Source organism: Siphateles boraxobius, unplaced genomic scaffold (genome assembly GCF_051911475.1).
Source record: "Siphateles boraxobius isolate OS27281-9 unplaced genomic scaffold, OSU_SipBor_1 39, whole genome shotgun sequence".
Classification (NCBI taxonomy): Eukaryota; Metazoa; Chordata; class Actinopteri; order Cypriniformes; family Leuciscidae; genus Siphateles; species Siphateles boraxobius.
The window spans coordinates 898,060-1,042,238 of NW_027509019.1; the positions used below are offsets into that span (position 1 = coordinate 898,060).

The following is a 144,179-nucleotide window of genomic DNA, read 5'->3' on the forward strand; positions in this document are numbered from 1 at the left end:
AGCTCCTCGACAGAAAAAGTGGCATGACGTGTACCAAAGGGTGAGTGTGCTTTTGTCACCTTTGCATGATGTAATAATTGTAATCCTAATCATTTAATTCAATGTCATCATTATTTATAGATATGTATGTAGATAATGTTGCAGGTATTTGAGATTTATGTTTATTTATGTAAAAAAAAAAACTTTTTTTTGCACTGGGAGATTCAGAGATTTGAGGCAGTGGGGGTGGGGATGTTGAGTGAATGGATTTTTTTTGAAGGTGTGAAATGTTCCTCTCTTGTTCTTTTAAAGGAGGATACAAACTTTACTCTCTCTTTATCTCTAATTTTACAGTTTGTATCTAACCTTCAAAGAACATGAATAAAAATAAATGACAGACTACAATAAATTAATGTGGCATTCATACTGATAAGTTAGAAATGCATGTATTCTATGTTATATGTGTGATAATGTTTACAGATTGAAAGATGTCCGATGCAGTCTCGCGGCCAGACAACCTTGCTCGGAGCGGTCCCAAAGTGCATATGTGGTTTTCACACTCAAAAGGTAACAATGTAAAGATGTAACTTGTATTTTTTTTTATATATGTATAATTTACTGAACAAATTCTTCTCGTTCAACAATTATTGTAGCCTATGTATTTTTGTGGTTGTCTTAAGCAGGCCACAGCCTCTATTGTTCAACAAGGGTTGTTGAACAACAGTCTGCCGCTACTGGACCAGCACAGGAGGTCATGGCGCAGAGTCAGCGTCAGCTCCCACCCCAGCCTACTTCTAAAATTATACCAAGTTTGTCAAAGGTAATAACATTTTTTTTATATATATATATAATTGCAGTTTTAATATACGTTTAGTATAAAGGTTTAAGTTCAGTGGAAATGGCTGGTATGTTTTTACACCTACCTGCCAGCTGTCACACCTTGTACAGGGGCGGCTGTAGTCTGCTTATTGGTCAGTTTCACTGTCTCAGGTTGGTTTAGATCAAGTAAAATGGTGAAAGAACAATGTAACCTATGTGATCTCTCTTTCTTCTCTGGGCTCTGCTCTTGCATTCTCCTCTTCCTCTCTAATTGGGCTTTGCCATTATGGGTTAAAGGACACTCGCGTCCTTCATGGCATCTCTCTTGATTTTTCCAACTGGCTACTGAAGCTACGTCTTTCATTCTGTATTTCTCAGGTAACATTCCACTTATGCACAATTAATTATACACATATTATTAATTAAGTCATCATGAATCTGCTTTGTTGCCATTTCAAGGGTAACCTTCATTACTGTTAATAAACGCTTTCTCTTACAAACTATGTGCAAACTATTTTTGATTTTAAGTCATTTTTAAAAGGTACTTGTTAAATTACTATATACTCACATTCTAGCAATACCTTCCCACACATTTTTCTATTCTAACGGTGCTTATTTAAATCTGTATAAGTAGTAGAGTGTGGTAATACACAGACAAAAAAATAAGTTAAAGAAAGAAAGCAGGTCCTTTAGTTATATAATGAATGATAGGATCAATAGATATTTTCTCATTTTACATTTTATTATAATTTTGGCCAATGTGCTGTTACAATTCAATTTGTCTTTTCATTGAAATTGTTTTGCCCTTTTTTAGTTTACCAAGCCAAGATTTGGTGGGTCCCACATTGCTGCTGCAAAGCCAAATCTGAGTGTGGCTAGGAGACCATCTCAGGCTGTTGACCAACCCAGCGCAGCAGTGTCCAGTGCCCCTACACCAAGCACCACTGTCTCTGTAAGTACTGGCATAATCCACATTGCATTCTAAGACAAATTCCACATCTGTGCACTTTTTAGAAACTTGCATTCTAAGATACATTCCACATCTGTGCACATTTTAGAAACTTGCATTCTAAGATACATTCCACATCTGTGCACTTTTTAGAAACATATTTTGTATTCCAGGAAACATCTCAGGCTGTTGACCAACCCAGCGCAGCAGTGTCCAGTGCCCCTACACCAAGCACCACTGTCTCTGTAAGTACTGGCATAATCCACATTGCATTCTAAGACAAATTCCACATCTGTGCACTTTTTAGAAACTTGCATTCTAAGACACATTCCACATCTGTGCACTTTTTAGAAATATATTTTGTATGCAGGAAATCTTATCATAATGAATTAAGAGCAATACTATACAGTTTTCACACAATATGCAGTCAGTGAACACATTTCCACAATCCTTACATTTTCGTAACAGACAAGCTATACCTCCCAACAAAATTATGGATTGTTTTTGTAGTATTTACAAATGTTAACACACACCACCCCACAATAGCAAAAACAATATTCCAAACCTTAGATACAGTATAAAAACCTCGGCTTCTTCAATGATATCAGTTCAAAAACAATATATCTCAGCTGATAATAAACAAACAATTGAATAATTGACACACACCTGATTTATGTTGTGTAAATTGGGCCAACCATAGCTGATTCCAGTCTGGCTTAGACTCAGTGGCAGGGGTTATTTTTTTCTGTTACATTGACACTTATACAGTAAAAGGAGGACTTTGAGGAGTGATGTTTTTGGAAACAGAAAAAGACAAACACTGTAAGGTCTGGACGAGGAAGAGTAAGAGCAAGGGGCCCAGTGAGAGGTGCAGTGAGATGTGCAGTGAGATGTGCAGTGAGATGTGCAGTGAGATGTGCAGTGAGAGGTGCAGTGACAGATGCAGTGAGAGGTGCAGTGAGAGGTGCAGTGAGAGGTGCAGTGACAGATGCAGTGACAGACGCAGTGAGAGGTGCAGTGAGAGGTGCAGTGACAGATGCAGTGACAGATGCAGTGAGAGGTGCAGTGAGAGGTGCAGTGACAGATGCAGTGAGAGGTGCAGTGAGAGATGCAGTGAGAGGTGCAGTGAGAGATGCAGTGAGATGTGAAGTGAGATGTGCAGTGAGAGGTGCAGTGAGAGGTGCAGTGAGAGATGCAGTGAGATGTGCAGTGAGAGGTGCAGTCAGAGATGCAGTGAGAGATGCAGTGAGATGTGCAGTGAGAGGTGCAGTCAGAGGTGCAGTGAGATGTGCAGTGAGATGTGCAGTGAGAGATGCAGTTAGAGGTGCAGTGAGATGTGCAGTGAGAGGTGCAGTGAGAGGTGCAGTGAGAGGTGCAGTGAGATGTGCAGTGAGAGGTGCAGTGAGAGATGCAGTGAGAGGTGCAGTGAGAGATGCAGTGAGATGTGCAGTGAGAGGTGCAGTCAGAGATGCAGTGAGATGTGCAGTGAGATGTGCAGTGAGAGGAGCAGGGAGAAGAGCAGGCCTAAGGAGAGGGCAAGGTAGAGGTGTAAGAATGTGTGGTGGTGGCATTCCAAGGGCTGCAAGAACAGTAGTCAGTGATGAAATTCGTGCCACTATCATTGACCATGTAATCAACCACGGTCTTTCACTAAGAGAGGCTGGTAAACAGTAAAGGGAAAAAAAACTGATTTGCTTTTTACTGGAATACTGTACATGTGGACATACAGTTCCCAACCAATAAATTTAGTGTAAAAATGGTGGATTGCATGTTTTGTATGCAAATACCTGTAAAACTGAAACACAAAAGTCTATGAAGTTTTTGTAATACAATAGCCAGTATTTTGAAACCTGTTGTACTTTGATTGACTGCATGTACCTTGTGAAGTGAAAACAAGTGTTATTCTTTGACAGAATAATTTCATTCTGAGTCAGATTTCCAGTGTTTTGGTAAAGTTAGTGTGTGCAGAGAAAGATGTGTTCTATTTTGAAATGAAGAGTTAGTATATATTTACAGTTTTTTTCAATTGTTTACACGCAATTTTGAAAACCGGGTTCTTTTTTTCAAAATGTAATCACAATTATCCAAACACCACACTCAATTGGCATAATTTCTAGATTGTTTGGAAAATGACACACTTCTGTCAAAACATACACACTTCAGTCAAAAGATATACACATATTTGTGAAAATGCTATTAGTTTTCATTTAACCAACACAGTCCTCAATGATCAGACACTATTGTAACCAGTTTCACACTGTTGTGATAAATAAAAAACACATTTGTAAAAATACTATTTTTAGGAAATAGCATGTGCTAGATTTTTGGCCAGACATTGTTATGTAAGGGATAATTTAGATGAAAAAAAAAATTGTGACACACAAACAACATTCTTCATGATTAGTTTGAGATATAGGGAGAATGTACACAAATAGGCCTACTATAAACTTACCAAGCACTGCACAACACTGATTTCTGCAGACTCATATTTCAAGTATTTATTTACAGTGTTTCTTACCATAATCAGTTACAGTAATCAACCAACAATGAAATCAATGAAAAAAATTAAATCTGTAGACAAATTAAAATTACTGCATGAAGTACATACAGTTTGACTCTGAAGAAAAACTGCTGTAAAAGCAACAAGAATACTGTAACTATTCAGTTACAGTATCAACCAGAGATTTGGTTGAACTCTTTGTCCAGCTTCCATCGGTGTCAGTCCATGGTCCCTCTACCTCCTTCACCTCTTCCTCTACCTCCTTCTCCTCTTCCTCTACCTCCTTCTCCTCTTCATCTACCTCCTTCACCTCTTCCTCTACCTCCTTCTCCTCTTCCTCTACCTCCTTCATCTCCTCTTTGAGCCCCCCCTCTTATTCTCACTCTTCTTCTTCTTCTTCTTCTTCTTCTAGCTCCTTCCATTTTTGTTGAAGACAGGTGAACTCACCTGCTGCCTTTTATAGCACTCCTGAGTGATGCGTTTTCAAATTAGCACATGTGTGCTTCCACGCCTGATGGATGTGCATATCCAATTCATTCATTAGTGTGGTCAATGGCAATCCGGGGCTTTGTAATGACAAGGAAGTAACCTCACAATCCTTATCTGTGTCTAAGGTGTGAAAATGTGTGTAGAGTTTTACAAATCACCGTGTGTAATGTTTTTCTATAAGGGTAAGGCAGACATTGTGTGTAATGTTGTGCAAATCTGCGGAGGGGTTTTGCTCATTGGAGTAGAATTTTGCAAATTGTGTGGAAATTTTTATTTTAGTGTGTAAACAATCATAAAAATCTGTAACAAAATGTGTTCTTGAGAAGAAAATTATCCATTTGGCCAATTGTGTTTTGTTGGTGTGAGTCTGTGTTAAGAGTTTAGGAAAAAGTATCTGAAGTATGGGTAAGCGCTTGTTAGCGATTGAAAAAAACTGTAAATACTTTTGAAAACAGATTCAAATAAGCGGCGATCCTAAATTGCAATATTATTTCCCACTATTACTGTTTTTGACTGTATTTTAATCATATTTCAAAAACAAAAAGAATCTTACTGAACATAGACCTTTAAACAGTATTGTATAATTCCATCTAGGATTAGTTAAAATTATTGGACAGTTATGACTGTTTCTTTCTCTTGTTATATATGCAACATATATTATATTTCATTGCATGTTGTCTCGGTAAGTAATTTCAAATTTTATTGGTCCAAAATAATTGAATTTGCATATTAACTGTCACAACTCAGTAGTCACACAAATTAGTGCTAGCAGCTGACACAATTCTGAAAACTATTGGAACAAATGTATACATTTTATTCTATAACCTTAAGTACGTTTTTGACATCCAATATTTTCTATTTTATATGAGGGTAGTCTTGGATAGATAAAGCGGTAATTAAATAAATGACCTGCTAGACTAAATGTTTTGTCTTTTTCATTCACAGACTTCCTATTGGACAGTTATGACTGTTTCTTTCTCTTGTTATATATGCAACATATATTATATTTCATTGCATGTTGTCTCGGTAAGTAATTTCAAATTTTATTGGTCTAAAATAATTGAATTTGCATATTAACTGTCACAACTCAGTAGAGTCACACAAATTAGTGCTAGCAGCTGACAGAATTCTGAAAACTATTGGAACAAATGTATACATTTTATTCTATAACCTTAAGTACGTATTTGACATCCAATATTTTCTATTTTATATGAGGGTAGTCTTGGATAGATAAAGCGGTAATTAAATAAATGACCTGCTAGACTAAATGTTTTGTCTTTTTCATTCACAGACTACTCCTTCGGGGGCATTACTGCAAGATGCATCTCTAGTTCGACTGCATCGTTTGTGGTCGGACACTTTGCCACCAGAGGATCACAGGTGGATTGCCAGCAGGCTTTTTAAAATGGGGCCCAAGGGAAAACCAGAACTTCGAGACAACCTACAGCTCTGGTATTACCCACCACAGCCAGCACTTATTTACAACCAGGCTCCAGCTCCAGACAGATTTTTTTGTCATGCTCTGTTGCTGTGGATGCCGTACAAGCTTTGGAAGATCAAGGCTCTCAGTCCCAATTCTGCCTGCGGGCAGCATCAGCTGACTGGAGGCGGTCTGCACAAAAGGGCACGGCAGGTTCTGGACATCGATAGGATGTACAACATGGTCACAGAAACCCTCATCTGTACCAAGTGTAAAGCCTCGCATGTGTCCTGGAGTCAGACTGTCCTGCAACAGCTGGATCTGGGCAATCGCTCTGAATTTCGGGTCATCCTCACGCGGAAGTAAGTACACTTTAATTCCACATCCAGTTGATAGCCCATCATCACATATGTTTGCAAATACTTTACAAATCAATTGTGTAAAATATATGAATGTGTGGATTTAGCTTTTCCTAAGGTATGCCTGTGATATGAGAGTCATTCGGCTCCTGCGTGAGCGTGGCCTAGGCAACAGTCCCGTGTCATCAAACAGCTGCGTGAGAACCACAGTGAGGAGTGGCTCCAGCGTATGGCCCGGTACACCACCCAATGTGTGGACTTCCTCAAACGACCCGGGGTGTTGCAAATACAATTCCAGGAACCCCCAGAGCCTACAGTGGTCCCAAGCTGCAAGTGGCTGCTCACCGTGTACAGCCAAGACATCCTGACAAGGCTGGATGAAATCCATGCAAGGATAACATCTACGTATGGTTCAGTCTTGAAGATGGATTCCACTAAAAAGGTTAGCAGGGGATTTTTGTTAATTTATGGTGTTTACTGTTATATCATTATAAGAGCATGAGTATCATATTCTACATGGTGTGATGTTTCATTGCATTGCATGCTTCCTGTCATCTACTGCAGATCACTAAGAAGCTGGCTGGGACGGCAAGGGGAACGGGACTCTGGCTTACCTCTGTTGGCAATGAGTTTGGTGAGGTGCTCATGAGTGTGCTGACAGCACAGGAAGGAGCAGGACTGGACATGATGGTCGATGGTCTGGTGAAAAGGTACCAGCAGGCTAGTGTGGATCCACCTGCTGTTTTGTACGTGGACTGTGGCTGCTGCACTGATGTGGGTGAGACCAAGCTGAAAACCAGATTCAGAGGGTGGCCTGATCTCATGATTCGCTTGGACATCTGGCATTTTATGCGCAGGATTGCCATGGGGTGTACAACTGATGCCCATCAGCTGTATCCCATCTTCATGTCACGGCTGTCAGCGTGCATTTTTGAGTGGGATGCGGCTGATGTTTCTATGCTTCGCAAAGCAAAGAGAGAGCTGTTGATATCCCAGGGTTGGCCTGCGCTGACAGATGAAGATGTCAACAAGCATCTTACCAGGAATGAGCTGGCACTCCATTGCCGGAGGAGGACCTGTGGAGAGGAGACTACCATCCTTCTCCTTGAGCGGCTGCTTACAGAGCTCCTGAGCAGCAAGGGCAAAGACTCCCTGGGTGTTCCTCTCCTGGACCGAGAAAGGATGGAGCACATCTGGAATGTCCAGAAGAAGCATGTGAAATGCATTCAAGACCCCCCTGGTGTTGTGCTCTATACAGAGACAGGGAGCCTAAACAAGGGAGGTGTGCTTCTGAAGACCTACAGATGTGCCAGAGGCTCCACTTCTCTCGAGTCCTTTCATTTACACCTGAACCGTTTCATCCCAGGTATTGTCTTTGTCACACACACTGTGCAGGTGTAAAGAAAGAGCATTAAGTGTTTTTGTGTGTTCCTTTAACACCTCCTAAACACTGTTGTGTCTATTTACAGGGACCAGTGCAAACAGTCTGAACTTTCAGATTTATCTGCTGGAGGGTCTACACCGGTGGAACCAGGACCGGGAGGCTGCTTCCCTGTCATCGGAGCCATCAGCTTTGCGCAGCTACACAGGAGAACTTGTTACCTGTGTAAACGGCAATTATGAAAAGCTGTTTGGCAGGAAAGTGGTCCCCACGTTTTGTCCCCCTGCATGTTACACCGGTGAGAATTGTTTTATATATTTTTTATTTTATCAACTTGCAATTTCTGTGTAACCTCCGTCTATATGTCAGATTTAACCCTATAGAGTCGATTGTATCATAATTGATATGCAAGTTTCTAAAGGACTCTAAATGATCAACATGATCAAAAATTTTTAGGAAACATGCCCTCTGTCGTCTGATTGATTATAGTCTTTTAGTATAATTGTAAAAGTGTCCACCTTCAGCTTGTGCTTCATGTTTCTTTTCATTGTAAAACCTTTACTGATTTTATAAAGTAATTGTAAGAATAACTTTTATATTGTTAGTAATATTTAATGACTAGTTACTAGACTGAAGCAGCTTGGGTTCACTTGTTAGAAAATCATGTTACATGTAAATATCAAAATGATCATCAGACTTTTCTCTCAATCATCATTGTATTGCATTTCATTTCATGTTTTGCCCCCATAATTAAACGTGTTTGGCCTCTTAATAAAACTGTTTTGTTTTTTTTCTCCTTGACGATGAGCTCTATATTCTCACACTATATGAGCTACTACAAAAGCCTAATGTATCAAATATGATACACAACATTCTATTTAATTTCCGTTTGTTTATTGTTTTTATTTCAGGTGAGCTCATTGGAGTGCAGTATCTGTTCCAGCAGACTGGTCAGGCACTGCAGGACATGAATCCTGACTCTGAGCAGACAGCAGAGCTCATTGAGGACCTCAGTGTGGAGGAGCGAGATGAAGATGAGGGCTTCTGTGACATCAGCGAGGATCACACAATAGCAGATCCGGAGGCTGTTCTGTCACCACCCTCTTCCACACTGACACTGGGTTCTTCCACCCTGGTCACCAGCAGTGCCACACCTGTACTGGGCTCCACATCCCCTTCACTGGTCCCTGACCCCAAACTTGTCCTCACACAGTCTCCTTCATCACCTGGACCCTCAGGGACTGCTGTCACACCTGTTCCCTCTGAAACATCTGTTTCAACTCTCCCCTCAGAGCCTGAGGATGCTGGTCAGGATGATGATGAAGAAGAGACGGTAAATACTACTCCTTTGTATGTCTTTCAAATTAACTAGAATAATTATGATGAATTAACATCCAGTGCTTTAAATCCTGACTTTCCACATATTTTACATTTAAAAGTACAGCCTAAATTCATTTGTAAGCTGCAAATACACATCAAGTCAAGTCATCTTTATTTATTTGGTGCTTTGTAAAATGTCAAGAATGGCGCTCTCTCTGCTTTGTACTATACAGTGCTTTACGGTGATAAACAGGAAAATAACACAATCAGTTATGGAATTATGCATTAGACAGATGTGATGTAATAATTGTATTGCATGTTTGTGTTTTTTAATAGGCTGTTGACTACCAAAATATCCCGGGTTATCAACATGTGGACCAGCTGGCAGAATATCTGGTGGATCTCCGGGACCACACAGCCCTCAGCCTGACCAACCAGGAAGCCAACACCATAATTGCTCTTTGGCAGAACCTGGATGACCGGGACAAGGAACGGGTGGTGTATGACAGTCGATGCCGAAAGAGACTGCTGAGTGGACGCTTCAAGGTCCCGAAGAAGCCCACTCACACTGGTGTAGAGAGCACCACCAGATGTGTGCTGGGTGCAAGCAGCGCACCTGCTCAGTGGCCTGACTGTTGCCGTCTGCTGGAGACCATCTTCATCAGACTTTGCACTGTCCACCCAAGCCCCAAAAGAAAAGGCAAGGGAGCCCTGTCAAGATTGTCTCTGATCCTGCAAGACTATCGCAGGATAAGGCAGCTTGTACTGGCAACAGCTTGGTGATGGGAGGAACATCCATGCAGCTGGTGGAGGTTAACCAGAACACCCTGATTCAGTGGTATAACAAAAGACAGAAAAAGCAGGAGCTGTCTGTGCTGCTTCAGGGCATTCAGTTGCCTCAGCCCCTCCCTGAAGCTCATGAGCCTCTCCAGGTAGCCAAACGTCTACGGACTGAGCCAGAACAACCAGGGGAGCAGCACCAGTACAAGCTACCAGAGAGCACAGCTGGTCAGGCAAAGCAGAGGCAGACTTCTGTTGGGCGACCCCCTCTCAGACCCAAGGCACCAGCGCAGAGTCAGACGTTGCTGACACCATCTGCATCTGGAGCATCACTGCAGATGGTACCAAATATACTTATACCATCAGCACCAGGTTTCCAGGGTGTGCCAATGTTCCAGGCTGTGCCAATGTTCCAGGGTGTGCCAATGTTCCAGGGAGTGCAAATGATCCAGGGCATCCCAATGGCCCAGGGGATGCAAATGATACAGCCACTGTTACAGCCAACAGCTGTACAGGGCACCCGCTTACCCGCTTCACCAGCTGCCAATCCAGACGCCATGCCCAAGAGACCCTACAGGAGAACCGTAGAGGCCAACACTTGCAAAAAATGTGGGCAATTTAAAACAAGTGCAACAGGACATAGCCAGTACAGGGGCAGGGTGTACTGCCCACTGACTGAGACTGTTTCAGAAGAGGTGTGGTTAGAGGAAATGCGGAGAACCATTTCCAAATAATGTATATATTTTCATGTATATAGCATCATGTATATAGTGTGAAACAGCATCCCACCTGCAACTTATTTGAATGGCCTGTTCGTCCACGGCAAATCTAAGTGATAGCCCATGGCCCTGCCCATTGACCACAGAGAGCCTATTTGTCCCACTGACCGCCTATGTGACCACGAATGGCCTATGTGTCCCATCAGAAGAACTATGCATTATTAGACTTAAAATGGCATGTCCATGGACAGCTTACAGGGACTCTGTCAAATAAGTTAAAGGTGGGATGCTGTTTTCGACTTTTTTGGAGCGGGTGAGTTCTTGGAAACTATGGGTGAGTTTTTGGAAAACTCAAATTTGTGAGGTCAAACCTACTGTAAACCACACTGGGTACACAATACAACACACTGATGTACATTAAAGCTATTAATTATGCATAGTTAGCCTAAAAATGGACTGTCCACGAACAGCCTATTTGGATCCTGTCAAATAAGTTACAGGTCGGCACAGGAAGGTGTCCTCAGACATCCTATTTGGACCCTGTAAAATAAGTTACAGGTGGGCAAAGTAAGGGCCCACCTGTAACTTATTTGACAGGGTCCAAATAGGCTGTACGTGGTCAATGCATTAATAAGTCATATTTCATAATTACAGTGGTTTTATAAGGTGAAACCTACTGTACACCACACTGGGGACACCATACAACACACTGATGTACATTAAAGCTATTAATTATGCATAGTTAGCCTAAAAATGGACTGTCCACGAACAGCCTATTTGGTCCCTGTCAAATAAGTTACAGGTGGGCAAATTAAGGGCCCACTGTAGCCTAAAAATGGACTATCCACGAACAGCCTATTTGGTCCCTGTCAAATAAGTTACAGGTGGGCAAATTAAGGGCCCACTGTAGCCTAAAAATGGACTGTCCACGAACAGCCTATTTGGACCCTGTCAAATAAGTTACAGGTGGGCAAAGTAAGGGCCCACATGTAACTTATTTAACGGAGTCCAAATAGGTTGTCCGTGGTCAATGCATTAATAGGCCATAATTTATAATTACAGTGGTTTTTTGTGGTCAAACCTACTGTACACCACACTGGGGACAGAATACAACACACTGATGTACATTAAAACTATTAATTATGCATAATTAGCCTAAACATGGACTGTCCACGGACAGCATTTAGGGCACCCGTCAAATAGGTGACAGGTGGGATGCTGTTTTTGACTCTAACGCACTTAACGGGGTACTACGGACCCCAGTCTTTGTGGACCGTCTGAGGGGACCCTGAGGGGCCACAGATTTCAAATTGGAGCCATTCGGAGCTATTGGGACCGTTCCGTGGGGATGTCCACCAAACGCCTATGAAAATGAATGGGATAAGTTGCATGTGTCAGTGGCTCCCGCGCGGCCCCCGGGGGTCCGAGGGGCCCCAAACTCGACAAAAAGTTGCGTCACGTGGCCCTCTGCGACAGACCGAGCGGGCTAGGTCGAGACATGCCAAGTTTATTTTTAGCTATTTTTTATGCACCTCTCTGTCTCCCATTGATCTCTATGGGAGCATGTGTCTGCTAGGGTTAATTCAGCAGTTAGGATTAGAGGGCCTCCTAGGCTCGGGAAGCATCTAGAGCCACGATACTCTGGGGCCCGATTCGGGGGCCCGTGGCGGTCGTCCGTGACGAATCTCGAGGTCCTACGACCTTTCGACCCCTTAGGGCGACTGTTTATTTGATTATCAGAAACTTGATTTGGACGTCAGTCCCACCGCTTCTAGCGTACGCTTGTTCAAAAGCGACTGAAACTATAGACTGCCCAGTGTTTTTAACATGGCAAAATGCTGCTAATTTTGTTGGCAGACCGAACATTTTATATTACTGTACAGGAAACCTCAATGGTCATTTGTTTTATTTTTGTCCTTTTCTAAAGAGATTAAACCACAAACATCCCTGCAAGTGTACTGACCTGCTCAACAGAAAATCGCATACGAAATTTTTGCAAAAACCACCCACAGTTTCCGCCCAGTTTCGAACTGGGGACCTTTCGCGTGTGAGGCGAACGTTATAACCACTACACTACGGAAACACATCTTTATGTTGCAGACATAAATCTTTAGCTGCACGCTTATTAAAAAGCATATAAAGGAAATGAGCGCTGCTACCACCTAGCGTGGCAAACAGTTTAAATATTCTGTCAGAATCCAACCACTGTTTCTGCTCGGTTTCGAACCGAGGACCTTTCGCGTGTTGGGCGAACGTGATGACCACTACACTACAGAAACCTACTGATGAGGTGCATGTGCTTTTTAGAAGATGGCTCCTTCCCATAATCTGCTCTGCAAGCAGTGTGACAGTCTGTAAATTCCACAAACAACAGAACGGAGGTTATTCGCCATGGCAATCTGCCTACAGCTCCTTGGTACGATGGCCTTCACCTGTCTCAAAAGTAAGGGTTTTGTAGCGAATTGCAGCATTTATATTTAACATGCCTCCACTTGTTGCCACCCAGTTTTGAACTGAGGACCTTTCGCGTGTAAAGCGAACGTGATAACCACTACACTACGGAAACTTGATTTGGACTGCAGCCCCACCGCATATAGGGTACGCTTGTTCAAAAGCGACAGAAACTATAGACTGCCCAGTGTTTTTAACATGGCAAAATGCTGCTAATTTTGTTGGCAGACCGAACATTTTATATTACTGTACAGGAAACCTCAATGGTCATTTGTTTTATTTTTGTCCTTTTCTAATGAGATTAAACCACAAACATCCCTGCAAGTGTACTGACCTGCTCAACAGAAAATCGCATACGAAATTTTTGCAAAAACCACCCACATTTTCCACCCAGTTTCGAACTGGGGACCTTTCGCGTGTGAGGTGAACGTGATAACCACTACACTACGGAAACACGTCTTCAGGTTGCAGACATAAATCTTTAGGTGCACGCTTATTAAGGCGAGACACGGCAGGCAAAAACAGTTTTTTTTTCACTGGTCAATTTTGAGATTTTGGGATATTTGTCTTCAATAACATGTCTTCTTTCAGACTTGTGGTGAAAAAAAGTCCAAAATACACATTTAGGTCTTTATTTTACTACACTTTGTCTGTTTGCGTCTGTAGATTTCTCATAAATTCATCAAAAGTTGTCGTTATAAATCATCCCTCTGCTCCGTGATCGCGATCTGCACCCTGTCATTACACACACCGTTAGAAAGCTGCTCTCTCACTGCTGGATCCAAATATGGTCATTTCCTTTTTATCAGCAACCAATCGTGAAAGTAAAAGGGGGGATTTTACTCTAAATGCACAATCTCATTGGCTGATGCTAAATCTTTAAAGCCAGTTTTCTCAAAATGACTTTTCTCTCTCACTCCAAGTCCGAAATCTCCACTTCAGTAGCACCTTTATACACCAAACTTTCCAGTCTTGTACCTAGTCATATTATGAAGACATTTACCGAGGGATTTGTAAATATATTATTCCTAGCCTGATTTATATAACATTTTATTCCAAAAAACATGGCGAAAATCATTTTTTAAGGCTATTGGCAGTATATTCAGATTTACAGGATAACAAAAGTAGATATCCATTAATCCCTCTGTAATTTTTTCCCCATCTAATATGTAAACACAATGAAAAAATAATTTTGAACCTGGCTTTGTCCAATACTCAGATTTCGTTTTTTAAAATATATGCAAAATAGCCTTTATTTAATTAGACAATGCCTCATTTGCATATTTAAACATTCAATTACAGAAAACTTGTAATAAATTTTTTTCTCATCTTAATGTAGGTAATCAACTGGCAAAGTTTCATGGTGATATCTGATAGTTAAACAAATTACCCTATTCACCTGTAGTGTCTCGCCTTAAAAAGCATATAAAAGAAATGAGTGCTGCACCCACCTAGCGTGGCAAACAGTTTAAATTTTCTGTCAGAATCCAACCACTGTCACATAGGGTACAGGTGAGATCTTTTCTATATTTTGATGTCATGATTGATAAAAAAATGCATAAAAATGATTAAATATCAATTTTGCGATAATCTCTGGGCCCCACTGAGCGATTTGCAGCCTTCAGAACCCCGAAATTCCACTGTCCACGAACAGCCTAAATTTTTGAATGGGATAAGTTGCAGATGGGACGTCCAGATCTCAGCCTCTGGACACAATTTGGAGATGAAACCTGCGCTCCTGTGCTCATCTGGACATGCCCTGCCCATGGTGTGAATTTCAAAGAGATTGGAGAAACTTGAAAATCCGACCCAAAAAATCTCAAAGGGAGAACTTTTGAGTCGGATTTTCAAGTTTCTCCAAACGCCCTGAAATTCACAGCACTGTCTGGGCACGTCCAGATGAGCGCAGGAGCGCAGGTTTCAGCTCCAAATTGTGTCCAGAGGCTGAGATCTGGACGTCCCACGTACAATCTATCCCATTCAAAAATTTAGGCTGTTCGTGGACAGTGGAATTTCGGGGTTATGAAGGCTGCAAATCGCTCAGGGGGGCCCAGAGATTAACGTAAAATTGATATTTAATCAATTCTATTCATTTTTATCAGTCATGACATCAAAATATAAAACAGCATCCCACCTGCAACTTATTTGAATGGCCTGTTCGTCCACGGCCAATCTAAGCGACAGCCCGTGGCCCTGCCCACTGACCACAGAGAGCCTATTTGTCCCACTGACCGCCTATGTGACCACAGGAAGGTGTACACAAACATCCTATTTGGACCCTGTAAAATAAGTTACAGGTTGGCAAAGTAAGGGCCCACCTGTAACTTATTTGACAGGGTCCAAATAGGCTGTACGTGGTCAATGCATTAATAGGTCATATTTCATAATTACAGTGGTTTTATAAGGTGAAACCTACTGTACACCACACTGGGGACACCATACAACACACTGATGTACATTAAAGCTATTAATTATGCATAATTAGCCTAAAAATGGACTGTCCACGAACAGCCTATTTGGACCCTGTCAAATAAGTTACAGGTGGGCAAAGTAAGGGCCCACCTGTAACTTATTTGACGGAGTCCAAATAGGCTGTCCGTGGTCAATGCATTAATAGGTCATATTTCATAATTACAGTGGTTTTATGTGGTCAAACCTACTGTACACCACACTGGGGACACAATACAACACACTGATGTACATTAAAGCTAATAATTATGCATAATTAGCCTAAAAATGGACTGTCCACGAACAGCCTATTTGGACCCTGTCGAATAAGTTACAGGTGGGCAAAGTAAGGGCCCGCCTGTAACTTATTTGACGGGGTCCAAATAGGCTGTCCGTGGTCAATGCATTAATAGGTCATATTTCATAATTACAGTGGTTTTATAAGGTGAAACCTACTGTAAACCAAACTGGGGACACAATACAACACACTGATGTACATTAAAGCTTTTAATTATGCATAATTAGCCTTAAAATGACATGTCCACGGACAGCTTACAGGGACCCTGTCATATAGGTGACAGGTGGGATCTTTTCTATATTTTGATGTCATGATTGATAAAAAAAATGCATAAAAATGATTAAATATCAATTTTACGATAATCTCTGGGCCCCCCTGAGCGATTTGCAGCCTTCAGAACCCCGAAATTCCACTGTCCATGAAACAGCCTAAATTTTTGAATGGGATAAGTTGCAGGTGGGACGTCCAGATCTCAGCCTCTGGACACAATTTGGAGATGAAACCTGCGCTCCTGTGCTCATCTGGACATGCCCTGCCCATGGTGTGAATTTCAAAGAGATTGGAGAAACTTGAAAATCCGACCCAAAAAAATCTCAAAGGGGTACGTACCATGCTGCAAATCGCTCAGGGGGGCCCAGAGATTAACGTAAAATTGATATTTAATCAATTTTATTCATTTTTATCAGTCATGACATCAAAATATAAAACAGCATCCCACCTGCAACTTATTTGAATGGCCTGTTCGTCCACGGCAAATCTAAGTGACAGCCCGTGGCCCTGCCCATTGACCACAGAGAGCCTATTTGTCCCACTGACCGCCTATGTGACCACGAATGGCCTATGTGTCCCATCAGAAGAACTATGCATTATTAGACTTAAAATGGCATGTCCATGGACAGCTTACAGGGACTCTGTCAAATAAGTTAAAGGTGGGATGCTTTTTTCGACTTTTTTGGAGCGGGTGAGTTCTTGGAAACTATGGGTGAGTTTTTGGAAAACTCAAATTTGTGAGGTCAAACCTACTGTAAACCACACTGGGTACACAATACAACACACTGATGTACATTAAAGCTATTAATTATGCATAGTTAGCCTAAAAATGGACTGTCCACGAACAGCCTATTTGGATCCTGTCAAATTAGTTACAGGTGGGCACAGGAAGGTGTCCTCAGACATCCTATTTGGACCCTGTAAAATAAGTTACAGGTGGGCAAAGTAAGGGCCCACCTGTAACTTATTTGACAGGATCCAAATAGGCTGTACGTGGTCAATGCATTAATAGGTCATATTTCATAATTACAGTGGTTTTATAAGGTGAAACCTACTGTACACCACACTGGGGACACAATACAACACACTGATGTACATTAAAGCTATTAATTATGCATAGTTATCCTAAAAATGGACTGTCCACGAACAGCCAATTTGGTCCCTGTCCAATAAGTTACAGGTGGGCAAATTAAGGGCCCACTGTAGCCTAAAAATGGACTGTCCACGAACAGCCTATTTGGTCCCTGTCAAATAAGTTACAGGTGGGCAAATTAAGGGCCCACTGTAGCCTAAAAATGGACTGTCCACGAACAGCCTATTTGGACCCTGCCAAATAAGTTACAGGTGGGCAAAGTAAGGGCCCACCTGTAACTTATTTGACGGAGTCCAAATAGGTTGTCCGTGGTCAATGCATTAATAGGCCATAATTCATAATTGCAGTGTTTTTTTGTGGTCAAACCTACTGTACACCAAACTGGGGACAGAATACAACACACTGATGTACATTAAAACTATTAATTATGCATAATTAGCCTAAATATGGACTGTCCACGGACAGCATTTAGGGCACCCGTCAAATAGGTTACAGGTGGGATGCTGTTTTTGACTCTAACGCACTTAACGGGGTACTACGGACCCCAGTCTTTGTGGACCGTCTGAGGGGACCCTGAGGGGCCACAGATTTCAAATTGGAGCCATTCGGAGCTATTGGGACCGTTCCGTGGGGATGTCCACCAAACGCCTATGAAAATGAATGGGAAAAGTTGCACGTGTCAGTGGCTCCCGCGCGGCCGCCAGGGGTCCGAGGGGCCCCAAACTCGACAAAAAGTTGCGTCACGTGGCCCTCTGCGACAGACCGAGCGGGCTAGGTCGAGACATGCCAAGTTTATTTTTAGCTATTTTTTATGCACCTCTCTGTCTCCCATTGATCTCTATGGGAGCATGTGTCTGCTAGGGTTAATTCAGCAGTTAGGATTAGAGGGCCTACTAGGCTCGGGAAGCATCTAGAGCCACGATACTCTGGGGCCCGATTCGGGGGAGGTCCTACGACCTTTCGACCCCTTAGGGCGACTGTTTATTTGATTATCAAAAAGTAAGACTGTTAAGTTAGCACTTTTAAACATCCGTTCACTTAAAAATAAATCACTTTTAGTCAACGACTTCATAACCACATACAACCTGGATTTTATGTTGCTGTTTGGGAAGATCTAAATGCGTCTCTTCGCTGTGACATTTTCGATACAGCACTTGATGTAGAAGAGGACAGACTCTGTGTGTGTGTGTCCAGGTCCTGATCTTCAAAAATACTCCACTCTGTGCAGACGAAGCAGTTTTGCAGCTGGATGAGAGCATTTTCAGTCCAGGCTGTGATGGTCTGTGTGGCTGGTTTTGTTTGCCTCCTGAGGGGGGTGTAGGCCGGGAAGAGGAGCAGGGAGAGGTGGTCTGATTGTCCGAGGTGGGGGAGGGGGGACGCTCTGTAGTCATGTTTAATGTTGGAATAAACATGATCTAATGTGTTTTCTCCCCTAGTGGCACACTTGACGTGCTGAGGGAATTTGGGGAGAACAGTCTTAAGGCAAGCTTTATTAAAGTCCCCCGCGATGATGTGAACGCCATCCGGATGAGCCCTCTGTTGTTTAGTTACCATGAGCTGAAGCTGGCCGAGTGCCGTGCTAATGTTAGCATTGGGATTGATGTGATTTACTTTTCCCTCCACTTGTTAATGCCACATTATCACCAATACATGACCAACTTTAGATGTTGATGTATCATTGAAAATAAATTATGGTGATTATTGTTTGCTTTAGTTGGGCTCTTGACCCTTGACGTCTTATCATTAGTTTGTCTCTGGCTGCTGTAACTGTGTATTTCTTATAATATTTGGTATGCCAAAAAATGCAGGAGAAAATGTCATCAGATGAAGTTGGTCATGTATTGGTGATAGTGTGGCATTAACAAGTGGAGGGAAAAGTAAATCAAAATTTAAAATAATCCGACTATGCCACAATGTGGCATTAACTAGTGGAGGGAAAAAAACACAAATGTTATGGCGAAAAATGCAAGCGAAACTTAGATGATGTTGTTCACTTGTTAATGATTGTATACCGTAATTCCTCAAATAAAAACCGGGGCCTTTATTTACCTGAACTGCAGGAGGTAACAAGCTTTTATTTGAAGCAGGCTTTTGTTAGAGGCAGGCCTTTATTTCTAATTCCATCTTTTTGATAAATAATAGGATTGGGCCGATGGACGATGCAATCATCTATCGCGATGGCTGACAGACATCACTATGTTGAGACGGCATCGCGATCCCCCCCGCCCCCCCATGTTTCCATGGTGACGCGTCATGCTTGGCATGTGATTCACCACAGCCAAAATAGCGCTGTATGACAGATGTAGCACTTTTATTTCTAAATATTAACAAACTTGCTTACCATGTTATCAACTATCTTCTATTCCGATTCTCAAATACATGCAAGTGAGTTTGTTTTGTCGTTTAAAAAACCTTTATCAATGATCTTTATCTGTAACGTGAGATGTTTGTTTGGGCCGCAGCAGTTAAGAGATTCCTGTCTGTTGGATTTATTACAGCACGTGAATTCATCAGTTTCTCCTAAAATACATGAAAGTAAGTTGCCGGTGAACTGGAAGTAGAGTAAAAAAAAATTATGTTCAGAATCAGCACGAGCTTTATCCTTTCGCAAATCCCCCCATAAACAACAAAGTCTAGATGCGATATAAATAAGAAATTCACTGTGCAGTGCAGACAACTTCAGGGTTTATGATGAGATTTTAGTGAGAGTGCAGAACGCGGTAAGTCAGTCATGGCTTAAAGGGAGCGCTATTGACAATCTAAATAATAATTTTGTTCGACTACGGCAGCTGGTTAAGTCCAAAAATGCGCAGTTCTTTGGCAGTTGGGTCTGTTCGAGGTAGGATCACGTTCTCACCACAAACAAACCGCTCCAGAGTTCGCTTGAAAGCGTACGGAGACCACCTCTTCGAGGAGGTCTCGGTACGCTTATTTGGTCCGCTTTTGGTGCGCACCCATGTGCGATTGCTGCTTTCACACCTGCTCAAACGAACCGCACCAAGGGGGAAAACGAACTCTAGTGCGATTCAACCGAACTAAATGAGGCAGGTGTGAAAGCACCCTAAAACACCTCGGCAAATATATTTGAATGAATAATTATTGCTGGTTCCATAGACACCATTGTGTATTTTACAAACTATAAATGTATTGTTTTGCTATAAATTATATGTATTTATGTCTGAAACCTAAAATAAAAATTATGTGGTTAAAAACACTGAATAGTTGTGATATATACGGACGGTATGACCAGCGCTGAAAGTCCGTCTTTAGCTCAGCGCCAGCCATAGCGCGAAAGCACAGTTTGAATTTGGCAGTGATGTCACGTCACTGTACATCCGCTCCTCAGTGGTCAGCTCCTGCAGTGCGTGCCAAAATCGAAATTGCTGATGAGATGTAACGTTAGAGGGAAATATCTAGTGGAAAATGAGTATGTTACGTTATGTCATTACATGAAAGGCACTTAGGAGATTACCTATCAACACTACATTTTCCCCAGCCTTAATTTAAGACCGGCCTTTAATTGTCTGTGTTGACCCCGCCCCCGGCCACTATCAGAGGCCCAGCCGGCGTTTAATTGACTACCGGTTTTTATTTGAGGAATTACAGTAGTCATCTTTTAGTGGCCTGATTGACTGATATCAGAGTCTCTGATTAAATTGTTTAATATTAATTGTTAATTTCACATCCCAATACTACTGCAGAAATTCATGCAGTGCCGTGATACTCTGAAAGATTTCACACGTCACACGCATCACACACATGACCAGCGTCGGCCAATAGTGAGCCAATTTAACGACACAGAAGCGCTGCGCTATTACACTAGTAAACTCACTCTAGGCCCACAGAGAAGAAAATCCCTTAGAAGCCTGTGGAGGAGTGACCCAGCTCTCAGATTTCATCACAAATATCCTAATTTGTGTTCCGAAGATGAACGCAAGTCTTACGAGGTTGAAACAACATGTAGATGAGTAATTACTGACAGAATTTTCATTTTTGGGTGAACTAACCCTTTAAAAGTAATTTGAATAACAGATTGTCATAATACTGATGCCACAATATCACAAGGCTACTGTAAATCATGTGAAATTGACTGCTACTGATTTTTATGTAATATTATTGTGGCAGAATAAGTTATTTTATCATCTGATTAGTTTAGTTTGGGGTATGGATTGGCTGGCCAATGGGGTGGGGTCTCCTCTCCCTGGCATTTCCGTTCCCATTCCTATTCAGGTATGTTAAGACTGTAGCTTGTTTATTGAGGATGCAGGACAGCCAGCTAATAAAGCATTACAGTAATCTAGTCTCGAGGTCATGAATGCATGAACTAACTGACTAAGGTGGAAAAAGGCTATTCTTGTAACATATGAAATATGATTTTCGAAAGACAAGTTGCGGTCTAGTATAACACCCAGATCTTTTACTGTAGTGGATAAAGTAACAGGACATCCTTCTAAATTAAAGTTGTATTGTACAAGGTTGTGGGGGTAGTTTTTTGGACCAATAAGTAATACCTCCGTTTTATCTGAATTTAATAGCAGGAAATTACACGTCATCCAGCATTTTATATCTTTGAGACACTCTGTCAATTTAGATGAGTTAGTGTTCTCATCTGGTCGTGATGAAATATATAATTGAGTGTCATCAGCATAACAGTGGAAATTAATTCCACGTTTTCTTATAATATTACCAAGTGGCAGCATATATATTGAGAATAGCAGAGGGCCTAACACCGATCCTTGCGGCACTCCATAGCCTACTGACGTTATCTTCGATTTTGCCACATTTAAACAGACAAAATGATAACGGTCTGATAAGTACGATCTAAACCAGCTTAATGCCTGTCCCTGAACACCAGTGTAGTTTTGTAGTCGATCCAAGAGTATTTTATGATCTAAAGTGTCGAACGCAGCGCTAAGATCGAGTAGAACTAGTATTGAGATACAGCCTTGGTCAGAAGCTAAAAGTAAATCATTTGTAATTTTAACTAGCGCAGTTTCTGTGCTATGATGCGGTCTGAATCCTGACTGAAATTTTTCATAGATATCATTTTCTTGCAAGAAAGAGCACAATTGAGCGGACACAACTTTTTCTAGAATTTTAGACATAAATGGAAGATTTGAAATGGGTCTGTAATTTGCTAGGTTATTTGGATCTAATTGCGGTTTCTTAATGAGAGGTTTTATTACTGCCAGTTTGAATATTCTTGGAACATGACCTAAAGATAAAGACGAGTTAATAATATTGAGAAGAGGCTCTTCCACTACAGGTAACACTTCTTTCAGTAGTTTAGTGGGTATTGAATCTAATAAACATGTTGTTGGTTTAGATGCAATGAAAGTTTATTTAACTCTTCCTGTTCTATAGTTGTAAAGCGGTGTAGTTGTTCTTGAGGGGCGATAATTGAGGCTGAATCATAAGACACCATAAAAGATTGTACATTTACAATTGTGTTTCTGATGCTTTCTATTTTCTCATTGAAGAAATTCATAAAATCATTACTACTATACTGTAATGGAATATTTTGCTCTGGTGATGTTTGTTTATTTGTTAGTCTAGCTACGGTGTTGAATAAAAACCTTGGATTATTTTGGTTATTTTCTATTAGTTTGCGGAGATGCTCAGCCCTGGCTGCTTTTAGAGCCTTTTTATAACGTGACATACTGTCTTTCCACGCGATTCTAAAGATGTCATGAGTCTGGTAGTCTCCTGTCTCCCTCTTCTGGTCACACACACCCATTACCTCACGCACCTTCAGTACTCTCAGCTGTTTCTAGTTATACCCTCATTACACTCACTCCTTCACACCTGTTCTCTCTTCTCCCTGATTGTTTGTGCTATTTCCTGCTCTCCCTTTTCCCTGTTTCTTTGCCAGATTATTACATTCTCTACACATGCAAGAGACAACTTACTACCTGCTGCATCCATCCTGTCTGAGTCCTGTCCGAGTCCTGTCCGAGTCTTGTCCGTGTTCTATCCGCCATCCAGTCTGGCTCAGGTCGGTCTTTTATTTGTTCTCTATTAATCTCTGCTCTACACTCTGTCCAGCCCGCCTGCTGCAGACGAACGCCCAGAGCATTCATCTCTACTATCTGTAGTACGCTCATTCTCTCGAGGGGATCAGAGAACAGCGTCCGCCGGTTCCTGTTCACAGACTGTTTGCTGCTGTCTACTTTAAGGAGAGACTCTATTATTTTCGTTATTGGAGCGCCAGCATCTACGGCTACCTTTCTGTTGTTTATCTTGAGGGATTTTTCTGTTGGACTGAGTTTATCTCTCGCTATTAAAGAGACTGTTATCTGCAAATCGCTTTTGGGTCTTACCTCTCCACATTACAAAAGACCTCTAAATTAGTTTGTTTCCATTTACGCTCTAAGTTACGCTCTAAGTTTCTCTCTTGATAACATGCGTAGCACTGTTGTACCATGGTGCTTTAGTTTTCTCTCTAACCTTTTTTAATCTAATTGGTGCAACAATTTCTAGTGTACTAGAGAAAATGGTGCTCAAACTGCTAGTCATTTCCTCTATTTCATCTGTTTGTTTGGGTTCACTGAGCAGCTGAGATAGATCAGGTAAGCTATTTGAGAATCTATCTATAGTGGTTGGAAGGATTGTTCTGCCTGGTCGATAACGTGGCGCAACATGACAAATTTCAGGAGTACGTATTATGCAAGTTATCATGTAATGATCAGTGACATCATCACTTTGCGGTACAATATCTATATCAGTTGGATTGGTTCCATATGATATAATTAAATCTAGTGTATGATTTAGACGATGAGTGGGACCACTGATGTTTTGCTTGACCCCAGAGGAGTTTAATAAATCTGTAAACGCAGCCCCTAACGCATCATTTGTGTTATCTACGTGTATGTTAAAATCTCCAACAATTATTGCTTTATCGACATTGACCAATAGATCTGAGAGAAAGTCTGCAAACTCTTTTAGGAAATCAGCATAGGGCCCTGGAGGTCTATATACAGTAGCCAAGGCTAGAGATAATAGGGATTTCTTTCTTACATCTAAGAGCGTAACATTTAGCACAAGTACTTCAAACGAATTAAACCTGTGACCTGTTTTCTAAGTAACATTTAGAATATCTCTATAGATTGTTGCAACACCGCCGCCACAACCGATCAGACGGGGCTCATGCTTATAACAGTATCCTGGTGGAGTGGACTCATTTAGACCGAAATAATCATTTGGTTTAAGCCAGGTTTCAGTAAGGCAGAATACATCGAAACTATTATCTGCGACCATTTCATTTACAATAACCGCCTTAGGTGTGAGCGATCTAATGTTTAGAAGACCTAGCTTTAGAAATTGTTTTTGTTCACTGATATTGAGATTTTCAGGTTTAATTACAATAAGATTTTTCCTAGATCCTACAGTAGATTTATTGTTTGGCCTCACTAAACGAGGAATAGACACAGTTTCTACATAATGTTCTACACTACTTATATCAATTAAGTTGGGACAGCAAAGACTGTGATTTGGACTTTGACTTACTAGTCATATGGTGTGTAACGTCTTGGAGATGTTGTCCGACAGAACAGCCGCTCCTATTCTGCTGGGGTGCAGGCCATCAGCACGGTAGAGCCTAGGTCGTTCCCAGAACAGATTCCAATTATTTACAAAGAGCAGTTTCTGTTCATTACACAATGACATTAACCATTCATTTAGTGCAAATAATCTACTGAACCTTTCCTGTCCTTGTCGGTACTTGGGAAGCGGTCCAGACACGATGATCTTTGCTTCAGGTGATGTGCTGCGTACCGTCTCGATCAGGCTCCTGTAGTCCTTCTTCAGAACCTCCGTCTGCCGCAGACTGATGTTGTTCACTCCCGCGTGCAGCACAACAGCTCCGACGCGTTCGTCAGCGTTCAGGATCTCGGGAACATGTGCAGCGACATCTAGAACACAAGCACCAGGAAAGCAGTGAGTGCGCACCTTACCCTTACCTGAGGTAGCACGGACATGACGGACGAACTGCTGATGATCACGGCGTCGTCGCGTTCCGACTCGCGAAGAGGGGAGAAGCGGTTCCGGGTGGAGATCTCGAAGACCGGAAGAGGTGGAGAGGTTCTTGGTCTGGTCCTGGCTCGTGTCTTCCGCTGAGGAATCACCCAGGGCCCATGGTGTTGTGTCGGTGCCGGAGTGAATGAAGCCAGGGATGATCGCGTCCTGGGTGCTTGCGTCCTGTGCAGAGAAGCACACGGAGTAGACGAGGTCGGAGTCAAAAAGTTACTAACCACTGACTTGTGAGCATCGGCGCTTGATGTTTCAAGCGCTGAACGCCGATCTCGCAGCTCGGCTTGCCTCTCTAGCAGACCACGGATCTGCTTCTCCACGGACTCCAGCTCCAACAGCACCGAATGCAGCTCTAATGTGTCCTCACCTGCACTCAGAGGTAACGTTAGACACACATCCGATATATTCGCCATTATAACAGATGAACAGTAAATTAGTAGTGATACTACCAATATCACTACTAATTTAGGACTGAAATCCTGGATATAACCCGTATCCTTTCAGTGAAACGGGTGTAAATGAGATCAATAGGCGAGAGGCCACGTGTGCGATGCTAGCGGGCTAAAGGCTAGTAGCGGAGATTCGAAAAGTTGGATCTAAGTAGCGAAATCAAAGCAATCCGATTGTTTTTTATAAGGAAAAGTATCGAAGATAAGTTCACATGCTATAAAAACAGAAAGTGCTTGTTTATAAATGAGTGGTAAAGAAGAAAATCAAGGATTTATGAATCAATTCGACGGAGCTCCAAACACAAACCGCACGCCCATGCGCAAAGAGTTGTGTCTTAGAAATGCATTTCCAATCACATTTGGCTGGCTGCGTCAGTTAATGAGCATGCGGTTTAATGAATTACCGGAGAACGTGCTTCATGAGGCTCAAACGCACACACACGCAAAGGTCTCTCACTCTCTCCCTCTCCGCCGTGCGCACGCTACACGGTTTGGAGCACAGTTCTCGCATGCGCGCTCTTGCTCGCTCACTCTAGATTCCAGGAGATTTAAACTAATTTGCGGGCATCAGGAAGCGGGCATCAGGGAGCCGCTATCAATATGCGGGAGACTCCCGGAACTTCTGGGAGACTTGGGATGTCTGCAATATTAAATTACGGAAAGATCTGAGTTTCACTTTGCAGTGTATTCTTGTAGTTTTAATAGGTTTTCAAAGTAACTTGAAAGTAAAGTAATTAGTAATCTGATTTTACTTGCAGTAATCAGTAATGTAAGCAAATTACAATTTTAAAGTAGTAATTAGTGATTTGTAGTGGATTACTTTTTTTGAGTAACTTACCCAACACTGGTAACCATACAGCTTTACATCTGGTGTTTGTTCAATCCAAATCATAAGTAAGCCTCACCCTTTTTTTACATTTGGAGTTTTGTGAATTTAGTTTACCTCTTAGATTTTTTTGTTAAAGGTAAAGGGGGAATGGAACATAAAACTCTTTAAACCCTACTTTTGTTTTTTATCTATTTTGCAGCTTTACCATAGCCTATTCCCAATTTATTTTCTCTTTTTTTTCTGCAATGTATTATATTGTTTTATTGTAAAGTGCTTATGCTTCTCGCCTCATTCAATGTCCTGTTATACTGTATATCTGCTCTTGCTGTATGTGGTGTCGTCAGGGATCCTGAGTGCTATAGCCTCATATTTACGACACAGTGTCTGTAAACTTTTTTGCCACTTCTCCCTTGGGTGTCTTCACTTTCAACCGTAGGGAATATCTTTTGGTAAGGACAGTCTTCTTCATCCCCCCGACTCCATGGACTATAAGCCTGATATTCTCACCGCACAGTCCAAGGCGATCAGCTGTTTCATTGGTGATATAATTGGTGTCAGATGTGAGGTCGATTAGTGAGCCAATAAGGCAACCCGAGTTTGTCGTTACTTCCATCAGCATCATCACCACTGGATGTTCTTGCAGTTCATCTCCAGCCTTGGCACATACAGTTGATGATATTTTGTTTGAGAACACATTCTTGCATTTCTCTCTTTGTTCTGGAGTAAGCTCTGCAAGAAACTCTTCGTGTTTGTTGGTTAGGCCAAGTTTCTTTCCTCCAATTTTTATGGTGCTCTGCTCCTCACTGCTGCTGTATTTCTTTGAAGTCGGTGGCTTAAGACACAGAAGGTAATTGTGGTCCGATATCCCTCCTTTCCGACAGTCTACTTTTCGGCAGAGGTATCTGGGTGTGCATCCTTTCCCATCCTTGGGGTGGGGCCGCAAACACTTGGAGCACAACCATAGCTTCTTCACATGGGCCCTTTTTCTTAAGAGATCTTCTTCCCTGGAGACCTTGCACGCAAATAGCTTGCCGGCATGGGAGTCATCTTCACAGACAGTACAGCTGGGATAGTCGTCCTTCTGACCTGCTGTGGATTTAGTGAATGCCTTCCTCCCTCTCTTATCTGGGTATTCTGCAGCACCCTTTTCCACAGGGCCTTTATCTGCAGGGCTTGGCTCCACCTGTTCCAACTCCTCAAGAATCTCCTCCTGCTTCTTCAAGAATCCTATGAGGCAATCAAAATGATGCAGTGGAGAGAACCTGTTTTCCGGGTCAGTTTTGTGCATAATCCACTCCTTCTTGAGTGAACTGGGAAGCTTGCTTTCAAGAGATTGAGCAACAACACAGTTCTTCACGGCGTCTTCTTCACCAAGAATCTGGAGGTTGCACAGTGCCCTTTCCACAGTCTGGATCAATTCAATGGTTCTTCTTGGATTGTTTCCTTTATCGGGGGGAAGAGACTGGACCTCGTTGGTGACCATTAAGACTATTTTCGCTCTGTTCCCGTATTTGCTGTCCAGTAGCCTAAACATATCGTCGGCGGATCCACAGCTAGATAGGACAAGATCCTTCTTGACCTTTTCGTGGAGACTATTTAATAAGTGGAACCTTTTTAAACATCCCACACCTTGTGGGTTACCCAATTCTTGTAGGTCCTCCCACTCAGTCTTCCAGCAGTAATAGTCCCTCATGTCACCAGAGAAAGTGGGTAGCCGTGCTTTTTCAAGGCTGATTTGAGGCTTGAGATTAGAGTATCCTTTGGTTCTTTCTGGGCTGCTTTGCTGTAAGAGAGGCCGGGTGTTCATGTTTAATGCCCCAGTGTACCTTTTGGACTTCAGCTTGCGATCGGCAGACATGTCAGGGAGAGAGGGGAAAGAAGCATCTTGTATCGGATCCATAATATATCATACATAATATATCATAAATTCTGAATAATACACAAATATAAATAAATATAAATTCCAATATAGCCAATACTATAAACACTATGGAATAATATATAATATATTATGGAATTTAATCAACATTCAATATTATAAATATTATAATATACTTAGTGTTTAAACTAAATGACTAAACAAAGCATACACATTTAAACACAGAAATGCTACAGTTTCACACACACCAAATATACAACAATGTCAATGTTATACACTAAACCATTCGCCCAAAACCACAAAAGGTATTCTCAGTGTTTTGGCCCAAACCAGTGAGTGTAGTTTTAAGTAGTAACGCTGAGCATAGTAATCCATTATCAATGTAAAGCAATTAACTGCATTACCCATCCGGTACCGCAAACAGAAAGTAACTCGTGTGACAGTGAAACGCTCCAAATCCAAACATTTACTTAAAATATAACCACGGATACTATAAAGCCGACATCGTTAAACATCAGGCCGCAAACAAGGTTTTATCATCGTGACCAAAGTAACAGTTATCAGGCATACAAACCGCGCACATATACAGTGGCAGTACAGCGGTAGCGCAAACAAACAAACTTAAAACCGCAGCACAATGGATAGAAACAGCATCTTTCCGGTGATCACATCTCTCCTGATGAGACAACATGCCAAAACTAGTACTCGCTCCTGCTTATAGCCCGTACTCATTCATTACTGGATTCTAACACACCGTTTTTTGGGGATTTTTACTGGTCCACGTTTCAACTCTTGACTGGCCCGTCCTTCAATCAGGGAAGTGAACCTCCCGCCTATTAACCTGCGTTACATTGCTGCTTAACACCCGTGAAGTAGTGAACACGACAGAGTGAGTTCAACAGCAAGCAGTAAAATCAGCCGCATCACAGGTGGACTCCACATGCACAAACAACATGTTCTTATTTGCTGCTTTTTAATCTAAGTTGAACTGCATTAGACAGTTTGTCACACAAAGCATGACATTCCAAAGATTTGGATTACAGGAATAAAATCTGGTGTATTTTATGACAGCATATTAATAAAAATATGCCCCACGTTAAACAATATTACAGAAATATTGCATGATTATGGTTAAATGATCACACAATTATTTTATGAATTCAATATTTTAAACTGTAGTATTGTTTAAAATGTATCCTTTGAAATGCCAAATCATAACAGAGTAAAATTTTATAATTTCAAATGAAATAAGTTCATAATCCTGATTTGGACCAAATGATCACTGGATTGATCTGGGCCACATTCCTTCCATCAACAATCGGCCCTCACCGTTGCCACAATGCCCAGTTCTGGCTGAAAGGATACGTGCTATTGCCGACAGAAGGCCAGCAGTGCTAGCTTGAGGCCACATTCGGCCCAAGCTTGCTTGCGATGTGGGTTTGTGTGGATTAATTATGACATTAAGATAACAGGTAATTGTTTCTTTATACTGTGTTTCGATCATTAAAAGTGTACTGTCTCCATCTGATTCAGCTCATCACTTTGTCAATAGAAAGGGGACTAAAAATATATTTTTTTCCCCAATTGTCCCCAAAGACAAATGAAGAGATATGTCTAACAACCAACAACACAGTGATGTGCTCAACACAAAACACTACTGGGAATATCCCGTTTTTATGTTTACATACCTTTTGCATTATCAGTATTACACTTATATTATTGTATACTTGTGTTATTATATACTTGTATTACACTTACATTTATATTGTTACAGCAGTACAGTAATGCGTACTATTATATGGGGGAAGCAAGAATGGCAGACAGGAAAAATGTATTTAAGTGCAGGTGTGGTACCTTAATGAAAACAAAGCCAAAACCAAACCAATACAAGGGAACACGGAGAGCAGGGCACCATGGCGGAGCAGAGACAACACCAAATTATGTTTTTTGAAAATGTAAAACTGCAGAAAGTTTTCAGTGATGGGTAGGTTTAGGGTTAAAGGGATGGAGTCTATACAGTATAAAAATCATGCCTATGAAAAGTTCCCATAAAACAGGGAACACCAACCTGTGTGTGTGGTCCAGGACCAAATGTCCCTACAAGGATAGTAAAAAACATTTTGTGGGGAAAAATGTAAGTTCTTATGAAAAGAAAAATCTTATAAATCAGGGATTTTCAACTCTAGCCCTTTCCTGCAGTTTACCTCCAACCTTGAAAAAATTCACCTGCTTGTAGCTTTACCCTTTACTTTAATTTGCTTTTTAAGGTGTGATTGATTAGGGTTGGAGAAAAACTCCTGTTAAAAAAAAAAAAACGCTGTCATCTATGCAGAAACAAAAGTGTGTGTTGGGTTGTTGGGTTTTTGGTTGGGTGGGTGGGTGTGTTTTTTGGGGTTGGGTGGTGGTATGTGTGTAGATGTGTGTCTAAAACAGAGGATTATTACGGAGCGCAATCCTCTCAGCTGACTTGGCTTTGGGAATATTTGGGAAGAACGTTCTGAATACCAGCCACTTTCTTTTAACAACACAAGATGTTGGACCATAATATTACAGCATAACAAAGAAAAAAAAAATTTTTGATAGAAAAAAAAACATTTTATTCTAAGCACATACTCAATGGATTTAAAAACAACTTTTTATCTCCTTTTTAAAACATGTCTAGGCATTTTCTTTTATGGAAATAAACTTCTTTGAGTTTAACTTCTTAAACTCCACTCATTTTCACAACCAAATGGACTGAATTAATAGCCTACCTCAAGATTTCAGAAAACTAAACATATATAAATGGTTTTTCAAAATGCAAAGATGGACTCTGACATTTCAACTGGGAGCCGAGGTGGATATGAGGTAAATTATTATTATTATTATTATTATTATTATTGTAAGTAGTAGATGTATCCATGGTATAATTTATTTGTTATTTATACAACATTCAGTTTTGGTTCTAAACTTTGTTTTAACTTTCAAAGAATGTTTTCTGCAACCCAGTTTTTGAGCTTGATGAAGAAAATGAGGAAAACAAAGAAAATTTCAAAATTGACATATACCTTGAATCTACTAAAAATCCAGCTGCAGGTAAGTGTGCATACCTTCTGATATATTTAATATAGGATATTCTTAGTTAAATGTTTAAATGTATACATTTTATAACACACTTGTAATATGTACAGATTTAAAGATTTAAGACTTACCAGCACTATAGTGCATATACACACTGACCCACTCTGTAGTCACCTCCCTGGTCAGAGTTCTGGCCGCTGGAAGGTTTTCAAGAAAGTACTCCCGGTTAGTTTCCTGGGCCCCAAAACTGTGCGTTTTTAAGTGAAAAAATTATTTGCGTTTCAAAGCTTGATTAATTTAACACAAAAAAAACACGCCGGTCAAAATTCATACCTCAGTTTTAATCGGCACTATTTTCTTTCCATTTCTATCAATCCGCGCTGCTGTCAACGTCAACAGTGCGCACGTTCCGACCAGCTGTTCCATAGTGTTTACACAATCGATTACGAAACAACGTAAAAAGTAGAAAATGAACGATGGTGCAAACTTGTAAATTTCCAGGCTGTGACCACAAGAATGTGCCGGGATCACCGTTCAGATTCCATCGTTTTCCTGTTTCGGATATAGCTACGAGACAGCTTTGGCTGGTTGCAATCGGCTACTCTGCGGGAGCTAAAATATCCAGAATCAAGGATTATCGTGTGTGCACAGTGCTGTACCAGTACCACGGGTACGCTCTATTTACTAACTTTATGATCCCATGTCTAAACTGTACGGTAAACAAGCTGATGTTTAGACTCCAGTGGAAAATACATGAAAAGATGTCTAATATAAAAACATTATATAGGGATATAGGTACAATTTGCTGAGAAAACTATTTGATTTAGTTCACTCTCTCTTCCCGTTCTATCTCCATCTGTTGAAGTACGGCATCGGTACTCCGGTTCATAAAGGTATCCCTTTGGCGTTGTGCTAAAATTACTTTCATCCTCATCTGTTTCGTCTGACATTGTGCTAAAATTGGTTTCATCATCAGAAGTTTCGCAGTCAGACATGTTGTCAGCGAGTCGCGCTATAAACAGCTGATCGGAACGTGCGCACTGTTGACGTTGACAGCAGCCCGGATTGATAGAAATGGAAAGAAAATTTAGCCGATTAAAACTGAGGTATGAATTTTGACCGGCGTGTTTTTTGTGTTAAATTAATCAAGCTTTGAAACGCAAATAATTTTTTCACGTAAAAACGCACAGTTTTGAGGCCACGGAAACTAACCGGGAGTACTTTCTTGAAAAACCTCCAGCGGCCAAAACTCTGATCAGGGAGGTGACTACAGAGTGGGTCAGTGTGTATGCACTATAGTGCTGGTAAGGTTTCCATACAACTTCATGTCTTAAATGGGCGAACTAACCCTTTAAGCACCTTTCATTGTTGCAGTGAATCTAATCTATGTATTCCATTTACTATATTTTTGGCTTAATGTCTTTATAAAAGGTCACAGTGTGGTAAATGACTGTTTGATGACTTTAAGAGAACAGCTGGGTGGCCATGGAACAATAATGGTGTCAACCGGTGTGTTTTTGATTTCGGCTGTTCTTTGCATCATACTGCTCCTTGTTCTCAACCGTGAGTAAGCAAATCCAATTTTTTATGGTATCTTTACACGCTTCAATGCTGTTGACTTGCCTCGCTCTTATTGTTATAGTAAACTTGCGTCAAAAGGCGCAGTTGTTTGTAGCAAATAGCAAGCCCGCGGCACTCTAGGTAACAGCCAGCAGGTGTACTGACACTCGAACATCCAGAGCACCTCAAGGGCACGCGCCGTGCACAAAAAGAGTAGTCTGAAGGACGGGGTGAGGACAGCTGGTGACATGGAGCTCAATTTCAATGGCACCCAGAAAATCTTGCCATGACCCGGATTCGAACCGGGGTTGCTGCAGCCACAATGCAGAGTACTAACCACTATACGATCATGGCGAGCTACCGGTCTACCTGACGTGTCCCTGAATACAAAGGGGCCTTGTCATCTTTAGCTTGCAGACAAAACTGTTTCTTACCAACATAACTCTTTTCAAGGGTAATCCTGTAACAGTGACTTTTTTTCCTTTTATAAAGTTTAAGCTAGGCCTCCAGAAGGTTACAAACTAAAGCAGGCGCAGGCTATCAACGTAGTCGGCAGGATTCGAACCTGCGCGGGGATACCCCAATGGATTTCTAGTCCATCGCCTTAACCACTCGGCCACGACTACAAGCTGGTTGCAAGGGGCATGTCGTTTGTGGATTGATGCCTTGCAGCGTCGCTGCCCGAGGACAGTGTAGATGAGCAAGAACTCAACAACAAAACGTACCGCTCCACAAAAAGAGGCTCATTCGCCCGAACAGGGACTTGAACCCTGGACCCTCAGATTAAAAGTCTGATGCTCGACCGACTGAGCTATCCGGGCTCTTGCTCGAGAAGCGTGCGTGCTGCGTGGGATCGCACAGCAAAATTAATCGTATTGGCGCAGAAAAAAGAGTGTCCTCCAATGCATAGCGTTTCCTTCTTTGAAGATTCAGAATGGCCGTCAAAACGTCTGCTATGTCAAAATATATTTGCAAATTAGTGGGAATGCAGCCTAATAGACTGATGATAATAGTAATTAAAGGAAAATAATGCTAGGAAAAAGAACAAAAACTCACTGCTACTTGTCTGGAAAGCCTCTTCACACGCTTCAATGCTGTTGACTTGCCGCGCTCTTATCGTTATTGTAAACTTGTGTCAAAGGCGCAGTTGTTTGTAGCAAATAGCAAGCCCGCGGCACTCTAGGTAACAGCCAGCGAGTGTACTGACACCTAGCGATTAGAAAATATACAAGCACCATATTCTCTCTGAAGCAAGATTCTTCCGAAATAAATAGGAGCGTTGCGTTTTCAGTCTTTTCTCTAAGAATCGAACCTGAGAGCTCGTGCTTTCAAAGAAGGTCCCAGTTTCAATTCACTCGAACATCCAGAGCACATCAAGGGCACGCGCCGTGCACAAAAAGAGAAGTCTGAAGGACGGGGTGAGGAGAGGTGGTGACATGGAGCTCAATTTCAATGGCACCCAGAAAATCTTGACGTGACCCGGATTCGAACCGGAGTTGCTGCGGCCACAACGCAGAGTACTAACCACTATACGATCACGGCAAGCTACCGGTCTACCCGACGTGTCCCTGAATACAAAGGGGCCTTGTCATCTTTAGCTTGCAGACAAAACGGTTTCTTACCAGGGTTCGAACCTGCTCAGGGAGACCCCAATGGATTTCTAGTCTATCGCCTTAACCACTCGGCCAAGACTACAAATGGCTGAAAGGGGCATGTCGTTTGGATTGGTGCCTTGCAGCGTCGCTGCCCGAGGCCAGTTTAGATCAGCAAGAACTCAACAACAAAACGTACCGCTCCACAAAAAGAGGCTTGTTCGCCCGAACAGGGACTTGAATCCTGGACCCTCAGATTAAAAGTCTGATGCTCTACCGACTGAGCTATCCGGGCTCTTCCACGAGAAGCGTGCGTGCTGGATGGGAACGCACAGCAAATTGAATCGTATTGGCGCAGAAAAAAGAGTGTCCTCCAATGCATTGCGTTTCCTTCTTCGAAGATTCAGAATGGCCGTCAAAACGTCTGCTATGTCAAAATATATTAGCAAATTAGTGGGAATGCAGCCTATTAGACTGATGATAATTGTAATTAAAGGAAAATAATGCTAGGAAAAAGAACAAAAACTTACTGCTACTTGTCTGGAAAGCCTCTTCACACGCTTCAATACTGTTGACTTGCCGCGCTCTTATCGTTATTGTAAACTTGTGTCAAAGGCGCAGTTGTTTGTAGCAAATAGCAAGCCCGCGGCACTCTAGGTAACAGCCAGCGAGTGTACTGACACCTAGCGATTAGAAAATATACAAGCACCATATTCTCTCTGCAGCAAGATTCTTCCGAAATAAATAGGAGCTTTTCGTTTTCAGTCTTTTCTCTAAGGGTTCGAACCTGAGAGCTCGTGCTTTCAAAGAAGGTCCCAGTTTCAATTCACTCGAACATCGAGAGCACATCAAGGGTACGCGCCGTGCACAAAAAGAGTAGTCTGAAGGACGGGGTGAGGAGAGGTGGTGACATGGAGCTCAATTTCAATGGCACCCAGAAAATCTTGCCGTGACCCGGATTCGGACCGGGGTTGCTGCGGCCACAACACAGAGTACTAACCACTATACGATCACGGCGAGCTGCCGGTCTACCTGACGTGTCCCTGAATACAAAGGGGCCTTGTCATCTTTAGCTTGCAGACAAACCTGTTTCTTACCAACATAACTCTTTTCAAGGATAATCCTGTAACAGTGACTTTTTTTCCTTTTATAAAGTCTAAGCTAGGCCTCCAGAAGGTTACAAACTAAAGCAGGCGCATGCTGTCAACGTAGTCGGCAGGATTCGAACCTGCGCGGGGAGACCCCAATGGATTTCTAGTCCATCGCCTTAACCACTCGGCCACGACTACAAGCTGGCTGAAAGGGGCATGTCGTTTGTGGATTAGTGCCTTGCAGCGTCGCTGCCCGAGGCCAGTGTAGATCAGCAAGAACTCAACAACAAAACGTACCGCTCCACAAAAAGAGGCTCGTTCGCCCAAACAGGGACTTGAACCCTGGACCCTCAGATTAAAAGTCTGATGCTCTACCGACTGAGCTATCCGGGCTCTTGCTCGAGAAGCGTGCGTGCTGCGTCGGAACGCACAGCAAAATGAATCGTATTGGCGCAGAAAAAAAGAGTGTCCTCCAATGCATTGCGTTTCCTTCTTTGAAGATTCAGAATGTCCGTCAAAACGTCTGCTATGTCAAAATATATTGGCAAATTAGTGGGAATGCAGCCTATTAGACTGATGATAATAGTAATTAAAGGAAAATAATGCTAGGAAAAAGAACAAAAACTCACTGCTACTTGTCTGGAAAGCCTCTTCACACGCTTCAATGCTGTTGACTTGCGCGCTCTTATCGTTATTTTAAACTTGTGTCAAAGGCGCAGTTGTTTCTAGCAAATAGCAAGCCCGCGGCACTCTAGGTAACAGCCAGCGAGTGTACTGACACCTAGCGATTAAAAAATATACTAACCACTATACGAGCACGGCGAGCTACCGGTCTACCCGACGTGTCCCTGAATACAAAGGGGCCTTGTCATCTTTAGCTTGCAGACAAAACTGTTTCTTACCACCATAAGTCTTTTCAAGGGTAATCCTGTAACAGTGACTTTTTTTCCTTCTATAAAGTTTAAGGTAGGCCTCCAGAAGTTTACAAACTAAAGCAGGCGCATGCTGTCAACGTAGTCGGCAGGATTCGAACCTGCGCGGGGAGAACCCAAAGGATTTCTAGTCCATCGCCTTAACCACTCGGCCACGACTACACGCTGGCTGAAAGGAGCATGTCGTTTGTGGATTGGTGCCTTGCAGCGTCGCTGCCCGAGTTAATGTATTTTTTTTTCAAAACGCTATAAATCCATCCATTTTTTGTCTAAAAAAACAACAAAAAAAACAACAAGAAGAGAACATGCAACATATAATCAGGGACTCATACTATAAATTAATATAAATTAAATAAGTGCAACTGCATGAAATAAATAAAAGCCAAACAAAATAAATAGTAAAATAAATTAAATAGTAAAAATAAAATAAATATTTCCAATGTCATGTTCCAATATTGTCCACCACATAAAACAAATAATTTAAAAATAACACACAAATACAGTCCTTAAATACAACAATGTTAAAAATACATTCAAATCATTAAGTAACACATTTAGGCTAATAGTAATTCGTGCCGAACTTGAAAAAAGTAATGATAACAATATTCAGGCCTACTATTAGGCGTGTTGTAGCCATTAACTAAGTGCATTTAGTTTCATATTTGTTAAAAAATAATAATGTTATTTTTTCCCCATCTATGTTGATTATGAAAAGTGAACATAGGCTAAGATAGGATGCGCAATATATCGGGAGACATGCTCAGACATGATTTTGGCCACTTAATTAAGTTTTGTTTTGTAGAAAGCCTTTCTTTAAAGTGAATTTCGTTTTGTATAAATTGTATCTTAATTTTAATATTTTTTTCATCAACCAATTGCCTGGATTTAATAAATAAGAAGCAAATAGCAGACAATATAATCATGAGTCATGACATGGAGGTGCAGGCGCGGTCCCTTGCATTGCACGTGAACTGGGGCGCATCTCATCACAAATTAACCGAAACTCAGTATATGCCTCACAGACATGAGAAATATATCTATAAAGAAAGCTTGAAATGTCTTTAAACGAAACAATTATAAACGAAAAGAAATAGGCTACTCTCTCTATAGGCGCGTTCACTACGGAGATGGTGATCATCAATTTCATCTTTGCAGACACAACACTAGTTTATTAATAGAAATAAAATACAAATTTATTTTTAAAAATGGTGTTTATCGCTGTAATAAAGTCCCTTGTTGTGTGAGTGTGAAGGAAGGAGACCGGGGTCAGCTGGCTGAGACTCGTGGGTATTTTATTTAACAAACTAAAAGCTCTGGCGCCACATGCGCACGTCAAACAGAAATCTCATTCACAGTTTTCAGGATACTCGATCAGGTTCGTCATAAAGACCTCTTTCCGTTCGTCACAGAGACCTCTTTCCGTTTCCCACGAGACCTCAGCCCTCCTCTCTCCTTGATCGCTGGTTCCAGTCTGCTTTATACGGTCTCCCCACGCCAATTACTGCAACGAGACACAGGTGTCAGTCATTTTGCACTTGACCTACTTACCGCCGCTCGTCTCTCCACTCTCTCTCTCGTCGCAGACCTCGCTGAACCACGCCTCCCCCGCCACATACCCCCACCGCCCGACTCAGGCCGGGGAGCCATCCGGCCTGCAGCCCCCCCCCCCCCATTCCTAGAGAGGAAATCAGCCACAGCCATATGCACCCCCAGCGCCCAGCCCCCTGTCCGACGCGTCAGTCTGCAACAGAAAAGGGAGAGAGAAATTAGGAGAGTGCAGGAGCGGGCCACCACACAGAGCAGCCTTAACCTGGGTAAAAGCCTGTTGGCACTGCTCCGTCCACTGGACCGTATCTGGTACCTCCTTTCTAGTGAGGTCAGTCAGCGGGCTGGTGAGGTCCGAATAGTCAGGAATAAACCTTCTGTAATATCCCGCCAGCCCCAGGAACTGCCTCACCTCCTTTTTGGTCTTAGGTCTAGGACAGGTTGCAATTGCTGCTGTCTTGTCAATTTGGGGACGCACCTGCCCATGACCCAAGTGGAAGCCCAGATACCTTACCTCCACCCGCCCAACTGCACACTTCTTCGGGTTGGCCGTTAACCCCGCCCGTCTCAGCGCCCCGAGGACGGCCCTCAAATGCTCCACATGCCGCTGCCAGTCATTACTGTAGATGATGATATCATCCAAGTACGCAGCGGCATATGGAGCATGAGGTCGCAGAATTCTGTCCATGAGCCGCTGAAACGTGGCCGGGGCCCCGAACAACCCGAAAGGAAGTGTCACAAATTGGTGTAACCCGAACGGAAGGCTGTTTTTTCTTTAGACATGGGAGACAAGGGGATCTGCCAATATCCTTTCGTTAAGTCCAGCGTCGAATAAAAACGAGCCGTGCCTAACCGATCAAGCAGCTCGTCAATTCGCGGCATTGGATAAGCGTCGAATTTCGACACTGCATTCACCCTGCGATAGTCCACACAAAACCGTACCGAGCCGTCTGTTTTAGGAACTAAAACTATCGGGCTTGCCCAGTCACTGTGGGACTCCTCAATTACTCCCATCTCCAGCATTGCCTCTAATTCCGTCTGAACCACTTTTTTCTTGTGTTCAGGCAATCTATATGGCCGGCCGCGAACCACCACTCCCGGCTCGGTCTCAATATGGTGCTGGATCAGATTAGTACGACCAGGCAGGGGTGAAAACACATCTGCAAATTCTTTTTGTAACCTTGTGATGTCAGCGAGCTGCGAGGGCGAGAGGTGATCTCCCCCCGGGGCCAGGGCGAGAGATTTCCCTTTTATGATCGCTTCTGGCCCGAGATCCTCCTCTCCACTCACTGCCATCGCAAGCAACACTGACTCCTCCTCACTCTTTTTTTTAAGGAGGTTGAGGTGGTAAATTTGCCGTGAATCACCCCTGTCTGTCCGTACAACCTCATAATTGAGATCCCCTATCCGCTGTGTGACCTCAAAGGGTCCTTGCCACTTCGCTAACAATTTAGAGCTGGAGGTTGGTAGTAAAATGAGCACTTTATCTCCCGTTGCGAACTCTCGAAGCTTAGTTCCCCTGTTATACAGCCGGCTTTGTCTGTCCTGAGCCTGAAGCAAATTCTCCATAGAGAGCCGCCCCAGTGTATGGAGTTTTGCTCTCAGGTCCATGACATACTGAATTTCATTTTTGCTATCTGAGCGTCCGTCCTCCCAAGTTTCCTTTAGGACGTCTAACACCCCACGGGGCTGACGTCCAAAAAGAAGCTCGAAGGGGGAAAACCCCGTGGAGGCTTGCGGGACCTCTCGCACGGCGAATAAGAGGGGTTCTAGCCACCTGTCCCAATTTTTCGCGTCTTCTTGTACGAATTTACGAATCATTGTTTTCAACGTGCGATTAAATCGTTCGACCAGTCCGTCCGTTTGTGGGTGATAGACGCTGGTACGCACCGATTTAATGCCCAATAATTCATATAATTCGCTTAACGTGCGTGACATAAACGCGGTGCCTTGATCCGTGAGAATCTCTTTCGGGATTCCCACGCGGGAGATTAAACGAAACAGGGCGTCTGCCACACTCTTAGCTGATATAGTGCGCAGCGCCACTGCTTCGGGATATCGCGTTGCGTAGTCTACTATAACTAACGCAAAGCGATGTCCCCGTGCCGATCGTTCTAATGGCCCGATGAGGTCCATACCAATTCTCTCGAAGGGGACCTGCACAAGAGGTAGAGGGCGCAATGGCGCTTTTGGGGCGGCCGGTGGATTTACCAACTGACATTCCCGACACGACGCGCACCACCTGCGTACGTTCTCGTGAATGCCCGGCCAGAAGAATCGGGTCATTAAACGACTTAATGTTGCTGTCATCCCAAGATGCCCCGCCATCGGATTACAATGTGCCGTCTGGAAAAGCATTTCCCGACGGCCCCGTGGTACTAACAATTGGGTTATATCTTCTTTTGTCTGAGTGTCTTGGGTCACCCGATACAACCTGTCTTTAATAACGGCAAAATAAGGATAGGAGAGAGCGCGGTCAGGTTGGAGGATCTGCCCATCGATGGAACGGACCTGTTCAAACGCATGTTTGAGCGTCTCATCGTGGGACTGTTCCAGGGGAAAGTCATCGCGACTGGAGAGGTTTAACCTCGCCAAGCCGCTCGGTTCCTCTGAAACCGTTCCGCTGGGTCCAGGAACAGCCTCCCCAACCTGAGCGCTCGCCCCCCTTCCCCGCCTTTTCTTTTCCCCAGAGGCATCCATTGTTAAACATCCCAATAATTGTTTAAAAGCTGGCCAATTCGTTCCCAAAATTAACGGATGCCGGAGGTGCGGGCTAACTGCAACCTCCACACAATGATTTTGTCCCCTGAATTTAATAGTGATGGCCTTTAAGGGGTACTCCACTATATCCCCGTGCACACACCTCACCTTAACCATGCGGCCCGTATCCAATGCCCCGGACTGTATCAGGCTTTGATGGATGGAGGTCTGGTTACAACCTGAATCCACCAAGGCCTGATAGGTACCCCCCTTAATACTCACAGGTATTTGGTATAACCCGGCTTGATCGGGGGCGGCCTGTGGAACGTCCGGGATCCGGACCAGTGTCCCAACCTCCATGACCGGGCAGCGGTCCACGAAATGGCCCGGATCCCCGCAACGCCAACAGGCCGGCCCAGGCTTCCCCGCCGCTCTAGTGGCAGGAAGCGGGTCAAGGAATTGGCGTGGGGAGAGCGCAGGAACCGCGTCGAGCCCTTCAGGGTGTCCCGGCCCCCCTCCCCTGACGAATCCTCGCAACCCGGCTTGGCCCTCAGCTCCAGCCTTCCAGCGGGGAGGTGGCCTCGGAGGTCCATTGGAGCGGGTCCTGGGGAATGGAACGGGTTTAGGGGAATGGAGAGAGAGAGAGACAGGGGGAGAGAGAGAGACAGATGGCAGGGGTTCGCCGACCCCGGAGCACGCCGCCAGTTGATCCTCCGCCAGTTGGATGGCCAGATCCAGCGACGCCGGCCGGTGGCACTGGACCCACTGGGCAGTCCTCTTCGGCAACCTGGAGATGAACTGTTCCAGCACCACCTGGTCGATGATGGCCTCGGCGTCGCTTCCTCCGGCCAGGAGCCATTTGCGGCACGAGTCCCGGAGCTGCTGCGCCAAGACAAAGGGTCGGCCTGCTTCCGTCAGTTCCAGCGAACGGAAGCGTTGACGATGTTGCTCGGGGTTGCGGCCGACCCTTTGGAGAATGGCTCTTTTCAAATCGACGTAAACCAGGAGGTTCTGGACGGGCAGTTGTTGAGCGGCCTTCTGGGCTTCCCCCGACAGCAGCGGAATGAGCCGAACCGGCCAGCTGGTTACTGGCCACTCACATGCCTCGGCCGTTTTCTCGAACAGGTCCAAGAAGGCCTCGGGATCATCAGAGGTTCCCATCTTCGCCAGAGACATGTGAGCGCTGGGTTGGAGCTGGGGGAAGCCCGCTCCATCCGAACCTCCCGGTCCAGCAAGCTCCGGAACAGCTCGCGGTCCGCCTGCTGGGCTTGCATCAGGGCTTGGAACCGACCTTCCTGATCCGCCCGCAAGTCCAGCAGGGCTTGGTGGTTCTCTTGATGCAGTCCCGCGAGCGATGTAATTATGTCCGCAAATGGCGTCCCCGATGTTGCTGACGGAGTTTGCATCCTGGCGGCGGCGTCCTCCTTCCTTCCCGGGTTTCGGCACCAGTGTAATAAAGTCCCTTGTTGTGTGAGTGTGAAGGAAGGAGACCGGGGTCAGCTGGCTGAGACTCGTGGGTATTTTATTTAACAAACTAAAAGCTCTGGCGCCACATGCGCACGTCAAACAGAAATCTCATTCACAGTTTTCAGGATACTCGATCAGGTTCGTCATAAAGACCTCTTTCCGTTCGTCACAGAGACCTCTTTCCGTTTCCCATGAGACCTCAGCCCTCCTCTCTCCTTGATCGCTGGTTCCAGTCTGCTTTATACGGTCTCCCCACGCCAATTACTGCAACGAGACACAGGTGTCAATCATTTTGCACTTGACCTACTTACCGCCGCTCGTCTCTCCACTCTCTCTCTCGTCGCAGACCTCGCTGAACCACGCCTCCCCCGCCACAATCGCGTTTTGGAAAAGAGCTCCTCATATCTTTTAGTTTGTCAGTGCGTTTTGTGGTGTTAGGAATTATTTTTCTGCGCATTTCCGCACTAACTCAAAACGTGCGTACATGTACACCACCTCCTGACCTGGCATAGGATTTGAGCGTGCCGTACGCCAACGTCCATATTGATAAATATCAAAGTCACTGTGGTTTTGGGTGTACGCTGGAAATTTGGTGTATGCACTTTTGATAAATGAGGGCCAGTGAGAGGTGCAGGAGCAGTGAGAGATGCAGGTGCAGTGAGAGGTGCAGGAGCAGTGAGAGATGCAGTGAGAGGTGCAGGAGCAGTGAGAGATGCAGGAGCAGTGAGAGATGCAGTGAGAGATGCAGGTGCAGTGAGAGGAGCAGGGCCAGGGAGAAGAGCAGGCCTAAATCATTTCAGTATACTCACCTTCGTGCCAGGATCAGTCGGAACTCCATTCTGTGTGCCAAATCCAGCTGGTCCAAGATGGTCTTGCTACTGGAAATGTAACCCATCTTACAACCAGCGGCACTGCACCAGAGGGTCTCCGTGATCATCAGGTAGTACCTATCGACATCCAAAACCTGGCGGGCTCACTTGTGGGCTCCATAACCTGTGAGCTGTTTTCCACACACAGGACAGCACAGCCTGACCTTCCAAAGGTGGTATGGCATCCACAAGACAAGCCGGTGTGTGAAAAAAAAAACTGTGGCAGGAGCTGGGAGGACGAAACTGGGAGTGGCTGGGGCTACAGGAAAAGGGTTTTGGGGGACAACAAACAGTGTGAAGGTAGGGGTAGTGTGGGAGGCAAGAGAGACACTCGCGCTGGGGCTGGGAAGGACAGGTTCTGGTTGAAGGCTGCCAACGGGCCGAGGAATTATTGGCCTCAGGGTTGTCAGCTTGGGTATGACTGCCTCAGTTGTATAGCTAGTGATGCGCCTTTTTAATCTAGCTTGCCCAGCTGTGCTTTGTGGCAGTTTGTAAATATGTTGCTCTCCCTGGACCTGGGGTTGAGCAACAGCACGTACACTGGCAGGTGGGAGAGCCTCAGCAGCAATACCAAGAGGGTCAGGCAGATCGATCCCCTGAAGCAGAAGAGTCTGATCTTGCTTCTTAACCCTGCCGTTGTGCCACTGAACCAGAGTGGTCTGATTTACCTCCACCAGCTGGAGAGTAGTGTCCTGCATGATGGCACCATTAGACAGGATCAGCTGCCGGATCTTTCGGTAATCTTGTAAAATAGGAGACCAGCGACTCAGCGTCACCTTCTCTTTCTTCCTCGGACTTTGATGGATGCGACAGAGCCTGATGAAAATGGCCTCCACGAGACGACAGCAGTCTGGCCATTGGGCAGGTGAAGCTGTAGATGCCAACACACTCCGTTTCAGGCTGTCCACTCCAGGGTTGAAAACAGCCTTCTTTTTTGGAGACCTGAACCTCCCTGTTGTCAGCCTGTCCTGGTGTCTGGCAGCAAACTTCACTCGCTGCTTGTCATATTCAAGCAGACTCTGCCACAAGCACACAATGTCATCAACCTGAAGAAGGATAGAAGAATAGAGGCATAGCAGAGTTAAAAGGAAACTGGTAATTTCGCATACATAGTTCAGTAACACTGTTTTTACAGTCACATTGTGTTTTGTGTGGTCTTTTCCAAGTTAACAAACATTCAAAATGTTTACATACCTGCTGCCTGCTCAGTGTTAACCCTGTGCTTGTCCTCAGCTCTACCAAATACTCAGCCAGTCTGTCCACCCGGTCCATTCCTGGAATGTCCTGGTCATCCACAGCCTAAAACAGTATCATTTTAAATGGTAAAGAAAAAAAGAGATCAGTGAAATTACATCTTAATGGTAGTATTAATCAGTTTGTCGAATTACAAATTAATTTGCTCGTGGCAAGTTCCTATTGTGAAATTTACATACCAAAAGCTCTTCAGGCACATGAGTGGGGGAACCTGGTGCATACTGGTCTATGGATTTAGTTGGCTGAGAGGAGAAGGCGGCAGCAGCTGGCTGGGAGAAGGCAGATTGGGATGAGGCAGCAGCAGACTGGGATGAGGCAGCAGCAGACTGGGATGAGGCAGCAGCAGACTGGGATGAGGCAGCAGCAGACTGGGATAAAGGAGCAGCAGACAGGGATGAAGGAGCAGCAGACAGGGATGAAGGAGCAGCAGACAGGGATGAAGGAGCAGCAGACTGGGATGAAGGAGCAGCTGACAGGGATGAGGGAGCAGCTGACTGGGATGAAGGAGCAGCAGACTGGGATGAGGCAGCAGCTGACTGGGATAAAGGAGCAGCAGACTGGGATGAGGCAGCAGCTGACTGGGATGAAGGAGCAGCAGACTGGGATGAAGGAGCAGCAGACTGGGATGAAGGAGCAGCAGACTGGGATGAAGGAGCAGTAGACTGGGAAAAGGCAGACTGGGATGAGGCAGCAAAAGACTGGGAGAAGGCAAACTGGGATGAGGGAGCAGCAGACTGGGAGAAGGCAGACTGGGATGAGGCAGCAGCAGACTATGATGAGGCAGCAGAAGACTGAGATGAGGGATGAACAGGCTGAATTGTAGGTGGGTTATAGTTAGCTTCATCTTCAAGGAGGAAACTCAGTGTAGGGTCCTCATTGATGTCCTCCTCAAATCCCTCATCCTGCTCATCTACATTTACTTCCTCCAGCAGCTGGTCTGTCTGCTCATTGTCAGCATCTATTGACTGAAGTGGCTGCCCTGTCTGACTAAGTAGATAGTCTACTCCAATTAGCTCCCCTAAAAACAGAATGCAGTGTGTTAAACATATAGCCCTTGCATTAGCAAAGAACCATGTGCTGTAAAATGTACAGTGAGAGTCTTACCAGTGTACTGTGCAGGAGGTTGGAAGGTGGGGACAAGCTTCTCTCCAAAAACATTTAGGCTGTTGGTGTTGATGCTTTGCACCACCTGCCCTACGTAGGTGAGAAGAGGGGAGGATTTTGTGGAAATTGATGCTGCTGCCCGGTCTTGGTTCCACCTGTTCAGGCCTTCCAGGAGATACAACTGAAAATTCAGTGTTTTGGCAGTGGTTCCTGTAAAGAAGTGAACAATGAAAATCATGAAACTGGGATAATGAGTTCCTTCAGAAAATACAAAGTGATATTAGATGTTCTATTGTGTTGAATATATACTATACTGCAAACACAATGAGCCACAAACCTGGAATGAACCTGTTTAGGTGGCAGTGGAAAGATTCAAGTGAGGTCGAGCCCCTAGCACATCTGTACTTCATGAGAACTAATCCTCCCTTGGTGGTGGTGGTGCCCCTCACAGTGTAGAGAAACACACCTGGCGGATCCTGGATGCACTTAACATGCCTCATCTCAAACACGCCAGATGTGCTCTATCCTCACTGTGTCCAGCAAAGGAACCCCCATCATATCTCTCCCCTTATCCCCCTTCAGTTCCTGCAGAAGCCTGTCAAGGTAGCGGGTTGTGGACTCCACCCCACGAGTCCTCCGACGGCAATAGAGCGCCAGCTCTTTTTTGGTGATGCGTCGGTCCACAAGGTTATCTGTGATGACAGGCACACCTTCCTCCTGCAGTTGCTCTCTCTTTGCCCGCCGCAACAAAGCCACATCATCTGGGTCCCATTCAAAAATGCACGCAGAGAGACGTGACATGAAGACTGGGTATAGAGGATGAGCATCAGTGGTGCACCCCACTGCCAGCCGACGCATGAAGTGCCAGATGTCCAGCCTGATATTGAGGTCAGGCCATCCTCCAAATCTGGCCTGTAGCTTGCTCTGCCCCTTCTCTATGCAGCAGCCACAGTCCACGTACAGCAGCAGTGGTGGAGCCACGGCCGCCTGGCTGTACCTGTTAATCAGTCCGGAGACCATGGTGTCCAGTGCTGGACCTTCTTGAGCAGTCAAGACACTGATAAGAATTTGTCCTGTCTCATTGCCAACAGAAGTCACCCACTGTGCTGTTCCCCTGGCTGTGCCTGCCAACTTCTTTGTGATCTAAAATCAACCAAATTAAAAATATTAATAAAGCATAAAACAAATAATTTTCAAACTTCACAACAGTTAAAACATCAGTAATAATGTCAAACAATTACCTGTTTGGTTGAGTCCATTTTCAAAATGGTCCCAAACGTGGAGGTTATGCTTGCCTTGATGTGGTCTATGCGACTGATAATGTCCCTCCCATAAACTGACAGCAGCCACTTGCTAGTAGGGACATCAATGGGCTCTGGAGGCTTTTGGCACATGACAGGTAAGAGGCTGGGGCGGTTGATAAAACCAGCACACTCCTCCATATAGTGCGCCAAACGGTCAAGCCACTCCTCCCCGTGGTTCTCCCTCAGCTGTTTGACAAGTCTTGTGGGACTGTTGCCCAGCGTCCGTTCCCTCAGCATGCGTATGACACGAATGTCACAAGCATACCTTTGTGTAAAAGAGAAGATTTGCTTATGTAATTTATTTTATGGTAAATAAAAAACACTTTTATTTTGCATTTACTTCATATTACACATTTCTGCTTCAGAAAATAAATTATTAATTTTGAAATATGAATGTCTTTATTATAAACACATTACAAAATTCTGTACAAGGCGTGTAGCTTTTAACTCACTTCTGTGTCAAAATCAGACGGAAAAGTCTTCTATGGGGCACATCGAGCTGGTCCAGGACAGTCTGACTGGTAGACAGGTAACTCAGGCAACACACAGTACACCTGAGAGTCTCTGTTACCATAAGGTAGTACCTGTCGATGTCCAGGACCTTCCCTGCTCTCTTGTGGAGGCCATATCCAGTCAGCTGCTTCCCACATGCAGGACAGAACAGTCTGAACTTCCACAAGTGGTAGGGCATCCACACCAGAAGCCTGTGATTAAAAAAGCGATCTGGAGATGGAGCCTGGTAGTAGATGAGGGAAGGGACGGGTGGCTCATACCAGAGCTTCAAGTCTGTCCTAAGTCTGCCAGAGTGAAAGATCGCAGAAGCAATCCACCTCTGATCCTGTGAGGGGATTGTCTGCCTCATTTTAGTGGGCAGCCAAAATTGATCTGGCTCGGATGCAGGAGCAGGTCCGTGCATAGAAGGGGCAACATGCTCCTCCTGATTCAAAAGCAATGAAAGATTAGAGATGTAATATTAAAACATTGTTTCTCTCAGGTTTGCATACAAGTAATTCTACAAAGGGGCATTAGGGGACATTTCATGTCCATTTATGATAATTAGCCTATATTTTCTTCAAACAAAATTATATTTAAGGCAGATTTGAGAACTGGTTCTCAAATGATTTTAAAAAAAATCACTGTATACATGGCTAAATGGAAAAAAATAACACTCATATACATGTTTTACTTGAAGTTTAACATTCAATTTGTTTGTAATGGTTGACAAATTCACCAGGGAAACATAAACCAACAGTAATTTTTGTAATGTACCCCCTAATTTTTAGAATAAGCCACATGTACATGTACTTCACACACAGGAAGTAAGAGATGCCACAAAAAATAGATGGGCACTCACCAAGGATGTAAGAGTCGGACTAGCTGCAGAAGGAGGTCTGACTTCAGGAGACGGATTGGCTGAAGGAGGTCTGGCTGCAGGAGACAGACTGGCTGAAGGAGGTCTGGCTGCAGGAGACAGACTGGCTGAAGGAGGTCTGGCTGCAGGAGACATACTGGCTGAAGGAGGTCTGGCTGCAGGAGACAGACTGGCTGAAGGAGGTCTGGCTGCAGAAGGAGGTCTGGCTACAGGAGACAGACTGGCTGAAGGAGGTCTGGCTGCAGAAGGAGGTCTGGCTGCAGGAGACAGACTGGCTGAAGGGGGTCTGGCTGCAGAAGGAGGTCTGGCTGCAGAAGCAGGTCTGGGTGCAGGAGACGGACTGGTTTAAGGAGGTCTGGCTGCAGAAGGAGAAGCACTGGCTGCCGGTTGAATGCTTGAATGAGAAGGACTGGATGAAGGTGAAAGACTGGGTCTGGCTGAAGGAGGCGGACTGTGACTACCAGGCTATAAAGATACATATTGTACATTATCAACAACCATAATAAAGATGATGATGATGAAACATATTAAGGTCTTTTTAAATTACCTGAATCCGCCTTTGTACATTTAGGCTGGGTTTGGCTGCTGAACTAATGGATCCCCCAAATCGTGGCTTTGTAAACTAAAAGAAGGAGATTATTGAACAGATTGACATTCATGTAATATCATACATGCATTGGAAATTTGATGATATGAATTCCCTATTGAAGAATACACAAATAATCTTCCAGCCTACCAATAAAAGGCATTGGGAAATTCCGGAGATCATTGCTTGTGGAGGAGGTAATCTACTCAAATATTAAAATAATGCTTTACCATTGATAAGTTAAGTGCAGGCCGTGTAAAGGTCGGGGCTGAGGTAGAGGTTGGGACAGCGGTAGGAGTGGATGCAGGTGGAGCACTTGTGGTCTGGTAAAAGAACAATCAAGAATGAGGAAAACAGGTTGTATTCATCTTTGATTCGTGGTACATTTTACCGATCTAATTACGCACAGGCATGCCAAAATCTAACATTCACAGACATTTATACATTTAATCAGGACAATCCGTCCCTGTACACCAGCAAGAGTCTGAGAGCAGAAACAGCAAGGAGAAGCTGTATAAAAATAAATATAACACCCAATAAAAATAAATTCAATACTAACTGGTCTCTTTGGCAATTTTTAAAATCCAAATCATTTCTAAATGTTTTTGTTTGCTTGTGTTTTTATATCTGTAATGAGGTCATAAATAAAACCTGTCCTTCGTAATCTGTGGATACGTATATTTTGATATTTGGAGAAATACACACAGTGGCCACAAATTAATTATATTCACATTATATATATATTTTATTTATTTACAATTATACACTAATTAATGGAGCCTAACTGCAAATCGCAGATGAAATTGTAATTGACTGTCTAATTCTAAGATGCAAACAAATATATATATATATATATATATATATATATATATATATATATATATATATATATATATATATATTTGTTTGCAGCTTAGAATTAGATAGTCAATTACATGGATATATTAATCCATGTAATTGATCCTAAATTAATCCTAACATAAATATTATTGATATAGGTAATGGTAATGGACTGCTGACACATCAACTTTGTTTGAGGTAAGATTTAAAAGCTTTATACAAAATACTTTTTTGAATAAATGAGCAAAACCCAAAGCCTATCAGAAATTGTCTCTGCCTATTTAATCGTTGGAGGAGCTATGGGACTAGATATAGCCAACATTGTTATCCACGGTAAAAGGTGGTATCACTTTAGCAAGCTTTATAAATAAAAAGCAAAATTTTTATTTTTATTTTCCAAACCCCTGTGCTGGCAAACCGCCGCAGACGGGACATCCACTCATCGTCCCCCATGGCCTTGTGTGACTTTTTAGACATCTCTGGAACATTTGAAACATGTTTAGTCTTTTTAGCTACTAACGCTTTACTACTTATTACTGTATTTGATACAGTACTACTATAATTAAACACTAAACAATAACATACTAGAATCATGATCGATATTGACATTTTTAAACACACCTTAAAGAACACTGAAAGGTAAAAATCCACGAATATATTATTGTTAATGTAATTCATCATTGGAGACAATAACATGAGAAGTGCTGCAGTATACTACATCAAGACTGATCATGACACTAAACAACTTTACATTTTAAAATGCAAATTAAAATATGTTGTTGTTAATGTAGATTGTAGTTTATCAAAAAATAGTGTAATAGAAAAGTGCTGCAATATACTAGCTCATCAAGATATATAGATCATAACATTAAAAAGTACCTTAATGCAGCATAACATACGAGAAAAAGTTAGCAATATATGAAAAATATGTTGCTGATGTTAATGTAGTTCATCAACACATTAAGATGAAATGCTGAGGTTGCCAGCAGATCAAGATCGCGATAGATCATAACAATAAACACCTTAATGGGTCATAAAATACGAGAAGAAAATGAAATATGTATTATTGTATTGTTGTTAATGTAGTTTATCTTACTTGTTGACATTCGATGAATGAACGGCAATACTTCGGCGCGGGTATACCTGAGAATAAAAAAGAGCCCGTCTCTCCACGGCGCCTGAAAGATGAAGATTCGATGCGTGATTGGCCAAAGAATCCTCTCAAAAATGAAGCCAGAGAACGCCATTGGCTCAGCAAAGATGGAGATCCGAAACGTGATTGGCCAAGGAACTCTGAAAAAGATGAAGCCCGATAACGCCATTCGCCAAGCAAAGATGAAGATACGACGCGTGATTGGCCGAGGAACTCTGACAAAGATGAAGTCCGAGAACGCCATTCGCTCAACAATGATGGAGTGCTCGCGCTTGATTGGCTGTTGTGAAACAGCCGCACGGCTGTCAGGTAGCGTTCAGGTCGCAGTCTCCCCTGGTGGCGTGGGTTCGAATCCCACTTCTGACAAACCTAACCATTGGCTGCGGGCCCAAGCTAGAGTCTTTAACCCTCTGGCAAGTTTATCAAGAAATGCAGTAATGTTGACAAAGCACTGCAATTCAGTTCATGCTAGAATTAACCAAACATTAAAGTAACACTGACCTGCAGTACATGGCCTTTAAAGTAACACTTTAGTGCAATGTATGGGATTCTATGGCACTTGGAATTTCAAGTCATGACATTTCAGAAAAAATGGACATGTTGATTGAATCGGATTCAACTGAATTTCACGAAATAACATGTTGTGATGTTTACCGGAAGAAGATGCAGTAGAATTTCATGGCCAGGATTCTTGGAAATTTCTTGGAATGAAATGTCATGGGTTTGGGGGCATGGGGTTGAGTGTCATGACACAAGATTCAAGGAATGTCATGTAAAACATTACATTAGCATTAACAAGACATGCCATTAGAATGAAAGAATGATATAAGCCTTAACAAATCATTGTGACACATATGACATGAATATGAGAGTAATACTATTACTGCATTTGTTCAACATTAGTCTTAAAAAAACACTGGATTTCAATTACATTGCATATGAAGAAATGGACAAAGGCATAAAAGGGAATACAGAAAGCAGCTCATTAATTTACACGGTCCCGTGTATCAAAAAGCACCATTCTGCCCCGTGTGAGGCTCGAACTCACGACCTTCAGATTATGAGACTGACGCGCTGCCTAACTGCGCCAACGAGGCATGTGCTCTGACTCGGGTGAGCGGTGAAGCCCTACCTTCTAGATCATCTGCCATTCGGTGTAGGTCCAAAAATGCTGCTCAACACCGGCCGTCATGTCAGGATGGCCGAGCGGTCTAAGGCGCTGTGTTCAGGTCGCAGTCTCCCCTGGAGGCGTGGGTTCGAATCCCACTTCTGACAAACCCAACCTTTGGCTGCGGGCTCTAGCTAGAGTCTTTAACCCTCTGGCAAGTTTATCCAGAAATGCAGTAATTGGCACACCCTGGAACATTGGCACAGCCTGGAACATGGGCACACCCTGGAAACCTGGTGCTGATGGTATAAGTATATTTGGTACCATCTGCAGTGATGCTCCAGATGCAGATGGTGTCAGCAACGTCTGACTCTGCGCTGGTGCCTTGGGTCTGAGAGGGGGTCGCCCAACAGAAGTCTGCCTCTGCTTTGCCTGACCAGCTGTGCTCTCTGGTAGCTTGTACTGGTGCTGCTCCCCTGGTTGTTCTGGCTCAGTCCGTAGACGTTTGGCTACCAGGAGAGGCTCATGAGCTTCAGGGAGGGGCTGAGGCAACTGAATGCCCTGAAGCAGCACAGACAGGTCCTGCTTTTTCTGTCTTTTGTTATACCACTGAATCAGGGTGTTCTGGTTAACCTCCACCAGCTGCATGCATGTTCCTCCCATCACCAAGCTGTTGCCCAGTACAAGCTGCCTTATCCTGCGATAGTCTTGCAGGATCAAAGACCATCTTGACAGGGCTCCCTTGCCTTTTCTTTTGGGGCTTGGGTGGACAGTGCAAAGTCTGATGAAGATGGTCTCCACCAGACGGCAACAGTCAGGCCACTGAGCAGGTGCGCTGCTTGCACCCAGCACACATCTGGTGGTGCTCTCTACACCAGGGTGAGTGGGCTTCTTCGGGACCTTGAAGCGTCCACTCAGCAGTCTCTTTCGGCATCGACTGTCATACACCACCCGTTCCTTGTCCCGGTCATCCAGGTTCTGCCAAAGAGCAATTATGGTGTTGGCTTCCTGGTTGGTCAGGCTGAGGGCTGTGTGGTCCCGGAAATCCACCAGATATTCTGCCAGCTGGTCCACATGTTGATAACCCGGGATATTTTGGTAGTCAACAGCCTATTAAAAAACACAAACATGCAATACAATTATTACATCACATCTGTCTAATGCATAGTTCCATAACTGATTGTGTTATTTTCCTGTTTATCACCGTAAAGCACTGTATAGTACAAAGCAGAGAGCGCCATTCTTGACATTTTACAAAGCACCAAATAAATAAAGATGACTTGACTTGATGTGTATTTGCAGCTTACAAATGAATTTAGGCTGTACTTTTAAATGTAAAATATGTGGAAAGTCTGGATTTAAAGCACTGGATGTTAATTCATCATAATTATTCTAGTTAATTTGAAAGACATACAAAGGAGTAGTATTTACCGTCTCTTCTTCATCAACATCCTGACCAGCATCCTCTGGCTCTGAAGGGAGAGTTGAAACAGATGTTTCAGAGGGAACAGGTGTGACAGCAGTCCCTGAGGGTCCAGGTGATGAAGGAGACTGTGTGAGGACAAGTTTGGGGTCAGGGATCAGTGAAGGGGATGTGGAGCCCAGTACAGGTGTGGCACTGCTGGTGACCAGGGTGGAAGAACCCAGTGTCAGTGTGGAAGAGGGTGGTGACAGAACAGCCTCCAGATCTGCTATTGTGTGATCCTCGCTGATGTCACAGAAGCCCTCATCTTCATCTCGCTCCTCCACACTGAGGTCCTCAATGAGCTCTGCTGTCTGCTCAGAGTCAGGATTCATGTCCTGCAGTGCCTGACCAGTCTGCTGGAACAGATACTGCACTCCAATGAGCTCACCTGAAATAAAAACAATAAACAAACGGAAATTAAATAGAATGTTGTGTATCATATTTGATACATTAGGCTTTTGTAGTAGCTCATAAAGTGTGAGAATATAGAGCTCATCGTCAAGGAGAAAAAAAAAAACAGTTTTATTTAAAGGCCCAACACGTTTAATTATGTGGGCAAAACATGAAATGAAATGCAACACAATGATGATTGAGAGAAAAGTCTGATGATCATTTTGATATTTACATGTGACATGATTTTCTAATCAAGTGAACCCAAGCTGCTTCAGTTTAGTAACTAGTCATTAAATATTAGTAACAATATAAAAGTTATTCTTACAATTACTTTATAAAATCAGTAAAGGTTTCACAATGAAAAGAAACGTGAAGCACGAGCTGAAGGTGGACACTTTTACAATTATACTAAAAGACTATAATCAATCAGACGACAGAGGGCATGTTTCCTAAAAAGTTTTGATCATGTTGATCATTTAGAGTCCTTTAGAAACTTGCATATCAATTATGATACAATCGACTCTATAGGGTTAAATCTGACATATAGACGGAGGTTACACAGAAATTGCAAGTTGATAAAATAAAAAATATATAAAATAATTCTCACCGGTGTAACATGCAGGGGGACAAAACGTGGGGACCACTTTCCTGCCAAACAGCTTTTCATAATTGCCGTTTACACAGTGAACAAGTTCTCCTGTGTAGCTGCGCAAAGCTGATGGCTCCGATGACAGGGAAGCAGCCTCCCGGTCCTGGTTCCACCGGTGTAGACCCTCCAGCAGATAAATCTGAAAGTTCAGACTGTTTGCACTGGTCCCTGTAAATAGACACAACAGTGTTTAGGAGGTGTTAAAGGAACACACAAAAACACTTAATGCTCTTTCTTTACACATGCACAGTGTGTGTGACAAAGACAATACCTGGGATGAAACGGTTCAGGTGTAAATGAAAGGACTCGAGAGAAGTGGAGCCTCTGGCACATCTGTAGGTCTTTAGAAGCACACCTCCCTTGTTTAGGCTCCCTGTCTCTGTATAGAGCACAACACCAGGGGGGTCTTGAATGCATTTCACATGCTTCTTCTGGACATTCCAGATGTGCTCCATCCTTTCTCGGTCCAGGAGAGGAACACCCAGGGAGTCTTTGCCCTTGCTGCTCAGGAGCTCTGTAAGCAGCCGCTCAAGGAGAAGGATGGTAGTCTCCTCTCCACAGGTCCTTCTCCGGCAATGGAGTGCCAGCTCATTCCTGGTAAGATGCTTGTTGACATCTTCATCTGTCAGCGCAGGCCAACCCTGGGATATCAACAGCTCTCTCTTTGCTTTGCGAAGCATAGAAACATCAGCCGCATCCCACTCAAAAATGCACGCTGACAGCCGTGACATGAAGATGGGATACAGCTGATGGGCATCAGTTGTACACCCCATGGCAATCCTGCGCATAAAATGCCAGATGTCCAAGCGAATCATGAGATCAGGCCACCCTCTGAATCTGGTTTTCAGCTTGGTCTCACCCACATCAGTGCAGCAGCCACAGTCCACGTACAAAACAGCAGGTGGATCCACACTAGCCTGCTGGTACCTTTTCACCAGACCATCGACCATCATGTCCAGTCCTGCTCCTTCCTGTGCTGTCAGCACACTCATGAGCACCTGACCAAACTCATTGCCAACAGAGGTAAGCCAGAGTCCCGTTCCCCTTGCCGTCCCAGCCAGCTTCTTAGTGATCTGCAGTAGATGACAGGAAGCATGCAATGCAATGAAACATCACACCATGTAGAATATGATACTCATGCTCTGATAATGATATAACAGTAAACACCATAAATTAACAAAAATCCCCTGCTAACCTTTTTAGTGGAATCCATCTTCAAGACTGAACCATACGTAGATGTTATCCTTGCATGGATTTCATCCAGCCTTGTCAGGATGTCTTGGCTGTACACGGTGAGCAGCCACTTGCAGCTTGGGACCACTGTAGGCTCTGGGGGTTCCTGGAATTGTATTTGCAACACCCCGGGTCGTTTGAGGAAGTCCACACATTGGGTGGTGTACCGGGCCATACGCTGGAGCCACTCCTCACTGTGGTTCTCACGCAGCTGTTTGATGACCCGCGTGGGACTGTTGCCTAGGCCACGCTCACGCAGGAGCCAAATGACTCTCATATCACAGCCATACCTTAGGAAAAGCAAAATCCACACATTCATATATTTTACATAATTGATTTGTAAAGTATTTGCAAACATATTTGATGATGGGCTATCAACTGGATGTGGAATTAAAGTGTACTTACTTTCCGCGTGAGGATGACCCGAAATTCAGAGCGATGGCCCAGATCCAGCTGTTGCAGGACAGTCTGACTCCAGGACACATGCGAGGCTTTACACTTGGTACAGATGAGGGTTTCTGTGACCATGTTGTACATCCTATCGATGTCCAGAACCTGCCGTGCCCTTTTGTGCAGACCGCTTCCAGTCAGCTGATGCTGCCCGCAGGCAGAATTGGGACAGAGAGCCTTGATCTTCCACAGCTTGTACGGCATCCACAGCAACAGAGCATGACAAAAAAATCTGTCTGGAGCTGGAGCCTGGTTGTAAATAAGTGCTGGCTGTGGTGGGTAATACCAGAGCTGTAGGTTGTCTCGAAGCTCTGGTTTTCCCTTGGGCCCCATTTTAAAAAGCCTGCTGGCAATCCACCTGTGATCCTCTGGTCGCAAAGTGTCCGACCACAAACGATGCAGTCGAACTGCAGATGCATCTTGCAGTAATCAGTAAGATTCTTTTTGTTTTTGAAATATGATTAAAATACAGTCAAAAACAGTAATAGTGGGAAATAATATTGCAATTTAGGATCGCCGCTTATTTGAATCTGTTTTCAAAAGTATTTACAGTTTTTTTCAATCGCTAACATGCGCTTACCCATACTTCAGATACTTTTTCCTAAACTCTTAACACAGACTCACACCAACAAAACACAATTGGCCAAATGGATAATTTTCTTCTCAAGAACACATTTTGTTACAGATTTTATGATTGTTTACACACTAAAATAAAAATTTCCACACAATTTGCAAAATTCTACTCCAATGAGCAAAACCCCTCCACAGATTTGCACAACATTACACACAATGTCTGCTTTACCCTTTTAGCAAAACATTACACACAGTGATTTGTAAAACTCTACACACATTTTCACACCTCAGACACAGATAAGGATTGTATCTGTGTCTTGTGAAGTGAACCTTGTTTTCACTTCACAAGGTACATGCAGTCAATCAAAGTACACCAGGTTTCAAAACACTGGCTATTTTATTACAAAAACTTCATAGACTTTTGTGTTTCAGTTTTACAGGTATTTGCATACAAAACATGCAATCCACCATTTTTACACTAAATTTATTGGTTGGGAACTGTATGTCCACATGTACAGTATTCCAGTAAAAAGCAAATCAGTTTTTTTCCCTTTACTGTTTACCAGCCTCTCTTAGTGAAAGACCGTGGTTGATTACATGGTCAATGATAGTGGCACGAATTTCATCACTGACTACTGTTCTTGCAGCCCTTGGAAGTCCTTAGGCCTGCTCTTCTCCCTGGCCCTGCTCCTCTCACTGCACCTCTCATCTCTCACTGCATCTCTCACTGAACCTCTCACTGCACATCTCACTGCATCTGTCACTGCACATCTCACTGCATCTCTAACTGCACCTCTCACTGCACATCTCACTGCATCTCTCACTGCACATCTCACTGCATCTCTCACTGCACATCTCACTGCACATCTCACTGCACATCTTACTGCACATCTCACTGCATCTCTCACTGCATCTCTCACTGCACCTCTCACTGCACATCTCACTGCATCTCTCACTGCACATCTCACTGGGCCTGCTCTCCCTGGGCCCCTTGCTCTTACTCTTCCTCGTCCAGACAGACAGTTTGTCTTTTTCTGTTTCCAAAAACATCACTCCTCAAAGTCCTCCTTTTACTATATAAGTGTCAATGTAACAGAAAAAAATAACCCCTGCCACTGAGTCTAAGCCAGACTGGAATCAGCTATGGTTGGCCCAATTTACCCAACATAAATCAGGTGTGTGTCAATTATTCAATTGTTTTTTTATTATCAGCTGAGATATATTGTTTTTGAATTGATATCATTGAAGAAGCCGAGGTTTTTATACTGTATCTAAGGTTTGGAATATTGTTTTTGCTATTGTGGGGTGGTGTGTGTTAACATTTGTAAATACTACAAAAACAGTCCATAATTTTGTTGGGAGGTATAGCTTGTCTGTTAAGAAAATTTAAGCATTGTGGAAATGTGTTCACTGACTGCATATTGTGTGAAAACTGTATAGTATTGCTCTTAATTCATTATGATAAGATTTCCTGCATACAAAATATATTTCTAAAAAGTGCACAGATGTGGAATGTGTCTTAGAATGCAATGTGGATTATGCCAGTACTTACAGAGACAGTGGTGCTTGGTGTAGGGGCACTGGACACTGCTGCGCTGGGTTGGTCAACAGCCTGAGATGTTTCCTGGAATACAAAATATGTTTCTAAAAAGTGCACAGATGTGGAATGTATCTTAGAATGCAAGTTTCTAAAAAGTGCACAGATGTGGAATTTGTCTTAGAATGCAATGTGGATTATGCCAGTACTTACAGAGACAGTGGGGCTTGGTGTAGGGGCACTGGACACTGCTGCGCTGGGTTGGTCAACAGCCTGAGATGGTCTCCTAGCCACATTCAGATTTGGCTTTGCAGCAGCAATGTGGGACCCACCAAATCTTGGCTTGGTAAACTAAAAAAGGGCAAAACAATTTCAATGAAAAGACAAATTGAATTGTAACAGCACATTGGCCAAAAATATAATAACATGTAAAATAAGAAAATATCTATTGATCCTATCATTCATTATATAACTAAAGGACCTGCTTTCTTTCTTTAACTTATTTTTTTGTCTGTGTATTACCACACTCTACTACTTATACAGATTGAAATAAGCACAGTTAGAATAGAAAAATGTGTGGGAAGGTATTGCTAGAATGTGAGTATATAGTAATTTAACAAGTACCTTTTAAAAATGACTTAAAATCAAAAATAGTTTGCACATAGTTTGTAAGAGAAAGCGTTTATTAACAGTAATGAAGGTTACCCTTGAAATGGCAACAAAGCAGATTCATGATGACTTAATTCATAATACGTGTATAATTAATTGTGCATAAGTGGAATGTTACCTGAGAAATACAGAATGAAAGACGTAGCTTCAGTAGCCAGTTGGAAAAATCAAGAGAGATGCCATGAAGGACGTGAGTGTCCTTTAACCCATAATGGCAAAGCCCAATTAGAGAGGAAGAGGAGAATGCAAGAGCAGAGCCCAGAGAAGAAAGAGAGATCACATAGGTTACATTGTTCTTTCACCATTTTACTTGATCTAAACCAACCTGAGACAGTGAAACTGACCAATAAGCAGACTACAGCCGCCCCTGTACAAGGTGTCACAGCTGGCAGGTAGGTGTAAAAACATACCAGCCATTTCCACTGAGCTTAAACCTTTATACTAAACGTATATTAAAACTGCAATTATATATATTAAAAAAATGTTATTACCTTTGACAAACTTGGTATAATTTTAGAAGTAGGCTGGGGTGGGAGCTGACGCTGACTCTGCGCCATGACCTCCTGTGCTGGTCCAGTAGCGGCAGACTGTTGTTCAACAACCCTTGGTGCTTGTCCAATAGAGGCTGTGGCCTGCTTAAGACAACCACAAAAAAACATAGGCTACAATAATTGTTGAACGAGAAGAATTTGGTCAGTAAATTATACATATATAAAATAAATACAAGTTACATCTTTACATTGTTACCTTTTGAGTGTGAAAACCACATATGCACTTTGGGACCGCTCCGAGCAAGGTTGTCTGGCCGCGAGACTGCATCGGACATCTTTCAATCTGTAAACATTATCACACATATAATATAGAATACATGCATTTCTAACTTATCAGTATGAATGCCACATTAATTTATTGTAGTGTGTCATTTATTTTTATTCATGTTCTTTGAAGGGGAGATACAAACTGTAAAATTAGAGATAAAGAGTGAGTAAAGTTTGTATCCTCCTTTAAAAGAACAAGAGAGAAACATTTCACACCTTCAAAAAAACATCCATTCACTCAAAATCCCCACCCCCACTGCCTCAAATCTCTGAATCTCCCAGTGCAAAAAAAAAGGTTTTTTTTTTACATAAATAAACATAAATCTCAAATACCTGCAACATTATCTACATACATATCTATAAATAATGATGACATAGAATTAAATGATTAGGATTACAATTATTACATCATGCAAAGGTGACAAAAGCACACTCACTCTTTGGTACACGTCATGCCACTTTTTCTGTCGAGGAGCTGGCCTGTTACCCTCATTTGATGGCCAAACTCCTGTGCTGGCAAACTTTTTTAGCCTTGCAATCCAGTCAGTATCTGACATGGCTTTATGGGATTTTTTGCCAGACATTTTTTTGTTGGGGGGCTAACAGTTAGGTTATATCGTTTTGAACAAAACTACTATAATACAAATTATTTCTTTTAAAAAAGCACACACGATATTTACAATTATAATATATACAATTATATACAAATATAAAATTACATTGTCCGAAAATACAGTTAAAGTTACCGAAAAATAAGTTTCGCAGTCCTCCGTTAAAATGATGCTGCCTGACCTCCGTGACAGTGATGCTCGACGTCTGAACATTTTGACCTCTGACACGCCCCTCAGGATATGTCATTACTTCGTACACCTTCGGCTCAGTTCGGCAACTTGATTGACACTTGGCTAGCTTCCTGACTCCTCCTCCTAGCGGTGCTAAGCGTAAACGTGCCATCGACATTTCCTTGTACTCTGATTGGTCAAATGTCGAAAATGATAAGGAAAAAGTCAAGAATGGCGCTCTCTGATTGGCTGCAAATGTTATAATGTCGAGAATGGCGCTCTCTAATTGGCTGCAAATGTTATAGCGCGTCGACATGATTGGCTGTGGCGTTCAACATTGTTCAACATTATCCCCATTTTGACGGACTATCCTTCGGCAGCTGGCGTTCAGGTCGCAGTCTCCCCTGGAGAGGTGGGTTCGAATCCCACTTCTGACAAACCTAACCTTTGGCTGCGGGCTCAAGCTAGAGTCTTTAACCCTCTGGCAAGTTTATCCAGAAATGCAGTAATGTTGACAAAGCACTGCAATTCAGTTCATGCTAGAATTAACCAAACATTAAAGCAACACTGACCTGCAGTACATGACTTTTAAAGTAACACTTTAGTGCAATGTATGGGATTCTATGGCACTTGGAATTTCAAGTCCTGACATTTCAGAAAAATTCTAAAGCAAACGTGTTATCCACTACACTACGGAAACCTATTGATGAGACGCATGTGCTTTTTAGAAGATGGCTGCTTCCCATAATCTGCCCTGCAAGTAGTGTGACAGTCTGTAAATTCCACAAACAACAGAACAGAGGTCATTCAGCATGGCAGTCTGCCTACAGCTCCTTGGTAAGATGGCCTTCACCTGTCTCAAAAGTAATGGTTTTGTAGCGAATTGCAGGATTACAGCGAAACACAGGAAACCTCAATGCTCATTTGTTTTATTTTTGTCCTTTTCTAAAGAGATTAAACCACAAACATTCCTGCAAGTGTACCGACCTGCTCAACAGAAAATCACATACGAAATTTTTGCAAAAACCACCCACAGTTTCCGCCCAGTTTCGAACTGGGGACCTTTCACGTGTGAGTCAAACGTGATAAACACTACACTACGAAAACAGTCTTCATGTTGCAGACATAAATCTTTAGGTGCACGCTTGTTAAAAATCATATAAAGGAAATGAGCGCTGCACCCACCTAGCGTGGTAAACAGTTTAAATTGTCTGTCAGAATCCAACAGTTGTTTCTGCTCGGCTTCAAACCGAGGGCCTTTCGCGTGTTAGGCAAACGTGATGACCACTACACTACAGAACCACTACATTACGTAAACACGTCTTCAGGTTGCAGACATAAATCTTTAGGTGCACGCTTATTAAAAACCATATAAACGAAATGAGTGCTGCACCCACCTAGCGTGGCAAACAGTTTATATTTCTGTCAGAATCCAACCACTGTTTCTGCTCGGTTGCGAACCGAGGACCTTTCGCGTGTTAGGCGAACGTGATGACCACTACACTACAGAAACCTGTAAGATGACTCCTTCCCATAATCTGCCCTGGAAGCAGTGTGACAGTCTGTAAATTCCACAAACAATAGAACAGAGGTCAATGAAGTGTACTGACCTGCTCAACAGAAAATCGCATACGAAATTTTTGCAAAAACCACCCACAGTTTCCACCCAGTTTCGAACTGGGGACCTTTCGCGTGTGAGCTGAATGTGATAACCACTACACTACGTAAACACGTCTTCAGGTTGCAGACATAAATCTTTAGGTGCACGCTTGTTAAAAAGCATATAAAGGAAATGAGTGCTGCACCCACCTAGCGTGGCAAACAGTTTAAATTTTCTGTGAGAATCCAACCGCTGTTTCTGCTCGGTTTCGAACCGAGGACCTTTCGCGTGTTAGGCGAACGTGATGACCACTACACTACAGAAACCTGTAAGATGACTCCTTCCCATAATCTGCCCTGGAAGCAGTGTGACAGTCTGTAAATTCCACAAACAACCGAACAGAGGTCATTCGGCATGGCAGTCTGCCTACAGCTCCTTGGTACGATGGGCTTCACCTGTCTCAAAAGTAAGGGTTTTGTAGCGAATTGCAGCATTTATATTTAATATGTCTCTGCTTGTTTTCACCCAGTTTTGAACTGTGGAAGAGAGAGGTATAAGGGCGACTTTCGTCAAACTGACAGTTTTATTGCCCCCCATAAAGCCTCCCAGTTTATGACACCTTGGGAATCCCCCGAGATACTCAGCCCTCCCCTCCCTCCCTCCCTCCCACTTCCGGCCTGTACACCTGTGCATGGAATTTCTCCCCACGCTAACTCCTCCCCTTCCTCCCCATATTGGTCTGAACAGATTAAGTGTGGAAAATCACCCACGATCAATAGGGCTCAATGTAAAACATGTTCAAAATGATTAAAAAACATTAAAAACAATATTTTACAGTTTTTTTCAACCGCTAACAAGCGCTTACCGATACTTCAGATACTTTTTCTAAACTCTTAACACAGACTCACACCTACAAAACAAATTTGGCCAAATGGATAATTTTCTTCTCAAAAACACATTTTGTTAAATATATACTAACTCTTCATTTCAAAATAGAACACCTCTTTTTCTGCACACACTAACTTTACCAAAACACTGGAAATCTGACTCAGAATGAAATTATTCTGTCAAAGAATAACACTTGTTTTCACTTCACAAGGTACATGCAGTCAATCAAAGTACACCAGGTTTCAAAATACTGGCTATTGTTGACATTACAAAAACTTCATAGACTTTTGTGTTTCAGTTTTACAGGTATTTGCATGCAAAACATGCAATCCACCGCTTTTATACTAAATTTCTTGGTTAGGAACTGTATGTCCACATGTACAGTAATGTTCACATTCAAAAGCATTCCAATATAAAGCTAATCAGTTTTTTTTCCTTTACTGTTTACCAGCCACTCTTAGTGAAAGACCGTGGTTTATTATATGGTCAATGATAGTGGCACGAATTCATCACTGACTACTGCTCTTGCAGCCTTTGGAATGCAACCATCACGCATTTTTACACATCTACCTTGCCGTCTCCCTGGGCCTGCTCTTCTCCCTGGCCCTGCTCCTCTCACTGCACCTCTCATCTCTCACTGCACCTCTCACTGTACATCTCATCTCTCACTGCACCTCTCACTGCACATCTCACTGCACCTCTCACTGCACATCTCACTGCACATCTCACTGCATCTCTCACTGCATCTCTCACTGCATCTCTCACTGCACCTCTCACTGCACCTCTCACTGCATCTCTCACTGCACCCCTCACTGCACCTCTCACTGCACCTCTCACTGGGCCTGCATCTCTCACTGCACCACTCACTGCATCTCTCACAGCACCTCTCACTGCATCTCTCACTGCACCCCTCACTGCACCCTCTCACAGCACCTCTCACTGGGCCTGCATCTCTCACTGCACCTCTCACTGGGCTTGCATCTCTCACTGCTCCTGCACCTCTCACTGCATCTCTCACTGCATCTCTCACTGGGCCTGCATCTCTCACTGCACCACTCACTGCATCTCTCACTGCACCTCTCACTGCATCTCTCACTGCACCCCTCACTGCACCCTCTCACAGCACCTCTCACTGGGCCTGCATCTCTCACTGCACCTCTCACTGCACCTCTCACTGCATCTCTCACTGCACCCCTCACTGCATCTCTCACAGCACCTCTCACTGGGCCTGCATCTCTCACAGCACCTCTCACTGGGCTTGCATCTCTCACTGCACCTCTCACTGCATCTCTCACTGCATCTCTCACTGGGCCTGCATCTCTCACTGCATCTCTCACTGCACCTCTCACTGCATCTCTCACTGCACCCCTCACTACACCCTCTCACAGCACCTCTCACTGGGCCTGCATCTCTCACTGCACCTCTCACTGGGCTTGCATCTCTCACGGCTCCTGCACCTCTCACTGCATCTCTCAATGCATCTCTCACTGGGCCTGCATCTCTCACTGCATCTCTCACTGGGCCTGCATCTCTCACTGCTCCTGCACCTCTCACTGCATCTCTCACTGCATCTCTCACTGGGACTGCATCTCTCACTGCTCCTGCACCTCTCACTGCATCTCTCACTGGGCCTGCTCTTCTCCCTGGGGCCCTTGCTCTTACTCTTCCTCGTCCAGACATTACAGTGTTTGTTTTTTTCTGTTTCCAAAAATATCACTCCTCAAAGTCCTCTTTTACTGTATAAGTGTCAATGTAATAGAAAAAAAATAACCCCTGCCACTGAGTCTAAGCCAGATTGGAATCAGCTATGGTTGGCCCAATTTACCCAACATAAATCAGCTGTGTCAATTATTCAATTGTTTGTTTATTATCAGCTGAGATATATTGTTTTTGAACTGATATCATTGCAGAAGCAGAGGTTTTTGTACTGTATCTAAGGTTTGGAATATTGTTTTTGCTATTGTGGGATGGTGTGTGTTAACATTAGTAAATACTACAAAAACAATCCATAATTTTGTTGGGAGGTATAGCTTTATTGTGTTTAGAGTTTTAAAAATGTGACAACTGGTTGGACAAACGCTTGTTAGCGACTGAAAAAAAATGTAATTTGGACTAGAATGACGCATCCGTTTTGTTTCATGAAGCTGTAGATTACTCATGTAATGTAGTACTCATGTAATGGCAATGCATTAACATACCACACCTCTAATATTATAAAGAGTCTTGACATGTGTTCTATGGTTTTGTATGCATTTACATTACTATTTAATAACACATTTACTAAGGGACAATACTACAGGGAATTAGAATGACATTACATTTTTCTGTGTTAGGGAGGCGTAAACCACCAGCAACACTCTTAAAACCAGACCGGCCTGATGAATATAGTGCTACTGCATCTCCACATCCAGGTTAGTATATGGACGTATACACATGCCGACTCTACTCTAACGATGTGCCTGTTTCTGATCAGTGTTATTGTTTTTCACCAATTCCCTTCACTCCAGTGAGGGTTCCTTTGCCAGTACCTCCAGAGTTGCTTGAATTGGGGTTATCGACAAGCAAGACCACATCGCCTATGAGACCAGTTCAGGAAACCATGCTCTGTCAATGTAAGGACTTAATGTAACATAATTTTACTTAATAAAATGTAAAACAGATTTAACATATTTAACAAATGTAATGCTCATCTATGACTAATGTCAACCATGTCATCCTGCAGCCCTCCTCCCAGTGACCTCTGCAGAATCTATAGCCTCTACTCCTCCCTCAGGCCCCCCTGCAACTGCTGTCCAGTCGGGACTCCTTGCAGCCTCTACTCCACCCACAGCACTCCCTGCAGCCTCTGCTGGGTACCCCCAACTCAGTTGGAGGAGAAGCCAGCACTTCCACCACTGCCAGGCTATGAGCAGGATGTAAGCCAATGGAACTGCTCTCACCAGCAGAGAATCTGGATGAAAACAGAAATGGAAGACTTGGGACTGTGGCCAGGCTCTACACCGGTGAGACATCCAATGAACATGATCTTCTTGTGGCGTTACCCACCTCAGCCTGAGCTTATTGATGCTGTCTATAAGCTGCCATCACCGAAATACTTTCAACTTCATCCATTCTTCATTTGGAAACCAGAGCACTCCATTATGGAAATAGTCCGCAACAACTACACTCTGCCATGTCTGAATGGCTGTCCGAATCCTCCCGTTGTCTCATCAGGAGTTGGACGACCCCATGTCATTATTGGTACAAGCAGCCAGTACTACATGCTGGCCTCTCGGCTCAGCTGTAAAGTCTGTAAAAAGTACTGGTTTGCAGACAAACCTCAATGGATGGACATGTTGCCAAGTCGATTCTGCAACATTTTTACATTTAAAATGCCTCCACTTGTTTCCGCCCAGTTTTGAACTGAGGACCTTTCGCGTGTAAAGCAAACTTGATAACCACTACACTACGGAAACTTGATTTGGGTGTCAGTCCCACCTCTTCTAGGGTACGCTTGTTCAAAAGCGACTGAAACTATAGACTGCCCAGTGTTTTTAACATGGCAAAAAGCTGCTAATTTTGTTGGCAGACCAAACATTTTTTTTTACTGTACAGGAAACCTCAATGGCCATTTGTTGTATTTTTTGTTCTTTTCTAAAGAGATTAAACCACAAACATCCCTGCAAGTGTACTGACCTGCTCAAGAGAAAATCGCATATGAAATTTTTGCAAAAACCACCCACAGTTTCCGCCCAGTTTCGAACAGATGACCACTACACTATAGAAACCTATTGATGAGGTGCATGTGCTTTTTAGAAGATGGATCCTTCCCATAATCTGCCCTGCAAGCAGTGTGACAGTCTGTAAATTCCACAAACAACAGTACAGAGGTCATTCTTCATGGCAGTCTGCCTACAGCTCCTTGGTACGATGGCCTTCACCTGTCTCAAAAGTAAGGGTTTTGTAGCGAATTGCAGCATTTATATTTAAAATGCCTCCACTTGTTTCCGCCTAGTTTTGAACTGAGGACCTTTCGCGTGTAAAGCGAACGTGATAAAAAGCATATAAAGGAAATGAGCGCTACACCCACCTAGCGTTGACAACAGTTAAAATTTTCTGTCAGAATCCAACTGCTGTTTCTGCTCGGTTTCGAACCGAGGACCTTTCGTTTGTTAGGTGAATGTGATGACCACTACACTACAGAAACCTATTGATGAGATGCATGTGCTTTTTCTGCCCTGCAAGCAGTGTGACAGTCTTGAAATTCCACAAACAACAGAACAGAGGTCATTCGGCATGGCAGTCTGACTACAGCTCCTTGGTACGATGGCCTTCACCTGTCTCAAAACTAAGGGTTTTGTAGCGAATTGCAGCATTTATATTTAAAGTGCCTCCACTTGCTTCCGCCCAGTTTTGAACTGAGGACCTTTCGCGTGTAAATCGAACGTGATAACCACTACACTACGGAAACTTGAGTGGAACGTCAGTCCCACCTCTTCTAGGTTACGCTTGTTCAAAAGCGACTGAAACTATAGACTGCCCAGTGTTTTTAACCTGGCAAAAAGTCGCTAATTTTGTTGTGTTACGACCCTGCGTTCCGCTTGCTCGACTGTTGGTGGCGGTTTTGCTCAGAGAGAGCTTGGGAGATCGCACACCCCTGCTTCCTCATTATCCTTAATTATGAAGAGGATAAAACAGTGGATTGAACATCTTCTCTTCACTTTCGTCCAGAGGATTGACAGCCTCTGGCGAAGTCATTCGAACCTTTGATTTACAGCCCATACTAGCCTTCTTTTACTCCCCAACTGGATTATGATTTTTCCCCTTTTGATTTGAAACCCTAGACTTTGTTATATTTAGTTAATTGTGATTTTTGAGGACAAATAAAATCTTGCAAGTCATTTTGGTGTACTTGTTTACTTTATGTATGGCCGAAACGAGCTGGCCGTAACATAAATTGGGAGTCTCGTCCGCGATCCTATTGGGGTAGGAAACGTTGGTAAGTATGGGTTGTATCTGTGTATGTTTTTGTGAATGGTTACCTTTATAAATGAGAACTCTGGTGAATTAGAGTGTTTCCAGCTGTATTGTGAATACAATCCTTCCGACGGAGCACTGTTTGTTGTTTTGTTTTGTTATTTTGCCTTTCTTGTTTTTGGAGGTTATCCTGGGTGGAGATTAAATCTCTGTAGGGGGTACGCTTCCGGACTTTCAGTTTGACTGATAGTTGCGGAGTTCAGCGTTTAATGTCGCCTCGAGCCCGGTACATCTCTGAAGACTAGGTAAGATTTAGTTAGTGTTTTTCTGAGTTAGGAGCTGGAGTTCTCTTATATTATAAATGGTAAATCCATTCTACAAAAATAAAAAAAGTTAAATCGTTGCGTTTGCGCGTATAGTGCAGTTTATTTTGCGCTTACACTGTGTTTTGACTTGTGGGAAGTCTTTGGACATTTTTGTGAATGAGATTGTGTAATACGGTGACGTAGTTCCTTTTTGAAGCAGTGGCTTATGGGAATTGTATTTTGAGTGAACAGCGTCTCACGTGTGTTAGCTAGTAGTTTCGTTTGTCTTATTGTGTATAAAACATACGAACAAAATGTCTTCGGTGGTCGAGGATTCCTTTGCGTGTCCATCAGAAGCTTTGCTTGAGAGTTGTACAAAGGAGCAGTTGGTGCAAATCGCCGAACGCTTGAGTGTTGATTTTACTTCTCAAGAGAAGAGGCTGAAGGAGACTATGGTGACTACTCTGAAGCGGTCACTTGTTGATAGAGGAGTTATAGAGGTAAACACTGAGTTAATCACTCCGAGTGAATCATTTGTGTCTACTCCTGATGAGGTTTATAGTGAAAGTGAGACAAAATTTCCAGAGTTGTCTTTGCAAGAGAAGCAACTGTGTTTAGATGCCGCGAAATTTGTGCAGAACGTGATGATCGCGCTATGAAAGAGCGAGCGGTAGAGAGAGAATTTGAAGAGAGAAAATTAAATCATCAGTTAGCTATGCGGAAAATGGAGCTTGAGTTAGAGAGGGAACGTGAAGAGAGAACATTTCAGTTAGAGAGGGAACGTGACGAGAGAGCGTTTCAGATAAAAAAGTTGGAGTTAGAATTAGCAGCATAGACAGCTGAAGGTTCACAAGCGAATGTGCCTCCTGTTCCACAATGGCATGCGAATGCAGGTGAACCTGTATTTGACGTTCACAGGAATATAAGATTAGTGCCGCCATTTTCTGAAAAGGAAGTGGATAAATATTTATATAATTTTGAACGTGTTGCTTAGTCCATGAAATGGCCGAAAAGCTTTTGGACTTTATTGTTGCAGTGTGTGTTTACAGGTAAAGCTCAATAAGTTTATTCTGCACTCTCACTGGAACAGATTGGTGAGTATGATGTGGTGAAATTTGCTGTGTTGCATGCATATGAACTCGTGCCTGAGGCATATCGTCAAAAATTTAGGAATTTGAGTAAAGCTGATGAATGTACTTATGTTGAATTTGCAAGAGGGAAAGAGGACCTATTTGATCGTTGGAGCATTTCAATGAAAGTTACAACTAAGGAGCAATTAAGAGAATTCGTGCTCTTAGAGGAGTTTAAACATTGTGTTCCTCATGCTGTAGCTAGGCATCTCACTGAACACAAGGTGAATACACTTTCAGAAGCTGCTATCATGGCTGATGAATTTGTGTTAACCCATGGGTCATTCAGTGCAGTAGGTCTTAAAACCAACAATATGAGTAACTCTAAGTTTTGCTTTCAACCTAAGACAAAGTCTTATGTGATGAGTAGGAATAGTAAGACAACAGTGGCTGAACATTCTAGTAAACCTGCACTCTCACGGGACATGGTTTGCTTTTATTGTAAGAAGCCTGGTCATAAAATATCGGACTGTCTCACTCTCGAGAAGAAAGAGAGATTGTCGAAATCTGTTGCTTTGGTTTCTGCTTCATCATTGATTATTGACACTTGTGATGAGAAAGATCGTCATTCATCTAGTTCTAGTGATAAATCTGTTGATCAGTGTATAACTTCTGTTGATTATGCACCCTTTATCACTGAGGGAAATGTGTCATTGCCTGGTTCAAACGAAACGGTGCCAGTACGTCTTCTTCGAGATACGGGAGCTGCGCAGTCGTTTCTTTTAGAGGGAATTTTGCCTTTGACTTCTGAAACCGCTACTGGAAGTCATGTATTAGTGCGAGGGTTTGAGATGAGGTTTACTGAAGTGCCTTTGCATCGAATCCATCTTTCCTCTGCCATTGTATCTGGTGAAGTAGTAGTTGGTGTTCGTCCTGCACTTCCAGTTCCTGGGATTACATTCATTTTGGGAAATGATTTAGCTGGTGAGAATGTTTGGGGAAGGAGTGATGTGGCAGCTCCACCCATAATAGCATCTACACCTAGGAAATCTGATGTTGGAAATTGTAGAGAATCTCGTGAGTTGTTTCCAGCTTGTGCAGTCACTCAATCAATGGCTAAACCATTCACTGAAAATGAAGTTGAAGTTCCACTGCATGACACCTTCTTTTATACTGTTCATACAGGTGACTCAGGATCTGATGTGTCCAAATGTCCTGAGCAGAGAGACCTGAAATCCTGTTCTTCGTTGTCTTGTGATCAGAAAGATTCGACAGTGTTGCGACATGAATCTACCGATACATCAGAGGTTCTGTCCACTCCTGAGAAAACCAATGGTGATCTCTCTGATGTTGATTGTTCTCTGACTTCTTTGTTACAGATTTTTCGAGAGGATTTGATTAGAGCTCAACAGAGCGACGACAGTCTTAAAACCTTATTCTCTGAAGTAGGGTCTAAGAAATGTTCTGATCCTCAGTCTTCTTCGTACTTTCTTGATGATGGTCTGCTTTGTCGGAAAGTGCTGCTGCATGAAGATGTTTCTCTAGAACCTAAAACTCAGATTGTGAGTCAGATCTCAGATCTTTTCGATAATAACTATCTGTTGAATACTCCTGATCAGAGAAAGAAAGTACAAGTATGTCACAGTAATCTGTTGAAATTGTACATAGCTCCTGTTCGTTCCATTACTGTTAATGTGGTAAACTCTTATGATTCTTTTCCCGAATTGTCATCTTCCTTTCGTAGCCCGAGTAAGGATTCTTTGGAGAATGCTGATGAGGATGAGAGTTTTCTTTCTCGAGAAAAAGTCGACGGACGACTATAAACTCTGAGATTCTTATTAATCTTTCCTCCCATCTTTCTTATCTGACAGAGGAGGAGAGGAGTGATGTCACTGAGTTGGTGATGTCATTTCCCTCTCTTTTCCGTGATGTTCCTGGTCGTACTTCTATCATAGAACATGATATCGACGTAGGAGCCTCGTGTCCGATTAAACAAAACGCATATCGAGTCAATCCTTTTAAAAGAGATTTGCTGAAACAAGAGGTGAACTATCTACTTGCTCATGATCTGGCTGAATCTAGTTTCAGTTCATAGAGTTCCCCTTGTGTTCTAGTAAATAAATCTGATGGCTCATATCGATTCTGCACAGATTATCGAAAACTTAATTCTGTTACTAAGCCGGATTGCTTCCCTTTGCCTCGAGTTGATGACTGCGTCGATCATGTTGGCTCTGCCCGATATGTTAGTAAGTTCGATCTCTTAAAGGGATATTGGCAGGTGCCTTTGACTAGTAGAGCGAAGGAATTATCCGACTTCGTCACACCTGATGTTTTCCTGCAGTATACGGTTATGCCTTTCGGAGTGCGAAATGCACCCGCGACGTTCCAGCGTCTCGTAAATCGTATACTTTATTGAATGTCAGGATGTGAGGCATATCTTGACGACGTGGTGTTGTATAATTCCTCCTGGTCTGAACATCTTAACTAGATTAAAGAATTGTTTTCTCGTTTAGCAAAGGGTAATCTTACCATAAACCTCGCTAAATCGGAATTCGTGAAGGCAACCGTTACCTATTTAGGTAAAGTCGTGGGAAACAGTTGTGTAAAGCCTACTGAGACCAAGGTCGAAGCCATTTGTGACTTTCCCGTACCCACCACTCGTCGTGAATTGCGGCGGTTTCTCGGTATGGTGGGATATTACCGGAGCTTCTGCGAAAATTTTGCCAGTGTAGTCTCACCTCTTACCGATTTATTGAGTCCAAAGTTGACTTTTCGGTGGTCTGAGCTCTGTCAACAGGCTTTTGAAAATTGTAAAGCATTGCTGGGGTGTGCCCCTGTTTTAACAGCCCCGGATTTTGAGAAATCTTTTAGCCTTGCAATCGATGCAAGTGCTTGTGGTGCGGGCGCTGTTCTCTTACAGGAGGGTTCGAACAAGGTTCTACATCCTGTAAGTTACTTTTCAAAAAAGTTTAATCGACATCAAAAGGTATACTCTACTCGCCCTAGTGTTGGCCGTGCAACATTTTGAGGTATACCTAGGGCCAATCGCTGCACCGATTATCATCTATACGGATCATAATCCGTTGGTTTTCTCGAATCGAATGAGAAATCGAAATCAGCGACTTATGCGATGGAGTCTCATCTTACAACCTTTCCATCTTGAGATTCAACACATCCGAGGAAAAAATAATGTCATAGCTGACACACTTTCTAGAGCATAACCTAATCTCTGCGTTGTTCATTTCTTTTCTTTGCATCTCTAGGGCCCAGAGGTGCTGAAGAATGAAGACTGCCCAGTGTTTTTAACATGGCAAAAATCTGCTAATTTTTTTGGCAGACCAAACATTTCTATTACTGTACAGGAAACCTCAATGGCCATTTGTTTTATTTTTTGTCCTTTTCTAAAGAGATTAAACCACAAACATCCCTGCAAGTGTACTGACCTGCTCAAAAGAAAAACGCATACGAAATTTTTGCAAAAACCACCCACAGTTTCCGCCCAGTTTCGAACTGATGACCACTACACTACAGAAACCTATTGATGAGATGCATGTTGTTTTTAGAAGATGGCTCCTTCCCATAATCTGCCCTGCAAGCAGTGTGACAGTCTGTAAATTCCGCAAACAACAGAACAGAGGTCAATGAAGTGTACTGACCTGCTCAACAGAAAATCGCATACGAAATTTTTGCAGAAACCACCACCAGTTTCCGCCCAGTTTCGAACTGGGGACCTTTCGCGTGTGAGGCGAACGTGATAACCACTACACTACGGACATCTTCAGGTTGCAGACATAAATCTTTAGGTAGACGCTTGTTAAAAAGCGTATAAAGGAAATGAGGGCTACACCCACCTTACGTGGCAAACAGTTTAAATTTTCTGTCAGAATCCAACCGCTGTTTCTGCTCGGTTTCGAACCGAGGACATTTCACGTGTTAGGCGAACGTGATGACCACTACACTACAGAAACCTATTGATGAGATGTATGTGCTTTTTAGAAGATGGCTCCTTCCCATAATCTGCCCTGCAAGCAGTGTGACAGTCTGTGAATTCCACAAACAACAGAACAGAGGTCATTCGGCATGGCAGTCTGCTTACAGCTCCTTGGTACGATGGCCTTCACCTGTCTCAAAAGTAAAGCTTTTGTAGCGAATTACAGCATTTATATTTAAAATGCCTCCACTTGTTTCTGGCCAGTTTTGAACTGAGGACCTTTCGCATGTAAAGCGAACGTGATAATCACTACACTACAGAAACTTGATTTGGACGTCAGTCCCACCTCTTCCAGCGTACGTTTGTTCAAAAGCGACTGAAGCTATAGACTGCCCAGTGTTTTTAACATGGCAAAATGCTGCTAATTTTGTTGGCAGACCAAACATTTTTTATTACTGTACAGGAAACCTCAATGGCCTTCTTTTTTATTTTTGTCCTTTTCTAAAGAGATTAAACCACAAACATCCCTGCAAGTGTACTGACCTGCTCAACAGAAAATCACATACGAAATGTTTGCAAAAACCACCCACAGTTTCCGCCCACTTTCGAACTGGGGACCTTTTGCGTGTGAGGCTAACGTGATGACCACTACACTACGGAAACACGTCTTCAGATTGCAGACATAAATCTTTAGGTGCACGCTTGTTAAAAAGCGTATGAAAGAAATGAGCGCTACACCCACCTAGCATACAGTTTAAATTATCTGTCAGAATCCAACCGCTGTTTCTGCTCGGTTTCGAACCGAGGACCTTTCGCGTGTTAGGCGAATGTGATGACCACTACACTACAGAAACCTATTGATGAGATGCATGGTCTTTTTCTGCCCTCCAAGCAGTGTGACAGTCTGTAAATTCCATAAACAATAGAACAGAGGTCATTCGGCATGGCAGTCTGCCTACAGCTCCTTGGTACGATGGCCTTCACCTGTCTCAAAAGTAAGGGTTTTGTAGCGAATTGCAGCATTTATATTTAAAATTCCTCCACTTGTTTCTGCCCAGTTTTGAACTGAGGACCTTTTGCGTGTAAAGCGAACGTGATAACCTCTACACTACTGAAACTTGATTTGGATGCTAGTCCCACCTCTTCTAGGATACTCTTGTTCAAAAGCGACTGAAACTATAGACTGCCTAGTGTTTTTAACATTGCAAAAAGCTGCTAATTTTGTTGGCAGACCAAACATTTTGAACTGAGGACCTTTCGCGTGTAAAGCGAACGTGATAACCACTACACTACGGAAACTAGATTTGGACATCAGTCCCACCTCTTCTAGGGTACGATTGTTCAAAAGCCACTGAAGCTATAGACTGCCCAGAGTTTTTAACATGGCAAAAAGCTGCTAATTTTGTTGGCAGACCAAACATTTTTTATTACTGTACAGGAAACCTCAATGGCCATTTGTTTTATTTGTGTCCTTTTCTAAAGAGATTAAACCACAAACATCCGTGAAAGTGTACTGACCTGCTCAACAGAAAATCGCATACGAAATGTTTGCAAAAACCACCCACAGTTTCCGCCTACTTTCGAACTGGGGACCTTTTGCGTGTGAGGCTAACGTGATGACCACTACACTACGGAAACACGTCTTCAGATTGCAGACATAAATCTTTAGGTGCACGCTTGTTAAAAAGCGTATAAAAGTAATGAGCGCTACACCCACCTAGCATACAGTTTAAATTATCTGTCAGAATCCATCCGCTGTTTCTGCTCGGTTTCAAACCGAGGACCTTTCGCGTGTTAGGCGAACGTGATGACCACTACACTACAGAAACCTATTGATGAGGCACATGTGCTTTTTAGAAGATGGCTCCTTCCCATAATCTGCTCTGCAAGCAGTGTGACAGTCTGTAAATTCCACAAACAACAGAACAGAGGTCATTCGGCATGGCAGTCTGCCTACAGCTCCTTGGTACGATGGCCTTCATCTGTCTCAAAAGTAAGGGTTATGTAGCGAATTGCAGCATTTATATTTAAAATGCCTCCACTTGTTTCCCCCCAGTTTTGAACTGAGGACCTTTCGCGTGTAAAGCGAACGTGATAACCACTACACTACGGAAAATTGGTTTGGACGTCAGGTACGACCCCAGTGTGGGTCATATTGTGTGGGTTCGGTTGTCTTTGTTACTTGTTTTGTAGGTTGGAGTTGGAGTGAGTGACGTCATGATGACTGATGGTTTACACCTGTGCTAGAGCTGATGCCGGCAAACAAAAGCAGCTCCCTTCGGTCGTGACGGGGCGCGCTCTCCCCTCGTGCCATTTTGTTGTTGTCTTGTTCCTTTTTTGGTCTATTCTCTTACTTTATTATTTTTACTTTAATAAATGTTATTCCTTTTTCCATACCACTTTAACGTGTCATCTCCTTCTTTGTCGCGGCTTGCGAGTCGGCCGTGACACGTCAGTCCCACCTCTTCTAGCGTACGCTTGTTCAAAAGCGACTGAAACTATAGACTGCCTAGTGTTTTTAACATGGCATAAAGCTGCTAGTTTTGTTGGCAGACCAAACATTTTGAACTGAGGACCTTTCGCGTGTAAAGCGAACGTGATAACCACTACACTACGGAAACTAGATTTGGACATCAGTCCCACCTCTTCTAGGGTACGATTGTTCAAAAGCGACTGAAGCTATAGACTGCCCAGTGTTTTAACATGGCAAAAAGCTGCTAATTTTGTTGGCAGACCAAACATTTTTTATTACAGTACAGGAAACCTCAATGGCCATTTGTTTTATTTGTGTCCTTTTCTAAAGAGATTAAACCACAAACATCTCTGCAAGTGTACTCACCTGCTCAACAGAAAATCGCATACGAAATTTTTGCAAAAACCACACATAGTTTCCGCCCAGTTTTGAACTGGGGACCTTTCGCGTGTGAGGCAAACGTGATAACCACTACACTACAGAAACTTGATTAGGATGTCAGTCCCACCTCTTCTAGGGTACGCTTGTTCAAAAGCGACTGAAACTATAGACTGCCTAGTGTTTTTAACATGGCAAAAAGCTGCTAATTTTGTTGGCAGACCAAACATTTTAAACTGAGGACCTTTCGCGTGTAAAGCGAACGTGATAACCACTACACTACGGAAACTAGATTTGGACATCAGTCCCACCTCTTCTAGAGTACGATTGTTCAAAAGCGACTGAAGCTATAGACTGCCCAGTGTTTTAACATGGCAAAAAGCTGCTAATTTTGTTGGCAGACCAAACATTTTTTATTACAGTACAGGAAACCTCAATGGCCCTTTGTTTTATTTGTGTCCTTTTCTAAAGAGATTAAACCACAAACATCTCTGCAAGTGTACTGACCTGCTCAACAGAAAATCGCATACGAAATTTTTGCAAAAACCACACACAGTTTCCGCCCAGTTTTGAACTGGGGACCTTTCGCGTGTGAGGCAAACATGATAACCACTACACTACAGAAACTTGATTTGGATGTCAGTCCCACCTCTTCTAGGGTACGCTTGTTCAAAAGCGACTGAAACTATAGACTGCCTAGTGTTTTTAACATGGCAAAAAGCTGCTAATTTTGTTGGCAGACCAAACATTTTGAACTGAGGACCTTTCACGTGTAAAGCGAACGTGATAACCACTACAATACGGAAACTAGATTTGGACATCAGTCCCACCTCTTCTAGGGTGCGCTTGTTCAAAAGCGACTGAAGCTATAGACTGCCCAGTGTTTTTAACATGGCAAAAAGCTGCTAATTTTCGTTGGCAGACCAAACATTTTTTATTACTGTACAGGAAACCTAAATGGCCATTTGTTTTATTTTTGTCCTTTTCTAAAGAGATTAAACCACAAACATCCGTGCAAGTGTACTGACCTGGTCAACAGAAAATCGCATACGAAATTTTTGCAAAAACCACCCACAGTTTCCACCCAGTTTCAAACTTGGGACCTTTCGCGTGTGAGTCGAACGTGATAACCACTACACTACAAACACGTCTTCATGTTGCAGACATAAATCTTTAGGTGCACGCTTGTTAAAAAGCGTATAAAGGAAATGAGCGCTACACCCACCTAGCATGGCAAACAGTTTAAATTTTCTGTCAGCATCCAACCGCTGTTTCTGCTCGGTTTCGAACCGAGGACCTTCCGCGCGGGAGCCGAAAATGGTTAAGCTAACTTCCCTTAACTTTTCCCATTCATTCTCTATGGTACTGCTCAACACAACGGATGCAATATACCTTTGGCCACACGTAGACTTCCTGGCGCTGTTTCGCTTTTCGGTGGCGGGGAATTTTAAAGGGGTCATGACATGTTTTTTTTTTTTGTTTTGTTTTATTATTTTCCTTTAGGTGCAATTATAGTATTACTATAGTTTTTTGTAAAAAAAAACTTTAAAAATATAGTGATTTATGACGTTTTCCCACCCTGTTTCTCACCTCTGATTCAAACAGTCTGTTTTGGAGGTGTTTCCCCTTTAAAAGTTCAGTGTTAACGCCCACTGTTATGATTGGCTAACGTCAGTGCTGCTTATGCATAAATTATTAACGTTTATCATTTTGTATCACACGTAGACTACACAATGCTCCACCACGTGAAACTTCGGTCTTCCGATCTTTTACCATCGTGTCAATTCTCAATTGATTTTGATTCAAATGCGCGAGGGAGTGAGAGAGTCTGGATCGTTCGGCAGCGTATTCAAAGACTCAAATAGGAACAGCACATCTGCGTAGCATCGCAGTCATCTTGTAAACAGACCCACTCGCTGCACGACAACGCATGCGATGATGCGAAATGAGGCGTAGTTGTCTTGCGCTGGAGGCGGTCATATGCAAACGACTGGTACGTCACTTCGCACCGTGACGTCACTTCATACAATGGATCTAGAACGAGCTGTATTTAGAGCTTGATTAAATAAATGCTTCGTTTATAATGGGGAGGACGTCTTAAGCTATGAAACTTGCAGGAAGTTTTAATAGTACATAGATATCTTATATACCAAAAGATCAAGGCAAATTTGGTTTCTCATGTCATGACCCCTTTAAAAGCGTAGTGTCATCTGTCAATCAATCATTCGCAGTGGAGGAGGGGAGACCCGTTTTACGATCGGAGATATTTGTTTACCGAATTGTCAGCAAATTGTTTTGTTTTTTACAACAATTTTTTACAGTCTAAACTACCTTCAGACAGATTTGACCTCACGTGACCACATATACATTATTATTCATATATTTTATCATTTAAATTGCATGTTGTTATCATGTAACGTAAGTTAAGTTAACTGTTAAGTTAATCGTATTGTTAATTGTGTTGAATTGATTGTGATGTTAAGAAACCCAGTAAACCAAACTCCTCGTTGTAAATACAGCTGTTATTTTTTAAGAGTGTCTTTGTTTGTAACGGTGAATGTTTCATCTTTGATTTCTTACTATGCAATCATATAAAATGTTTACAACTATGTGTTAACAGTGCAGTATGATGTAGTACTTTTAATGTAATTAATAAATAGTACACACAAATATAATACATTTGAATTACAAAAAGAAAATGATTACAAAAAAATATGTGTGCAATTTAATGGTATAGTATATGAATAACATTTTATTGGGATAAAATAGATAATTAAACACAATAATAGTGTGTGAAAGAGGATATTGTGAAATTAATATGAATATTTATTTAATAATAAAATGGTTAATTTAATTGTTGTTTTATTTATTAAGAAATAAAATAATTGAAATCAGAATATAAGTGCGTTAATTAAGTGTGTTAATGCAACAGACCATAAACACTAATCAGCTCTTTGTGAATGTATATGTACAGCACAGCAGGATGCAGGTGAAAGTGATCTTCCCAGGCAAGATCAAAGTGTGCTTCAGGAAAGGACCGACTGGATATCTGAGACAAGATCCCTCAGATGAAGCCAAGAGGATCAAAGACAACCCCAATCTCCAGGACAAATCAGCCCCTCAAAGGGAAGACAAGGTCAAGGAGAATGCCCGCTCTGTTGTCTTCATGAGAGGAGGTGATGTGTCAGACAGAAAAGAGGTGCTTGGAGAGTATGTGCTTCAGTTTGGAAAGTACAAAGACAAATCATTCCGGTGGCTGCTAGAGAATGATGTAGGCTATACCATATTCTTGACTAAGGAGGTTGAGGAGGAGGAGAGAGCCGGTCAGTTTAAACCAGAGGGTCCCAAAAAGGACAGCCTACTTTCATTTCTTGAGTACAGTAGAAGCTTAACGGAAATCGAGGACCTCCTAAATTATGTAACTGGAAGATCAGTGGCACCACCTGTGAGGAATGAAGATGACAACTTGGTTGGCTTTGGGATTAATGCAGAAAAGACTTGGAGGGATGTTTGGGAGAGCAGAGCAGATGGATATGCTGCATTTATCCTCCAGAAACAGTGCGTCACAGGCAGCAAAATGTTTCGGCTGCAGCAGTACCTCACTCAGAAAAAGAGCCAGCTTCAGAGTGTTTCAGCGGAACATGCTTCCACTGGCCTTACAGCATCTGCCTCTCATCCTCCAGGTTTGTTGACAGTACAGTTGAGTATATATAAGGTCGAATTGAAAAATGTAAATGTGGGATGACATATGATTCGCATCTTTGCTTTTATGCTTTGTTTTACAGAAATGGAGGATGATGAAGAATTGGAGAGAATGATGCTTTCTATATCCCCATCCAAAGTCCAAGGCCAACTGAGTAAGAAAACCTCACACAGACACATTTTTGGATCAGTAAGATTTGTTTTACTAAGTCTGTTATTTGATTCAAATACAAAATAAAACAGTCAAAATTGTGAAATATTATTAGATTTCAAAATAGCTGTTTTCTATGTGCATATATAATAACGTGTAATTTATTTCTGTGATCAAAGCTGAATTTTCACCATCATTACTCCAGTCTTCAGTGTCACATGATTCTGATGATTCGGTACTCAAGAAACATTTCTCATTATCATTGTCAACAATTGTATTATTGTTACAGTATTACAGTACAACAAATAGTTATTTACATTTTTATTTCAGGATTCTTTGATGAACAGAAAGTTCAAAAGAACAGCATTTAAAAAAAGGGTCTCTAATTTAATAATGTAACACGTTTTATACAGACACTTCATATTTAAACGGTATTAGATTATTTTTTGAATTCACTGGCTTCTGTGAAGCGTTGAGCTAAATGACGCATGAAGCCGTTCCTGGCAGTCGGGCTGATCGGGGACAACTACCTGTCTCTGCAACTCCTCGTTAGTATAGTGGAAAGTATCTCCGCCTGTCACGCGGAAGACCGGGGTTCGATTCCCCGACGGGGAGATCCGGTTCTTTACTGCTGCCAAAAGACCTTAACAAATGTTTTGCTCCACTAAACAAGTTACAGGAGAAGTTGGCAAGGGGCCTCGGACGACTGTTTTAAAGACAGCTTGAGAAAAATGCAATGCGTTGGCAGGGAATCGAACGCATACAGCAAGAATGGACAGACCCAGGAATCGAACCCATAGCAAGAATGCTCATAATCAAGGACTTTAATTTACAAATGTGATGCGATGGCCAGGAATCGAACCTGGGTCAACTGCTTGGAAGGCAGCTATGCTCGCCACTATACCACCAACGCAAGACTGTTGGATGAAGACTGGAAGCCTTGTTGTGCGGTCAGCAATAATTTTCGCAGTACTTTAGCAGCTGGCAGGTGCAGATGAACTGAAACTCTCTTTGTTTGGACCTGGCACTTAAAAAAATTGCATGAACTTATTGACCTGACCTACCAGGCACCATATTAAAAAACAAGGTCTCTAATTTAATAATGTAACACGTTTTATACAGACCCTTCATATTTAAACGTTATTAGATTATTTTTTGCATTCACTGGCTTCTGTGAAGCGTTGAGCTAAAATGACGCATGACGCCGTTCCTTCAAGCCGCGCTGATCGGATACAACTACCTGTCTCTGCAACTCCTTGTTAGTATAGTGGAAAGTATCTCTGCCTGTCACGAGGAGAATGGGGTTTGATTCCCCGACGGGGAGATCCAGTCCTTTACTGCTGCCAAAAGACCTTAACAAAAGTTTTGCTCCAGCAAACAAGTTACAGGAGAAGTTGGCAAGGGCCTCCGGACGACTGTTTTAAAGACAGCTTGAGAAAAATGCAATGCGTTGGCAGGGGATTGAACGCATACAGCAAGAATGGACAGACCCAGGAATCGAACCCATAGCAAGAATGATCTTTGATCTATTTGATTTTGATGGTAATCATAATTGTTCTATAAGAGTGAAAGTGACGGATATTTTTTCAATGATGCTGTTTGTAAATCTCTGAATGTACAAACATGCCATTTTGAAATGAAAATACCTGCATTGAATATAGAGTGGCTTATCTGTTATATCAATCAAGGTCTTTAATTTACAAATGTGATGCATTAGCCGGGAATCGAACCCGGGTCAACTGCTTGGAAGGCAGCTATGCTCACCACTATACCACCAACGCAAGACTGTTGGATATAGACTGGAAGCCCTGTTGTGCGGTCAGCAAGAATTTCCGCAATACATTAGCAGCTGGCAGGTGCAGATGAATTGAAACTCTCTTTGTTTGGACCTGGCACTTAAAAAAATTGCATGAACTTATTGACCTGACCTACCAGGCACCATATTAAAAAAAAAGGTCTCTAATTTAATAATGCAACACGTTTTATACAGACACTTCATATTTAAACGGTATTAGATTATTTTTTGGATTCACTAGCTTCTGTGAAGCGTTGAGCTAAAATGACGCATGAAGCCGTTCCTGGAAGTCGGGCTGATCGGGGACAACTATCTGTCTCTGCAACTCCTCGTTAGTATAGTGGAAAGTATCTCCGCCTGTCACGCGTAAGACTGGGGTTCGATTCCCCGACGGGGAGATCCGGTTCTTTACTGCTGCCAAAAGACCTTAACAAATGTTTTGCTCCAGCAAACAAGTTACAGGAGAAGTTGGCAAGGGGCCTCGGACGACTGTTTTAAAGACAGCTTGAGAAAAATGCAATGCGTTGGCAGGGAATCGAACGCATACAGCAAGAATGGACAGACCCAGGAATCGAACCCATAGCAAGAATGCTCATAATCAAGGTCTTTAATTTACAAATGTGATGCGTTGGCCGGGAATCGAACCCGGGTCAACTGCTTGGAAGGAAGCTATGCTCACCACTATACCACCAACGCAAGACTGTTGGATGTAGACTGGAAGCCCTTTTGTCCGGTCAGCAAGAATTTCCGCAATACATTAGCAGCTGGCAGGTGCAGATGAATTGAAACTCTCTTTGTTTGGACCTGGCACTTAAAAAAATTGCATGAACTTATTGACCTGACCTACCAGGCACCATATTAAAAAAAAGGGTCTCTAATTTAATAATGTAACACGTTTTATACAGACACTTCATATTTAAACGGTATTAGATTATTTTTTGGATTCACTGGCTTCTTTGAAGCGTTGAGCTAAAATGACGCATGAAGCCGTTCCTGGAAGTCGCGCTGATCGGGGACAACTATCTGTCTCTGCAACTCCTCGTTAGTATAGTGGAAAGTATCTCCGCCTGTCACGCGGAAGACTGGGGTTCGATTCCCCGACGGGGAGATCCGGTCCTTTACTGCTGCCAAAAGACCTTAACAAATGTTTTGCTCCAGCAAACAAGTTACAGGAGAAGTTGGCAAGGGGCCTCGGACGACTGTTTTAAAGACAGCTTGAGAAAAATGCAATGCGTTGGCAGGGAATCGAACGCATACAGCAAGAATGGACAGACCCAGGAATCGAACCCATAGCAAGAATGCTCATAATCAAGGTCTTTAATTTACAAATGTGATGCGTTGGCCGGGAATCGAACCCGGGTCAACTGCTTGGAAGGCAGCTATGCTCACCACTATACCACCAACGCAAGACTGTTGGATGCAGACTGGAAGCCCTGTTGTGCGGTCAGCAAGAATTTTCGCAATACTTTAGCAGCTGGCAGGTGCAGATGAACTGAAACTCTCTTTTGGCTCGTTTCCACTGAGCAGTACGGTACAGTACAGTACGGTTCGGGTCGGGTCGGGTCAGTAAACCATGATCCGGCTAGCGTTTCCACCGCCAACAGTACCCTACTTGATAGGCGTGGTGTTTGCAGGAAAGAAGCGATCAACGTCATTTTCGCGCGAAGAAGAAAGCGACAAAGTAAACACTAATGGATGGCATACAGCAGATCTTGTCCTTGCTTCTCGGCATGTTTGTCACAAGAAGACAAGCGCCGACATTAGGCGTTTCTCAATAACAAGTACGCAAAGTTCTCAGCAGAATGACTCCCGAGGACGCGAGTCCGGTAATTCTCCAAATGGAACAGCGCGTTCTTGAAAGCGTCACTCAGCTCGCTCTGCATGTACATTTTAGGCAACAATAAAACGAAATATATTATAAAACACCACTCTGTCCCTTTTCGTTTTCATTTAAATACATTTTAAACATTATAGGCACACAAATGTGGTTCAGGCAATGTATAGACCTGATTATATTATTTACTGCATGTTTAACGTTAGCCTATTTATAACAAAACGAAATATAAAACACAACCCTGCATCTTTTCGTTTAAATTTTAAAAATATTAAACATATTCCTGGCAATATTTGCATTTGTACAAATGTTGCAATAAACAACATTACAGTGATAATCTTGTAATAAAATAAAAAATGACAAAACTCAACCCAGTTAAATTTCAGTTTTAGCAATAATAGCCATTATAAAAGTATAAGTAAAAGGTAACGTTACAAGAAGCTATACAATAAGAGATAAAGCAAAAAATTCAGTCAAATATACAAATTCAGCGCTGGTCTAACATTAACGTTACAACAGAAAAGTTAAATAGCCTAAATATATGAAACTTCACTTAACCCTCAGCAAAACGATTGGCCAGGGAACGAATTATCGATTCACGAGACCAAAGATCACCCGTTAAATTTACACAAGACGAATTACCACTACAGAGTCAGCGGCAAACGTCAGAACGACTAGCCGAGGAAAGGCTGTTCCAGGCGGGGAACATGAGCGCCCGAGCGCCCGGTGATCGCCTGGAATGGATCAAATTATCAGAAAACATTATAAATAAACCACAGATTTGAGCTTTAAACAACTACATTCTCGTCTGAAAAACTCTTAAAACTACATTTCGTGAAAGAATAACCATACTATTATATTCCAACTGTATATTAAAAAAATGGCGCTGCTTTTGTTGTCATTCCCCTTGTAGCTCGCGCAAGTGACGATACTCTGTCAACCAATCAGCGTTCTGCAGTGAGTCTAGCTCCACCCTTTAGTACCGTTCCACTGTGCTAGGTACCCCAACGGAAGGGTACCCAAAAAGTGGTACGGTACGGTTCGGCTTTTTGGTACCATTCACAACTTTTGACAGTGGAAACGCAAATAATTGCGTACCGTACCGAACTGTACCGTACCGTACCGCTCAGTGGAAACGAGCCATTTGTTTGGACCTGGCACTTAAAGAATTTCCGCAATACATTAGCAGCTGGCAGGTGCAGATGAATTGAAACTCTCTTTGTTTGGACCTGGCACTTAAAAAAATTGCATGAACTTATTGACCTGACCTACCAGGCACCATATTAAAAAACAAGGTCTCTAATTTAATAATGTAACACGTTTTATACAGACACTTCATATTTAAACGGTATTAGATTATTTTTTGCATTCACTGGCTTCTGTGAAGCGTTGAGCTAAAATGACGCATGAAGCCGTTCCTGGAAGTCGCTCTGATCGGGGACAACTATCTGTCTCTGCAACTCCTCGTTAGAATAGTGTAAAGTATCTCCGCCTGTCACGCGGAAGACCGGGGTTCGATTCCCCGAAGGGGAGATCCAAGGCAAGGCAAGTTTATTTATATAGCACATTTCATACACAATGGTAATTCAAAGTGCTTTATATAGAAGAAATTAAAAAAATCAAAAGAAATCAGAATAATTAAAACAGTTGAGAATAAAAGATAAAATACAGAAATAATCACATGAAATCAGAGTAATTAAAACATAAAATAAAATACAGTGCAAACAGTCGGACGAAAAGTGGCACAGTGCTCATTCAGTAAATGCACAGCTAAACAGAAGTGTTTTGGGTCTGGATTTGAATGTGACTACTGTAGGAGCACATCTGATCTCTTCTGGAAGCTGGTTCCAGCTGCGGCTGGCATAGTAGCTAAAAGCAGACTCGCCATGCTTAGAGTGAACCCTTGGTATTTCTAGCCGATGAGATCCTAATGATCTGAGTGATCTGTTGGGTTTATATTCAGTGAGCATATCAGCAACGTATTGAGGTCCTAGGCCATTGAATGATTTATATACCAGTAATAATACTTTAAAATCAATCCTAAATGTAACTGGCAGCCAGTGTAAAGACCTGAGGACTGGTGTGATTTGTTCATATTTTCTGGTTCTGCTCAGAATCCTAGCAGCAGCGTTCTGTATGAGCTGCAACTGTCTTATGGTCTTTTTGGGAAGGCCAGTGAGAAGTCCATTACAATAATCCACCCTACTGGTGATGAAAGCATGCACAAGTTTTTCTAAGTCTTGACTGGAAACAAAGCATCTAATTCTTGCAATATTTTTCAGGTGATAGTATGCTGATTTAGTTATTGCTTTGACATGACTACTGAAACTAAGGTCTGACTCTAGAGACACACCAAGATTCCTGACTTGATTTTTAGTTGTTTGACCCCTAGACTGAAGGTATGCGTTCACCTTGAGAACTTCATCTTTGTTTCCAAACGCAATGACTTCAGTTTTGTCTTTGTTTAACTGAAGAAAGTTTTGGCACATCCAATTGTTTACTTCATCAATGCATTGGCAAAGGGAGTCAATGGGGCTGTAATCGTTAGGCGTAGGGATGCACCGATACCGATACCAGTATCGGTATCGGGCCCGATACCAAGCTCATGTACTTGTACTCGTACTCGTAAAAATACCCCGATACCAAAGACCGATACCTCACGTATATCCTTAGCTTATATTTCTTAATTCTTATGAACACTCTTCCTGCAGTTATAGTGTTGCTAGATTTAATAGTACACTCTAATATTTCACTTTACACTTTCAGCTGTGATTACATTGTTACTCAGTGTTATGTTAAACATTTGTTCTGTGATTTCTATGGCACTTTATGACAAATTTGATTGTCTTGTTGTCTGTGATTTCTTTAGCACTTTGACAACTTTGTGACAGGCAGGTAAAAATTACATTCATTATGTCCTTGGTTTTGCCCTTTGGAGCTTATTGGACACTGTGAAATTTGGGCTTTGAAAATTTGTGATAAGCACAATAAGAATTATTTATTTTCTTAAGTTTATTTAAGTTGTTGAAAATAAAGATGCTGATTTGTTCATTAGTCTCATTGTGTTCTTCTTAGAAAATTGCCACATAAAACGAGAACCCCCCCAGTACAACAGGCATCGGTATCGGTATCGGCGAGTACCAGGAAAAAAATATCGGTACTCGTACTCGACCCTTAAAAAGTGGTATCGGTGCATCCCTAGTTAGGCGATAGGTATAAGTAGAGCTGTGTGTCGTCTGCATAGCTATGGTAAGCGATTTGGTTCTTTCTCATTATTTGGCTCATTGGGAGCATGTACAGGTTGAATAGGAGTGGCGCAAGAATTGAGCCTTGAGGGACTCCGCATTTCATGGATGTCCACTCAGACTAATGGTCTCCTATACTCACATAATAACCTCTGCCTCCTAAGTATGACTTGAACCATTTTAGGACTATCCCAGAAAGCCCGACCCAGTTTTCCAGCCTGTCAAGAAGTATGTTGTGATCGACAGTGTCAAATGCAGCACTGAGGTGGAGTAGTACCAGCACTGATAATTTGCCTGTATCAGTATTTAACCGAATATCATTTATTATCTTTATAAGCGCGGTCTCTGTACTGTGGTGCGGTCGGAAACCAGATTGAAAATGGTCAAAGTATCCATTCGAGCTTAAGAATTTGTTCAGCTGATTGAAGACAACTTTTTCAATGATCTTGCCTATGAAAGGAAGATTTGAGATCGGTCTATAGTTGTTTAATATGGTCTGATCCAGATTGCTCTTTTTCAGGAGGGGCTTGACAACAGCAGTTTTCAGGGAGGTCGGAAAACTCCCAGAGAGAAGTGAGGCATTTACCACTTCTAGGAGATCTGCTTCTAAGCTGTGTAACACATTTTTGAAAAAAGATGTGGGAAGTGCGTCAAGGGCGCAGGTTGATGTTTATAGGCGCTGTACGGTTTCTTCCAAAATTTTGCCGTCAATTTCTTCGAAATCAGACATAGTGGCTACTTTCTCGTGCTGTTGTCTGATCTGCCTGACCCCAGCGCAACTCAGGGATGAGCTGATCACCTTTCTGATATTATTGATTTTCTCAGAGAAGAAAGAAGCAAACTCACTGCACTTTCTCACTGAGAGCATTTCACTGGGAATCTGGCTTGGGGGGTTTGTCAGTCTCTCTACAGTAGCAAAAAGAGTGCGTGTGTTGTTTATATTGCTGTTTGTAATATTCGAGAAGAAAGTCTGTCTAGCTTTGCCTAGTTCCTTATTGAAAGCATGGATGCTGTCTTTGTAGATGTTATAATGTACTACAAGTTTTGTCTTCCCCCACATGCGCTCTGCTTTTCTGCATTGTCTTTTCAACACTGCTGTTGAGTTTCTCCAAGGTGCTTTTTGTCTGCCACTCTTCTTCCTGACTTTCACAGGAGCAATATCATCAATTACACTCTTAACTTTTGAGTTAAAAGAATCAAGGAGAAAATCAACAGAGTCAGCAGATATCCTTGGTGTTAAAGATATAGCCTTCATAAATAATACACTAGTGTTCTCATTTAAGCATCTCTTCTTGACAGACACAGATCTAGCTTCAATGGCAGGAGAGATCAATATATCAAAGAAAATACAAAAATGATCAGACAGTGCTACATCCTTAATAACAATTGATGAAATGTTTAGACCCTTACTGATAAGTAAATCTAGAGTGTGTCCACGATTATGTGTGGGTCCATGTACATGCTGAGTCAGATCAAAAGTTTTTAAAACAGTTTTGATATCTTTTGCCATTTTGTTTTCTTGATTATCTATGTGAATGTTAAAATCTCCAGCAATGGCAAAGCAGTCCAACTCTGGGGAAATTGTTGATAACAGTTCTGTTAAGTTCTTAGCAAAAGCTGGAGAGTATTTTGGAGGCCTGTAAACAATGATAAGTAAAATGCGTGGAGCACCTTTTTACACAATACCCAGATATTCGAAAGACGGTTAATTCCCAAATGATATTTGCTTACATTTATAGACATCTTTATAAAGAGCAGCTAAACCTCCGCCTCTTCTGACAGCTCTGCAGACACTCACGAAAGTAAAGTTAGGAGGGGCTGTTTCATTGAGGACTGTTGCACTGCAGCTGTCTTCTAGCCAAGTTTAATTTAGCAACATAAAATCCAGGTTGTATATGGTTATTAAGTCGTTGACTAAAAGTGATTTATTTTTAAGTGAGCGGATGTTTAAAAGTGCTAACTTAACAGTCTTACTTTTTGTCCCCACAGCAATCTTGGTATGTCGTGTAATAGGCACCAGATTAGATGGGTTTGCTGTACGGCTTTTGAAGGCCTTAGACTTTCTATCATGTAATCGAACAGCAATAGAAAAGGATACAGACACACTGGGTTCCCGCTTGTTCTGTAAACATTTGAGAAAGTTATTGTTATCATAGCGGGGACCCGACACATATCACTTAGAGCTGGTATCAGTTGTTTTTGGTTCACCTCGAGCCGCTGGAGGAGGGTGTGGGCCCTGGCGCTGTGGCAGAGGCCGAAGAGCTCTCACAGAAGGAGGGGGAGGGCGAGCTGGGCCCGCAGGCTTTGGTGGTTGTGGGGCCTGGGGTTTTTTGGTTGGTATCTGGGGGCTCGCAGCAAAAGAGTGGGATAGTCTAGTTCCAACATGCACCAGTTGTTCCATTTTCTCTGAGAAGCACAGAAGTGGAGATGCTGGAGAGAGTGATAACGTTTCCGGTGAGAGGGGTTGTTGCTCTGGTGTTATTGGAGGCTGTAATATGCTGTCCTGGTTTCCCTGGCTGTTTTCCAGAAAGTCGTCCTTGGGTGCTGTATCTTGGAGCAGTGCTAGTATGTCACAGTCTGTCTGTGGTGAGCTCTGTTGGCAGGGCTCAGCTGAGATTGTGTCCGTGAGCAGAGGTTGTTGTGGCTGAGTGGTGTTATCACTGTCCTTCTGTGATGTGTCAACCGCATGTCCATTCAGGTGCTGAAGTGAAATCCTGTGGTCATTCATACTGTATCCAGGTGTGTGTGTGCCATTCAGGTTGAGTGGATTGGCACACATTGCAGAAGGATGACGGAGGGAGAAGTAGATATTGTCCTTTAGCACTCTTGAACCAAGTTTGTTTGGGTGGTGGCCATCCTGTTGAAACAGTTGCCTCTGACTCCAGAAAAGATTGAAGTTGTCAATAAAGTTCACTCCTTTTATATTGCAGGTTTTTTGCAGCCATGTATTAAGCCCAAGCAACCGTGAAAACCTGTTTGTTCCTCTTGCTGGTAGTGGTCCACTGATGAATGTCTGCACTTTCAGTCTTTTAAGTGTTTCAAAAAGTTCATTGAAATCCTTTTTAAGAAGTTCCGACTGCTCTTTATGAATATCATTCTTCCCCACATGAATGATGAGTCGACTTGCAGTCTTATGTTTCATCAGAATGTTCTGAAGTTCCCTGTTTACATCAGATGTTGTTACTTGTGGAAGGCAGCACGTTGTTGTATCCCTGCTATTAATGTTTCTGATTACGGAGTCGCCCACTATCAGAGTCCTGGGCCCGGCTGCGCTCTGAGCTGAGTGCCGCTGTCTGCTCGACCTTGAGCATCAGTGTTAGCTACTGGCTGATTCAGTCTGTGTTCGATCACATTCATCAAATTTGGGGATTCCTCATTCATTAATACTTCAAATCTGTTCTCAAGATGTTCTCAGGCGGTGGTAGGAGACCAGTGTTTGCAGTCCTTGTCAGAGCCGTATCTGGGGTAGAGGATACTACTGCAGTAATATGTGATGCTCGTGACAATCTGATGTCTCGAGTGCCTTTGGGTCTCGCACCCTGTTTGTGCCATCGATTAGTAAGTCGATCGGCTTGTTTCTCTACACTCAGTATGGCCTGTCGAGAAGCACTAGATTCATGGGACTCACCGGCTGTGTGCTGAGGGCCTCCATGACGAAGCTCCGTTGTGTGTTCCGTCTGGTTTGGTGGTCCCGCAATTAACTTTGTTACAAGAATTGCAATCCTTTGTAAAAGTCTGTGGCAGTTGGAGCAGCAAGTAGATTCCAGAGGAGGCATTTTCTTATGCTCATGAATGTAGGCAGTTGTGTTTTCTCTTCCCCGGAATGTAAGCTTTCAGTGGGAGGCTGGTCGAATAAAATAATTCAGCTTTTTTTTTGTAGTAATCCAAGCGTTTGAGCACTGTGCTGATTTGCTGAAGTTAAAATTAGGTGATAAAAGGAGATAAAATATAGAAATATAAAAGCGATGGAGCAAAGCGCGGAGCAGAAAGCGAGAGCGTCCGAACAGTAGCTGAGCAGGAAGTGCAAGTGCCAAACAAAGGGAGTTTCAGTTCATCTGCACCTGCCAGCTGCTAATGTATTGCGAAAATTCTTGCTGACCGCACAACAGGGCTTCCAGCCTACATCCAACAGTCTTTTGCAAAGACAGGCAGTCGCCCCCAATCAGCGCGACTACAGCTCGCTGCAAATAGCCTTCCCACTTCCAGGAACGGTGTCTTTAAGACAGTCGTCCAGGGCCCCTTGCCAACTTCTCCTGTAACTTGTTTGCTGGACCAAAACTTTTGTTAAGGTCTTTTGGCAGCAGTAAAGGACTGGATCTCCCCGTCAGGGAATCGAACCCCGGTCTCCCGCCGGCTGCCGTGGATTGTTCAGCTAAACGGCCCTAAACAGTTTCCCATTCATTTTCAATGGTAGGCTAGTGCTAAAACACTACGGATGTTATATAACTTTGGCCCCTACGCCCTTTTGGCGCTGTTCCGAGTTTTTACACAGCGTTTTTGCAAACTTTTATTCTGGACAAACTTCTGCGGAGACATCGACTCACTACCATCATTCTTCACACTGATTTTTCATCTATCAAAGGTAAGATATGTTTTTTGAGATTCATTTAAAACCAAAGGGTAAATTTAGTCATTGGTACAGTAGCTAGCATCGGTTGCATGATAAGAGATGACGTGTTATGAAATGAAGCTCCGAATAATTAATTAACATGATCTTTTTAATTATTCATGTGTATAGTTTTCATGTCATGACGTTAAATAAATAATCTTGTCAGTCCGTTTCTGACAAGGTTATGTTGATGAGTTAGCTCAGCATCGCTCGTTTTAGATGGTGGGGTGAATACGAGCTAAATAATGAATGAACATGATAGTTTTTTAGATTTATGTGAATGGATTTCATATTGTGACGTTGAATAGCATACATTTACTGTAATGTGTTGATAACTCGCCTACAGATAGGCCTATTGTCTTATTTATTATACATTGCACTAACCAATATCTTGACTACCAAGTTATCAATACAATCTCAGACTGAACCATTATTTTTTTTATGCCATTAAAAACATTAAAATCATTAAAACTATTTTTTTGAACTACAGTATGTGACTGAAGTTTAGAGATCAAAGATTTAATTAAACCTTGATCAAACCTTGTGTGATCCATTTCTAAATATTTGTAATTTTTTCAAAACTCTACACAGTTCTCCAAACCAACTTTCATCTAGGCACATGCACAGCAATTAATTTCAAATTCAAAATGCACTATATCTATCAAAACACTTTAGCCTATATCTCAAATCAGCTCATTCCTACAGAACACTAGTAAAGTTTTTCAACCAACAAACACACTTTGTCAATCATAAAACACAGACCAAAAAAAAAAACACTAACATCAGGAGCATTATACAATGTTTTCTTTTTTACAATTTCTTTACAAAACAAAAAGAGTCTTTAATGTGTAATGTGTAATTCACTGCAGTTTATGTTATTGATGTTTACATTACAGTACAAAATTATCCTTAAGTTTTCCCTTTTGAATGGATAGTAATTAAATTGAAAGACTAACGGTTGTGTAGGTGTTCAGATTCATCTAATTGCTTTGGTAGTAGACAAAAAAAAAAAAATTTTAGACTCAAAATATATTTTCATTACAATATTACTGTAGAAATGTAACATACTTCTGTCTTATTCAGTTTTGTATTATGTTATTAAGTCGAAGTGAGAAAATAATTAATGTAATTTGAAAGATGTAGTCATTGAATGCATTCCGTGCCAGCACAATGATAAATGGTCCACAGTTGAGCCCACATAGATTTCTGTTGTGCTCACTGTGTGAATAGTTTTGCAAAAGTGACCTAAGAATTGAGAAATGTGTAAATTAAACCTAAAATTATCTTATTCTTTCAAGGTAGATCAAGATGCAGAAGAAAATTATGTTCTTCCCAGGGAGAATCTGTGTTGTGTTCCTCACGGGACCACTCGGATTTCTCCTCCAGGAGCCGTCAAACGAAGCTAGGCAGATTAAGGACGACCCCACTCAGATGACCAGCTGGTTGGCTTTGGTTCCCGGGCCAAGAGCACCTGGAAGGAGATATGGGATGGCAGAGCTGATGGCTATGCAGACTTCATCTTGGGGAAGAGCTGCGTCCCAGGGACACGCATGTGCAAGTTGCAGCAGTACCTGCGGAAGAGGCAGGAATCTGCCACTGCTTCGACATCTGCTGAGCATGCCTCAAGGGCCCCAGATAAACCCCTTGGTAGGTTATCCTATTAACATTTTTGTTCAAATTTTTTTAGATTAAAATTACTATTCATGTATGACCAGATTTATTATTATTTCATCTATACATCCATGTTTAAATATACATGTGAAAAATGTGTATAATTCATCCTAAATTTGGAAAACAAATGATTGTCTGTGCCACAGTGATGGATGACGATGAAGAGCTGGAGAGGGCGATGTTGGGCATCTCACCTTCTAAGCTACAAGTGCAGAGCTGTAAGTACACTGTTCTTACACTGACCAAATGTCAGAATTAATGATGATCTATGGTCTATTTTGTATCTGCTGTCTTCCACATTTATTTATCTGTGTTTGTGTGTAACCAGTTGCTGTGCCAGTAGCTGCAGCTGTCAAACCCAGAGTGTCATCAGGAGCAAAGATAGGTGTTTAAATAAAAGGTTTCAGGGCTGGAGTAAAATTCTTTTACATAATGAAATGAACTACAAAACTGAACCTTCACTTAACTGGTTATATTGTTTGTGTTCTGGCCATGTTCTGGCCATGTTCCTTTAACAATATGGTTGAATGCTGCCGTTATACTAACTGTCCTAAGGACTATGAATTGATCCTACCATGATGAACTGATTCCAACCGCAAGGAGGGTAAATATGCACTTTTTGTTTTCCATTCATGATGTATTAAAAACAAATTAAGTAGCGTTGGGTAGTAACACTTGAATGCATGCTTGTTCATTGAGTTCTTACTAACACCAACACTTGCATATATTGTGAATTCTGAAATGACTGATGATATTGTCTGTTATAGTTTTATCTGAGGCACTGTCCAAACCAAATCCTGATACAACTGCTCAACTGCAAGCATCACCAGTTGATGGTACACACACTGTAATCAGGTACATGTAGTCAAATGTTGAGTTAATTTTGGTTACATAAAAATAATAATTGGTATATTTGCGTTCATGTAGCTCCAGCCTCTCCAGGCCTTAAGAAGAAAACACCTGTGCCCCTGCCAGCAGAGCTGGAGTTCCTAGTAAAGGAGACAACAGCAGAGATGCCTGAGTCAACTCTAGGTATGTTTCCATTTTAGTTTAGGACTGATACTCAATTACACACATGCTAAATGTGCAGATCTGCCCAGGATCTGCCTTCCTTCTCTTTACCTCTGTACTGATGAAACGTTGTCGGGATAATCCCGATTCATGTGGCTACGCGGAAGCGCTAAAATTCTCAGAGCCACCAGGCACTGTTTTATGCAAATGAGCGTCCGGATCGCATTTAAGGTTTTCTGTTAGAACGGTGCCGTGTTAGCGGCCCCTAAGTTAATAACTAATGATCGTTGCGACGGAAGTGAATCAATCAAAACTAACCTTAGCTGTACAATAACTTTATTCTAGAGCTGCTGTAAAACCAAAACAATCTCTGTTACTTTAATTTCCTATTATCACTGTAAAGCTGCTTTGAAACAGTCCATATTGTTTAAAGCTCTGTATAAATGAAGGTGACTTGACTTAACTAAATTCATAGCAGATCTAACTCTGTATCATTTTCACAAACACAACCACAATTAGTTCATCACATCATGATGCTAATAGCCGGTACAAATTGTAACGGTAAAGAGGCAAAGGATTCAAGTGCAAGTAAAAGTGGTTTATTTAAGGAACACAGAAGGATGATGGAAGTCTCTAGTAGAAGGCACAAGGTAGCACAGGGACGCTGTGGGTGAGTCCGCCACAAACGGTAGACGAGTTGAATTGAAGAGCGTGCAGTAAATCCAATTGACAGGAAGAATGGAGGAATCGCTGAGACAACCAGGGTGCCAAGACGAGCGAAAAACCAACAGGACTGGAACAACCGGAAACACGGAGAACAAGGGACAGGCGGGACCACTGTTACATCCAACAACGAACTGACAAAGACAAGGTAAAACACAGGGATTAAATAGGGGGCACTGATCGACTACAGCTGGCGTGCTGATCAGAGGTAGTGATCAGTGCTGCCGCCCACACTCATAAACACACACCCACAACATATACACGAGACAAGAAGGAAATAGCGATTTCATCAACCGTGACACAAATACAAAACATAAAGACTGCACTTCTTTTTAGGACCCCGCACAAGTGCTGCTGGCACCTCTGCGCGCAAAGCGCTTGCCTTTGAGGACAGTGGTAATGATGGTAAGAATGAACAGCATGTAAACAACCCCTCCATTTTGTTAAATCCTGACACTAAGATGTTGTCTTAACTCTGCTTTAATCATTTTGTTTTTCACACTATGCAATCTATAATAATAATCAGTGCAGTACATTTTTTTGTCCTATCCATTTTTCTTTTTAAATCCTAGTACCCTCAGCTCAGCCACCCATTCCTGTTCCTGTTCTCCTGCCTGGGCATGACCACGACATGAGCAACTGGAGCTGTTCTCAACACCAGAAGCTGTGGATGAGGATAGAGCTTCAGGATCTCGGGCTGTGGCCTGGGTCTGGTTCAGTACGTAACCCAGGGAACACAATTTCACTGTGGCGTCTTCCTCCACAACCTGAGCTTGTCGATACTGTGGCTGCGCTCCCATCTCCCAACTTCTTCTAGCTTCACCCATTTTTCATCTGGAAGCCAGAGAGTCACATCATGGTCAGGTTGAGGAACAATTACCTCCTGCCATGTCTGCATGGATGTCCTCATCCACAGGTGGTCTCTGCAAGTGTGGGCAGGCCCCGAGTGATAGTTGGCACCAGTGGCCAGTATTACATCTTGTCCTCACGTCTCTGCTGCAAGGCCTGTCGGAGGAACTGGTTTGCTGACAATCCACGATGGCTTGAGAAGCTGCCCAAGCGGTTTACCAACCTTCTGCCCGCATTCCTGACCTACAAGAAAGCCATTTGCAAGTCTGTGATGGATGAGCTGAGGCGCAGTGGCAAGTCACCAACTGATATGGCAAACCAGGTGAATGAGCTCATGCACCTCAAGTATGAGCGAGCTCACCGGGCATACCTGCATGCCATAGAAAGTGTCAGGGATGCTGAGGCCGGCATACATGGACAGAGGACCATTGGGCAGTTTCTGAGGAAGGAGAACACCCACAATATACCTCAGCTGATAATAAACAAACAATTGAATAATTGACACACAGCTAATTTATGTTGGGTAAATTGGGCCAACCATAGCTGATTCCAGTCTGGCTTAGACTCAGTGGCAGGGGTTATTTTTTTCTATTACATTGGCACTTATACAGTAAAAGGAGGACTTTGAGGAGTGATGTTTTTGGAAACAGAAACAGAAAAAGACAAACACTGTAATGTCTGGACGAGGAAGAGTAAGAGCAAGGGGCCCAGGGAGAAGAGCAGGCCCAGTGAGAGATGCAGTGAGAGGTGCAGTGAGAGGTGCAGTGAGAGATGCAGTGAGAGATGCAGTGAGAGGTGCAGTGAGAGGTGCAGTGAGAGGTGCAGTGAGAGATGCAGTGAGAGGTGCAGTGAGAGGTGCAGTGAATGATGCAGTGAGAGATGCAGTGAGAGATGCAGTGAGAGGTGCAGTGAGAGATGCAGTGAGAGATGCAGTGAGAGGTGCAGTGAGAGGTGCAGTGAGAGATGCAGTGAGAGATGCATTGAGAGATGCAGTGAGAGGTGCAGTGAGAGATGCAGTGAGAGGTGCAGTGAGAGATGCAGGTGCAGTGAGAGGTGCAGTGAGAAATGCAGTGAGAGGAGCAGGGCCAGGGAGAAGAGCAGGCCCAAGGACAGGGCAAGGTAGAGGTGTAAGAATGCGTGGTGGTGGCATTCCAAGGGTTGCAAGAACAGCAGTCAGTAATGAAATTCGTGATGAAATTCGTGCCACTATCATTGACCATGTAATCAACCACGGTCTTTCACTAAGAGAGGCTGGTAAACAGTAAATTTAAAAAACCGATTTGATTTTTACTGGAATGCTTTTGAATGTGAACATTACTGTACATGTGGACATACAGTTCCCAATCCCAAACAAGAAATTTAGCGTAAGATTGAAAAAAAACTATAACTATATGCATTCAGCATTACAGTATAATTGAAAGCTATAACTTTAAACTATTATTATAAGGATTTAAATAATATAACAACTTCTAATTTAAGTGAACTTAAAACAATCTTCACATAAACCCATTATATTAAATGACACATTTACCTGTGCCTTCAATACACTTTCAATATATATTAATTTCTTTTCTATTGGCCCAGTCAGACCAGGGGCCTCATTTATAAACGTTGCGTACGCACAAAAGAAGGCGTACGCCGCTCTCTACGCAATAATTGGTATTTATAAAAAGCAAACTTGACGGTAAAATGTGTGGTCCTTCTGTCACGTTACGCTAAATAGAACCCAAGCGCAGACAGTACTTTCACAAAACACGGTTTATTTATAAACGGAAAACAAAGACCCACGATGGGGCAAACAAACAGTAACTCAGACAATAACTAGACTTGACCATAAATAGAAACTGGAACTTTCACAGACAGATCACAATACTCACAGAACCGAATGTTAACAAGACGAACCAGCACTGAGGAACAAACACCGGGAGCTTACATAGAACACATCACAAAAGGTACAGGTGACACTGATGAACATCAATACTAACGAGGGAACAAGGGGCGTGGTAAGGACACATGATCACAATCACAGGTGACACTGATACAACATTGACAAGGAAACGAGGTAAAACACAAGACAATGCCAACACATAGCCCAAAACAACCGGCCATGTGTTTGCACACAAAACAAGAGACAAATACATGACACCTTCACGCAAGCTCTGACCCATGCGTACGCACAAAAAGGAGTGAAATGAGAAATGGCGACACCGTCGGCAGATGGAAGAAACACGTGAAAGTGTGTGAAACTGTAGACCGTTGTGTAAAATAAATGGCAATACTCTCATAAATAACACGAAGACTTCACAAAGTCTTACAATTAACAGCCTACACGAACACCCGTTTGATCGATCTGCAACAGAAATGCAAATTAACACATATTTGCAAAAAGAAAAGTGAAATATGTTCTGCAATAATATTGGCATGTTATACAATTCATCCTCATAAATAAGATGGTAAACAGAACGAAATAATGTACAAAACTGATATTCTCGCCAATGTGTCCGTCTGGCGGAGCAGATATAGATGCAATTAGATAGTCAGTCAGATAGTCAATCAGATAGATAGATAGATAGATAGATAGATAGATAGATAGATAGATAGATAGATAGATAGATAGATAGATAGATTTGTCCACTATTTGTCCACTGGGGAAAGTTGTTTTCATAGTAAAAATGTCTTCATCAGCTACGGAATCATGATATTCATGCATATGCCTTTAGTTTGTTTTATTGTAGATAAAATAACGTATGACGTATGTCTCACCCATTCAGAAAGCTGCTAGAAATTACATTTACGCTTAACTATTTCCCATTTCCAAGTAGATTATAACCGACATCTGTAGCTTGTCAGATGCAATTAAATGGATGGAAATAAAATGCCCCGTCACAATGCGTAATGACGCACAATGGCTGATCTTGCGCTCTTAGAAGATGTGGAAAATGGAAGGATTCGGAGTGAACGCATCTTCAGATGGCAAGAAAACTTGCTGGCAAATGAGGCAAATGTCCGACCATTTCTTTTTTATTTCGGCCACAGTCCGAGGTTGTGAGGCTACAGCATTTACTGCGTCTGCAACCTTTTGCCACTCAAGTGGCTTTTTGGCATTAGTAATGCCCACACTGTGCCCTCCAAACAACATTTTTCTCCTCTTTTCCACCTCGCCAACAATAACTTCTACTTCACATTAAGTGAAGTTACGTTTTTTTGATTTCCTCTCTGTGTTTGCCATGATTTCGCAATCGATGAATATTAACTTGTGGGCGTTTCATGGACTATTTATGGGAAACTATGGGCGTGAAATGAAGCCGCAAAAGCTGCGCTACATTTAGAATTGATTGTGATTTATTAAGGGAAAAATGCGTAGGATGTGCGTGCGCATGGTTTTATAAATCCGAATATTTCTGTGCGTACGCACGTCCTATGTTTCATCCGTGCGCCACTTCTGACGCAAATCCTACGCAAAGTTTTATAAATGAGGCCCCAGGTCAGATTTTTATTTGCCCTGTCAAAAAGCACAAAAAGTTATTGTTTTCATAGTTTATGACTCATCTAACCTTGTAAACAGTGCTTTATGATGTTTAGGTAGGTAAATCAGGTAGGATATATACAGAAATTTAATAAAGTCAAAAAACTATCAAAAACTTCACAGCCTTCACTGCATAAATTATAAATTAAATATACATTAATCCTTCATAATAATTAATTAATCCTCTAAAGCTAGAAACATTGTTCAGTCAAGAGCAGTGAGTGATTTACTTTTTGTTTTGTTCTTTGATTAAAATGTACACCTATCCGCGGCTGGCCCGTGTTAGGCGAACGCGATTACCACTACACTACAGAAACCTATTGATGAGGCACATGTGCTTTTTAGAAGATGGCTCCTTCCCGTAATATGCCCTGCAAGCAGTGTGACAGTCTTGAAATTCCACAAACAACAGAACAGAGGTCATTCGGCATGGCAGTCTGCCTACAGCTCCTTGGTACGATGGCCTTCACCTGTCTCAAAAGTAAGGGTTTTGTAGCAAATTGCAGCATTTATATTTAAAGTGCCACCACTTGTTTCCGCCCAGTTTTGAACTGAGAACCTTTTGTGTGTAAAGCGAACGTGATAACCACTACACTACGGAAACTTGAGTGGAACGTCAGTCCCACCTCTTCTAGGGTACGCTTGTTCAAAAGCGACTGAAACTATAGACTGCCTAGTGTTTTTAACCTGGCAAAAAGTTGCTAATTTTGTTGTGTTACGACCAGTGGTGTAGTCTAGTTTTTTGTAGTGAGTATACTGTGATATACCAGCCCAAGCCCCCCGTACCCCCTCGCCCCCTCTCCATATGTGAGTGTGTATATGATACGAATGAATGACGATAGTTTTATTAAATGAAATGGAAAAATTCATGTTAAGTGACTCTCATAAAAGCTCTGCAATGAAGTTCAAATGTGTGCATGTCCTCCTCATAGACGCTGAAAGCACCACGAGTGTCACGCGCGCGTCAGTGTGTAGTAGAGCACACATTGAGCGCTCATTCACAGAAACACGCAGAACATTCAGAGTTTATTTCAATAGCAGTCTTTTTGAGCTTTAACATTCATGGACACTTAGTACATATCGAGATTTGATTCATTGTATCATTACTTTTGATTTATTCATTCAAAAATGGCCAAATTGCGTGACGTTCCGCTTTACAGTAGGCTAAGTTACATTTGTTGCTGGATTCCACGATTCGATCCGTGTCGCTGCGCAAACACAGACGTCACCGCGGGGTGAATTTATGAATGAAAGTTCTTTCACAAAACGATGTTGTTACGTTTACGAATCCTCACGCTTTTTAAAGTGGGTATACGGAGATCTTTGACATTTCCTAGTGGGCATACGGAAATCCTTGACATTTTCTAGTGGGTATACGGCGTATACCTGCGTATCACGTAGACTACACCACTGGTTACGACCCTGCGTTCCGCTTGCTCGCCTGTTGGTGGCGGTTTTGCTCAGAGAGAGCTTGGGAGATCGCACACCCCTGCTTCCTCATTATCCTTAATTATGAAGAGGATAAAACAGTGGATTGAACATCTTCTCTTCACTTTCGTCCAGAGGAGTGACAGCCTCTGGCGAAGTCATTCGAACCTTTGATTTACAGCCCATACTAGCCTTCTTTTACTCCCCAACTGGATTATGATTTTTCCACTTTTGATTTGAAACCCTAGACTTTGTTATATTTAGTTAATTGTGATTTTTGAGGACAAATAAAATCTTGCAAGTCATTTTGGTGTACTTGCTTACTTTATGTACGGCCAAAACGAGCTGGCCGTAACATAAATTGGGAGTCTCGTCCGCGATCCTATCGGGGTAGGAAACGGTGGTGAGTATGGGTTGTATGTGTGTATGTTTTTGTGAATGGTTACCTTTATAAATGAGAACTCTGGTGAATTAGTGTGTTTCCCGCTGGATTGTTAATACAATCCTTCCGACGGAGCACTGTTTGTTGTTTTGTTTTGTTATTTTGCCTTTCTTGTTTTTGGAGGTTATCCTGGGTGGAGATTAAATCTCTGTAGGGGATACGCTTCCGGACTTTCAGTTTGACTGATAGTTGCGGAGTTCAGCGTTTAATGTCGCCTTGAGCCCGGTACATCTCTGAAGACTAGGTAAGATTTAGTTAGTGTTTTTCTGATTTAGGAGCTGGAGTTCTCTTATATTATAAATGGTAAATCCATTCTACAAAAATAAAAAAAGGTAAATCGTTGCGTTTGCGCGTATAGTGCAGTTTATTTTGCACTTACACTGTGTTTTGACTTGTGGGAAGTCTTTGGATATTTTTGTGAATGAATTGTGTAATACGGTGACGTAGTTCCTTTTTGAAGCAGTGGCTTATGGGAATCGTATTTCGAGTGAACAGCGTCTCACGTGTGTTAGCTAATAGTTTCGTTTGTCTTATTGTGTATAAAACATACGAACAAAATGTCTTCGGTGGTCGAGGATTTCTTTGCGTGTCCATCAGAAGCTTTGCTTGAGAGTTGTACAAAGGAGCAGTTAGTGCAAATCGCCGAACGCTTCAGTGTTGATTTTACTTCTCAAGAGAAGAGGCTGAAGGAGACTATGGTGACTACTCTGAAGCGGTCACTTGTTGATAGAGGAGTTGTAGAGGTAAAAACTGAGTTAATCACTCCGAGTGAATCGTTTGTGTCTACTCCTGATGAGGTTTATAGTGAAAGTGAGACAAAATTTCCAGAGTTGTCTTTGCAAGAGAAGCAACTGTGTTTAGATGCCGCGAAAGTTCGTGCAGAACGTGATGATCACGCTATGAAAGAGCGAGCGGTAGAGAGAGAATTTGAAGAGAGAAAATTAAATCATCAGTTAGCTATGCGGAAAATGGAGCTTGAGTTAGAGAGGGAACGTGAAGAGAGAACATTTCAGTTAGAGAGGGAACGTGACGAGAGAGCGTTTCAGATAAAAAAGTTGGAGTTAGAATAAGCAGCACAGACAGCTGAAGGTTCACAATCGAATGTGCCTCCTGTTCCACAATGGCATGCGAATGCAGGTGAAGCTGTATTTGACGTTCACAGGAATATAAGATTTGTGCCGCCATTTTCTGAAAAGGAAGAGGATAAATATTTCTATCATTTTTAACGTGTTGCTTTGTCCATGAAATGGCCAAAAAGCTTTTGGACTTTATTGTTGCACTGTGTGTTTACAGGTAAAGCTCAAGAAGTTTATTCTGCACTCTCACTGGAACAGAGTGGTGAGTATGATGTGGTGAAATTTGCTGTGTTGCATGCATATGAACTCGTGCCTGAGGCATATCGTCAAAAATGCAGGAATTTGAGTAAAGCTGATGAATGTTGAATTTGCAAGAGGGAAAGAGGACCTATTTGATCGTTGGAGCATTTCAATGAAAGTTACAACTAAGGAGCAATTAAGAGAATTCGTGCTCTTAGAGGAGTTTAAACATTGTGTTCCTCATGCTGTAGCTAGGCATCTCACTGAACACAAGGTGAATACACTTTCAGAAGCTGCTATCATGGCTAATGAATTTGTGTTAACCCATGGGTCATTCAGTGCAGTAGGTCTTAAAACCAACAATATGAGTAATTATAAGCGAAAAAATAAGCGAATTGCAGCATTTATATTTAAAATGCCTCCACTTGTTGCGGCCCAGTTTTGAACTGAGGACCTTTTGCGTGTAAAGCCAACGTGATAACCACTACACTACTGAAACTTGATTTGGACGTCAGTCCCACCTCTTCTAGGGTACGCTTGATCAAAAGCGACTGAAACTATAGACTGCCTAGTGTTTTTAACATGGCAAAAAGCTGCTAATTTTGTTGGCAGACCAAACATTTTGAACTGAGGACCTTTCGCGTGTAAAGCAAACGTGTTAACCACTACACTACGGAAACTAGATTTGGACGTCTGTCCCACCTCTTCTAGGGTACGCTTGATCAAAAGCGACTGAAACTATAGACTGCCCAGAGTTTTTAACATGGCAAAAAGCTGCTAATTTTGTTGGCAGACCAGACATTTTTTATTACTATACAGGAAACCTCAATGGCCATTTGTTTTTATTTTAGTCCTTTTCTAAAGAGATTAAAGCACAATCATCCCTGCAATTGTGCTGACCTGCTCAACAGAAAATTGCATACGAAATTTTTGCAAAAACCACCCACAGTTTCCCCCCAGTTTCGAATTGGGGACCTTTCGCGTGTGAGGCGAACGTGATAACCGCAACACTACGGAAACACGTCTTCAGGTTGCAGACATAAATCTTTAGGTGCACGCTTGTTAAAAAGCGTATAAAGGAAATGAGCGCTACACCCACCTAGCGTGGCAAACAGTTTAAATTTTCTGTCAGAATCCAACCGCTGTTTCGGCTCGGTTTTGGACCGAGGACCTTTCGCGTGTTAGGCGAACGTGATGACCACTACACTACAGAAACCTATTGATGAGACACAGGGTTTTTTGCTGCCCTGCAAGCAGTGTGACAGTCTGTAAATTCCACAAACAACAGAACAGAGGTCATTTCGGCATGGCAGTCTGCCTACAGCTCCTTGGTACGATGGCCTTCACCTGTCTCAAAAGTTAGTGTTTTTTATGTGATTTTCACCGTAATTAAGCAGCTGTATTGAGTTTGGTGTTTTGGAGCCCCCCTTTGGAGAAATGGTGTAATGCAGCTCTGCTGCATTTTGTTCTTGTGTTGTTGCTGTACCCAATCAGAAGTGGTATGCTTTACATTGGGTAGGTTGACTGTATAAAGCTCTTCCCACTCTGTTTTAATGATGTAACCAGGGTTCCAGACTGCGACCAAATTGGTCGCATATGCAACCATTTTTTGAGAATGTGCGAGTTAAAATGTTATGTGGTCGCATTTGTGCGAGTGGACGCTTGAGCAACAGAACGCCGTTTTATCAGCTGCTGCAGTCCGTAACTTATGTTCAAAATGAACGAGTAGGCTACATCATGAATCCATTTTCCAAACCGTGTTTTTGACTTATTCTGAATCACTACGGTACGCCTATAATAAGTGTTTATATTCGGACTATTTTATCCCGGGGTCGTCTCGGCTGCGGAGTAGCCCAGTGCCTGCTTGACTCGCCATAGACATTAACGGAGAGAAGTTCCATCTACAATGTTATTCCGCAAGACACGTGCAGTTTATTTATTGACGAACGTAGACATCACGCGCATTGCACACTGATGGTGAAACGCGCCCATTACGAATTCACGAATTAAGGGATATAAAAATGGTCTCACGAAACACAGAGCCCCTTCCTCCTACGTCTTTTCAGCGGTTATATTTTCCTCTGTCGAACGATTACTCTCATGATCGCTCGACAGAGGAAAAGGAAATTATTATAAAATTCAGAAGGTAAGGAGTGTGAGATTTCTGCTTTTTGTTACAACTATAAACTTTGATAACGAAAAATCTGTATCAGTTTATACTCTAATCTTTTAAAATGTAATGCATACATTTGAATGTTTAATGATTTTTAAAAGATAGAAAGATAGATAGATAGATAGATAGATAGATAGATCGATAGATAGATAGCTAGCTAGATAGATAGATAGATAGATAGATAGAATATTATTCAAATGTAAATAGATAGATTGTATATAATTCAAATGTAAAATGCTTAAAATTACAGATTAAAATTACTGTTCAAAATCCATGAAAATCCTGAAATTTGGCAATGATAATTAATATATTACAGGTATTTCTGCTGCAACCCAGAAAGCCTTTGCTAGCCTTGGTCCATTAAAACCACTATTCATCAGCATGCATTGATTAATCCCATGGCATCTAGCAAAAAAAAAAAGAAAAAAAAAAGGTGCGACCAAATCATATGCTGGTGCGACCAACTGAGAAAGTTGCAACAGGTCGAAATCCAGGGAGGCAGTCCAAACAAACAAACACACAAGGTTTAGAACAAGGCAAACGGGTAATCCAGAGGCAGGCAAAGAGTCCAAGAAACCAAAATACAAGGAACCAAAGGAATGCTCAGAGATGCAGTGCAACAACATACAAAACTACGCCGTGATAGAATGTGAAAACCAGACTTATAAGGGGTGAGCTAAGACAGTAATAACGGACCAGACAGTTCAGGCGACCATGGCGGCGCGGCCTCCATATGAGTGAAGGGTCCCATCAGGGGACCCATCAGGTTCCCATCAGAGGACCTACTGCCCTAACCCCCCCCCAAAAAAAGTTCTTCGGGGCAGCCATGGGTTATGGACTGGAACAGACATCAAGGTGGACATCTTGTCCGAGGGGTAATGCGAGGTGGCGGCGGCCATCTTGTCCAGAGACACTGGCTCGGCTGCAGCCATCTTGTCTGGAGACGTTGGCTCGGCGACGGCCATCTTGTCCAGAGACACTGGCTTGGCAGACGTGACGTGAACAGTCTCTGGCTCGGCAGACGTGACGCCAACAGTCTCTGGCTCGGCAGACGTGACGTGAACAGTCTCTGGCTCAGCAGACGAGACGCCAACAGTCTCTGGCTCGGCAGATGTGACGGGAACAGTCTCTGGCTCGGCAGACGTGATGTGAACAGTTTCTGGCTCGGCAGACGTGACGTGAACAGTCTCTGGCTCGGCAGACATGACGCCAACAGTCTCTGGCTCGGCAGATGTGACGTGAAAGAACACATATTGAAGGAGTAAACCAGCCCAAAATCTCAAAACTGACCACTGCATGGAAAATCGATGTTTTTGCCTGCCGTGTCTCGCCTTAACTCACTATTCTAGACATTAGCATTATTGAAGTGTTGATAATGAAGGAAGTAAAATATTTAGGCAGCATTTAGTAATATTTCTGTCGTAAAAAAGTTGATTAACTAAATATTTAATTATTTCAATAGGCTAATTGAAGAATTAAAACGCTACTTCGGTTTAGGCCAGCTTTTTCCAAGAAAAACGAAATACAAACTTCAAACACATTTTAATTTGTTGTCATGAACAACATGTTCAATTCCATATTAAATTCCACAGGGATCTTTGGATCCTTAATATTGATTTAAGGCGAGGGACTACAGGTGAATAGGGTAATTTTTTTTTAACTATCAGATATCACCATGAGACTTTGCCAGTTGATTACCTACATTAAGATGAGAAAAAAATGTATTACAAGTTTTCTGTAATTTAATGTTTAAATATGCAAATGAGGCATTGTCTAATTAAATATGCACTATTTTGCATATATTTAAAAAAACAAAATCTGAGTATTGGACAAAGCCAGTTTCAAAACTCTTTTTTCATTGTGTTCACATATAAGATGGGGAAAAAATTACAGAGGGATTTATGGATATCTACTTTTGTTATCCTGTAAATCAGAATATACTGCCAATAGCCTTAAAAAAGGATTATCGCCATGTTTTTTGGAATAAAATGTTATATAAATCAGGCTAGGAATAATATATTTACAAATCCCTCTGTAAATGTCTTCATAAAATAACTAGGTACAAGACTGGAAAGTTTGGTGTATATAGATGCCACTGAACTGGAGATAACGGACTTGGAGTGAGAGAGAACAGTCATTTTGAGAAAACGGGCTTTAAAGATTTAGCATCAGCCAATGAGATTGCGCATTTAGAGTAAAATCCCCCCTTTTACTTTCACTATTGGTTGCTGATAAAAAGGAAATGACCATATTTGGATCCGGCAGTATTGTACAGGAGAGAGAGAGCTTTCTAACGGTGTGTGTGATGACAGGGTGCCGATCACGATCGAGGAGCAGAGGGATGATTTATAACGACAACTTTTGATGAATTTATGAGAAATCTACAGACACAAACAGACAAAGTGTAGTAAAATAAAGACCTAAATGTGTATTTTGGACTTTTTTCTTCACCACAAGTCTGAAAGAAGACATGTTATTAAAGACAAATATCCCAAAATCTCAAAATCGACCAGTAAAAAAAAAAAGAAGATGTTTTTGCCTGCCGTGGCTCGCCTTAAAATTTGTAAGACATGTTTTGTGTAAAAAAGCTCTATGCAAGGAAGCGTGAATCATCATGAATATTGATGTGTTTCACACCTGAGAAAGACAAAGACCCTCCCATAATGACCCTGAAGGGGCTATCAGGCCCTATCATTATGAGGAACCTTGCACAAAGAATGAGGAGAGATTTAAAAAATAATGGCTTTTTGATTGATAGGATTTATTTACAACACAACATAATACAAAGATAGACAACAAAGGACAAAAAAGCACATTATCGAACACAGTGATCTAAAGACAGAGACTTGAACAGTCACACACCTTTGTGCCATTCCTGAAACATAGTACATACCTGTCATTTCCAAGGTGTTTGATTTTTAATTTTACCATGTTCTTGTACAGAGTCTCATGTGAATGTTGAAGTCAGCAGGACTCATCAGTGGCATCTGGTCCCTGTAAAAAAATTGGGGGGGGGGCCGTGGCTTGGCCGCAATGGAGTAAGCTGTGTTCGACATGTGCTCCTCGAGTAAGCTGTGTTCGACAATACCTCCTCGAACCAGAGTACTGCCAAGAGCCCAGCTAAAGTGACCTCGCCCTCACCTGCTTCGGGAGAGATGGACGTTGAAATCTTGAAATCAGAAATCCTTCTTTCTTTGAAAGGGGACATCTCAATGGTGATATAGTCAGAGGTGAAAAATGCCCTCGCTGATGACTTCGAAATGCTCAAGAATGAGCTGAAGGCCGTGAAAACTGAGATAATAAAAAAAACACTGCGCTGAAGTCTGAGATCGACCAGGTGAAAGTTAACATCAAGGAGGTAGAGGGGGGGCTATCAGCATGGTCAGATGAAGTGGCTACTTTAACAAAAACTGTGAGTGAGATGAAGGCAGAAATGGCAGAACTGAAAACGAAGTGTGAGGATATGGAAGGGCGGATGAGGAGATGCAACATAAGAATCATTGGAGTACCCGAAACTCCCGACTCCAGCACTACAACCTCTGTATCAAAGTTGCTAACTGAGGTGCTACAGTTGGAAAAAGAGCCGTTGATCAACCACTCGCACCGGAGCCTAGGGCCGAAGAAGCCGGGTGGAAAACCTTGCACCATCTTTGCTAAGCTTCATTATTACCAAGATGGTGTCCAGATACTGCGACGCGCTCACACTCGGGGTATGCTCCGTTTCAATGGGGAACCAATTACCATCTTCCCGGACAACATGGCAACTGTGGCTAAAGCTCGGGCTGCATTCACAGAGGTCAGGAAGCTGCTTCGCGACTGACAGGGAGTCCGGTACGGGATTCTGTTTCCAGCGCGATTTCAGGTCACGTACAGAGGAGAGGACAGGGAGTTCACTGACCCGGACAAAGCTATGACCTATGTCAAGAAGAATATTCTCTCATCCACGGAGGCCGCAGAATGTACATGAGACCGATCATCTCAACTGAACATAACACCCATGTCGACCTTCGGGTATGGTGAACGTGTATATCAATGTGCCAGATGCCATCAGGTACAAATTCATAGCACGTTTACATTTTCTATACTGCCCCACTTTCTTATTGGTCAGGATGACCAGCTTGAACTGTGTGCTCATAGGCTGACATACTATTTCATGTTCAGCCTAGTGTTACTACTAAATTATTGGTTTGCTGTTTTTGCTTAAAGGATATCCCAAGTTAAAATGAAAGACATGCTGTTTCAGTTCCTGATTATTATTATGGGATAATTGGATCAGTCATAGTTGGCTATTTGTAAGAGTCATTAAACTTGATGCAATGTTATTTAAGGAAGTCAATGCTGTATAGTCTTGATACTCAGCATGTTTAATATATTCTCTCCCAAGAATTAAGTTTACTGTGCATTATACCTAGAATTTAATTACTCTATTCCCTACTAATCCTTATTTTCTTTTCGTTGGAGGCTCGACGGGAGCCTGAGTGTTTACCTTTATAGTTCCGAACCACAAACACTTAATGTGTGGATTTTTTTTCTGAGGGTTGTTGTAATCACCTTGTTTATATGGGTGACAGGGAGTGGGTAACTACTGGACCTATATACGAACTGATACTACTCTGACTTTTATTTTATTTTTATTTATGTTTTTTGTGTGTATTTGGGTTTCATTTAGAATCAGAATCAGAATCAGAAAGAGCTTTATTGCCAAGTGTGCTTGCACACACAAGGAATTTGTTTTGGTACTGAGGCTTCCAGTGGACATATACAAATACAAATACAACATGAAACATAATACTACAAATTATAAGAATAAAAAATAAAAATATAAATATATGAGAATAAATTTATGGTGCTAACCTCTCTGTATACACAATATGGCCAATATAATTAATACAAGAGGTAATGATGGTTGCCCTGTTAACTTCATAAGTTGGAATGTTAAATCAATTAATCATCCAGTGAAATTTAAAAAAGGATTCTCACACCTAAAACAGCTCAGTGCACATATTGCATTCTTAAAAGAGACCCATATACGTTCTGGTGATAGTTCTCGTCTGGTTAGGCCGGGGATGGCCTGGACTGGTGTATAAATCCAATTTCTGCTCAAAGGCTAGGGGTGTTGCTATTATGATAAGCAAAAATTTACAGTTCACAGCATCTCATGTGCAAACTGACTCTACAGGGCGTTATGTCATTGTGGTAGGGAAATTATAAACTCCCAGTTATTTTAGCCTGTATTTATGCCCCGAACTGGGATGACTCTACATTCTTCACCATTTTTTTTTCTCGCTTACCAGACTTGTCATCACATCATCTTATACTTGGCGGTGACATTAACTGTGCACTTTCTCCTCTTTTAGATAGGAATATTTCTAAGAGGGCATCCCTGACTAAGTCAGCTTACTCTATCCAGCTCTTCCTGAAGACCTATGGTGTAGCAGATGTGTGGCAGTTTCGTAACCCCACCTCTAGGGTGTGCTCTTACTTTTCCCCGGTGCATAAGATGTATTCACGTATTGATTACTTTTTCCTGGATAAAAGAGTTCTGCTTCTCACGACAGAATGTGATTACGGGGCTATGGTCATCTCGGATCATGGTCCCTTAATCATGAAAATGTACATTCCTAATACACAATCTACATATCGTTCATGGCGTTTTAACCCTCTGCTTCTGTCAGAAGATGAGTTTACTAAGTTCATATCATCTGAAATTAAAATGTTTCTCGACATCAATCAAACCCCAGGGATGTCGCCATCTATTGCTGGGGAGGCATATCTAAGGGGTAAAATTATTTCATACTGTGCAAATAAAAAAAGGGCTAACACTGAGCGTGTTAAAAAAATAACAGATGAGTTATTAGAATTAGACAGGCTGCATGGCCATTCCCCATCAGCAGATGTAATTAAGAAACGCTTGTCATTACAGACAGAGTTTGATCTCCTGTCCACCCGACATGCTGAATACCTTATTTCCAAATCAAGACATGGTCATTATGAACATGGGGAAAAGTCTGGCCAAGCAGTTGCTCATCAGCTGCGCCAAAGAACTGCTAATCAAACCATTCCTGAAAGTAATGATGAATGTGGACTGACAATGCACTGACAATGAGAAAATCAATTCCTGTTTCAGACAATTCTACCAGTTATTATATACTTCAGATGTGTCCACCAACCCTGCTGTCCTGGAAGACTTTTTTAAATCCCTGAAAATGCCTTCTGTAGGTGTAGAACTCGTGGCTGAACTGGAAAGGGATTTCTCAGTTAAGGAGACAGTGTCAGCAATCTGTGCCATGAATTTTTAATTTTTATATTTATGTCAATGTCTTCCTATCTATATAAAGTGTTATGTGAAAGGTATTTTGTTCATTACGGATTACCTGCACGTATACATTCGGATCAGGGACGCGACTTCGAAAGCAAGTTAATCCATGAATTGCTGAATATGTTGGGGATTCAAAAGTCAAGAACAACTCCATATCATCCTCAGGGGGATCCGCAGCCAGAACGATTCAACAGAACTTTGCTGTCGATGCTTGGGACTCTTGACAAGTGACAGAAGCAAAAGTGGAGTCAGCATGTCAGTCAACTAGTACATGCTTATAATTGTACAAGAAATGACGCAACCCGATATCCCCCCTATGTCTTCATGTTTGGACGAGAAGCAAGACTCCCAATTGATCTCTGTTTCTCTGTCTCATCTGAAGGCGAAGCAGAAAATTACCAGCAATATGTATCTAAGCTAAGAACAGACCTAAAAAGGGCCTACCAAGTAGCTTCAGATGCTGCAGACAAGAGCCACCAGAAGAACAAAAGATTACATGATAAGAGAGTTCGAGATCAAATACTTGAAGAAGGAGATCGAGTTCTAATGAGAAATCTAGGAGTCGCAGGAAAGAACAAACTGGGAAACAAATGGAGCTCCTTACCGTATGTGGTTGTCAGTAAGATGCAGAACTTAACTGTCTACCGTGTAAAACCTGAGAAAGGTAAGGGAACTGTCAAGACATTGCATAGAAATCATCTTCTGCCTATCAGATACCTGGTGAGAATACCAAAAGAAACAGAGGAAAAGAAAGTACCTCAGAGACAAGTGACGAGGTCCCAGACTCTTCGACAAACTCCTCTCCATGAAGCAGGAACAGTTGATGTACCTGTGGAAGGAAGTTATGAAGAGGATGAGTTATCTTCAGATTGCGAGGATGTTGCTGCATACATTTACTTTTACATTTACATTTAGTCATTTAGCAGACGCTTTTATCCAAAGCGACTTACATCTGAGGATGTTACATACCTCTAGAAACCAAGGAAGAACTTCATAGCCTACCAGAATCCCAGAATCTGAGATCTGTTCTACAGAAAAAATGAGTGTCTGTCCCTGTAGTGAGTGAACCATCCAGGAGCTGTGACAACAGTGAGGGAAAAGTAAGACCATCTATTGAAGATTCTGAGCCAAAGATGATGAGTGATACTCTGGAAAGGGAAAGACAGGATGATGAAACAACGGAAGAAGTTGAAAGACCTAACACTCCAGTGGTAGAAGGGAATAACTTACCTTTTCCTGAAGAACCTGACTGTGAAGAGAGTCCCAATGGTCTGGAGTCCGCTAGAGAAATTAGGTCTAAAAGAGAAATAAAGCCTGTAGTAAAACTCAGTTATGATGAGTTGGGTAAATCTACAAAACGCCCAATATATACCATTACTCATGGTATGCCAGTGCACTGCAGTTTTGTTTCAGAGGGTAGACGTAATTGTAACACTATTTGGTGCCACCCTCTGGCTACTTGCCGTAAATGCAGTAGAGTACCTGAGAGAAAAAGATTTAAACACTTGTAAAGTCCCAAAAGTTTGATGAGGACCTCAAACATTTAGAAGGGGGAGGGTGTAGCCCAGTGAGTCGAAATGCACTAAATTACTGTTTGAAAGTAATATGTTTATTTACATTATAATGTGTGCATTTTATTTATTCTGTGCCTTTACAGTGTTTTCATTTGAATGTATATAGTTATATATATACATAATATTATTTAATGTTAAATGTCTTACGTACTCACGTATCACGCAATGGACGTAAAGGAGGGGCGTGGCGAAGAGTGAGAGAGAAATAAACAGAAAAACGGGTCGGGAAAGAAATAAGATTGTAGAGTGTAGAGGCTGAATAATAGGATTTTCACACGATAATCCCGTATATACAGGGTGAATCTGTCCTTAGTATTTATATTCTGTTAATAAGAACTTTATTTATGAATAGCCTACGTGCACGTAACTAAGGAGTTCTACTTCCGCCGGCTTGAGTGTGCGGTCAACCATTTCCGGTTCGCAGCATTGCTATAGCAGCGAGACGGCAGGTTTTGATTGAGAAAGATGGCATATTTCACCCGTTGTCTACAAGGCCTCCCGAAAATTGACGTGAACGACGTCCACAGTATTGTCGACCACTGTTCACCTTTCACCCGTCACCTTGCAAGCGTGAAAAAGGATTTAGATTGTACATATCAAGTTACATCCACAACTTTGAAGGTGAGTTGCGATACCTCAGCTGTTGCAGCCAGATCAGCTGTTAACGTTATACATTGACTAGCTAGCAGCCAAGTATTTTTACTCACATTAAATCGTGTCAATATTACAACATACTTTATTAGTGTTATTAAATACCTTAGGTGGGGCTGAAGGACTCAATCCCTGTTGAGCTGGCCCATCACACATCACAGCTGTACATGTGTAGCTGGATCAGTGCTCTGTAACCATTGTGTGGCTCTACTTTTCCAGTCTGCAAATTATTCTCAGCTAGACATTCCAGTTGTTCCACCAGTGCTGAGCTGTACGGAGAGTGAACAACAGTGGCACAAGCCAAGAACCCTGGCAAGTCTTAGAATAATAATTCTAATAATTCTTGGCCGAAGTCGAATAATAATGAAACGCTTGGCCGAGGGCCGAATACCGAATGCGGTGTTTCGCATTTTTTCCATTTATTTTGCCAATTTTTTCACCATTGCATTTAATTAAATAGTAAAAAAATCCTTTTTACTATTTTGTCTTGCTTTTCAGAGAAAAAAATCAAATAGCAAAAATACAATTTATTTAACACAGAATTTTTTTAACATTCCAGCAGATATTATTTAAACAAAGCACAATATAACTTAAAATAAATTAGTAAAATAAAAAAATCTATTTTTATTTGGCCATCTTTGAAGCCCCCCTTCTTGAATAGCCTATGTTAGGCCTATAACTGACTGCTGAAAGAATGTAACTAAAAAAGTGCATTGAAAAGTGCAAAAAAAATGTGGGTTAACCCACAACAAATGAATAACTGTCCTAGACATAAGCCTACTTTTGCGGTTTACATATACTTTAACGTAATTAGAACAAAGCACTTAAGAATAAAGAATTTACTATTCACAATCCTCAGCTGGATCCGTTGCTCCTCGAAATGAAACCGAAACCAGCTCTTCTGAGGTACATTCTTCCAGGATTATATTACTATTACGCTATTATTATTCCTCACAGTGTTCCAAGACAACGTAAAATACACAAATCTGATTAAACTTAGTGTTTTATCGAGTTGATGTGGGCGTTGACAGGTTTGCATGGATTGCCTCAGATCATTTGGGTTTCAGTAGCGCACGCTCTCTGTGGCAATTAGCAGATAAGGAGTTGCCACGAGAACGACTGACATCTCTCTCTTTTCATACAGATTACATAAACAGAGAATATTTGTTTTCGTTTTGAATTAGAGACACTTAGATTATTATAAAGATATATTGCCTTTGCCTGTGTGACTAGTATTCGCTGAGTTTTGATTAAATTTAGTCGTGCTCCAGAAAAAAACTTCACAGAGACGAATAATTTCGGTTGCCGAACATTCGGTGCATCCCTAATTTCAATGCTACATCTACACACACACATCACATACGCTCATCACTGCTTATGGCCTATATTCACAGGGTGTTAAACCTGGTCGCATCGAGAAGATGGCTGTGATGTCTGCCAAACCAAAGCAGAGGACCATGATCGAGGGAGTAAGGTGAGAATTTGGCTAGTAGTTAGTAATCTATTAATTAATTTGTTAGGCCTACTTTTCTCAATCAAATCAAGAAAACGTCTCGGTTACGTATGTAACCCTCGTTCCCTGAGTAGGGAACGGAGACGTTACGTCGGATGACGACGAATGGGGTTTCGCTTAGAAAGCCTATCAACTTCGAGTATTACAAAACGAGCCAATGGCAAAGAAATGCCATGGGTCTGTGGAATTTGCATGAATTAACTCCGCCCCACCTCGTGGGTATAAAAGGAGGACGCCGGCAACAGGCAGATATGTTTCTTCGCTGAGGAGCCAAGACTGAGCTCAGGCGATCCCCGCGGTACAGCGGAAAGTGGCAGGCAGACGTAACGTCTCCATTCCCTACTCAGGGAACGAGGGTTACATACGTAACCGAGAGGTTCCCTTTCGTCGTCACTCCGAGTTACGTCGGATGACGACGAATGGGGTTACCAGACTAATCACGCCACCTTCTCAGCTGTCTTCCAGTGCCCTGCGTAAATCTGAGATCCCTGTCGTGAGACTGGCACGGACGAAGGACTCCTATTTAGCACAGGAATACCAAGGTACACTGGGGAGCATATCCCAAAGTTCAGGGGAAATATGCAATTACTGCCAACCCAGAGGGGGGGACTTAGAGAATACACATGTGACCCGAAAGAGACATGGAGAACACTGGGGTGTCCAGCCGCAGGTGGAATATTTCAACCCCAGGGGTGGCAAGGTGGCTTGCCAGGGGAAAGACACATGCTCAAGAGGCTTACAGTGGAAATACACATGTGGGGGTCGCTCAGGGGAGGGACCATGCACACGGGAGGCACCTAGCCGACACACAGGCAATAGACACTGGCGCCAACGTCAGGAGTGCTGGAGGAACTCAGGGCTTTCGGGGAAGCTCACCTGAGGAGAATATCGCACGTATCCAGTCCGTGGAGTGGAATGGCGAGCAAGCGAAGACACCTGAGCGGGTCCAGTACTAGCTGGTTGAAGCGAGTACATGAGAGGACACCGGCTCCACTCGGAGATTGTAGAATCTGGCGAATGTGTTAGGTGTCGCCCAGCCTGCAGCTCTGCAGATGTCTGTTAGCGAGGCGCCATGCGCTAGAGCCCAAGAGGATGCCACACTCCGGGTGGAGTGGGCAGTCACACTAAGGGGGCACGGTCGACCTTGCTGCTGGTATGCCAAAGCAATGGCGTCCACTATCCAGTGAGACAACCTTTGCTTGGAGAGAGCCTTTCCCTTCAGCTTCCCACCATAACAGACAAAGAGCTGGTCTGAGGTACTGAAACACTGCGTCCTGTCTACATAGGCGCGGAGGGCGCGTACTGGACAGAGCAGTGCCAATGCTGGGTCTGCCTCCTCCGGGGGCAGCGCTTGCAGGTTCACCACCTGGTCCTGGAAGGGAGTGGTAGGAACCATGGGCACATATCCAGGCCGGGGTCTCAGGATCACGTGAGAGTAAGCCGGCCCAAATTCCAGGCACGCTTCTTCAACGGAGAATGCGTGCAGGTCCCCCACCCTCTTGATGGAGGCCAATGCAACCAGGAGCGCTGTCTTCATAGACAGGAACTTAAGCTCCACTGATTGCAACGGCTCAAAGGGAGCACTCTGCAGGGCAGTTAGAACCACTGAGAGGTCCCAAGAGGGAACGAGAGGAGGGCGAGGAGGATTCAGTCTCCTCGCTCCTCTCAGGAACCTGATGATCAGGTCGTGCCTTCCAACAGACTTACCTTCGACAAGGTCATGGTGTGCGGCAATAGCGGCAACATAGACTTTCAGGGTGGAGGGAGACAGCCTTCGCTCCAGCCTATCTTGAAGGAAGGAAAGCACGACACTAATCGAACATCTCCGGGGGTCTTCTCGGTGAGAAGAGCACCAGTTGACGAAGAGGTTCCACTTCAACGCATAGACGTGTCTCGTGGACGACGCTCTAGCGGAAGTGATGGTAGCCGCCACCGCTGTTGGTAGGGTACTCAAACCAGCCTCGTCCCGTCCAGGAGCCACACGTGGAGGTTCCAAAGATCGGGACGAGGGTGCCATAGGGTGCCCCGTCCCTGAGAAAGAAGGTCCATCCTCAGGGGAATCGGCCAAGGAGGTGCTGTCGCGAGGAGTACTAGTTCGGAGAACCAGGTCCGGGCGGGCCAGTACGGCGCGACCAGAATGACCTGCTCCTCGTCCTCCCTGACCTTGCGCAGGGTCTTCGCAAGAAGGCTCACTGGGTGAAACGCATATTGGCGGCCCCGCGGCCAGCTATGCGCCAGTGCATCCGTGCCGAGCGTGCCCTCGGTCAGGGAATAATACAGGTTGCAATGGGTCGAGTCGTGAGAGGCAAACAGATCTATCTGTGCGTCCCCGAACTGGTCCCAAATCAGCTGAACCGACTGGGGATGGAGCCGCCAATCTCCCGGGAGGGGCTGAAGCCGTGAGAGCTCGTCGGCTGCACAGTTCAGGGCTCCGGGGATATAAATGGCATGAAGCAACCTCAGATGCTTCTGACTCCATATGAGGGGGTGGCGGGCGACTTGCGACATACTGCGGGAGCGTTGACCACCTTGATGGTTGATGTACGCTACAGTGGCGGTATTGTCTGAACGGACTAGTACGTGTTGGTTCTTGAGCACGCCCCGGAAGCGGCGCAAAGCAAGACGTACGGCCAGCAACTCGAGGCAATTGACGTGCCAGAGGCGGCGGGGTCCTGTCCAGGAGCCCGCGGCAGCACGTCCATTGCACATGGCACCCCAGCCCGTGGAGGAGGCATCTGTCGTTACAAGGAGCAGGAGCACTCCAGGAGCACTCCGGCCCGTAGAAAACTGAGGTCCGACCACGGGGTGAAGGTCTGAAGGCAGGATGGAGTAACTGTTACTCGGAAGGTGCCGTGTTGCCATGCCCACCTCGGGACTCGGTCGCGAAGCCAAAGCTGAAGCGGTCTCATATGAAGCAATCCGAGCGGCGTTGCCGCGGCTGCAGATGCCATATGCCCCAGGAGCCTCTGAAAGAGTTTCAGTGGAACCGTACTCTTGCCCTCGAACTGTCTCAGGCAAGTCAGCAGTGACTGCGCGCGCTCGCTCGTAAGCTGCGCTGACATGGCGACCGAGTCGATATCCATACCGAGAAAAGAGATCCTCTGCACGGGGCAAAGTTTGCTCTTTTCCCAGTTGACCCGAAGGCCCAGACGAGCTAGGTGCCGGAGCACTAGGTCCCTGTGTTCGCATACCTGGTCTCGAGAGTGAGCTAGGATCAGCCAGTCGTCGATGTAATTCAGGATGCGAACCCCGTGTTCCCGAAGGGGAACAAGGGCAGCCTCGACGACCTTCGTGAAGACGCGAGGAGACAGGGCTAGCCCGAAAGGGAGAACCGCGTACTGATATGCCTGCCCCTCGAAGGCAAACCGAAGGAACGGTCTGTGTCGAGGGAAAATGCATTTGGCAGTGAGCATCTTGAACGGCAGCCTGTGAAGGGAACGGTTCAGCACGCGCAGGTCCAGGATTTGCCGTAACCCACCGGTTTTCTTGGGGACAATGAAGTACGGGCTGAAGAAGCCGGTCCTCATCTCGGCCGGACGGACAGTCTCGATCGCACCCTTCGCCAGCAGGGTGGCGATCTCTGCTCTCATGATAGGGCCGTTGCCACCGACCAAAGTGGAGCGGACTCCCCTGAAGCGGGGAGGAGACCGCGCGAACTGAATCGCGTAGCCGAGCCTGATCGTCCGTGCGACCTAGCGGGACAGGAGGGGAAGCTCTAGCCAGGCTCCCAAGAACTGTACCAGCGGGGTCATACGGACCACAGACTTCCCACCGATGGTGCAGCAGGGCGGAATGACTGGCCCGGACGTGGACGGCATAGCGGCCCGGTGTGGGGGCACAGTCATTAACCGCGCCCTGACAGAGGAGACCAGGGAAGGAAGAACGTTCCACGGGGGTCTGCTCTGCCAGGGGGCTGGCGACAGAGGCGGAAGAGAGCGGCACGGTCCGGGGACGGCGCGCACTGTCAACCGGCTCTGGGACAAAGGGGGAGGAGGGGTGCACGGCTTGGGGGCGGCGCACCGTGTCGTCCGAGAACTCTGTGTGCTCAGGGATGGAAATGTTACTTCTTTCTTTAACCACATTAGGGTGCTGCCCCCATCCCCCCCCCCCCCCCCCCCCCCCCCCCCGTGGGTGAGCAGCGGGGAGTGGAGAACAAAAGATTGTCCCCCGGCCCTCCACCGGGGGAAGGAGTGGTCCTGCTACCATCTCCTGCGAAGTAACCTTCAACGTCCCTGAGCAGCCCGTCTCAGGAGCGCCGCTTGGCCCGGCGTTTAGCGGGGGGCGGGGCTGGAGAGGGCTGGGGCGCCTTCTTACGGCTTCCTCCGCGACCGGGCCTGGGTGGAGGCTGCTGCTTGGACCGGGCGGGAGGGGCGGGAGCCGCAGGAGGGCGCCCTCGGCGGCGAACAGACTGAGGGATCTGCCCGGGTCGGCTGGGTGGAGGCAGCAGCGGGCCGTCGGGGCACAATGTGCTTGATGGCCTCAGTCTGTGTCTGGGGGGTGGAGAACTGTTGGGCGAAGTCCTCCACCGCACCGCCGAATAGGCCGGCCTGGGACATGGGGGAGTCGAGCAGGCGAGAGCGCTCAGCATCCCGCATGTCAGCCAGGTTCAGCCATAAGTGTCTCTCCTGGACCCCAGCTGTGGACATCACCAGACCCAGGGAGCGTGCGGTCACCTTCGTCGCCCGGAGGGCGAGGTCGGAGGCGGCGCGCAGCTCATCGAAGAGCCCTGGGTCCGTCCTACCCTCCCTTACCCTACTCGTCCCTTAGCATCTGGGCCTGATAGACCTGCAGAGTGGCCATGGCATGCAAAGAGGCAGCCGCCTGTCCCGCCGCTCTGTAGGACTTCGCCACTAGGGTAACCGAGAACCTACAGGCCTTGGATGGGTGCTTAGGCTCGCCGCGAGAAGAAGCACACTGAGGACACAGCTGCATCGCAACAGAGCGCTCAACCGGGGGGAGCCCAGTGTACCCACGGGCGGCTGCCCCATCGAGGGGAGGAAAGGCGGATGAGAACACACTCGCTGGCAAACCACGCTCAGATAAGCAGGAAGTGTGCACTCGCCGGGAGATCGCCGTCACACCAACACTGGAGAGTTGCTCGTCTCGTAAGAAGCTGACAATCAGAGATAGCTTAAGGAGTGAAGAATTACACTTGGCTCCGAAGCGAAAACATATCTGCCTGTTGCCGGTGTCCTCGTTTTATACCCACGAGGTGGGGCGGAGTTACGTCATGCAAATTCCGCAGACCCATGGCATTTCTTTGCCATTGGCTCGTTTTGTAATACTCGAAGTTGATAGGCTTTCTAAGCGAACGTAACTCGGAGTGACAACGAAAGGGAACTGTAGTTTTGTTACTTGTAGTTATGAAGTGATGTATCTTACTGGTGTTTCTCAATTTGTTTCAAATAGGTCCACACTGTACAAAGCCATCAGTGGAGAGTTGCTGGACCTGTCCATTCTCAGAGTGTCAGAGATCTACAAAGAGTTCACCCCTGTTTCTGCACCAACCATTTGTACAATGGGTATCACCTGTGAGGTGCCACTAGTGGACTCTGCACTCGGTTTGGTACAAGCAGGCAGTCCCTTATCATACCAACAACCCAAGGCAAGAAGTCGCCCTGTTGCTCACCATGACGCTCCACCACGCCCAGATTTGCCATTGGCTGGCTGCAGAATTACAATTCAAAACAAATTCTAAGAAATTCATATAGATATTTTAAGTGAAGTGTTTAACAATGAAGCTTTACAGTATATGTCAGATATGATTGCATTACATATTCTATAAATGACATTAACAGGAAATATTTTCCCCCAGCAATGAATGTTAAAAGCTCTAGTCACAGAACAAATAATTAAGTTTGATTTATTGTAATTGTAATTTTGTGGAACATGATAGAACATGACTCCCAGAATTACTTTAGTAAATCTTTAGAAGAAAAAAAAAACAATTTTAGGTGGACATTTGTTATATATATATATATATATATATACAGGGCCTGAAGTTAACTTTTTTGACCACTGGCCACTGTGGGTTTTTTTTTTGCCTCATAAAGGTGAAACCACACCACAGAACACAGTTTACATAGTTTTACATTAAATGTACATTTATTTGTCTCAAATCGTCGTTAATGTATATACTGACTTCACCCTGTGCTGCAATATACATTTAGTTTTACATGCATTTACAGAAATCACCTGCTTGAATGAAAATTGCTGATGTTATCGGACAGACGCAAAAAAAACAACAACTAATGAATCACTCAATTCTCATTGGCTACCCGCCAACGTGGCAGGTAGATTGACAGTTTTACCCGCCAATTGCAAAATTCACCCGCATTAGACGCGTGGTCAGGTGTAATTTCAGGCCCTGTATATATATATATATATATATATATATATATATATATATAAGATCAAAATGTATGCAGGGTTGAGGAGTGAGTTATCTGTAATGAAATTATGTTATTGAATTACAAAATGAATGTAATTGTATTTAGTTGTATCACTGAGGTAAAATGTGTAGTTTAATTAGTTACTAATCAAATTTAAAGGAAATTGATTTACATTGATAAAGTAATCCAAATAAAATAATCCAAACCACATTTATAATGGGTAACTTATAACAGTAAGCAATTACATTTCCAAAGTAACCTTCCTAACGCTGAATGTATGTGAGATTCAATATTCTCTCTGTTGTGTGAGTAGGGTGAGCACCCGTCACGCTTTGTGTTGCACCGCACAGCCTTTTCACCCCTTGTCCCCCACGTCGCATATTGAGAAAATGTCCCGCATTTTTATCAGTCTGTTTGTTTTTAATTATCATATTAAGAAAATGTGCATGCGTTCTTTTGCCTTTTTAGGAAAGCATTTTATTTATTCTTTTTGCGCCGTAGTTTTTCACCTATATTTAACAGTGCTTCGTCAGAAGTACAAATACAACAGCCGTTTTTAATATCATATCCAATGGTTGAAAAGAAAGGAGTAAACACGGTCACTAGTAGGTTGTCAATCAAAATGTTGAGCGGTGATTCGTTCATGTGTTCCCTGTCAGAAAACAAATGGATAATTCGGTAAATTAAAATTTTAATTTAACAGAATTTATCAACTTATTGCCTGCTGTAGTTGTTTTAATTCACATCCTTTCTAAAAATATGAAAGTGTTTGGTGTAATATATTCTTAATATATATAAGGCTGTCAATAAACTAATTTCATGTTGTTTTATATTTTATTTGTTCATTATTTATTTTGTTAGATTTTAGTTGGACTTACCGTAGTCAGAACTGTTTCAAAAATAGTGATCTGCATGATGCCTGTTGCCTTGCTCAGTGATGTTGAATTTAAATGGCAAGTAAAATAAATACATGTTATAACTTACATTGTGATGTAATTGTGTTGTCTGGAAGGGACTAAATAACAAAGTATTTTTATCAGCTGAAATGCAGAATACAAATGTTTTTATTAAGTTAAATGGACATTATATAACAGTTTCAGGTTATCTTTTAGTGTTGGTAACATGTCCCACACAAACTTAGTAATCGTCCCACATTTGGTTTGTTTGATGATAATCACCCTATGTGTGACTGTGTGGAATTTCTTTGAATTGCCATGAATTTAATTCCACTTCCTTTCATTCCAATTCAAATTCCAATTCAACTTCATGTGGGGCGGAGTCAATTCAAATCAAATTCCAATTCATGAATTGAATGGAGGCCAATTCTGAAATTTTGAATTTTGCACAAGCCTGCTAGGTACATCCCCAGATGGGGTTGTCTTTGACCCAACAGAAAGTACTGAATTCGGTCTTGTGGAAATAAAATGTCCAAACGTTAAAAGCTATGTGGATTATCCACATCTGAAAATGAAAGACGGCAACCTGAAATTGAAGCAGGGTCATGGCTACTACTGGCAGGTGCAGGGTCAGCTGCTCCTAACAGGGATGGAGTGGTGCGATTTTGTGGTGTTTGCGGAGGAAGACACCCTGATTCAAAGAATATACCGGGACAGTGGTGTGATGCAAAAAATAAGAGAGACATAGCAGACTTCTTTTTTCTCTACACATACCTACATAAATATCTGCTGTAATAAAATGAATTATCAGTAAACAATAACTTCTAACAATTGTCTTGTTCTTGTTGATATCTCATTATAGTGTGAGGCCTTCAAGTGGGTTGTTTTAAGTTAATTTAAATTTGTCAAGTTACTAATCAGAAAATATGTGCTAAACAGAGTTGTAACACTTTTAGGATTGACCACTTGATCAGTGTTCAAAAAGGATAACAATTTTAGTATTTGGGGTCTGATAGACCCCAAACTTTTATGGCTCGTTTCCACTGAGCAGTACGGTATGGTACAGTACGGTTCGGGTCGGGTCAGTAAACCATGATCCAGCTAGCGTTTCCACCGCCAACAGTACCCTACTTGATAGGCGTGGTGTTTGCCGGAAAGAAGCCATCAACGTCATTTTCGCGCGAAGAAGAAAGCGACAAAGTAAACACCAATGGATGGCATACAGCAGATCTTGTCCTTGCTTCTCGTCATGTTTGTCACAAGAAGACAAGTGCCGACATTAGGCATTTTCTCAATACCAAGTATGTAAAGTTCTCAGCAGAATGACTCCTGAGGACGCGAGTCCGGTAATTCTCCAAATGCAACACCGCGTTCTTGAAAGCGTCACTCAGCTCGCTCTGCATGTACATTTTAGGCAACAATAAAACGAAATATGTAATAAAACACCACTCTGCCTCTTTTCGTTTTCATTTAAATAAATTTTAAACATTATAGGCACACAAATGTGGTTCAGGCAATGTATAGACCTGAACATATTATTCACAGGATGTTTAACGGTAGCCTATTTATAACAAAACTAAATATAAAACACAACCCTGCATTTCGTTTAAATTAAAAAAAATATTAAACATATTCCAGGCAATATGTGCATTTGTACAAATGTTGCAATAAACAACATTACAGTGATAATCTTGTAATAAAAAACGACAAAACTATCTCTTTTTGTTAAATTTCAGTTTTATCAATAATAGCCATTATAAAAGTATAAGTAAAAGGTAACATTACAAGAAGCTATACAATAAGAAATAAAGCAAACAATTCAGTCAAATATACAAATTCAGCGCTAGTCTAACGTTAACGTTACAACGGAAAAGTTATAGCCTAAATATATGAAACTTCACTTAGACCTCAGCCAAAACGATTGGCCAGGGAACGAATTATCGATTCACGAGACCAAAGGTCACCCGTTAGATATACACAAGAAGAATTACCACTACAGAGTCAGCGGCAAACGTCAGAACGACTAGCCGAGGAAAGGCTGTTCCAGGCGGGGAACATGAGCGCCGAGCGCCCGGTGATCCCTGGAATGGATCAATTTATCATAAATCATTATAAATAAACTGCAGATTTGAGCTTTAAACAACTACATTCTCGCCTCAAAAACTCTTAAAACTACATTTCGTGAAAGAATAACCGTAGTATTATATTCCAACTGTATATTAAAAAATGGCGCTTCTTATGTTGTCATTCCCCTTGTAGCACGCGCAAGTGACGATACTCTGTCAACCAATCAGCGTTCTGCAGTGAGTCAACCTTTAGTACCGTACCACTGTGCTAGGTACCCCAACGGAAGGGTACCCAAAAAGTGGTACGGTACGGTTCGGCTTTTTGGTACCATTCACAACTTTTGACAGTGGAAACGCAAATAATTGCGTACCGTACCAAACTGTACCGTACCGTACCGCTCAGTGGAAACGAGCCATTAAAGAGCGATTGCATAAGAAATATACATTTTTATATGGAAAACTATATATCTTTTTTTTCTTTTGCTTCTCAACTATACATTTATGCTGTGTTTTTCTGTAAATTTGGAAGTTGTTTACCTATTTACTGCACAATTACTTAACTAGGCCATAAATTGGCTCATGAAAAAATATTTTTTAAAGAAAAAAACAATTAAATGACGATCTTAATTAAATCTAAATTGTTTTTGGACATTGCTCTGTGTTAGGGATAGAATACTGCCATCTGCAGGTTTGTTGAAAAACTTTATAAACTATAATTAAAGTGAGAAAGTCCAATGATCACATATTCCCAATAGAGGTCCATATAGGACCATATATGACTTTTCCACTTCATTTTTCTTGATGCTTCAGCTTCTCAAACAGCACAAAGGGAGACCAAGTTAATATAGATTTCAAATAAATAATTTATTTATTAAAACAGTCAGTAAATGTAAACTAAAACTAAATTGTGGTGTGAATCAGTATATTGTTTGTAAAAAAGAAAAGAAAAAAAACAGGAAAATGAGGAAAAGGAGCAGCCATCCATGCAGCAAACAGTCAGATTTCTACCTGGCCCTTCTGTTCTCTCCAGTCTTTGACCAGAGGTCCATTTTGGTAGTTGCACAAGATACAAGCTACAGTGAAAAGTTGGCTAATGCTACCTGAAATAGACAAAGGGATTACAGTGTCAAAAAGTTTGTTCTCCTTAACCCGCCTGATTAGCCTTTCAACATGAACTCGCAGCCGCGCGATTGACTGGGTCTCCAGGACGTCCTGTGCTGCCATTTGTTCCTTGTTGGAGCGGAATGCAGGCCTGTGAAGTTTTCCTGGCACAAGGTTGTCCACCCTAAAGCCCTTGTCCACCATCACAGCCATGTCAGGGGACAGGAGAGGTATGATGCCCGACAATCTGAAGAGCTCACGGTCACTGATAAAGCCCCCATAGAGTGCAGAAACAAATGTCAGAGGACCATGTGGTGCCATGCCAATCATGGCCTTGAAGGTACAGTGTGATTTGTAGTGCGAGTACACCTCACTCTGTAGCACAAGTGAGGATAGAGTTTGGCATCGCAGTTCTATGCAGTCAACAATGACCTGAGTCTCAGCATATTCCTTGAACTCAGGAGGTAGGTTGGCAGTGATTTCTTCAGGTGTCATCCAGATACACCAAGCTCCCAGTACACAGTAAAGAAAGTTGGCCCAGGTTGTGATGATCCTGCTGGCTGTTGTCCGATAGATGTTAAATCGGTGGCCAAGCTCTCTCTGTGCGCATCCGGTTGATAGATAATTTAGAAAAATAAATAACTCATCTATGGGCGGCAACTTAGTTGATATTTTCGACATTGTCTTCTCTGCCACAGAGGCCGATGCTTCTCTTGCCACACTTGTCCCACGGATCATCCTTGATGTTGCTGGTTCGATGAGCCTCCAGAATGCCATCAGGTGGTCATAAGAATGGAATCTTTTAAACAAAATACACAAAAATAACATTGTTGTTAGTCATGGTAGACTAATTTAGTTACACTTAAATTTTACTCTACTTACTACATTTGTTTTACATGAAGAAAAGACAATGAAAGGTTGTGTCTACGTATCTGACTAAGTGCTGTAGGTAGCACAAGTTTGGGCATGAACATATCATTACATATCATGTTAGTCATAAATTACATTACTTTTACTTTTGATATTTGATGTATACTTGAAGGAAAATACTCTTCCTCTTGTAAGGTGGACCTTTAGTGAAGCAACATTTTATATGTGTAGTAGCCCATCTGTACTTTCACTAAAGTACATGACTTGCGTGATTTTTTGTCCATCACTGTTAATATGGTACAAGACATCAGCTTCCTGCAATTCAAAACACCTTTATTATGACTTACCTGGTATAAAATCGGATGTCCTCATCCGATCCTGCAAAGCGCTTCAGTCCAAAACAACTCCACAGCTGGAGAGCCTGAATTTGTAGTTCAAGCTCCTTTACTTTCTGGCGAAGTGTATCGTTTTCCTCAACGAACCGATCCGAGAGAATTGCAGTAGTCAAGCTTAGATGTAATAAAAGAATGAACTACAATTTCTAAATCCTCACTAGATAAAAAATGCTTTATTTTAGCAATTGATCTCAGGTTAAAAAAGCTTCCTTTGACAACAGCACCAATCTGTTTCTTAAAGTTAAGTGATGAGTCCATGATTACCCCTAAACTCTTTACATGATTCTCAGTCTTTAGGGATAAAGAACCCAAATGATCAGGAAAGCAAGATGAAACGGGAGAGCCTACAATCAGAACCTCAGTTTTACTCTCATTTAATTGGAGAAAGCTGCTAGATAGCCAGAGTTTAATGTCACTGTAACATTCCTGTGCTTTGTCCAACGAACAGGTTTTATCTAGCCTCACAGGAAAGTAAAATTGGAGATCATCTGCATAGCAATGATATGAAATGCTATACTTTCGAAAAACACTGCTTAAAGGAAGCATGTAGAGCGAAAACAGCAACGGTCCCAAAATCGACCCCTGAGGGACACCACAAACTAAAGGGGCCAATGTGGAAGAGAAGTCTCCCAGATTCACAGCAACTGTACTGACTTTTAAATACAAAGCAAACCACTGAAGAGCTATACCCTGCACACCAACCCAACACTCCAGGCAATTGAGAAGAATTTCATGATCTATTGTATCGAAGGCAGCGCTCAGATCCAATAAAACCAGAACAACATGTGATCCAGAGTCCAGCGATAATAATACATCATTAGTGACCTTGAGCAGTTCCGATTCTGTACTATGACAGGTCCTAAAGCCTGACTGGAATGTATCTAAAATATTATAAGTATTCAGATATCAATATAAATGTGAATAGACCACTTTCTCTAAAATTTTCGAAATAAAAGGCAATTTAGAAATTGGCCTATAGTTGTGATGTACTGTATGATCCAAATCAGTTTTTTTTAACAAGGGATGAAGAATTGCATGTTTAAAACTATTGGGTACCACTCCGTTCATTGGAGAACTGTTAATTATAGCTGTCAGGTTAGAACTCACAGTAGGAAAAACATCTTTAAAAAGATGAGTAGGTAGAACATCCAATCTGCAGCTACCTCCGTTCATTTTAGAGACAATATCTGCCAGCTGCGCTGGTGAAACTGGTTCAAAGTTAGAAAAAATATTAGACAGCGCAGGATTAATTAATGAACAGGAATGTACAGGTACTATTTCACTTCTGATCTTCTAAATTTTTTGAGTAAAAAACAATAAAAAATCTTCACAAGTCTCTTGTGTGGCATCTCTCATAACATTCCTTGAGGGGTTTAAAATAGAATCAATTGTGTCAAATAGTACTTTTGGCCGATTTGCATTATCTGAAATTACCTTAGAGTAAAATTTAATTTTTTCCTCTTTTACTACTTTCTGATAGTTAGCCAAAGAGTTTTTTTATATCTCAGAGGAAACTTGAAGTTTATCTCTCTTACACTTCCGTTCAGCTTTTCTACATTCTTGTCTAAGAGTGCGAGTTACATTATTTAGCCAAGGTTGAGAGGTTCCCTTGTGTTTCTTTAGTTAAAGAGGGGCAACACAATCTAAAACAGAAGTACATGTCTTCGTAAAAACCTCAACCTGCACTTCAGTGTCTTCTCCAAAGGCTTTGTCTGTAACATGCGATAAATACAATTGTGAAAAAAGGTTTGCAGTTGTAGAATTAATGGACCTAGCATAGTGTAAAGGCTTAGCAGAGATTGGATGGATATAAGAACAAACAGCATCAAAGACCACTGAATAATGGTCAGAAATGCCTACATCTGAAACTTCCAGGTTTGATACAGAAATACCAAATGATTACGTCCTGGTTGCGTATGCAACCCATCCGTTCCCTGAAGGAGGGAACGGAGGACGTAGGCGACGGTCGACTGAAATGGGATCACACCAGGGAGCCTATTGTCTTCGACTATTATTGAACGAGCCAATAAACATTGGCGTGCAAGATCTGCCTCTCACACTCCGCCCCGCAGCGCGGGTATAAATACGGAAGTAGATGCACGCACCATTTGCTTTTCGCTGAGGAGCCGAGCGTAACTCGGAGTCAGCGGTGGTCCAGCAGTAGTGGCAAGGGGACTACGTCCTCCGTTCCCTCCTTCAGGGAACGGTGGGTTGCATACGCAACCAGGACGTTCCCTTTCAGTCGATAACGTCAGACGTAGTCGACGGTCGACTGAAATGGGATCACCCTTTGAACACGCCACTAACGCTGCCACCTTCCAGTGCCTAGACAAAAGCCCTCTGATCCTCCCGACGTTTTAGAAGAAAAGGACAGGGCTTAGGCCAGGAAGTCGCTGCTGTTCCACAAGACCCACTCAGTTAGACTTGGTTACACTGGGAAAGCGTGCCCAACATCGGAAGGAAGGGACGCTGCGGAAGCCCAACCAACCCGAAAAAGGGGGGAGGGGGGGAATACGCATATGAACTGGGCGGAGGACCGGGCAGTATAACATATGGAATATCACTGGGGTGGCTCCAGCCTAGAGAGGGGGGAGACAACACCTATTTACAGTGACGGCAGGACTCTGCCAAGGGAAAGACACGGGTCTCTTATTAGGGAGCCGTATCGTGGAAGAATACACATATGGGGTCGCCGTAGGGACCGCAACATATGGACCCAGCCTAACACGGGTTCCACACTGCATACGAGTGGTAGGCGTAACACCGGACGTTCCGCCACGTCCGACGTTGGAGGGGTGCGGAGGAGCTCAACAGGTTCCGGATAAGGGAATTCATCTGGAGCAAAATGGCGCACGTATCCGGTCCGTAGGAGGGGAATGGCGCAGCAAGCCGACACTGAACCGGGGCTCACGGTGTTACTGGCTTCTATGAGAAGAGAGCACACGGGAAGCAACCGGTTCGACACGTAGGCTATAGAATCTAGCAAACGTATTAGGTGTCGCCCAGCCCGCAGCTCTACAGACATCTGTCAGCGAGGCACCCTGCGCCAACGCCCAAGAAGCGGCAACACTCCTTGTGGAGTGAGCTCGCAGTCCGGGGGGACAGGGTTCACCTTGGGACTCATACGCCAAGATGATGGCATCCACTATCCAGTGGGCCAACCTCTGCTTGGAGACAGCCTTTCCCTTCCGCTGATCTCCATAACAGACGAAGAGCTGCTCTGAGGTCCTAAAGCTTTGCGTTCTGTCCACGTATAAGCGCAGAGCGCAAACGGGGCAGAGAAAAGCCAGGGTCCTGCGGGGGCAGCGCTTGCAGGTTCACCACCTGGTCCCGAAAGGGGGTGGTAGGAACCTTGGGCACATATCCAGGCCGGGGTCTCAGGATAACGTGAGAGTTAGCCGGCCCGAATTCCAGGCCCGATTCGCTGACCGAAAATGCGTGCAGGTCCCCTACCCTCTTGATGGAGGCCAAAGCAAGCAGGAGAACTGTCTTTTGGGACAGAATTTTTAACTCTGCTACCTGCAAAGGCTCAAAGGGCGGTCTCTGCAGTGCGGTTAGCACCAGAGATAAGTCCCAAGAGGGTGTAGAGGGGGGGGCGAGGCGGATTCAATCTCCTCGCTCCCCTCAGGAACCTGACGATCAGATCATGCTTCCCCAGGGATTTCCCGTCTACTGCATCGTGATGTGCGGCAATAGCGGCAACATACACTTTGAGGGTGGAGGAGGACAGCCGACGCTCCAAAGCCTCTTGCAGGAAAGAAAGCACGGAAATGATCGAACACCTTCGGGGGTCTTCTCTGTGAGAAGCACACCACTCAACGAACAGGTTCCACTTCAGGGAGTAAGCAAGCCTCGTAGAGGGAGCTCTTGCTGAAGTGATGGTATCTACGACTGCCTGTGGTAGATTACCTAGAACCTCCGCGTCCCGTCCAGGGACCACACATGGAGTCTCCAACAGTCTGGACGCGGGTGCCATACAGTGCCCGTCCCTGAGAGAGTAGGTCCTCTCTCAGAGGAATGGGCCAGGGAGGAGCTGTCGAGAGGAGAAAAAGTTTGGGGAACCAGGTTCGGTTGGGCCAATAAGGGGCAACTAGCAAAACCTGCTCCTCTTCCTCCCTGATTTTGCACAGTAGTTGTGCCATCAGGCTCACTGGGGGAAACGCATACTTGCAGAAGCCCCGGGGCCAGCTGTGAGCCAGTGCATCCGTTCCGAGAGTCCCCTCGGTGCGGGAATAAAACAACTGGCATTGGGACGAGTCCGGAGAGGCAAACAGATCTATCTGTGCGGCCCCGAAGTGGTCCCATATCAGCTGGACCGGCTGGGGATGGAGTCACCATTCCCCGGAGGCCACAATCTGTCGTGAGAGCTCGTCGGCGGCATGATTGAGCAGGCAAGGGATGTGAACGGCACTAAACGACCTCAGATGCTTCTGACTCCATAGGAGGAGGTGGCGGGCGAGTTGTGACATGCGACGGGAACGTAGACCACCTTGGCGGTTGATGTACGCAACGGTCGCCGTGTTGTCCGTACGGACAGTACATGCTTGCCGAGCAGCGTCGTCTTGAGGCGTCTCAAAGCAAGGAGCACTGCTAACAACTCGAGGCAGTTGATGTGCCAATGCAGGTGGGACCCCGTCCAGGTGCCAGCTACTGCATGCCCGTTGTACGTTGCCCCCCAGCCGGTGTTGGAGGCGTCTGTGGAAACCACAGCATGCCTGGACATTTGTTCTAGGGACACACCGGCCCGGAGAAACGAAAGGTCCGACCACGGGCTGAGGGTTTGGAGGCAGGCCGGGGTGATTTTCACACGGAGCATGCCTCTCTGCCACGCCCACCTCGGGACTCGGTCGCGAAGCCAGTGCTGGAGTGATCTCATATGAAGCAGGCTGCGGCGTAACTGTGGCTGCGGCTGCCATATGCCCCAGGAGTCTCTGAAATTGTTTCAGAAAAACCACTGTACTGCTCTTGATAAGATTCAGGCAGTTCAGCACCAACCGGGCGCGATTCTCTGTGAGGTATGCCGTGTGTTGGACCGAGTCCAGCTCCAAACCGAGAAAAGAGATCCTCTGCACAGGGGCGAGTTTGCTCTTCTCCCAGTTGACCTGAAGACCCAACTGGCTGATGTGCTGGAGCAGCAAATCCCTACGTTTGCATAACTGCTCCCGAGACTGCGCTAGTATCAGCCAGTCGTCGAGATAGTTGAGAATGCGAATGCCACGCTCTCTCATGGGAGCGAGGGCTGCCTCCGCGACCTTCGTAAAGACACGGGGTGACAGGGCCAGCCCGAAGGGTAGGACTTTGTACTGATACGCCTGACCCTCGAACGCGAAACGCAGGAATGGCCTGTGTCGCGGCAGGATGGAATCATGAAAGTACGCGTCCTTCAGGTCTATCGCTGCAAACCAATCTTGGGGACGGACACATTGGAAGATGCGTTTCTGCGTTAGCATTCTGAACGGGAGCTTGTGGAGGGCCTGGTTCAGGACTCGCAGGTCCAAGATTGGTCGTAACCCACCACCTTCCTTGGGTAAAGTGTCTCGGAAAACAGAGGCAAGCCCATCTCCTCATTCTGAGGTCCGTGGAGAGTTCAAAAAGTCACAGCCTGGTGGTGTCAGCTCACCCAGAGCCATCTGATCGCCAGGATTCAACCAGGTCTCAGTAATAAACAGAAAGTCCAACGAACGTGACATTATAAAATCATTCAAAACAACAAGGAAGTAGTCGACCGCACACTCAACACACGGAAGTTAACCGGAAGTTCTATTGCGCACGTAGCGTATAATTGGTGATATTCGTCTTGGATTACACTCACTACGGTCACTCCATGCTCTCGTGTGGTGAGTAGCACGAGCGACTAGCCGGATAACATTCGGAGAGGAGGCAAACCAGATAGCGCTCCGGGTGACCAGAAAACCCGGGGTTCCTTTGGCAACGAGGGATAGACCGTTACAACAGATAGCGCTCTGGGTGACTGGAAAAGCCCGGAGTTCCTCTGTTGCATCGCGGGAGAGCGAAACAGCCGGTCGTGCGAGCTGAAGCCGACATCATCGTATCGCGGGACACATCGTTCTGGAAAACATCAGGCCTGCAACGTAGTGTGAATGAGAGCGTGAATGTGGGCCCAATTAAGTGAGTTTTGATTTAAATTACTGAGTATTTCATCAATTGGAAGACTGTGTTATTGAGTTGTACATTAATATGTTTCAGGGTGTTTAACACTTGTGAAGATAAGTGTTTGGTTTATTTCAAATAATTGTAAACCATTTAAAAGGATTTAATTTGACATTTTATTTTTTTTCAAAAGAGTGTATTTTCACATTTTATTACTTGTCACATTTCTTTACTCAATTCATTGGATTATTTAAATATATAAAAGACCCATAAGACCAGTATTGGATTCAATAGTCTTTATTGCTGCCGAAGGGAATGGATAATACGTGATTATTATAGGTAATCATAGGCGTGAAACAAATACTTACCCAGGCCCCAGCTTTAACATAGCAGGTATCATTACTGGGGTTACATATTCCATGTTCATTTTCTCAAGTTCAGTGTTGCAGTTATAATAAGTCTTGAAATCAGGAAGAATATACCTGTGTTTATTTTATTAATTCAGTGTAAAAGTATTGCAGTGGTGTGTGTAGTTGTGAGTTTATGTCAAGTGCAAGCTTATTGTCTTTAAGAGACAGAGATCGTCGAGATTTCCACGGATGCATCTAACTAGTTCGAGGAGGGAGGAGTTTATCCGGATTCACTCAACATCGTCATAGGATGCGTCATGGATGTGTTTTTTTATCTCGTCGGGGAGTGAGAATTACAGATTGCTATTCTGCAATTGTAATCTTATTTTTTCGTGAGTATACTGATTTTGTATCAAAAGAGCTCCAACTAGCCCACCATCTGTGTACTGAAAATCCTAGCTGTATAATTTGGAATATTGACATGTGGGGTGGGCTGGGGGGAATACACAAATATATTATAATATAATTATTGAAAAAATATATTATAAAATATATATTGAGAAAAATACACAAAGACAAAAGAGCTCTGAGCTCTATACTATTGTGTGTGAATTCCTGTGGAAAGAACTGATTATTGTTGACTTGGCATTAATTTTCCCCCTGTAAGGGATTTCTATTTTTCCAATTTAAGGGCAAAACACAGTAGTGTATTTTTATCTCCAAGTAGAAAACTTAAATCTGAAACTCTTAGGTGGTATCTGAAGATCTGGGTTTTGTGATCTATGGAAATTAAGTATATTTAGAAATGTGCCTTCGGTTTTTGTTAATTAGGAAGTTCACCTAGACATAAATCTTACATTTGAGTCATATTTATTGTTGAGAGGGCTATTGTAAGGGGATTTACATTCAAAGAACCTGAACCAGATATGATGAATGAAGACCCAGATTCAGAATCATAATGAATTAAAGAAAAGTTTTACTGAAGATAGTTTGCAGTTTCATCAGCAGAAGACAGCTTCAAGACTCACACAGGAGTTCGTAGGCCGCCCCCCTTACAGTTACAAAGATCACAGCAATTATACCATTCACCAAGGTCTAAGCCACGTCCTAGCTTCAGATTAAAGGATTCTCATTGGCTAAGAAATAGATAAACATAGCAATTTTCCACACATATAAAGATAGACTGAAGCATATTTCCATGGATTATGCGGCTGACACTCGGACCCTGAAGTTAGGCACGTCATGATCTTCCAGGTCGCAGATTTGGGTTGCTGGGCGCCAGCATGTCGAAGAAAACAAGTCAGTCAATCTCCAATAATGCCAGTGGTTCCTTAACCTGTAACTAAGAAGACTAACGCACACAACAGCTTTTTCAAGGTTGGATTTGGCCAGGCTCTAACTATAAACAGGAGAGTCAGCTCAAAACATAAAAATAGATGTTCTTTCTCTCAAGGAGAGGACACTTTTAATCTAACTGGAATGTAAGGCTTTAACAAAGAAATGGTTCCCTTTCAAGGGAACTCGAGCTGCGTTTGAGACGCGGTGGGAACGCTCTGCGTGATACGTCGTGAAGCACGTGTAAAATCAGTCCAATGGAAGCCCGCTACGACATAGGTGACGTCATTGACCAGGAAACTATAAAGCACCCTTGAAATCAGACCGCGACAGCTTCTGCACCTTCAGCAAGCGCTCTCTGTATATCTGTCCTTGTCTATTTATTGTTGTCTGTCAAGCCCAATATATCTATCATTATTATGGCGAGCAAGCAAGATTATAGACGGTGTGTTGTTCCCTGCCCTCGTTATATACGGGTGGGGACACACATCAGCTTTGTGTTGCTTGTTTGGGAGTGGAGCATGCTCAGTCAGTCCTCGAGGGGGCTGATTGTGAGCATTGTATGAGTCTATCTATGAAGACGCTCCGCTCTCGCCGATCGTTCTTTGAGGAGGACGGTACGGTTCGCGCTCCCCGCGCGGGTCCCGCTGTTGCCTAGACACGGCGGCGACTCGCATTTTGGGGTTCGAAAACGGATCTGACAGCGTGGGTTGGGACGGGCCCCGCCCTATCTCAGCTTTCACCTGCAGATCCAGTGTGCTGCGATTTCCAGTTCTGAGGAATTGGTATCGTTAGTGTTTTGTTAAGAAAAAGTGAACAAAACAAATAAAAATATTAAGAAAAAGGCAGATGTTTGATTTTTCAATAAATAGGCAGCTCATAACTCTGTTGAATAAAGAGGAGCTTTTAAAAGGAGGTTTTTCTAATGCTGTTGCTAGTTAAATATTTACTGGACAGCTGAACATAATGAGAGTGAAAATAAAAAGAGTTTATTAGATGAAATATATCTAAAAAAACAGGAAAACTCTGTATCTCAGCCTCCTCGTCGGGGACTACTGCTTTTTCCCTATCTCCACACTGAGGTGTCGAGATCGTGGAATAAACCGGTTTCTATTTTATGTGTGTAATACCCAAACGTCTAACTAGAGTAATGTTATGGGTATTAAGTATCATGGTATGACAGTGCCTTGGATTATAGAGACGCTTGCGAGCTTTCTCTTTCCTGAGTCGGCGTCATCATTTTTAACCCCGACGTTACCCACCAGCCATCTTTAATAATAAATAAATTTTATTAGGCAGTATTGGTGGGTAAAGTATTTAAGGACATAGATGAATGTGAGGATGTCAGCATTGACTCTATTCGAGAATATATATATATATATATATATATATATATATATATATATGTTTATATGTATACGTTTTTCTGATATAAAAATAAAGAAAAAGAAAGATAAAAATGTCTGTTCTTCTGTACGCTCCGCTTTCAAGAAAACTAAACCTTTCAGCGGCGTTCCAGAGGTTTCTTCCTCACCAATCTATGTTCCTGAAACTGGCATAGAGTACAAAGAAGAAGACCTGATGCCGAGGCTATCAGGCTTCTAAGGGTGGTCCCCTCCGGGGTAGGGACGGTTTTGAGAAATCGTTTCTCCTCGGCGCCCTCTGGGGTGCGACTCTCTGAGGAGGGTCGCAGCGCTGCCAGTTCGGTTGTTCCCTGCCGGTTCGCCGTTCAGGGCACCGAGGTGTCAGCGTCCCCATACGATCCTCCGAGGAGGGTCGTAGAGCAGTCAGTTCGGTCTCCCTGCCGGTTCGCCCTTTCAGGGTGCCGAGGTGCCTGCTTTTTCCTAGGATCCTCCGAGGAGGGTCGTAGGAACTAAGCTAGTTAGAGGTAGGCAAGATCTGAAGACTGTCGTCATCTCTAATAAAGCTTAGACAAGAAGTCCTGTCGAATGAAAAAAAAAAAAGAGGGACGGTTTTGAGAAATCGTTTCTCCTAACGGCGCCCTCTGGGGAGGGTGGCAGCGCTGCCAGTTCGGTTGTTCCCTGCCGGTTCGCCGCTTCAGGGCGCCGAGGTGTCAGCGTCCCCGTGCAATCCTCTGAGGAGGGTTGTAGAATGGTCAGTTCGGTTGTTCCCTGCCGGTTCGCTGCTTCAGGGCACCGAAATGGTTGTTCAATCAAATCCAGAGGCCAGTCTCGAGAGACTGGTTCCCTTATCGGAATTTCTGGCAGCGTGGAAACTTCTGCCAAATATTTCTCTATTGGTCCTGCACATAATAGAAAAGGGTTACAGAATACAGCTCGGTTCTCGTCCGCCCAGATTTCAGGGGGTCCTCCCTACGGTAGGGGACTCACAGCAGGCTCTGGTTATGGAGCATGAAGTACTGACACTTCTTCAAAAAGGAGCTATAGAAAGGGGTTCTCCTCCCAGCAGAGAGTCGGGGTTTACAGCCGTTACTTCATTGTTCCACAAAAGATGGAGGGTTGCGTCCTATTCTAGATCTGTGCCATTTAAACAGCAGAGTTCAGAAACTCAAGTTCAGAATGCTTACACTCAAACAGATTGTATCACAGATTCAGTCCAAGGACTGGTTTGTCACAATAGACTTACGCTTACTTCCAAGTATCTATCCATCCTCATCACAGGAAGTTCCTGAGGTTCGCTTTAAAAACGGGGGCCGAAGCATACCAGTATCGGGTTCTTCGATTTGGCCTAGGTTTATCACCCCGCACCTTTACAAAATGCGTGGATGCAGCTCTGGCTCCTTTGAGACTCCAGGGCATTCGCGTATTATATTATATCGACGATTGGTTGATCCTAGCTCAATTTGAGCATATGGCAGTTCGGCATCGAGATGTCGTTCTGTCTCATTTAAAGATGTTGGGGTTGCCACTCAACGCCAAGAAGAGTGTGATCCTCCCAGCTCAGAGGATCACCTTTCTAGGTGTATTATGGGTTTATCTAGGCCAGTCACTCACTGTGAAACAGTTTCAGACTGTGGGTCTCATGGCAGCTGTTTCCAACGTAATTACTTTTGGCCTTCTGTACATGAGACCCCTGCAGTGGTGACTCAGGACCAAGGGGTTTTCTCCGAGGGGAAATCCGTTTTCGCATGATCAAGGTCACGCGGCTATGCCTACGTGACTCGGTCATGTGGAAGAACCTTGGTTCCTTGCCCAGGCCCAGTGTTGGGGGTTTCTTGTCGACGCATAATGCTATCGACGAGGCTTCCCTCACAAGTCGGGAGTGATCATGAGTGGTCGCTCGGCGGAGGGTCCGGACAACACACTGACGATCTCGTATATCAGAGCAGATATCCTGTTGAGGCAGGGGCTGAGGCCCGGGGAATGGAGACTTCACCCCGAGGTGGTGGAGCTCCTATGGGAGATCTTTGGTCAAGCTCAGGTCGATCTTTTCACATCATACGATACAACCCATTGTCCGCTATGGTTTTCCCTCACATATCCAGCTCCTCTCGGACTGGACGCTATGGTGCAGGTGTGGCCGAGGCTGCACCTGTACACATTCCCCCCGATATCAGGGCCTTGGCTCCTTTCGAGCCCATCTAGGAGGTTTCAGAAAAATTCCTCACTCTAAAGACTGTATTTCTCCTTGCTATTTCATCTATCAAGAGAATTGGTGATTTACATGCTCTGTCGGTTGCTCCTTCATGTTTTGAATTTGCACCTGGTATGGTGAAAGCATTCCTCTACCCTAAACCGGGTTATATTCCTAAGGTCCCACTAAATGTTGGGGGCCCAATAGTGCGGCAGGCCTTTATCCTCCACCCTTTAATACCCCAGATCAGGAACAGCTTAACCTGTTATGTCCAGTCCGGGCTTTAGATGCCTACGTTCACAGAGCTGCTCTGTGGCGTAAATCTGAGCAATTATTTGTTTGTTTTGGGTCACTCAAGAGAGGATGCCCTGCATCTAAACAGGTGATGAGTAAATGGATAGTCGAGGCTATTTCATTGGCTTATGAAGCGGCCGGACAGCCTTCACCTATGGCTGTGCGGGCCTATTCTACTCGGAGTATGGCGGCCTCTATTCCGGAATTGTACAGTCATTTACCTGTGGAAAAGACAAGACCAGATACGTGGCTAAATTTGGATTGGCGCCATAAATAAAAAAAGAGCCCATCACCGAAGTTCAAAAATGCGATGCTTTTGTAATTATGTTCGATGAGACACTGAACCAGCAAACAAATGGACTTGCATGTGCGTTATTGGTTAAATGACCACGTCCAGTCAAGGTTCTATGGAGCACAGTTCATGGGCCATGCAACTGCCCAGGACCTACTTCAGCATTTCAAAGTAAGTCTGCCATAAATATATTCATAAACTAACCTCTTGTATATTTTGTGTATCATATAATTTAAGCTTTACTGATTTGTCAAGTGAATAACCACTATGGATAGGGCACTACACGTTAAAGGAGAACTCCGGTCAATTTTAACATTGAGCTCATTTTTTTGTACATTTGGAGTGCTGTCAGTACAGACAAAAACGACAAAAATCGGTGTTGCCGTAGTCCACAGTAGTCGATTGTCGAGTTCGCGCGCGCGATCATTGGTAACTAAATGATGCTCAACATCTGATTCGGATGAACTATCCATTTGAGCTGATATTCTCAGAACACCACACAGCACCGTCATCGGCTGACAGTCTGAGTCTCCACTGTTGCTTAGTTACCAATGGTCGCGCGCGCGAATTCGACAATCGACTACTGTGGACTTCGACCGAAAACAGGAAGTAAATACAGGTATGTGAGCTGGCTGAATTAACATAATTTTTATGAATATATTTCACATCTACTGCAGTCAGATTGACCGTGGTCACTCTTAATAACACCACTCACATGGCTGTGCACTTGTAATGACACATCAAGGATGTTAAGAGGCTAAAAGCAGGTTTAGAACTTGTCCCATTGAAGTTAACAGGGTGCGAATTTTAAAAAAAGTCGTTTTTGTCTGTACTGACAGCCCTCCAAATGTACAAAAAAATGAGCTCAATGTTAAAATTGACTGGAGTTCTCCTTTAATTAGACAAATTAAAATGAAAAGTGTATTAAAAACAGGCAAATTAATTTTTAGAATGGTAGTAGAGTCTGGTGTTTACCTGCCAATATGTAATGAATTTAACATAGGGGTGTCTATACTTATGCCCCCTGTATTTTAAGGAAGAACGTTTATTTTTTCATTTACAGTATTTACATTATTCATTAACAAAAGAAAATTGGTGCCCTTAAAGGTTGGATTTTTCCTCTTTTATTTTTTATTAAGGCATTAAGATAAATTTCCAAAAGAAGATTTTTTTTTATTCCTCTTTAGCATTATTTCATAAACTCATGAGCAGCACTGTACACTATGGCTATACTATAGGGATGGCTCAGGTTTCTTAATTTGTGAATAGTATTAATTATTCTTTATCCTCTCCAGTCTGACATTAATCTGAAGTGGTGGTGTCAGAAATGAGATGTTGACTGTTGTGTGGCTAATGTCTGTGTGTTTTCATTTCCAGGAGTGTGTGCAGCAGCTTGACATGAGAAATATGATTTCTATCTCAATGGATGGACCAAATGTCAACTGGAAGTTTTTTTCAACGCTCCAACAGGAACATGCAGAGGCGTTTGGAAGTGCCAAGCTTATTGTGGTGGGAAGCTGTGTACTTCACACGCTCCACAATGCCTTCAAAGGTGGCTTCAGTGTCTGGCAGCTGGAGAAAGTGCTCAGGGCATTGCATACAGTCTTTCATAATACCCCTGCTAGAAGAGAAGATTTCTGCACTTTGACCAAGACATCTGTGTTTCCCCTACCGTTCTGTGGGCATCGCTGGATAGAAAACCTACCCGTCGTTGACAGGGCTATTACAATATGGCCAATGATTGTGATGTATGTGGATGCAGTGACACAGAAAAAACTTTCAAACCCTAGAACATCATCCTATGACACACTTGCAGAGGCACGGAATGACCCTCTCATAATGGCCAAGTTGCATTTCTTCATGGCTGTCTCTAGGACCTTTACCACCTTTTTGACAAAATATCAGACAGATGAGCCTGTGATGCCATTCATCAGTAAAGATCTGGCTATTCTCATGAAGGTAAATGTAATATGCCATGGATAGATAAAGTGTATGAAATTTAAATTTTAATTCAACAATTCCCCTCCAACACTTTTTTTTATTTGTATTGTTATTTATATATGTATAAATGTTGTACTGTATATGTTCTCAGAGCTTGCTGAAGAGGTTCATCAAGGCAGAGTTCCTTAATGACATCACAGCACTGCAAATGGTCAAACTGGACACAACTGCCAAGGAAGCAAGGGCTCGCTTAAAGGATGTGGACATTGGATTAGGAGCAGAAGCAGTCCTAAAGGTAAAGGCAGAGGTGTCAAATATCAGACAATGGTTAAGGTACAGGAAATCAAGTTTATTTTTGCATAAAACTTTTAGTCAGTCTCACAGGCCCTCCTCCCCTCTTCCTGTTAGGAACTCCAGAGTAGCCCCAACAGCAGCATAGGTGAGCTCAGTGTGTTGGCATTTAGAAAGGACTGCATGGACTGTTTGACTAACATTGTCAAGAAAATGCAAGACAAGAGCCCACTAAAATACACCATTGTGAGGCAGATGGCATGTTTGGACCCAACGAACATGTTCTCAGACCCCGACTTGTGCTATGAAAGAATGAAAGGAGTTGTTCAGAGGTTTCTGCATGATCACCAGTTGTCAGGAGGCATCTCTGCTGGTACTTAAGATTTAGAAGTCTAGCAGAATGTACACTGTCACACTTAACTTAATGTGATTTTTTTTTTTTTTTTGAGGTTTGTCGGTCTAAACTTTTTCATTACATTGATTTTTATTTATTTAATTATTTTGTGTTAATCTGTTTCACGACAGGTGATGTGATTGTCCAGCAATTTGGAAATTTCTTGTCTCTGGAGGCAAAAGATGAATAATTTTCCTCCTTCCAACCGATGCGTACAAGACTGGACGTTTTCTTGCATGGGCTCCTCCATCAATCCTACCCTGAACTCTGGACTTTCGCCAGGAAACTTCTGCTCCTCTCCCATGGCCAAGCAACGGTTGAGAGGGGCTTTTCTGTAAACAAGGAGATAGAGGGTGATAACATGAAGGAGGACACAGTGGTTGCTCAGAGGATGATATGTGACTACGTCTCTGTCTGTGGGGGGATTCTCAAAGTACCTCTGACAAAGGAGCTTTTGGCAGCTGCACCTTCAGCAAGGTCTCAGTATCGGCTACACCTGGAACAGGAAAAGAGAAAGCATGCGAGCAATGCACAAAGAGAACAGAGAAAAGTTGCAGAAGACCACCTTGAGCAGCTCAAAAAGAAGAAGATGATACTGATTGAGGTAGCAAACAGCCTAGAAAAAGACGCAGACAAACTGGCAAAGATACAAAGAAAAAATCACAGAACTCAAAGAGGTTGAGAAAGAGCAGGAAGATAAATCAGCAGAACTCAGGCATATGCCATAATGTCTCATCAGGCATTTTCTACAGACTGCCAAGCACAGTGAATGTGTGATGAACAGCTTAAAGACAGGAACCGTCCCAGCACCAACCGTGGCCTGACGGCCGGGTGAAATAATTCTAGTCCTAATCATCTCTTACATTAGTACTAATCTAAGTAACGCTGCGTTACTGTATTCCCCGAACGTGATTTAGTTTTTTGTCCAAGGTAGGCTTTCTTATATGCCTTATACAGGCATGCCTCTGTTTCAAGTGTTCATATTGTGCACATGCACATTGTTATACATTGGTAAGTACACTCTTTTGGGAACGCTTTCTCAAGTGCCACAGTGTTTTGTTTATTATATAAAAGGATTGTTTTCCAAGTATATTCACAAAAGCTCAGGAGTAGACAAAATTATTTGTCATGTAGACATAAGAACACACACACACACTTATTCCCACACACCCCCGCAAAACACTCTTACACTGCTGTCTACTCTCTGTCCATGAGTCCTCCACAAACTGCAATCCATCCATCTGAGTTTCTCCCTCTCTGTCACACACACACATTCTATTATGTAAATGTCTTCATTTTAAAAGGAGCTGGAATTGTCATTTATTTGTTATTTTATTTATTTTGTTCAAAATGAACTTTCTTTATATTTACTTATAAAATAAGTATTTGTTCATTGGACCTAAATGTTTAGAAAATGTTGTATTAATAAATATAATTTAGGACAGAAATGACATTGTTGTGTTATTCTTTCGCATTACACACATTTAGTCAATGTTCTGAAACTCAATTGGTAATGTCATTATACCATACTGTTCATTTTGAATTTTTTCATTTTGATTTGTATTTCCATCGTAAGTTTGGTCTTAAATTTCATTTAGAAGTGGTATTAAAAAGTCTTAAAAAGTCTTACATTTAAATTGTTTATACCTGTAGCCACCCTGAATAAGAAAATATTGCTCTTACCTCATAGGTGACTTTGTTTGTGTGATCTGCCAAGTCCCCCAGCCACGGCTCTCATCGACATCGGCCTCAGACCACTCCTGGCTGTCACTTGCCAATTTTATGTTGTGGGGAAAAGTAATCTCTTTCTTGCAAATGAAGCTCAAGAGTTCCGGAGTTTCCAGAATCAGAAAAACCATAAATCTGTAATTTCGCAATAACCAAGTGACATAATGTCTTGTAAGATTCAACCCCATCCCTCCTGTTTTCCCTCCATTAAGTTCTACATATTCTGCCTTTCTCTCTAATTGTGTCATTCTGCCAGTTGATGATCAAGTTTCTCATAGGCAAAATGTAACATTCTAGAAGGAATCTCCAATCAACTCTTCCCAGAGGCAAGAAACTTCAACGTGACACTTCTTCACAATGGTCTTTTATTCTTTCACCATCACTTGTCGTTTACTTGAAAATCCCTGACTAAGCAAAAACTGCTCAGTGGCTGCACAAAATCCTCCTCTTGACCTTTGACATCACAGTCACATAAGGCCTTAAAACACATCTGGCTTTTATAGTATTTAAACTAGTTCTACAATTGTTTTCTATAGAATGGATAAAATAGTTCAACACATTTTGCTTAACATCTCCTCAAATAAGTTTTGAATAACAAGGGTAACTAAGTGATTGTCATTTTTTAATAACAAATAAATCACAATTGCCTCACTATTGGCCGACGCTGGTCACGTGATCACCACAACATATGAGTGTGATTCTGACCCAAGAGCTGGGCAATAGTGAGGCGATGTTCTGGTGTAGAACCAGGAAGTGTTGCACTGTTTACACACATCAATAGTGAAGGAGATTGATGTGGAAGAGAAGAGATTGTTGAATAAAGTTGTTTTTTGGGGTTATGGTGAACGGTGTTTGCAAGACATGAGGGGGGAGTAGTTAATGACAGAATTTTTGAATGATCTAATCCTTTAACTCTTTCTAACAGAATATTCTGTTGTATGAATATCTGAGTATGTCAAAAAACAAACAAACAGAGCCTCTGCTTTTAAACAAAAAAAACGTACTCGGTTACTAACGTAACCTCGGTTCTCTCTAGAGAGGGAACGAGTACTGCTTAATATCTTACGCTATGGGGAAAACCTCTTTTCCACGAGTTATTGAAGCCAAAAATTATCCTTAATTTTGAATTAATGTAAAACGCTGTGCAGCAGCATGCAGACATAGGCAAGACGGCTTGCGCGCCTACTGGCTGCCCTGCAGCAACAGCAGCAGCCTATCGAGAGTGGCCCTGCGTGACCACTGCGTGATCCAATGGGGGCATTTCGCGCCCATTTCGTCACATCCCGCCAGAAAAGGCGTGGTCTCGCCCCATAAATATAGCTCGATTAGGCTGGTACAACTGGTTTTCATCGCCGAAGCGAACCAGAGCTGTGTATGCAGGGCAAGATACGCAGTACTCGTTCCCTCTCTAGAGAGAACCGAGGTTACATTAGTAACGGAGTACGTTCCCTTACGAGAGTATCTCTCGT

General features: G+C 43.0%; 1 long non-coding RNA gene and 25 other non-coding genes across 26 annotated transcripts; 4 read left to right on the top strand and 22 right to left on the bottom strand.

Moving 5' to 3' along the window:
- Positions 1-12,725: 12,725 nt before the first annotated feature.
- On the bottom strand, positions 12,726-12,798 carry trnav-cac (transfer RNA valine (anticodon CAC)). Its single transcript has one exon. It is a non-coding gene; the product is annotated as a tRNA-Val (tRNA).
- Positions 12,799-12,921: 123 nt separating this feature from the next.
- trnav-aac (transfer RNA valine (anticodon AAC)) lies at positions 12,922-12,994 on the bottom strand. Its single transcript has one exon. It is a non-coding gene; the product is annotated as a tRNA-Val (tRNA).
- A 20,368-nt stretch (positions 12,995-33,362) lies between these two features.
- trnah-gug (transfer RNA histidin (anticodon GUG)) lies at positions 33,363-33,434 on the bottom strand. The gene has a single exon. It is a non-coding gene; the product is annotated as a tRNA-His (tRNA).
- A 190-nt stretch (positions 33,435-33,624) lies between these two features.
- Positions 33,625-33,706, bottom strand: trnas-aga (transfer RNA serine (anticodon AGA)). Its single transcript has one exon. It is a non-coding gene; the product is annotated as a tRNA-Ser (tRNA).
- Positions 33,707-33,828: 122 nt separating this feature from the next.
- trnak-uuu (transfer RNA lysine (anticodon UUU)) lies at positions 33,829-33,901 on the bottom strand. Its single transcript has one exon. It is a non-coding gene; the product is annotated as a tRNA-Lys (tRNA).
- Positions 33,902-34,894: 993 nt separating this feature from the next.
- On the bottom strand, positions 34,895-34,967 carry trnak-uuu (transfer RNA lysine (anticodon UUU)). Its single transcript has one exon. It is a non-coding gene; the product is annotated as a tRNA-Lys (tRNA).
- A 912-nt stretch (positions 34,968-35,879) lies between these two features.
- Positions 35,880-35,961, bottom strand: trnas-aga (transfer RNA serine (anticodon AGA)). Its single transcript has one exon. It is a non-coding gene; the product is annotated as a tRNA-Ser (tRNA).
- Positions 35,962-36,083: 122 nt separating this feature from the next.
- On the bottom strand, positions 36,084-36,156 carry trnak-uuu (transfer RNA lysine (anticodon UUU)). Its single transcript has one exon. It is a non-coding gene; the product is annotated as a tRNA-Lys (tRNA).
- A 619-nt stretch (positions 36,157-36,775) lies between these two features.
- trnas-aga (transfer RNA serine (anticodon AGA)) lies at positions 36,776-36,857 on the bottom strand. Its single transcript has one exon. It is a non-coding gene; the product is annotated as a tRNA-Ser (tRNA).
- A 15,055-nt stretch (positions 36,858-51,912) lies between these two features.
- On the bottom strand, positions 51,913-51,986 carry trnam-cau (transfer RNA methionine (anticodon CAU)). The gene has a single exon. It is a non-coding gene; the product is annotated as a tRNA-Met (tRNA).
- Positions 51,987-52,081: 95 nt separating this feature from the next.
- Positions 52,082-52,164, top strand: trnal-cag (transfer RNA leucine (anticodon CAG)). The gene has a single exon. It is a non-coding gene; the product is annotated as a tRNA-Leu (tRNA).
- Positions 52,165-62,006: 9,842 nt separating this feature from the next.
- trnav-aac (transfer RNA valine (anticodon AAC)) lies at positions 62,007-62,079 on the bottom strand. Its single transcript has one exon. It is a non-coding gene; the product is annotated as a tRNA-Val (tRNA).
- Positions 62,080-62,419: 340 nt separating this feature from the next.
- Positions 62,420-62,492, bottom strand: trnav-aac (transfer RNA valine (anticodon AAC)). Its single transcript has one exon. It is a non-coding gene; the product is annotated as a tRNA-Val (tRNA).
- A 2,630-nt stretch (positions 62,493-65,122) lies between these two features.
- On the top strand, positions 65,123-65,879 carry LOC143703919 (uncharacterized). The gene is made up of 3 exons (XR_013191478.1): positions 65,123-65,465; positions 65,562-65,666; positions 65,777-65,879. It is a non-coding gene; the product is annotated as an uncharacterized LOC143703919 (long non-coding RNA).
- Positions 65,880-73,088: 7,209 nt separating this feature from the next.
- Positions 73,089-73,159, bottom strand: trnav-cac (transfer RNA valine (anticodon CAC)). Its single transcript has one exon. It is a non-coding gene; the product is annotated as a tRNA-Val (tRNA).
- Positions 73,160-73,280: 121 nt separating this feature from the next.
- On the bottom strand, positions 73,281-73,353 carry trnav-aac (transfer RNA valine (anticodon AAC)). The gene has a single exon. It is a non-coding gene; the product is annotated as a tRNA-Val (tRNA).
- Positions 73,354-74,097: 744 nt separating this feature from the next.
- Positions 74,098-74,170, bottom strand: trnav-aac (transfer RNA valine (anticodon AAC)). Its single transcript has one exon. It is a non-coding gene; the product is annotated as a tRNA-Val (tRNA).
- A 902-nt stretch (positions 74,171-75,072) lies between these two features.
- Positions 75,073-75,145, bottom strand: trnav-aac (transfer RNA valine (anticodon AAC)). Its single transcript has one exon. It is a non-coding gene; the product is annotated as a tRNA-Val (tRNA).
- Positions 75,146-76,202: 1,057 nt separating this feature from the next.
- trnav-cac (transfer RNA valine (anticodon CAC)) lies at positions 76,203-76,275 on the bottom strand. Its single transcript has one exon. It is a non-coding gene; the product is annotated as a tRNA-Val (tRNA).
- A 446-nt stretch (positions 76,276-76,721) lies between these two features.
- Positions 76,722-76,794, bottom strand: trnav-cac (transfer RNA valine (anticodon CAC)). Its single transcript has one exon. It is a non-coding gene; the product is annotated as a tRNA-Val (tRNA).
- Positions 76,795-80,563: 3,769 nt separating this feature from the next.
- Positions 80,564-80,635, top strand: trnad-guc (transfer RNA aspartic acid (anticodon GUC)). Its single transcript has one exon. It is a non-coding gene; the product is annotated as a tRNA-Asp (tRNA).
- A 226-nt stretch (positions 80,636-80,861) lies between these two features.
- trnag-ucc (transfer RNA glycine (anticodon UCC)) lies at positions 80,862-80,933 on the bottom strand. The gene has a single exon. It is a non-coding gene; the product is annotated as a tRNA-Gly (tRNA).
- Positions 80,934-81,729: 796 nt separating this feature from the next.
- Positions 81,730-81,801, bottom strand: trnag-ucc (transfer RNA glycine (anticodon UCC)). Its single transcript has one exon. It is a non-coding gene; the product is annotated as a tRNA-Gly (tRNA).
- Positions 81,802-82,439: 638 nt separating this feature from the next.
- trnag-ucc (transfer RNA glycine (anticodon UCC)) lies at positions 82,440-82,511 on the bottom strand. Its single transcript has one exon. It is a non-coding gene; the product is annotated as a tRNA-Gly (tRNA).
- Positions 82,512-82,851: 340 nt separating this feature from the next.
- Positions 82,852-82,923, top strand: trnad-guc (transfer RNA aspartic acid (anticodon GUC)). The gene has a single exon. It is a non-coding gene; the product is annotated as a tRNA-Asp (tRNA).
- A 226-nt stretch (positions 82,924-83,149) lies between these two features.
- On the bottom strand, positions 83,150-83,221 carry trnag-ucc (transfer RNA glycine (anticodon UCC)). The gene has a single exon. It is a non-coding gene; the product is annotated as a tRNA-Gly (tRNA).
- Positions 83,222-144,179: the final 60,958 nt, after the last annotated feature.